A 144,179-nucleotide genomic window follows, 5' to 3' on the forward strand; every position below is an offset into this window, starting at 1 on the left:
GGTAGCCTTGTGGTTAAAGCGTTCGCTCGTCACGCCGAAGACCCGGGTTCGATTCCCGACATGGGTACAATGTGTGAAGCCCATTTCTGGTGTCCCCCGCCATGTTATTGCTGGAAAATTGCTAAAAGCGGCGTAAAACGTTTTATACATTGTTTGTAGAACATTTCAGCCACTCCTAGTTGGATATCATACAAAATATGGATTCATAACAAACTACTGCAGTGTGTATTTACATAAATGTTTCTTATGAGCAGTATTCCTGGTGATTCCCAGCTCTACAGCACAAGAAGAACATATAAAATAATAGTCATTAAAGGGAAGAAGTCATAGTGCGCCAAATGATTTGCAGCCATGTTAGTCTACAACGGAACAACAAAACAACAGAATCAGTCATTGGTTTGATGTAGAGAACAGTTTATATGAAGAACAGGCTTGATATAGAAAGGTTATAGAGCCACATGTAATGTTTGGTGCTTAGTTCAAAAGTAGTAATTTTGTTCATTGATTCTAAGGCTTTTGACAGTGCACAGCACCACCTGTTAAAATATGTACATGTACAAGTATTTTGGGTGTTTCATCCGTGTACAGACAACTAAAATCATGTGTACCTGTTGTTAAATATATTAACATAATCCGAGTTCCTTGATGGTAAGTGGGTACTAGGCAAGGTTGTATGATCAGGCACACACTATTTACTTTGTTTCTCAATGATCTTGTTAAACTAATACAGCATATTGATGTTTGCTGATGATATTGTGAATACTAGTTATACTGTTGTTATATTACAGAAACAGACTGTGAAGCAGGCTTTTGAGACGAATATGGTATGAATATATATTTAGACAAGATACAGGTTACTGTGTTTCGCGGAGTAGTCAAACAAACTAAAATTTTTGGTTCAAAGGTAAAAAACTTGAAATTGTATAAACATATGTTTTTTTTATCCAAAGTTATCATGGGGTTTCGCTAGAAATACATAAGCACAACAAGCTGAAAAGCCATGACTATTCTGCTCAAATCTGTATATACAATTATGACAATCGCTATAAAAAAATCTCTGTTTTTGTTTGCCAGAATGATTGTGCCAGTCCTTTATTATGGATCAGGTTTGTGGGGTTATGAAGTCCTATCAGTGGAAAGTGTACGCATTAAGTTCCTTAGAATAATATTGTCTGTTAACACAAATACAAATAATGCAGCTGTATATGGTAACGCGATAGAATATGTAATATGCGTGTAAGAATATATTTCTAAATGTTGGACTCCAGGCAATAAATGTTATTGCGTATGGTGAATGTGGTCGTTGCCCTTTATACCTGAACGTTATGTCTACAGGTGTTATGTAACTGAAATTGATAGAGATGTATGATGGTAGGATACCGAGAAAAGCTAACAATATGCTTTCATGATATAATTCTGGATAAAATAATTATGTGGCAAATATGTTCGATCTTTGTTATTTTCAAACGGATTTGAATTTGTGTGTTTCTCCCAATCAGTTAGTGATAAAGTAGCTTTTCTTAAGGTATTTAAACATACACGGATAAACATTGATTTTCAGTCCTGGCATAACATCTTGAACAATAGTTCCAGGTACAGACTGTATAGACTGGCGTAACTATATTAAACAATTTCTATCTGTAATCTCAGACAAGAAACATCGTAACATGATCATTAGCCTTAGAGCCGGATTGTTAAAACAGAAGGTAAATGAAGGTAGATGTTTAGGAATAGAGTTGTCGCTTCGCACATGTGCTGTATACAAACAGAACATGGTGTAGAACATGTATGACCTCAGGGAATATTACGTACCGAAAATGTACTGTCAATATCCAACCCTGAATAAGTGTCAAATGCCACTATGTCGAAATCGTGAAATATTTCTGAAGAACCTATGTACATTTGTGTCGCAAAGCTATGCCAAGAGACAGAGAGTTTATATATGCAGGTTTACCGTGGCTGAATATGGGCCAATGGCCTTTATACGAAACAAAAACTTTACTTGACTTGACATGGTGAACCGGGTAGACTTCCCATTCATAGAACCTGCACGTTTAATTTAATAATATATACAAGGACGGTGGGGTAGCTGGTAGTTAAAGCGTTCACCCGTCACAAAGAAGACCCGGGTTCGATTCCCTATATGGGTACAACGTGTAAAACCCATTCTAGTGTTCCCCGCCCCTGCAATAGATGCTAAAAGCGGCGTAAAACCGTACTCACTCACTCGTTATAATAGTTGAAACTGTTATATGTCACGTGAAATAATAACATGATTAAATATCAAGTTTTGAAACACAGCAATGGGATTAAATCAATCTCTGTCATTTTATCCGAAATTTCAAAAATGCTTCCACAGTGGGGATACATTAAAAAACCAAACTATAACCATTATTTGTATTTCCAAATAAGGGCATCCGATGAGCTTCCACTTTTCTTTTTGCGCTCTTTGTAATTATCGAAATCTTCACAGATCAAAGGTAACCAACGGGTGTTCAGATGTGCGTATTGATATTGGCTAAAAGTTTTTTTCCGCTGTCCTAACAAACGGTATCCCGGTCTCAACGCTCACTTGCGTTGGCCTGCAAATCGACTCACGACAGCTGATGAACCCAGCCGGGTAGAAGCCAGAGACAGAGTTTGTTGGTTGGTTGGTTAACTAAGTACTGAGCAATATTCCAGCTTTTGGACGGCGGTCTGTAGATAATCGAGTCTGGACCAGCCAGTCCAGTGATTGACATCATGAACATCGACCCACGCAAATGAGATACGATGACATGCATCAACTAAGTTAACGTGTCTGACCAACCGACCCCGTTAGTCACCTCATCCGACAAGCATAGGTGCCTTTTACGGCAAGCATGGGTTGCTGAAGACCAATTCTAACCCGGATCTTCACGAGTGCCAGAGTGTAGTGCCTCTTCATCCGTTTTAGTGTTATACTATTAATGTAGGCATTTGTCCATCAGTCCGAGGTCTATACCATTTTATTTCAAAGTTGAAAGTAGTACTGAGAAAATCACTGGTGCATAAATGTGATTGTTTAACACTGTAGGCATTTGTCACTGTCAGCATTAGTATTATCCTGGCCCGAGTCCTCACAGGGTGTGTATGCATGTAGTGTCGGGATAGGTCCCTGTCAGAACTACGACAGTCAAGCGATGAGAACATTTCGCAGTTTACAAACACGTAATGTTACATAGGCCCTGCTGATCTATACATTATAATTACTTGTTTTTAACGCCTACAGCAAGGAAATGCGATAATTAATTACTGTAAGTGTGTGTGTGACCACGTCCTGGGGGCTTGACGTCGCCTCCAAGAGTAATACATGCACGTGTGCGAGTGTGTGCGTGTGTGCGTGTGCGTGTGCGTGTGCGTGTGCGTGTGCGTGTATGGTTCCGTGTAGTAGTCCCGACTAATGCTGTTTTATAGTGTTGACCCTAGTGAGATATCATTCCGCAGTTTACATGGATACAACACAGACATCGTAAGAGGCGACTAACGGGATCGGGTGGTCAGGTTCGGTGACTTGGTTGAAGCATGTCATCGTATTCCAATTGCGTGGATCGATGCTCATGATGTTAAGCAGTGGATTTTCTGGTCCAGACTCGATTATTTACAGACCGCCGTCATACAGATGGAATATTGCAGAGTGCGGCGTTAAACAACAAACAAACAAACAGATAGGGTGTGTGTGTGTGTGTGTGTGTGTGTGTGTGTGTGTGTGTGTGTGTGTGTGTGTTTTCCGGCATATACTACGTAACATATATTTTTTTATTGTACATGTATACACATTAAGAGCGATATATTGGGCAAGTGTGTAATGCATACGTCACAAACTTGATATATTGTATACACCAATTAGCTCAGTGAGCTTGAAACTGAAACTGAATCAGATTTGCTATTGCCAACGCTAATCACACAAAATGTATATGTAATGCCCACAAACGTCAAAAAGAACGTTTTTGTTAGGAAACATTTATATTGTGAGCAGCCTCTTACAAAATGGAATCACAACTTTAAAATCATTATGGATGCTGTCGAAGCATAGGCCCAAAAAATGACAAAAAGAGACGAGGAAGCTGTTGAAAGTCTTCCAAAGTGGTTTGAGTCAACGTATGATGTCCTTGGTAGAATGGACAACCTGAAAAAGCGGAAACACAATGGGAATAAACCCACTCTGTCCCAGCCAGCTTTCATCCAAAGTCTGACATGCTCTACATGAAAAGTTTGCAGTTGTTCCAACTGACAAGGCTTCAAATAACGTAACCATTATATGTAAGAGTCACTACAGTGATATTGTGTGATCAAAGAACAATGTATAAGTGGCATTCCAAATAATATAACATGTTAAGCCAGTGTGTTAAATGAGTTGAAATCTGCCAAAACCACGCATCATTACTATCAACTTTTGACTTTTGAAAACCTAAAGACATGTCCATTACTCATTTGTGCTGGATTCCAAAGCTCCATAAAAGTGCGTACAAAGAGCGATATATTGCTGGGTCACGCAAATGTACCATCCAATCCCTGTCTCAAACACTAACAATAATCCCTAATGCAATCAAGGAAAGACTTTCATTAATGGAATTCATATCATGTGGATTCTCAAAATCTCAAAAGATTTGTTTGCATTTTTGCAATCTAAAAAAGAAGAAAGTTTATTTCTGTCAAATTTTTTTTTTGATATTTGCACACCATTATTCCACATGATAAACTTTAGGAAAAACTTCATTCCATGATACATGAGGCATTTATTATTAAATATGTTGACCACAGATATAGTTAGTTACATGTCTATCTTCAGAGCGTCAGGCCAATTTGTCAAGCATTAACGCTAATGTCATTTGACGTTTACTGAGAAAACATAGGTGAAATGCTGGACTTCCTCATTGATAACGTACATGTAGAATATGGGGGTAAGAGATTTACTCAAGAATTAGGCATCCCAATTGGAAGCAATTTTTCTCCTCTTCTTGCTTATCTGTTCCTTTATGCATATGAACAGGAATTTCTGCTCTGATTGGCAAAGTCAAAACAAAGCAAGTGTAACTAAAGCTTCAGGTTTATCGATGATCTGATATAGCCAATTCGCTTTTATTGATTTACTCACCTGAACTAGAAATTAAGGAGACCAGTGACTCCGCCTCGTCTATTTCATATTGCGATCTATACATAAAGATTCAGTGTGACAAAACACTCTCCACGAGACTGTATGACAAGAGGGATCACGACTTTCCAATAGTTAACTTTTTCTTTATATTGAGCAATATTCTACCAACCCCCGCCGTTGGTGTCTTCAAATTCACAATTAAAAGTACAATCGAGCATGTTCTTTGCACGAAGATTTCAAAGAGCGTACCACGACTCTAGCACAGAATCTCCATAACTATCAGGGCTAAAAGACCCCAGTAAAGCTTTCAGAAAGGTTTATAACCAACAATTACAAAAGAAAAGTTATCAACATGCTCCTGGGCTGAAACCTGGTCATTTTATTCCTCATTGTAGGTCTACAGTATTTTGAAAGGAAAAGTGACCCGTGAAGATCCGCTGTAGAATAGGTCTTCAGCAACCCATACTTGCCGTCAATGTCAATCACTGGTTTGTCTCGTCCAGACTCGATTATTTACAGACCACCGTCATATAGCTGGAATATCGCTGAGTGCGGCGTTAAACAACAAACAAACAAACGATAAGAATAAAGTGAAGAATGACTTTCCTTTCAACTCCATAATTTAAATAGACATCAAGATAGCCTATATATTCCATTTCAATATCATCATAATTTGTCAGTTATCCATAAGTCCATATAAATAAAGAATATGTAGTATATATATATGAAAGATTTCTTATCACTATTTAAAGGGGGACAAAGCAAAATATCTCAGTTTGTCGCATTGTACAAACTGCATCGTCTTGACCTGCACTTGAAAGGGACACAAGGCTATGGTGCATCGTCTTGACCTAAACTTGAAAGGGACACAAGGCTATGGTGCATCGTCTTGACCTACACTTGAAAGGGACACAAGGATATGGTGCATGGTCTTGACCTACACTTGAAAGGGACACAAGGCTATGGTGCATCGTCTTGACCTACACTTGAAAGGGACACAAGGCTATGGTGCATCGTCTTGACCTACACTTGAAAGGGACACAAGGCTATGGTGCATCGTCTTCCTTTCATTGCCGACCCTTTCGACCCTACAAGCTACGTTTGATGTAGAATCAATTGTAACGCGGTATACCCTGTGCAGAAACCCAAGTAATAAGAAAATAATAGAAAATGACATTTTGGACAAAACGACATTGCCTCTATGGTTCGTGTTTGTTGATTTGACACATGCATCAGAGATGAGAGGCGATAATAAGTGCTTAACTAGCAATGTGCTTACACACTAGTATTTATTTGTTCTTCGGAACCTGTAGTGCAAATATGGTGGACGAATATGTCTTTGAAAGTCCGCATTTGTACACCGTTGTGAACAGTGTTTCAGTACCTGCACGGCGGGCCAGCCTTTTGGATAAAACAACAAAGTGACGCAGATTGTCGAGTTCCCATTTAGCCGAAACCCAGGTACATTGTATGCTGCTGACAAACTTCGACACATTACCAGGGCGTATTTGAGACACGAACCAACTACAAGGAGACCAATGTAGGACTAGTGGAGCCAACCTAGATCGTAAGGTTATCTGTATCAGGATAACTCATTACTGATGAAACCCGTGACGAACCGGGTAGAATTGGTCTTCAGTAACCCAATGCATGCTTGTCGTAAGAGGCGACTGACAGGATCGGGAGGTCAGGCTCGATGACTTATCTCAATTGTGGAGATCGATGCTCATGATATCAATCACTGGGTTGTTTTGTCCAGACTCGACTATTTACAGACCGACGTCATATAGTTTGGATATTGCTGAGTGCGGCATTCAACGACAAACAATTGATCAAATGTTCTTCGAAACTTCTATCCCATAGTGCAAATATGGTTGACGAATGACGTATGGAAGAAAAGAAAAATATCTCTTTGAAAATAGGCATTTTTTAACCGCTGTGAACAGTTTTTCAGTTACATCATGTGTGAGCATATTAGAGAAAACGCGAAAGTGACGCAGATTGTAGAGTTGCCATTTAGGCGAAACTCTGTTACAGTGTATACTCCTGACTTAAAAATGACTATAACAAAGGCGATTACACGACCATCAAACCCTTGCACGACGAGTTGGTCCACCTTAGATCACAAGGAAATTTATAAGGGGATAACACATTACCAACGAAAACTGTACTAGATTCTTAAAAAACAACTCCAGTCAATGATTATAATCAATATTTATTCCCTTCAGCAGCATGTTATATGTTATGCAAACAGTAAACATGGAAATACACACTAGTCGTTTTAATTTCTGGATAACAGAAGAAAGAAACGTTCTTATATATACGTTCGTATACACACTGAGAAACGCTGGCGAGGTATATTAAATGCTGTGAATTCAAAACTCTGTAAAATAGCCTGATTTTTAATAATAATACGCTTTCTTGCGTTTTATAAAACATGTCTATAAGTCATAACAAGGTAAACTGCGAAATTGTGTTCACTGAATGACATAAATATATTTTAAAGAAATATCTTTGATTTAGTCAACGGACACGTTGATCAGGCCTCCTTATTTGCCAGAACCCCTCTCGGAAGTGATTTGAACAGGTGAGGGCAGCATGGCAACGTTTCCTTTGTTCACAGAAATGCCATTGGCTACCAGAGCCAGAGCAACGTCGTTGTCAACAGATTTGTTGGTGACCTCGCTGTGGGATGCGAACCTCCCGGTTACTTGAACTTCACAGAGGGTCAAGAGATCATTGCTGTCAACCATACTGGTTTTCCGGATCTGGATGTAGCGGGCTACAGTAGGCTGGTTGCAGTTGACGGTTGTGTCAGCTCCTGCGGCGACGTTGCCAGTGATGGTGCCGCACAGTTTAGGGTACTCCAGGTACCGGAAGGGGTCTTTCAGAAGTGTACTGACGTTGATGTTGCGCAGGCGTTCGGCTGAAACATTAACAATTATTTTTATTCCACATTGACGGACGTGTTAGTCTTCAATTAAGGGGATGAAAATAATTTGGAGCATACGCCGTTACTTTCAAAATGGTCAGACTTTATTTATTCTATGCATTGGTATACCTATATAAGACTCGTCAGTTAAAAGTATTTTAAGTATGACACTTGTCTGCAGTTTTACAACGGCCTAAATCGTCGGATCTCACCAACAAGTCTTCTCTGACGTGTGTGAGTGAGTCAGCCAGTGAGTGAGTGAGTGAGTTAGTAAGTTTCAACGCAGGTTTAAACATGTTGTTGTAACTGACATTAAATAATAAATTATTTTATTATTAATAACAGATGTTTCTAATTGCATATAACATTTTGAAACAGATATAACGTCCCCCTTAAACAGTATTTTTGTCACATCACGACGTCAGCTTAGTGAGGGACGGTGGGGTAGCCAATTGGTTAAAGCGTTCGCTCGTCACGCCGCAGACCAAGGTTTGATTCCCCACATTGGTAGAATGTGTGAAGCTCATTTCTGGTGTTCCTCGCCTTGATATTGCTGGAATATTGCTCCAATCGGTGTATATAATCGGATCGAGGGACGGGATTCGAAAACACGATCATCTGATCCTGGCACGACGAAGGGAGATAATACTTCACACTTAATCACAGCGTGTTCATGCCACTGGGCCATAGTCTCCTATAATTGCGGGGATTGATTACATCGACATTGTACTTACCACAGCAGTCGCCCCTGTTGGTGATAATGACGGAGTTGATGTAGTAGTAGGCGCCGAGGTCGATGTATAAGGTGGGATTTAAGTCACCAGTGGCGCTGGAGTAACAGCTTCTTCCGGTGACGAACTGGTTGTCAAAGTTGCCGTCAACAGCTAGGCCAGGGGAGGCAATCAGGTTGGCGGCCTCGAAATTAAACTGCGAGGTAGCGCGCACTGGGCGATTCAGGGCGACGTTGGTTGTTGGTGGAATATTAGGGTCTGAAATAAACAATTTTTGCCAACATTTTAACTTCCGTGAGCAAAACTAAATTTATTTGGTTGTGAAATTTACCAATAGTTGCAAAAACTACAGAAAGCAGTTACGGAGGAGGTTGGCGTGGTGAAACTGTGATCGAGTCGGTCCAGTGATTTACACCATGAACATCGAACTGTGATCAGGAGAAAAAGTTTTCACTTTGCGGAGCTTAGAATCCCGAGTTCAAATAATTCTGTGACGTCAGGATCAATGTCAGAATAGGTTAGAATAGACTCCCGTCGCATTCGTCGGTCATAAGTGGCGATCTAATTAATGGAGTTGTCAGACTCGGTGACTTGGCTCATAATTTCAATCACTGGATTGTCTGCACCAGAGTCGATTCTTTATAAGCCGACAACATACAGCTGGAATATTGTTGAGAGCGACGTTAAATAGAAATACCCAAAATACGCAATTATTCATGCGCATGACAAGCCTATAGCATATATACATTTATGTAAAGGCTATTCTTGTATATGCATATGGCAATATTTGTATGATAATAGCACACAGGATTCATCACATTACTCACGGTAAAAGTTGCCACCGGAAACAACGACCTCGCAAAGTGTGAGCGGGGCGGTGGCAGAGGGCTTGCTGATTCGGAGGTAGCGTCCAGTGGTCAAAGGAGAACATGCGAGTCCGATTGACTGACCAAGGGCCACCCCGCCACTTAACGTTGTGCACAATTCAGGCGTCTCAGCGCTTGTAGTAGGATTCATCTCAAACACCTCGACTCTCAAACCACTCAGTCGGTCAGCTGAAATGAAAGAAATACATGATGATAACAAACTGCCGGGCACATGAGATTCGGCCATGAATTTGGAAAATACCAGATTCTGATTGGTAAATCAGAGATTATCAAATCACAATAAACCCCATCTGATTGAAATAGCCGATTTGACGGCCGTATAGCCGCGGAAGCTTATAGCTATAGAAGAGTACTTTTTTCAGTTATTGTCAGGCATATTTAAATAATCATATGTGCAGTTATAGGCTACAAAATGCAAAGATGCCGGTACTATAATATTCAAAGAAAGTGTGGCAATACATTTCGTGCAGAAAACACAATTATCTACAAAAAGAATGAATTTAAAGCATTAGATTCCAATTCAATTTAATGCGGTTAAATCTACAGGTGCTCCACAGAGCCCTACATTGAAAACACGGTATGTTTATTTCCAAGGTATACACTCTTGATTGGTGGAGTCTAAAAATCAAACAAACAAGTGCAAGACACTTTATAAAACACAAACTCTTGAAGTGCGGTGGTATTTATTTGGACTGAGGGTTGTGTTTTCTTTGTTTGCATTCTGGCGAATAATGTTTGTTTAATTCATGCATACTATAATGAAAGATCAGGTAAATGTCTGTCCACATTACGGTGAGTGAATTATTGGTTTTACTGCCGCCTTACACTATTTCAGTAATATCACGACGTGTCAGCTTGGTGTGGGAGGAAAACCCGAAGCGATGCATTTCTCAGACGTTTACCGCTTTAAAGAAACACAGGAGCCCACAAAGCTAGAAACATAATCGGGTCAATCCCCATTACAAATCATGGACTGAGATAAACGGATACTCGCACAGGCAAGGGACCCTACTTTTTAAAAAAAAATTTTTTTTATTCAATTCAGTATAAGATATTACAGAGTTATACATTGAGTATACTGTGGTATACTCATTAAGTATAGGTTACAAACCTATACAGCAGACAGCAAATCGGCACTACTTCTTTACTGATGCAACGGTAACACACGAACATAAAGAAACATTACTGTCTACGCATTCGCTAAGCCGGACGATGTTACTGGAAACGCTATGGTTCAGATAAACGGGGTTCGTATAATGTATATTTGTTACCGAAATAAACAGATGGGATTTTCAAAATGGGATAATCTTCGAGATAAGTCGTATTTCGAAACACTAGGCTGTTTAATACATCACATTAACTTACCGCAACAGTCGCCTCTGTTGGTGATGGTGACGCCTGAGACGTAGACGCGAGACCCCAGGTCCACGTACCAGAAGGGGTTAGGATCTGTCGCCACATCAGCGCTGGAGAAACATGAGCCGCCAAAGAAGTTGGAGTTGAAGTTGCCGTCGACGGCGAGATTAGAGTTCGCGGTGAGGGGGGGCACACCGTTGACGAAGACGCTGCTGGAGCCGGTGGGGCGGTTCTGCGCGATGTTGGAGCCTAAAGGTTCAAGGAGATGATATGTGTTAAAACGCAGTTTTATAAGAATTAATTCAATATCAGCACATATGCATTAGAATCAGGCTAGAACGCCAATACATAATTAAATGGATTTTACGAAGGAACCGTGATTCAGTTATCACACTTGTTAATCCGGACGTTCTCACAAGGAACCGCATTACCAGGATTTACAGGATTAACAGAGCTCAGCGTACTAAAAACATGTTAGAAAGTACTTGACGATACGGAAAGGCATACTTTCCAATACGTCGGCTCTATAATTGTATCTAGTAGTTAATGTAAATCTTAAACTTTCGGATAAATTTATGTCAAATCTTCACTTCCTACTTACCGAAGTTATTGGCGCTTGCCACTGCTACGAGAGCTGCTAAACACACGACGAAGACCATGGTGGATGAGGTAGCGATCGAATGATGGTTGGACCTGAAACTCGAGGCTTATATACGAATAGACAGTAAATGCAAATTACTTATTATGTAATGCAAGGTAGGGTGATCAGCAAATCAATGTCTCGGGGTTTTCGGTAATGTACAGGCGCGTCAATGAGAGAGGGCTGGGAAGAGCCCGCGGACAAATCACAGTATTCACGTTGTCAGATTATGCTAATTATATCCAGCGGGTAAACTGTGTTTGATTATATTTATTCAGCACTGACGACGCATGATAACTGTGATTACACTGATAGTAATGTTCGCATACGTAAACTTACGTACGTTTTCTATTGCAACGTTCGTAAAGCTACCGTGAACGTTCCCACACCGTCACGCCTGTAGATCTTTCTAGCACACTCTTTTTCTCTCATCAGGCAAAACATGAAATAATTCTCTGGCATCTGTCACATTTAATCCAACGCATCAGTTTTGAGGAAGAATGGGGTGTGTTTTAAGTTCTGGAAACTAAGGATGTAGTTGAAGTTGAGAAAGTAGAGATATGTTTGACGTTTGAGAGAGTAGGGATGTTTTTTAAGTTTGGGAAAGTAGGGATGTACTTTAAGTTAGGAAAGTAGGTATGTGCTTGAAGTTTGAGAAAGTAGGGATGTGATTGAAGTTTGGAAAAGTAGGGATGTGATTGAAGTTTGGGCAAGTAGGGATGTGTTTGATGTTTGGGAAAGTATATGTGTTTTAAGTTTGAGATTTGAGAGAGTTGAGATGTGTTTTTAGTTTGGGAAAGTAGGGATGTACTTTAAGTTGAGAAAGTAGGGATGTGTTTGAAGTTTGAGAACGTAGCGATGTGTTTTCAGTTTTAGAGAGTTGGGATGTGTTTAAAGTTTGAGAGATTAGGGATGTGTTTTATGTTTGGGAAAGTAGGGATGTGTTAACTTTGAAGTTTGGGAAAGTAGGGATGTCTTTGAAATTTGAGAAACTAGGGATGTGATTGTGCAATTTTATAGCACATGCATATGCAAGTAAATGTCGATGGTTTTGGGATTATAAATATCTTGTAGTTATTTTTGTGTCCTTTTATTTTTACATTTGTTTCAAATACAGACATTGTGCAATGGAAGTATAACTAAATAACACATAAGGCGTGTTTAAGTGTATGAGTATTACTTCATAGTACATAGGCAACATAAGGCACAAGTATTTACTTTCTACATTTATTAAATATTCTACATATTTTGTCCTTGTAGCTATTCAGTGCTTAATTTAAAGATTACAGGTATGTTTATCATATCAAAGTTTCAAACTTCCCAACACTCAAAACTTCAGCTGCTTTTAATTGACCCCAATGCATTTTGAATTCAACCTTTTCGTAGCAATGTGTGATTTTTGACAATTAATGTCATCATGTCTGGTCATATTCCTTCTCCACCAGCACAAGGTGACGTCATTTATTGGCCAGTCTGTCTAGATAAGTCAACAGTTACAACGCTTCATGTGAACCCAATCTTCCTTTAAGATGTGGCGATAAGACAAATGATAACCAGGGCTTTCTGTACAAGCATTTTAGTCACACTACGACGCATTAAAAAGATCGCAAAATTTCAAACTGCTGCGGATTATTCGTGGACTTTTGAGAAACTAATTACCCCTTTCTTGAACTAATTAGTTTTGTTGCCCTCGGGCGTCGGTACAAGCGTCGTGTAGGATGAGGTATGTGTACTCCAACGTGTAAACATGGGCTAAGATTAACATTTGAATGTGTTTCGCCATTATTCCTCCTTGAATCTTATATAAAATTAGATAACTAGAACAAATATTGAATTACCTACAATGTATGCTATAAGACACGGTTGTCTGAGGGGCAGGAATGTCCTGCGTCCCTCAGACGTGCCAGAAGCCTGTTATCGTGGATTTTTATTTCGGCTTGTCCTGATAATGCTTTTGGGTTTGTCATCAATGTATCCGTGCTCCAGGGTTTCACCAATGTGGTAAACGTCTGAGATCTGCACCAAGCTGACATGCCATGATATAACTGATATACTGTTAAAAAAAATAAAAGCGACAAACCCCTTTCCATGCATATTCAATAGAACTCTGGACTAGAGTCGATTGTACGATTCCGGCTTCGAGTATATCATGAGCTTGTGTTTCTGAATCACAATCAAATAGTGATGATACCAGGTGTTCGCGAAAAGGTGAGCATACCCTGCCACACCAGTTGCACCCGTCACAAACACATGCAAAGGCAAGTCAATTGTTTACCTGACAAAACACGGGAACATATGACACAAGTCAAAATATGGAATTGCATCAGGCATCATATTTGTCACTGATGCGTCAATATTGGAAATGTCCTCCACATGTCTACCATAAAACGTTTTGAAAGCTTTACTGAGGCCTTGAATGTTGTAACCTTGATCAAACAAATTCTGAGCAAGAGTCGTATGACGCTCTTTGAAATTTGGTAGATTGAATCTTGGTAGTTGTGAAATGTAAACACCAAAGGCTGGAGCTGCTGAAAATTGCTCGACCTCAAGGGAAAATTGACTATTGGAAAGTTGAAGTCATCCCTATGTGTCACACAGTCTTTTGGAGAGTGTTTTGTCTGAGTGAGCACATGTTCGTAACTCGTTCGATGAACAGGAGAATCCGAGCTGAAAAAGACTAATGTAATTAGTGTATCGCGAAATCGATCTCAAATATCTACCAAATTATGCTGCCTCGGGGAATGGTAACAAGATACGATTATATTGTGATAATATCATGGGGCACTTTCCTGATAGGCAGGTGTCCTTGGGTGGGAAGTGTTCCGAGGGCATGTGGCCTGGGGGTAGACGTCCTGGGGACTGTAGTCCTGATAGCAACTGTTACACTTGAAACCTTTGACCTGAACCATGTGAAGTACCCGTGAGCTAAAGATTTTGTTTTGTTTATGTGTTTGTTGTTTAACGCCGCACTCAGCAATATTTCAGCGGTCTGTAAATAATCGAGCCTAGACCAGACATTCCAGTGATTGACATCATGAGCATCGATCCACGCGATTTGGATCAATGAAATTCATCAACCAAGTCAGCGAGCCTGACCACCCGATCCTGTTAGTCGCCTTTTACGACAAGCATAGTCGCCTTTCACATGGGCTGCTGAAGACCTATTCTACCCCGGACGGGTCCATGAGCTAAAGAACGTCGAGATCGTGTTTATTATATGTGATCACTGCAGATATGGTTTCCTCATTTACAGGCCATGTCAAATAATTACGGACACGTCAGAGTTGATGATAGTAAAGCATCGCACTTTGGGCCTTGGTATTGTGGAAAGGAAATGTTAAGAATCATTTTCTCATCAAGAGAATAAGCTGCTCGAGGATACCTTACACATCAAATCAGATCAGTGATGTGAGTAAGTGTATGTTGATTAACGCCGCAGTTACACATTGGCGGTTCAGGTTACAGATGGAGAAAGGGATGCAGGTCTTAGACGCTTACCACATTGGCGAAACTCACAAACACAGGTGTAATGCCGACAGAACAAGAAGCATAATCGCCATTTCAGAACACCCGATCCATTAAGATACCAACATAGGGCTATAAGGAACCACAGCAAGGCCACAAGACCAACAAACACATGCTCATGAGACAACTGAAATATCAATATGCACTACGTTTTGACACATATATTAGAGATCGGATAACATTATAATCAATATAGTGTTTCCAAAATGAAGAAAAAAGCAGGAAAAAGCGGAAAATCCTCTCCATAACCATAAACAGTCTCAATGTACGATTCCGACTATGTTATCAGCATACGTAATTAATCACAATCAAATAGTAATGATACCAGGGGTTCGGGGAAAGGTAAGTGTTATCCTGGCTCACAGGTGGAATCCGTACGATTAATTAATCGTTAAAATATCAATTTTAACAACATCACTCGATGAGAAGTAGAAACAATGAAAACTTATTCCACTTTAAGAAAAATATATTTTTAATGAGTTTTAAGATATATTCTGTATTGAAACCTCAGAAATTACTTTCTCCGCCACGTATAGCACCTCTCTCGTAAATGCACACATTTTATTCTGACATCACTAAATATACAAGAAGTTCGCAAACTTTCTCTCAATCCTTGACATAAATATGAAATAAACAACTAATATGTGATTTATTTATACTCCTGCATACCCTCATGGTATATGAGCCAGTGTGTTCTCTCGCCATTGATTCTCTTATGATTTGTTATGTTTAAGGTAATACATTGTAAATAATCATAACTAATTACGTATGTATGAATAATCAATGAAAGACATGTATGTGAAATGTGCATTACTTTATATCTAATTATTTTGTCAATTTTTTAAACTTTTCTCTTTTACCAATGCGGGTGGTTTCTCAAGAATAATTTGAGCTGAGATGAGTTAGCACATAGAAATTACTGTGTTAAATTCAGAATACCCGAATTTAGAAATGCATCTGGTATTTTGCGAACGCCACGTAAGACTAAAAACAGAAAAAAATATTTGCATATAGCGTACTGTTTTCCCTATAAAACTGTTACGCCCTGTGATAATTGATCATAAAAAATGTAAAATATATTCGTTTAGTGTCCTGTCAGTGTTGTGTTCGTGTCCGGAATCTGTCGTGAAAGCATTGTGTTTGTATCGAAACTGTCTTGTGATTGTGATGTGACATTGTTGTGTGACTGGTGGTTTTCTTGTGATAGTGTCGTGTAAACGTTATGTTATGTAGGTTATTAGGTTACATTGTTAACAAATTGAAATTGGCGCACATATACTTTGCAACCTTTAACCCAACACTGAAGTTGCTACCCTCACTGTGCGATTACACTGAAGATGCAATCAACCCTATGTCCTTTCCTTCAAGATGCTACCAACAGTGTGCCCTTACATTGAAGATGAAACCAACCCTATGTCCATGCCTTAGGATTCTACCCACACTGTGCCCTAACATTGAAGATAAAACCAACCCAATGTCCTTTCCTTCAAGATGCTACCCACACTGTGCCCTTACATTGAAGATGAAACCAACCCTATGTCCTTTCCTTCAAGATGCTACCCGCACTCTACCCTTACATTGAATATAAAACCAACCCTATGTCCTTTCCTTCAAGATGCTACCGACACTGTGCCCTAACATTGAAGATAAAACCAACCCAATGTCCATACCTTGGGATTCTATCCACACTGTTCTCTTACCTTGAGATGCTATCATCAATGTGCCTTACACTGAAGATACTAACCCTATTGAAGTCCTTTGCCACATTAATAATGAAGGTTTACTCAAAATCAATAGGTCCATTATAGCTGTCTGGAAACGTTGCAAATATTCCAAATAATTCATTTAGTTATTTAATTAGTTAATCTATTAGAGGGTTGTTTACCTTTTTACATACAAGGTGTAATAAAAAGACAACACAATAACGTTGAACACTTAAACATTTATATGTCAGTATTTTCTCCACAAAGACAGTTATGGATGCATTTATATTTTTGAGAATATTCCCTTAAATGTTTACAATAAATGATACAGCACAAGTCGCCTTCATTGTTAAGATCGGATATAATATAAGGGTAATGCTATATTCTGAGGCATTTGTATTTGCAGAAGTCAGAATGCTGCCGTTGATGAGTAAGGAAACATTTAACGTCTCATCGGCAGCATTCCAACCATATAGCGACGAGAAAGGTTTATATATGTACAAGTACAGCATAAATACAAAGTTCATTTAAAAGCAAATTTGACAAACATATTTTTGCATAAGGAAGAAAATTTATGGATGTCATAAGGAGTATGTACTTATGCCTTCCACCTGATGAAGGCGTAAAAGTATAGACTGCGAAACGTTGTGTTCCTCATAATAAGAAGCTGACATCAATAAATTCTCTTCCTTATGTGTATCACTCCTAAATGCCTATCAAAGACCTCATATTTAAACATAAAAAAAGAATATTTACAACTATTTGAAACACGGGCTATAAGCCACCAACAACCAAAGCTAGACCACCTCACTGGGGATCATAGGGACTAACGGGAATTCTGCAATGAATTGCCCGATGAAGGACGTCATTTGAACAGACTGACTGCTTCTGCAAATAATAATCCACCCCCCCAAAAAAAACCACCAAAAACCAAACGCTGTCGTTTTTGTATTATAATGGATAGAACATGATAATATCCCTAAATGAACTCCATTAAAAACAAACAAAAGTTCATTCACACCAAGAACACAACAGAGGTCAATGTTACATGAATTACGTCACGATAACTTGCGTGACGACCATGGCTAACATTTTGCGAGCTATTCGAAGCTGAGTTTGCTGGACAATGACGTCTTAATTGATATTACAATCAGTGCCGTCATACACACTTTACAGTTATATAAAATCGGTAATAACATGATGGAATACATAAACCGGTAACACTAATAGGACATTACAGATGACAGAGATATACAAGTATCACTTAAGATGCATTGAGAAGGCTGGCGTCCATTTCTAAAACTACCCCTCGCAATGCTGGAACACTACCTTTCAGAAAAAAAACCACGTTGCTATAGTTAAACCCCATTGTTCTGGTCCACCATACGTTCCCATCATCAATGTAGATATTCTGAACATGTTTTGTTTCCAAATACGTTGAAAGCATGAACAGGTTCATAATCTAAACATGTTTAAGTCATGAAATTCAACATAATTCTAAACAGTATATAATTATGATTAGGCATCTAAATGTGGTTAGATCATGAAACTCAACATAATTCTAAACAGTATATAATCATGATTAGGCATCTAATTGTGGTTACATCATGAAATTCAACATAATTCTAAACAGTATATAATTATGATTAGGCATCTAAATGTCACAGTGGTTACATCATGAAATTCAACGCAATTCTAAATTGGATAAAACCATGAATAGGCATCTAATTGTGGTTATGATCATACATGTATATATGACATTTGCTTAATATGTACATGATCGGGGCCACATGGGCAGTCGTCAAGAGCGCCGCAATGCCCTGTGCATTGCGTAAGACCCAAACCTATGATCTTGTCTACGAAGCCCAGATCGACCTGATTCTGTTTCTACGTTCGTCAGCACCATATCCGTGCTCGTGGGTTCACCAAAGTGGCATACGTCGGAGACAAACACCACTTCGGGTTTTCCCCACATACCAAACTGACACATCGCGATATGACTTAAATTCTATTCAAAGCGGCATTGAACCAACCTCACTCACTCCCAATATCTGATCCTTAATCTTTTGTTTAGAAGGGGAAGTTTCCAGTACTGATCAATGAGGTGAGCTGCATTATAATTGTTTCACAAAGTCTGAATGGTCTGCGGACGGTTGCCCTGAGGGCTGTCAACACCGAATGAAACGGCGACAATATTCAAGTCGTGCGGAAAGTCGTGTTTTTTGCAGTATCCTCAAAGTAACAAATAGTATATTTGGGATTATACTTAGTAAGTACAACTTTTAGCACTTTTGTTGGGAGAGACCCATCCTGGGTTGGAACCCACACACTCAGAGTAAAGCTCCTAAGCGATAACACAAACAGGAGAGTGTGGGTTCGAATCCTGGATTGGACTCCACCCCAAAACGTACTAGTATATGTAGAGTGTAAGAAAATGTAATCCCAAATATTTGTAACTTTTGAACACTTTCTGAAAGTCATTGTCTATCTATAAACTGCAAGATATCAAAAGTTGCATATATAGCGAATGAAGGTTCAATACAGGTTAATAACAGGAGACAAAAACTGCTAGAAATATGACCGTGGAAGCTGGGCCTTGGGGCGAGTCTGCTCCGACACGGGGGTCATGTTGGAGGACCACGGTGCAAAGCTTGCTGCTCCGATAGGGGTGTAGTATATCCCTCCCTGATCATAAACCTCGTCTTCTACATCTGTGTATATACCAGATGAACTGGTTGGACGATATGGGTCATCGAAATCCACGGGAGGGTGGGGGTACGGAGGGCGGTGGGTAGGTCTTTGCTTCCAGTGTTGACCCATTTGGTTGACCTTTATCCCATTAACGTGGCGTTTGTTGATGTTGGTTACCTTGGTGGATTTTCTGAAAAATAGTTATTGCATATTTTTTTTAATCAGTGTTTATGACAATAATGAGAGATACACTTACAGGCTTGAAATCCCACTTCATAATGGAACACAGTTAATCCGGGCGGTTGCGTTTTCCTGTGAAATCGGTGGGATTTGCGAGTGTCTGGATAAAAGAATCAGGATACAGACTCTGAGTAATGTCCCTTTATACATGTGGAAACCTTCAGAGCGGTCAGACAGACAGACAAACAGGTTTGTTCAGTATTATGGCCATATAGCCTAAAGTACAAATGATATGACTCAAAATATGTTGTCACGTGAATATACAGAAATTATATCTTCTTGAAATTGATATTAAAACATGTTTTATATTAGTACGCACTGAAAGGATAACATGTTTATTTTGTGAGTTAATAACATTTATCATTAACATTTAAGATTTACAATCATTCTTTAAGAAAGAAAAAATATGTAGAGCTAATTTGGAATACTTGTTACACTTCAATAAGACGTGGAATTCATCAACAATTTCACCTCTGCCCCGATTGGAACATACACTATTAACAATATCAATATAATTTAGATTTACGACACATATCTACATTTAAATTATGTAAAGAAATTCTAAATTTACATAAAGATCTTATTATAGATTTGTCTGGTAAGACACAGAAATACATGTATGGTTGAAGGCAATAATTATCCATGAGGTGGGGTTCCGGATGAACGATGCCCGGAATAATCAGGTTTCACAAATCCGAGAAAAACTACCAACGTATGCTTCATGAGGATGGATAATCCACAAGTTAAGTATCCCGTTTATTGAGACCTACATGTAGTTTATCCCAAACACGTCCCTTTCCGGACGCCAACACATGTACTTGTACTAGCTAGTCCACTCAGATACCCTGCCCAGTTTAACCTTGATAACCCACTCAGACACAGTATACTGACCAAGCAGACTAGTTCTTGTTTTAATGCCTTAATGTCAAGCGCCAGGCAGAGTAACAACAAATACCACCTTTTAACGTCTGGCTGGACGCGATCGAGATCGAACCACCGACCTCCATTCTCCGGGCAGACGCTCTATCCATAACACCACGGAGACGGTCTACCTACCCTGAGAGTTTCTTGTAGATGACAACCGAAAAGAAGAGGATGATCGCAAGTCCCCCGAAAGCAGCAACAGAACCCACTATCATCATTATAGACGTGCCCGAGAGATCCTCCTTCTTTGACGAGGCGGTGCCTGTGGCAGCAGGAAACGTCAAATTATGCCGGAGTCATGGTAACAAAAGACTAATTCATTTGGTAGTTTTGTCATATGAATATTTTCCGGTGTTGTGGTTATTCAGTTCTTTGAATTTGTAATGGTGGTATTTAAAATAAAGTACCCACATTTATATTTTTCTAAACTGAATTTGAATTTATGTGTTTGTATTTTTACACCGCCATATTCCATACACCAGTGCGTTTAGAAATGTTTAGAATCTGATGGGGGTTAGCAACAAAAGCTTACCATAAATATGAACAGAAATAACGCACAATTAGCGATCGCAGATTGAAGTGAGTGAGTAAGTTTTTACGCCCCTTTTAGCAATATTCCAGCAATATCACGGCGGGGGACACCAGAAATGGGCTTTACACATTGTACACATGTCGGGAATCGAACCCGAGTCTTCGGCATGCCGAGCGAACGCTTTAACCACTGGGCTACCCCTCCACCCCGCAGGTTAATGATATACATTAATATCGCATAGAGAAGTTCGATACCCAATGATTGGAGTACATGACATATTGGATTGCATATCGAAAAACACAATTGTCAAAGTAACAGCGATCGAGAAAGTGGATAGTCTAAGGTTACAACAAAAGTTTGCATCTGACCTCCAAGGTTGGTGTCCACTTTTCCGGCAGACCCCGTCGTTGTCTCTTCAGTAAACACCAGAGTCGGTTCAAATTCTGCAAGAAACCTTCAATGTATTTAGCTTGCCTGTAACACAGCATCGTCACACGTATTTATTGAAGTTATCAAATCCAATGGGCCAGTGAGGTCCAAAATACAAATCGAAACCTCAAATTGCATTTTTTTTCTAAACAAACTACCATCTTGTTTGGTTTCGTTACATATGAATGTACACAACAAACAATCCAAGACATCCATCCAGGGGCCAACAGGGCCGACGTCGACGTCGAAGATCAAGACGTCAAACGGTTCAATTTGTTTGTTTGTTTTTCGCCGCACTCACCAAAATCAAGATCTCTCACAAAAATAACTTTCCTGAGAACAAACAAGGTTTGAAAATGCGAAGTGCGAAGTGCAGAAAGATAATGTCAGTTGATTGTCGAGCAGGAGAGTCGGAGTTAGTATCCCAGTCTGGAACACTGACAACATATCTTGATTAACGTCAGAAATTAAGTGAAAGCATTTTCGTTCTGAAAAGTACGGAAGCGTAGTAGGGCCAGGGTGATTTTGGGGGGGTCTAAGTATCTCCTACGAGATAGTCAGTCCTACGTAGGACATAGTAAGTCCTACGTAGGAGATACTAAGTCCTACGTAGGAGATAGTAAGTCCTACGTAGGAGATACTAAGTCCTACGTAGGAGATACTAAGTCCTACGTAGGAGATAGTCAGTCCTACGTAGGACATAGTAAGTCCTACGTAGGAGATAGTCAGTCCACACACACAGTCCTAGAATTTATGGATGAACAACTTGTTTATTACAATTAAAAGCGACGTTTCACTGACTTCACCGATGATTGCCATTACATAACAGGCTTCTCCACTCCAGTATAGGGGAGGTCGGGTAGCCTGGTGGTTAAAGCGTTCGCTCGTCACGCCGAAGACCCGGGTTCGATTCCCGACATGGGTACAATGTGTGAAGCCCATTTCAGGTGTCCCCCGCCGTGATATTGCTGGAATATTGCTAAAAGCGGCGTAAAACCATACTCACTCACTCACTCACTCACTCCAGTATAACTACATCTGACATCTACTCTACTGTATAAACGTTGCCTCCTTCATTTATATATACTTGTCAACCATACTCTGTCGATCACTTGTTTGATGACGGTGTTAGAACCTACACCGAAACGTCGCTCTTAATTGTAATAATGAAGTTCATCCATAAATTCTTATCCTTACTTAATCCACTAAGTGTTATAACAAAGGAAACCAAGGCGTATAAATATTCATACAGAGATTAGAGATTTACCTTCTTCACTTTTCTGTTTGGTCTTTGTGTCTGTGGTGTGAGGATTTGATTCTGTAACTAAAACATCATGAATTAAACTATCCCCGCTATTGTCTTATGCCACTAACACATCTATCTATCTATCTATCTATCCATCTATCTATCTATCTATCTATCTATCCACTTGGGAGATCACGCTCAATATCTCTCACTCACTCACACACACACACACACACACACACACACACACACACACACACACACACACACACACACACTCTCTCTCTCTCTCTCTCTCTCTCTCTCTCTCTCACTCACCACTACAATCCTCCATCAGTGTCGAGCCTAGATAGGGCGTGGTCTTCCCCGCTGGGCAGGGCTGACAGCTGATCTGGCCGGTGAGGTCCTGGTATGTCCCTTTGTCACAGTACCTGCAGGTTCTGCTGCTCTGTTCGTAGTACATGCCCGCGGAACAGAACCCTGGGGACAAACCAAGGAACATCATCATCTCATCAGCATCACTGTTGGATGGGTAATATTACATTAGAACGCTATCCCTGAATCGGATGATCGTTGATCTGAATCGTTGATTCGCCCCGAAACGACCATCAATCTGTATCTATTTGAGTTTTGACGTACTAGTGAATAAAATAGTTTTTAAACCGACCCTGAACCGTTAACTCACCCTTACGTTCATACTCCATGGTAACATACTTTTCAGATGACAATGAATTAAATAAATAGACGAGAAAGAATTAAAATGTTGCTTCCAAGCAATAGGTTCGGAGACAGGCATGTCCGAGAAATAGGCACCCGATATGTTTCATGCCCCAGACAATATAGATTATTTCAAATATTTCTACGCACTTTATATAATTAGAAATAAAAAAAAGTTGTGATGCAATTGCCTTGGTTTAAAAAAATTACATGTGCAATGCTACATCGCTTTGATCGTGAGATCCTTTTTTACTTCCAAATCTATCATCGGAAGACTGATTCGCCCAATGCACATACAGTTTCTCGGTTTACGGACGAAGCTCAGGCTGTATTGGGCGAGAGACTACAGACAATATGTGTAAAACTAATAGTGCACCCAATGTCGGCCGTGTAAACGTCGCAGCCAACAAATAAAACTGAAACGAACATAAAACTGAATGAAATAAAAAAGAACATTATAACGAAATATTACAATAAGTCCTCACCACAAAAGCCACTTTCAGCGATAGACCCTGCAGGACATTCGGTGATGGCCTTGACATTGACCTCCGATCCTATATTGTAGACGATGCTGTTGGTGGATGTCACTTGAAAGATGTCATTTCTGCTCTGAAGTTCACTACCAGTCGTTTCCAGTATTTCTATAGCATTTAAGACACGTTGAAGTTGTACAGAAACTGAAAAAAACAAGAGTAATACATAGTCCCACTTGATTCATCAATGAACACCAACTATTGCTTCTTGAAATATTCGACATATGATACACATAAACATCTTTACTTCAATAAGCTCCATAAATTAGCTTACCTGTATTAGTCGTCATGTAGCCAGCAAGGTCAAGATTACCGACGGGCAGGTCATAGGTTAAATCTACTTTGGCAGATGGTTCGGGGTTTACAGAAGAGCAGTCTGGGACATGGACCGCGGACTTGCAGTCAGGGTCAGCACCACAGGGCAGTGAGTTCATGTTCTGTTCCAGCTGCTGTTTCAGGTCACTGGCTTCTGTTACTGAGAGGCAATCTTCCTTGGTATAACTGACCTCAGCAACCAGGGTCAAGGTCGAAGGAGACGTTACGTCTGGAGAGATGGTCACAGGTATTGTATCAATTTTAACCATTTTTGTTCATCTGATTATGGTTGATATATTCCATTTCATCAATGTCATACCATATAACATAAAATTACGTGGAAAGTTGCACCTCCTTGAGATCGCTACATTATTTGTTTTTTGTTTGTTGTTTAACGCTGCACACAACAATATTCCATCTATATGACGGCGGTCTGTAAATAATCGAGTCTGGACCAGACAATCCAGTGATTGACATTGAGATCATCGATCCAACCAATTGGGAAATGATGACATGCATCAGCCAAGTCAGCCGCCCGATCCCGTGAGTCGCCTCTCACGACAGGCATAGTCGCTTTTTACGGCAAGCATGGGTTGCGGAAGACCTATTCTACCCCGGATCTTCACGGGACGCTACATTATTTGAGTAATGTTGATCGGAAAGACGTAGCAGTGACACAACCACAGAGAGGTTCACCGTACATATTCAGCCCATAACATACAGTGGAGAGTGAATGTTAATTTACGCCTCAGTCAAAATGTCACGATATATTCGAGTTAGGCCAATCACAACAGTAGTTAAAAGTTAAAAACAGCCCTATCATCAGAGCATACATTCAGATAGATCACACATTGTAACCACTCAATGCTCATTACGTGACGCTTACAACAGGTCCCTCATGACGATACATGTCAGAATTAGTCTTCAGACACCCGTGCTTGTCGTAAGAGGTGACAGACGGGATTTAGGGGTCAGGCTCTATGACTTGGTTGATGCATGTCATCGTTTCCAAATTGCACGGATCGATGCTCATGATATCATTCACTGGATTGTCTGATCCACATTTAATTATTTATAGACCGCCTTCACATACCAGTAACTGGAATATTGCTGAGTGCGGCGTTAAAGCAAACGAGAATTGTTGAGTTTGGCGTTCATCAACAATAAAAAATCTGAAAAGTCAATTTGGTTTCCCCATGTTGTTTCTGACCATAGCTGCCCCTCACCTGTGCAAGACGTGAGGGTGGCACTCGGTGTCCAGACCCCCTCCCTGCAGGTGAAGAGAGTGACCTGGGCAGTGGATGTGAAGTACCCAGGGAGGCAGACAAGGCTACAGTTCAGCTCTGCCTCAGTACCGTTACAATCTGGACCAGTCGGGCTGTTGTACTTGCCTTGTTGTAGCTGGCTCACACTGCAGACTGAAACACAAGCTGAAGGTTAAGTACATAGTAATATTAAACACTATGGATCGTGAAAACGCAAGAAGGTGCCTTGAAATATTTCATACAGAGCACTCAGCTATGTGGAATAACTGTATGCATGTAACTATTTTATCATTCACTATTTGGATCACATCTCATTCAACACTTTGGGCGGTCGGGTAGCCTAGTGGTTAAAGCGTTCGCTCGACACGCCGAAGACCCGGGTTCGGTTCCCGACATGGGTACAATGTGTGAAGCCCATTTCTGGTGACCCCCGTCGTGATATTGATGGAATATTGCTAAAAACGGCGTAAAACAATACTCACTCACTCATTCAACACTTGCATCTAACTGAAGAGCATCGAAAAGCAAAAGAAAGTATACACCCATGTTTGATGGATGCTAAAAGTGAAACAAACAAGAAATGGTTATTCGATGGTGACGTATTTGATACGAATGCCATGCTTAGTGTTCTGGACCTTAATGCGCTGTGCTTCGTGGCTGTTTTCAGCCAAGTGACGTTTTGATAACGTTTGGAATGTTTTGTCAAATTCGATTTTCACGTTTATACTTTCTTTTGCCTCACAGTACAGTTGATTATATGTCAGATTGATATGGTTGAAGTTGATAATTAAGTGAGCGGGTTAAGGAGGAGGAGACACTTTACTGAAGATAGTCAGAAAGGTTAAAGTCTCAGTTTTAATTTGAGGTAAAAAGTCTGAAACCAGATTGAAAGTGTTTCACATTTATTTCTGTTCGTGTGTGAGGCATTTTAAAATATATTGCGAGTGAGTGAGTGAAACTGTTTTAAGGTCGCTTTTTACAGTACATTACAACTATGAAGGCGTGTCAACTTGACGTGGGAGAAGAGAAACGCAGGTCGTCGAGAAGAAACTTGGGACCAAGGGTCATATCCGAGGCGAAAGTACACAATAGTGTACTCTCACAGTTGTGACGTGTGTGTTATCAAAATAGACACCAAAATATTCATCACATTTTCAGTTTGACAAACACATGGAATCAGGTGGACGTTCGGAAAACCGTCTTAATTAAGCTCACACGGAGATTAGGTTCCAATGTTCAGTCTAATCATGTCATTACAACTTAACTTGAAAGATAAAGTCAAGAAGGTACACTGATTAAACTCTAAAACGCATAACACAACTAAAATGTATCTCCGCACGGCTGAGTCAAAGCATTACACGTTTGTGGGTAATGTCAGTGTTCTGGTGCCAAATCCCTTCTCTTGAATGATTCCGGGACCCCGAGGAACCCAAGCTTGTCTAAAAACTGACCAGAAGGAGGATCTGGAAGTTTGTGTTATCTCGCTCATGGCAAGCTAAATGGATGAACTACTTTGAAATACAAGTATGCCTGGCTCATGATACGATTCATTACACATTTTGTAGATGGACATGATATAGATAATATACGGTGACGAAGACACAAGTGTGGATACCTTGACACTCCCCTGTGTTGCAAGCGGCAGACTCGGTGTCTCCCCCAACACAGCTGTCTCCATCGACACCAGGTGGAGGGCTGTCACAAATTCTGGACCGAGTTGTCTCCCCTACTCCACACGTCACTGAACACGTGCCCCACTCAGTCCACTGGGAATACCCACCGTTCACTACGGAGATAACAGAAACAGAGAAGAACGAAATGTAAGGTCACAGAACATTGGCACAGATAAATAAGTTAATATATTCCAATGCTGCAACATGTCGCGTACTGAAGCCAAAAGAGAATGTGTGCTGCACGTCAGCTGGCCTATGTGTGGCCTATGTGTGGCCACGGCAAGCAGCACTAACTGTTGTTTAACGCCGCAGTCAGCAATCTTCCAACTACAACGTAGTAGATGTTCTAGCCGAGACCTGTGACTGTTAGCACTCAATCAGCTACGTCAAAGAGCTGCAACAACGACCCTTCTTCGGTCGACCAACATAGGATCATTCAGGGCCAGGAAGACGACATCCCCTGATCGTCGGGGTCCCTTTACACACCTACTCTGTCATCTACAGTAAACTACGGTTATAACGAACACTAATTTTAGTTCGTTACAACCGTATTTCGTTATAAGCACATATACAGCATAACTACAGCAAATGGTCGGGACAAAAAAGTAGGTTCGTTATATCCGTCAGTTCGTTATAAGCGTGTTCGTTATAAACGTAGTTTACTGTATGTGTGATTCACAGAGCCTCCGCCGATATCACTTTACATACACACACACACACATACACGAACGCACGCAATCACGCACACACTGTAACCAAGCAATGTTTGTCTCACACAGCCTCCCCCGATACCCCTTTACACACACACCCCACACACTGCCACCTACCAAAGTGTGCCTCACACAGCCTCCCCCGATACCCCTTTACACATACACCCCACACACTGCCACCTACCAATGTGTGCCTCGCACAGCCTCCCGGATACCCCTTTACACACACACCCCACACACTGTCACCAACCAATGTGTGCCTCACACAGCCTCCCCGATACCCCTTTACACACACACCCCACACACCGTCACCTACCAATGTGTGCCTCACACAGCCTCCCCCGATACCCCTTTACACACACACACCCCACACACCGTCACCTACCAATGTGAGCCTCACACAGTCTCCCCCGATACCCCTTTACACACACACCCCACACACCGTCACCTACCAATGTGTGCCTCACACAGCCTCCCCCGATACCCCTGGGCACAGATGCAGGTGTAGTTGTTGTCACCCGTTACACACGTCGCCCCGTTTTCACATAGGTTGTCAACACAGAAGTCGGGGGGCACGGAGCAGTCGTCGCCGGTGAAGCCGTTCTGACACACGCAGGAATGGATGGAGCCGTTTTTCACACACAAGTGGTCGTTGCACGGCGACGGATCACATGGGTTTAAAACTGTAATCGGTGAAATGCATAATTATAAACATCCGGGCAGCAAAACGCCTCGTCCAACACACCTTCTACTGTTCCGTTTTAGGCAACATATGTTTTGTCGATGGGAGTGTGTTTGAAGAAGTGAGTTTGCTACAGGACCTACGTCTTTTGAAATTGATATTAACCGGAAAATATTAGCATTACTTTTGCGTAACAGGTACATTATGCTATTACTGAAACAGATTTCTCACAATAGTGACCAAGCCTCCGATTTAACTTCAGACGACAGTTGTTTTGATGTTTGTGTTTGTTTGTAGTTTGTTTGTTGTCTAACGCGACACGCAGCAATATTCAAGGTATATGAAGGCCGTCTGTAAATTATCGAGTCTGGGCCAAAGAATCCCGTGATTGACATCATGAGGATCGATCTACGCAATTGGGATCAATGACATGCCTCTTACGACAAGCATGGGTTGCAGCTGAAGATCAACTCTTAACTGCTTTGTATTTATGCGGTAGTGTATGTGTTGATATTAGGTTTGTCATATTTCAATGTCTTCAACATGACCATCCAATCTCATTAAAATCAGATCTTAGTTCTCGCTACCACTAAACAAAGTTCTGAGGAAATCCCATTAGGGGTCACGTCAGAACGACCTTTCATCAGACCAATCAGAGCGTCGCTTACCAAATCATGAAAGTGACAGTCGGAATGTGATTTCTAATCATGCAACCTCGAAAACTTTAAAACGGGGTATTCCGAAAGATAGCTACGGGCTTAACGACTGAATCTATACAATCTAGACCATATATTAGCCATTTGATAATGTTCTTTTGTTCAGGTTTCAATTTTTTAAGCGGGAATTTGTCAAAAAAAGTTTCGAAGCGTAGTCGCCAATTTGAAATTAGTGCCGTAAAGCACGAGAAAGCTGCCTTCTGATTGGCTAAGGTCGATTCTTGTCAGTAATGCCATTGGTCGGTCAGAGTTCGCGAAATTTCGGTCTGACGTGGCCCTTAATGGGATGTCCTCAGATCTTTGTTTAGCGGCAGCGAGAACTAAGATCTGATTTTAATGAGATTGCATGACCATCGATACATGATATACAGGTCTTACATACACTGGCTAAATGCAGAACCCGATGTTTATCATCCGCCTCCGTTCTCTAGCGGACAATGCGGAAGGTCGGGGTTTCGATCCCTGGCCGCGTCATACCAAAGGACGTTACAAGATGGTACTTGTTGTTACCCTGCCTGACGCTCGGCATTAAGGCAATAAAACAAGGGCTGGTTGGCTCTGAGTCAATGTACTGTGTCTGAGTTGTGTATTCATGTTAAACGGCTGCATGGTATCGCAGGGTGCTAGCGTTTTAGTCAGGACTAGTACAAACAGTCTCACAAAGAGAAACGTGCATGCACGTCGCTATATTAGCTCAAAAATCTTAAAGTCACATAACCTTTAATCATTTGTTTTAACCTACTTGTGCATGAACTGGGAACTATGACCTTGACCTTCTCTGGTGTTGCAGAACTCATATTTCCTAAGGACACGACGATATCGACGTCTTTAGTGACGTCACATGTTGCCGCCATTGCTGATATTTCATTGGGTAGAAGAGACCGTTTTATCAGGTTCATGCTTCTGACTGCAGCTCCTGTAACACAAAATGTATACCGTCAGTGAGTGAGTCAGTTGGGTTTCATGCCGCTTCATTCTCTATTCCAGCAATAACGGCTGACGGCCGGGAACACAAGAATTGACTCCACACATTAATATTGTACCAATGTCGGGAATAGAACCGGGGCTTAGGTGCAATGAGCCAGCACTTTAACCATAAGGCACACAGTGTACACAGTGATCAAAACAAACCCGCCGAAGAACGCAGAGACAACAAAGTCACTGAAGCTAGTCTTAGACGACGACTCGTAACACATCTCTTGTTGGGCAGATTGTATGCAATTCAAATGACGATTTAGCCTTTGACATTTTTTAACCTCCGGAAATGTTAAATGTTACCGGTAAGACTCGTATTTGTCTTCTGAAGAATGTTAACAATGCATATGTAAGAACTGTCGCGAAAATAAAGAGAAGGCCATGTATATGCATTAACACTACATTAATTCAATATGAATGAGTGCATATTGTTTATGCCGCAAACAACAATTTCACAGCTTTTTTAAGATGATCAAGTTAAAGAATCTGACAAGGTACACCAGTGGTTGATAGCATGGGCAGCAACCCGAGCCGTCGGGTACAATCACTCATTATCGACCAGGTCAAACATAGTTACAACCCTGTTCTTTTTATGTTCGACTATTGCGACAAATAAGCATTTCTATTACATAAAAGCTCCCTGGAAATTCCGGATGAAAACGGATCCTATCAAATCATGCTTGTCGTACGAGGCAGCTTAATAGATGGTGGTCAGGCCTGGTGACTTGGTTTATTGCGTGTCATCGTATCCTGACGGGGTTGATCGATGCTCAGAATGTCATTCACTGGTTTTTCTGGTCCAGATTCAATTATTTAAGCTGGAATATTGCGGAATTCGGCGTTAACATTAAACAACAAACGAACATCGATAAAAGATAAGGTCTATATCAGTAGAATATGTATTTATTTCAAACCACGACGTCTTCCCTTTTGCATGTGTATGTCAACGATTACCTCCTACTTCGTCGACGTTCACTTCCATCGTTGACCCAGCCGCTAACACTGGGGAGGTGACCATCGTCGTCATGGATACCTCTTTGTCTCCCCTAAAGAGCGTCAACGCACTGCTGTCCCCAGTGTAGGCCAAGGCTAGGAATGTCCACGCTTCGGTTTCCATGGTGATGCCAGACATGATCTCTGTACTATAAGTTAACAAAGAGTTGCATGTGTGGTATTGCGCATTTTGTCTGAGAGCACACGACATAAAATCAGCTTGAAATCGGTGTACGCATGCGCCTTTACACCACAGCATATGCATGGTACAGAATCTGTACAGCGAATATTGCTACACGTTAGGCGCCGCGATTCGCTGTGCAGAGTTGCGTCTCTTTAGCACGCCAGAAACTTATGATTGTGGCTTCGAATCCTGGTTCACCGCGATTATGTTTCTAGGTTTGTCAGCACCATACCCGTGCTCGTGGGTTTCACCGAAGTGGTAAACGTCTGAGACCTGCATCGCTTCGGGCATTCCTCCCACATTAAGCTGACACGCCGCGATATAACTGGAATGCTGTTAAAAGCACCCAACTCACTCATAAATTGCTTTAACCATTATCCATTTCGTATAGGGACCGATCAACACTTTTTGACGTTGCATTTTGTAAACAAATGTTACGTCAATTCATTAACAAGTATCGGGCTTTGCAGATGCAGATGAAAAAAGCTTGTCTCAATCTAAAATCCCAGCCCTCCCCGTCTCCTTACAAGGTAATATCAAATGGTCGGTTCCTCTACGGCCAAGATCTGATTCTCAAATATTGTTAGATTTAGATTTTAGAGTCCACGTTGTAAGGTAAAGGTAAACATTAAGTTTGACACTCTCACCCGTGAACAGACACAGAAATCAGGTTTCCAATGCTCATGTCCAGCTGATCTCCAGCCGATGCCTCTGTAACTTTGATGGACATTTGGGCCACAGATTTAATCTTGATCCACAGGGTCAAGGTGAAGTCATTGGTTGCGTCAGAGAGTTGATTCCCTGTGGTCAGACTGCAAGGTCCTTCAACTGCCAATTCATAAGCTGCAAAAGGCATGTAAAACGTGTGACTAAAAAGTTATTAATAAAAAAATATCTGAATTACAACTCTCATTGCCCGTTACTGAGTTCACCGGAGCCACAGTTGTCCCAGTCATCGCAATTCAAAGTGTAGAGTTGTGTCCCTTGGGCACGCCAGAAACCTACGACTGTGGGTTCGAATCTCGGTTCGCCCCGACAATGTTTCCAGCTTTGTGGTAAACGTCTGAGATCTGCATCACTTCTGGCTTTCCTCCCACATTAAACTGAAACACCGTGATATCAGTGTTCGAAATGAGCGCCTGCCCGTAGGCCCGTGGGAGGTAGATCTCGTGTTGGGCCCGTACTTTTAAATTCGTATGGGTCCTTACGGCCTGATGTACAATCAAGTGTCTATTTAATTGTTACAGTAAGATGCGTTTTTTAAAAGGGGGCCTGAAGAGTTTAGACATGACCTGCAGCTTTTAAAGTATATGGGTCCTGACTGTAGTCTGGTAGATTATGCTATTTCAAACACTGTGTAATATAACTGGAACGTTCAAAGCGGCGTTAAACTCAACTCACTCGCTCACTGTTGTCTTCACTGACGTGAAAACGAAACTTATTTTCCTATAATATGGAAACAGCGAAACCTCGTTATTCTCGACGGCTCCGGAAATAAAGTTCCTTTAACTATATTTAGATATTAACAACCATCATGAGGAAGGTTTTTATTGAGCACGGAATATCTACGAAACAAATATATATTTTTGGCATATAAATGAACCACACGTATTTTATTTCTTTGAAACGCAACAGATATAACAATTGTGTCAAAGTAAAGTTCTGGTTATAAATGTATAATGACAAGGTGGTCATGTGATTAAGCTGCTACCTACACAGACACTGTTGTGGGTCAGTAGCCCCAGTCGTCTGTGTCGTCGTTCCCGGCGAGCACGTGAAGCACTCAGTTCCGTTCCCTGCAGGATGAAACTCCCCTAACCGACAGGGGGCGCAGGGCTCCACACCGTGTAGAGAAACATGTCCTGGTGTGCAGATGTCTGGAAGAAACCAACGATCACCATGAGGCTTCCGTAACACGTTGTATCAACGATATTTGGTATTGATTCAGAAAAATATGCTTGTGACAGGCTTGGCATAGCGTACAGTGGACTCGTAGACATTTCTTACGATCATTGAAAGATTTTGTCGCGTATATCATTACTTTGAGCAGGATATTGTTACTCTTTTCGCAAACACTTGGGGTCATCAGTGATTCTCAGTCATCCGTTCACAAACAATTCACCACTATTTTGCCTTATAGTGCCAATTTAATCGGTTTAAGCGGATAATCGAGGCTGATTATACTCTGGCCTTGACGTCATATATTTCCAGGTGGGAATGTTGCTGATAATATCACGGGCTTATCAGTCCTGGCATGATTTGCAGGATAAATCTCCTGATTTTTTAAAGATGTATTTCCTGACTGCAACTTAAGCAAACAAAATTGATGACATGCACTGACCGAGACAATCACCGAGTGACCTTGACCCTTCGCTCAGTGACGTTGAACCTTCAGGACAAGGCTTGCACGCGAAGCTGTTATCTTCATCCTGATAGGATCCCGCTGGACACGTGCTGCAGTCATCTAGAATGGCATTGTACATCATTCCCGTCGGGCATACAGCTGAAAATACACCAAAGGCCAAAGCAGATTAACGTGTGACGCGTGACGTCGGTTGGACGCTGAAACGTACAATGGACTCTTTTAGCAGACATTTCTTATCGTTATTGAAAGTGTTTTGTTTCTCTTATGTCTCTCACCACAAGATGCAGTTTGGATCTTGGGCCACATGCCCTCCCCACACACCAGGTTTATTCCCCCGGGATAGTAAGATTCATCGACGCGGGTCTCATATCCGGATATTGTGGGTTGGAAGTCACCGTTGTTTGCCATGTCGTTTACGACGGCGGACAGCGTGTCTAGAATAGACTGGTGGTGATCTATACAATCATTGTCTGACATCTCGCCGCAATCGAAAGGTATGAGGAAGTCCCATTTGACGATAACGGCGGTTATTGTTGCTCGGCGCTCCCGGTCCTGCGTGATCACGTTGTATGCTTCCGGGTCTCTCTAAGTAAATGTGAAAATGAATGTCAAGGTCATATACACTATTGGCCAAAGACTCGATAATTAGAAAAAAACAACCTTGATTTTTGAATGTAACAAGGTTTTAATTTCAAAGCAGAAATTTCTGGTGTAAACAATCAGTAATATCTAGAGAACACACCATTAGCTGCCCGTGGAAGATTCGATTAAAGTCGAATTATCCCAAGTGCAAGACATACGACTTGTCAGGATCACTGATTTATATACACCCATGCGCATAAGTATTGTCAACCCTATACTAAGACGCACACACCTTGGGGTGACGATATTCATAAGCATACTAGGTATATTAGGTCAAAAGAGTATTATTTTTATGGGTCTTAGATGAGGCTTACCGATTCGTACAGTCCCCATCACTGGCCCGAACAGTACAATTATCGGATTCTGGAGGACACGCGTAGTTGTACAGTATTAAAATGCAATTTTCGCAGCGATGCATGTATTTTCAGTAGAATGCTGTTTAAACTGCACTTTACAAGCCCAAAGGGCCTTATAATCACACGCACGCACGCACGCACGCACGCACGCACGCACACACACACACACACACACACTGTCACCAACCAATATGTGCCTCACACAGCCTTCTCACACCCATCCCACACTCTGCCACCTACCAATGTGTAATTCACACAGCCTCCCCAGAAACCCCTGGGCACAGATGCATGTGCACTTGTTGTCATATGCATTCATTTGTCATTCATTTGGGGGGAAGCAAGTAAGAGGAACCTGAAAATGACGCGGGCGGGGACGATCTCGAGTTGAAATGCGAAACAAATCGAGGCCTTTGTGCGCCCTAGGTCTGTTGTCTGTTTCGCGTTTCTTCCTCCCCAGCTCCCCGCACGTGACGTCTACGTTCTCCACAGAACACTGCGCCCCACTACACACGTCAGTAAAGGAAGAAGAATTCTGCATAGCCTTCAGGTGGTTTTCTTTGATCTCGAGCAATGTATCTTCATCCCCGCAGTCCCCCGTGTAGTACAACATCTCCGCCAGGTTTTTCGCCCTACCAGGACGATATTCGACTGTAAAACCATATTGATAATCATATGTTAACTTCAGACATATATCATGAGTACGATGTTTGTCTGTGAAACCATATTAATAGTCATATGTAAATTTCAGACATATATCATGAGGACGATGTTTGTCTGTGAAACCATATTAATAGTCATATGTAAATTTCAGACATATATCATGAGGACGATGTTTGTCTGTGAAACCATATTAATAGTCATATGTTAATTTCAGACATATATCATGAGGACGATGTTTGTCTGTGAAACCATATAAATAATCATATGTAAATTTCAGACATATATCATGAGGACGATGTTTGTCTGTAAAACCATATTAATAATCATATGTTAATTTCAGACATATATCATGAGGACGATGTTTGTCTGTGAAACCATATTAATAGTCATATGTTAATTTCAGACATATATCATGAGGACGATGTTTGTCTGTAAAACCATATTAATAATCATATGTTAATTTCAGACATATATCACGAGTACGATGTTTGTCTGTGAAACCATATTAATAGTCATATGTAAATTTCAGACATATATCATGAGGACGATGTTTGTCTGTGAAACCATCTTAAAAATCATATGTAAATTTCAGACATATATCATGAGGACGATGTTTGTCTGTGAAACCATATTAATAGTCATATGTTAATTTCAGACATATATCATGAGGACGATGTTTGTCTGTAAAACCATATTAATAATCATATGTTAATTTCAGACATATATCATGAGGACGATGTTTGTCTGTAAAACCATATTAATAATCATATGTTAATTTCAGACATATATCATGAGTACGATGTTTGTCTGTGAAACCATATAAATAATCATATGTTAATTTCAGACATATATCATGAGGACGATGTTTGTCTGTAAAACCATATTAATAATCATATGTTAATTTCAGACATATATCATGAGGACGATGTTTGTCTGTGAAACCATATTAATAGTCATATGTTAATTTCAGACATATATCATGAGGACGATGTTTGTCTGTAAAACCATATTAATAATCATATGTTAATTTCAGACATATATCACGAGTACGATGTTTGTCTGTGAAACCATATTAATAGTCATATGTAAATTTCAGACATATATCATGAGGACGATGTTTGTCTGTGAAACTATCTTAAAAATCATATGTAAATTTCAGACATATATCATGAGGACGATGTTTGTCTGTGAAACCATATTAATAGTCATATGTTAATTTCAGACATATATCATGAGGACGATGTTTGTCTGTAAAACCATATTAATAATCATATGTTAATTTCAGACATATATCACGAGTACGATGTTTGTCTGTGAAACCATATTAATAATCATATGTAAATTTCAGACATATATAATGAGGACGATGTTTGTCTGTAAAACCATATTAATAATCATATGTTAATTTCAGACATATATAACGAGTACGATGTTTGTCTGTGAAACCATATTAATAATCATATGTTAATTTCAGACATATATCATGAGGACGATGTTTGTCTGTAAAACCATATTAATAATCATATGTAAATTTCAGACATATATCATGAGGACGATGTTTGTCTGTAAAACCATATTAATAATCATAAGTTAATTTCAGACATATATCATGAGGACGATGTTTGTCTGTAAAACCATATTAATAATCATATGTTAATTTCAGACATATATCATGAGGACGATGTTTGTCTGTGAAACCATATAAATAATCATATGTAAATTTCAGACATATATCATGAGGACGATGTTTGTCTGTAAAACCATATTAATAATCATATGTTAATTTCAGACATATATCATGAGGACGATGTTTGTCTGTAAAACCATATTGATAATCAAATGTTAATATCGGACATATATTTCCATCAAACAATATTGCCGTGGTTAGAACAAATGAAATCTTGTAATTTAAACATATGTTGTGTTAACTATAAAGAGTGGATATACTACATTTCCGCCAAATTGCGGCGTCGTTGACAACTTGACCCTGCATGTGCCCACGGCATTTAAAACACGATGACAAAGTTACCGAAGTGACGTGAAGACAACATTGACCTGAGATCGTAAACAACGAACACTGGTTTGGGACGTTGAGATTCAAACCTGGATCTAATGTGGTTGTATGGTATTGAATAATTGGCAACAGACGAAAGACGCTAACAATGGTCACGCGTTCGTCGAGAGTAAAATAAACCCTGTTCCTCACGTGAACAGTCCTTGACAGTACTCTCCGGCCGCCAGGTCCCTGTTGAATAGCCACATACGTACAGCTCCGGGACTGTGTGGGGCACGTCGTATTTGTCGTTACAATGCATGCTGCAGAAGGAACTCGCTAAGTTGGCGTCACAAGCAAGAGCACCATTCTCGGGCAGGTCGAGGTCGGGACATGGCCTTTCTGAAATGACAGTGATTGTGAAAATATTTTCTTCCAAGCCTCAAAACTCAATTTACTGAGAATTGTTCTTCCTCAATCGTCCACATACTAATGCCAAATATATTTTACACGGATTAGAATGATTGCCATATCATATGTGGTTAAATGGAAAACATAAAATATCAAAAGCCATTAAGTTAAGTTCTTCTTTTCATCCTCAGGATATCCCATCAACAGATTCGTCCAGCGGTTTTAGTTTGGCAGTCATGCCTAAGAGTGAGTACTGTTGGTAATTAAACATTATAGGGTTCAGACAATGATGCCGCTGGTATGGACTGAAATGAAGGTCTGAAAACAGAAAGTGATCAATAAAATGATGACATCGCGTCCCAACTCTCTGCACGATGATGACACCGCTTCCCAACTCTCTGCACGATGATGACATCTAGTCCAAACTCTGCCCGATGATGACACCGGGTCCCAACTTTCTGCACGGTGATGACACCGTGTCCCAACTTTCTGCACGGAGATGACACCGGGTCCCAACTTTCTGCACGGAGATGACACCGTGTCCCAACTTTCTGCACGGAGATGACACCGGGTCCCAACTCTCTGCACAGAGATGACACCGGGTCCCAACTCTCTGCACGATGATGACACCGGGTCCCAACTCTCTGCACAGAGATGACACCGGGTCCCAACTCTCTGCACAGAGATGACACCGGGTACCAAATCTCTGTACGATCATGACACCGGGTCCCAACTCTCTGCACGATCATGACAATAGATCCAAACTCTCTGCACGCTCATGACACCGGGTCCCATCTCTCTGCACGATGGTGACAACAGATCCCAACTCTCTGCACGCTCATGACACCGTGTCCCAACTCTCTGCACGATGATGACACCGGTTCCCAACTCTCTGCACGGAGATGACACCGTGTCTCAACTCTCTGCACAATGCTGACATCGTGTCCCAACTCTCTGCACGATCATGACAACGGTTCCAAACTCTCTGCACAGAGATTACACCGTGTCCCAACTCCATGTCCCATGACACTGTGTCCCCACTATCGCTGCAAGATACCAGGTCCAAACTCTCTGTACGATGACCTTGCTGGCGCCGACTCTCTAATTGGAAGTCAGAATTCTTTACCGTTTATCACCATCCAACCAATGTCTTGTTAATACTCCTCATTTTGTCGAAGAGTCTGAGAGTCCATTTAATACAGCCGAAATGGCGACAGGCTTCATTAACAGATACAGGCCACCGGTGTTGAAGTCGCAATAAATTGTTTTGACAGATTGTTGTGCGGCGTTAAGCAATAATTACTCACTCACTCACTTACCTTCACAGAAGGGTGTGCTGCCATTGTATTCCCATTTGGTACTAGGTGGAACTGAGTTCTCCTTCACGCAGGTCATCAAGTTGGATCCATTCAGTAAGGCTCCCATGCACCCGATAGCACACTCCGATCCATACATATAGTCATTGGTACACTTCAACCACATCTTGTTGTCTGGGAGCGATGGAGGACTGCAGGTGAGGGCTGAAAGGAAACAAACCTATAAACGTATCTTAGACAATGGCGATGTGAATCAGTGGGCACATGTGTGAATGCAAAGGTAAGGTGGTAAAATGGGGTTTAACGTCGAGTCCAAGATTATTGCACATATATAGCTACGTGCATGTACGTGTGTGTGAGCTGCTTGTACTAGTCAGGACTAATGCCTAATACATAGTTCTAGCCCACTGAGATACCGTGCCACAGTTTAACATGAATACCCTACTCAGACACGGTATACTAACTCCCAGCCGACCAGTCCTTGTTTTAGCGCCTTAATGCCTAGCGCCAGACAGGGTAACAACAAGTACCATCTTTTAACGTCTTTTCGTATGACGCGGTGGGGATCGTATCCCAGACCTTCCGCTCAACGGGCGGACGCTTTACCACTAGACCGTGAATGCAAAGTGAGTGAGTGAGTTGGGCTTAAAGCCGCTTTTAACAGCATTCCAGTTATATCACGGCGTGTCAGCTTAATGAGGGAGGAAAGCTCGCAGTTCTAACACGTTTACCGCAAACCCAGAAACATAATCGGGGTGAACCGGGATTCGAACCTACAATCATAGGTTTCTGGCGTGCCCAAGGCACGCAACTCTCCACACCAAATTGCGGCGCCACAGACGACTGAGCCACCCGTGGTCCCCGTGAATACAAAGACTCCACATATATACGATAGTTGTGCTTGAACACTGTCCAAGTTATTAGACGACAGTGTCAACTTGAATCGGGACATGCGACAAGTTGTAAACGTTCACCATGAACAGAGGACTGGTGCTGACAAACCTAGAAACCGGGAACTGAGCCACCTTGGAGTGAGTGAGTGAGTGAGTGAGTGAGTATGGTTTTACGCTGCTTTTTGCAATATTCCAGCAATATCACGGCGGGGGACACCAGAAATGGTCTTCACACATTGTACCCATGTCGGGAATCGAAACCGGGTCTTCGGCGTGACGAGCTAACGCTTTAACCACTAGACTACCCGCCCGCCCGAGCCACCTTGGAGACATGTCGCATTCCGACAGGCTTACAAACCACATGATGGCCGTCTTGGTGACCATCTCTGATTCGAGCCCTCACTCATGTGACAGTGCAGTTGAATGTTCTGGTGGTGGAGTATCACCAAGTACAAGTATCACCAAGCTATTATCATAATTAGCCGAGTAAAATCAACCGTATGAACGAACGGGCAACGGCAAAAATGTAAATAGTTCACTCACTTTGGACCACGACGTTAAATGTGCACATTGCCTCGTTTCCAGAAGGGTCCGTTGCCTTGTACGCGATGACTGACGACCCAGAAAACATCGACCCTTGCGGTAACCCCTCGACTTGTGTTACAGTGACGTTGCCGGCGTTGTCCGTCGCTGTGATGTCGCCCCATAGTCCAGCTGTTAAAGATGTGCCCTGATCCGCAAACAACATGATGCTCACGGTGGGACAGTCGTCAAAGACTGGAGCCGCGGTATCTGATGGATGGAACAGTGTCATCGGACAGGGTTTGTTTGTTTGTTTGTTTGTTGTTTAACGCCGCGATCAGCAATATTCCAGCTATATGACGGCGGTCTGTAAATAATCGAGTCTGGACCAGACAATCCAGTGATTTATATCAGCGAGCCTGACCACCCGATCCCGTTAGTCGCCTTTTACGACAAGCATAGTCGCCTTTTACGGCAAGCATGGGTTGCTGAAGACCTGTTCTACCCCGGAATCTTCACGGGTCTCATCGGACAGGGCTCTAATTTATTTAAGCATATCATTTGTCATGAACAAAGAACTAAGTTGAGTTTGAGGTCGGATGAACAAAGCTAAGGTGTGGAGTGGGATGTGGAGTTTTGCAAGTTGAGCACTTGTTTTTAATATATGGGAAGTTTGTACAATTCCGAAAACACCAATTTCAGTATAAAAATCATGTCACTTCAGTCATCCAATACTATGATCAGTTATGGCGAATGCGATAGTACAGTTTTCTTTCCTCCCTATTCTGACAGATGTGCGTAGAGTACATGCTACAAGTACTCTATGAACTGGGAGCAGAACGCCTGTACTTTACTGTACTGATCGAGTTGCAATCTTCTGGGAGAGTATGCTTGGCTTTAATTAAGCGTATGGTTGTCGTGAACAATCAGGTGTCTGTGTTGAAAAAATGCTGTAAATATTATGCTTATGCTGAAAAGTGCTGCATAATATTTGTTGACAAGTTTTTCAATCATGTATAACTGCTATGGTAGATAAATGCATAAATGATGCAATAAATGTGACAACATTGAAGGTACATCCAAATATTCTTCCGTCCAGATGGTTCAATTAGATTGCCTGTTGGTGTACGGGTGCCCTCTCTGGCGAGGTTCGATTCCAACCTTTTCTACACATCCGTCGTCACACTAGCATATTGTAGTTCATCATCCCCATCACTGAATTAATTACATATTGAATGCTCACCTATACACTGTGGCACTGGATGCAACCATTGCCCCGTCTTCAAACAGATGGTGATGCTGGGGTTGGTGACGCTGAAGCCGACACTGATGTCACAGGACAGGGAACAGATGCTGCCGTAGTCGTAGTTGTCTGTGCAGGTGAAGTCGGCGAGATCGGCGCACGTTTTGGCTTCAATAAAATATCAGAAAGAGATAGGTATCCGCATCAGCATCATCAGCAGCAAGCTCACTATATGATCTGCAGAGTTCCGTTCCTTAGTAGTGTCAGGATCCGTGGCCATGGGTTCAAATCCCGATTATGATCCTAGATGTGTCAACTACCAGCACGCGCTCGTTGGTTTTACGAAAGTTATAAACGTCTTTGACATTATAAATATAATGTTACATCACTCAATACGTTTATTGAAGTGTTTGCAACACTCCCCAGCCTTACTGCTGCTAGACTTTACACGGATTAGACTTTGAACTTTCAATAAAAAAGTATTTCTGCTTTAATTTATTTAGGAACACATGCGAACTACGTCATAGAAAAAACTATGTATCTATCGAAGTAATTAAAGGTATGTACGCATTAAAAAACATGGATTCAGTATCCAACCTGACTGATTGTTATGCACAATTTATGTCATATTTGAATGTCTGAGACCTGCATCACTTCCTTTCCTGCAACAGTAAGCTGACACTATGACATTATTGATATACTGTTCAAAGTGGCGTTAAACCCAACTCACTTAGTCACTATTTAGGTTTTTTGTTTTACAGTTTTAGCTTGGCACTCATTGCCTCCTCTCGTAGGGTACTTATGGTTAATATAACCTTCAAAGGAGTACAAAATATATACATTATATCATACATTTATATTTATCCATTAGCTATTATTAATCGGACAAAACGACTTCTGAGAATGCCGCTTACGTTTACAGGTGGGAAGGTCACTGCTCCACGAACCGTCTTGCTCACATGTGACCTCCGCAGCGCCCTCAAGGTCATACCCATCGTCACAGACCAGCTGGCATTTCTTGCCGTGGATGATCTCTCCGCCGTCACACACACGAGAGGCGTGACGAACCCAGTGCATGTAACACGTGGGAACTGGTAATAAATAATTATTGATATAATGTAAACATTTTCCTGTGGCCACCCATACGATAAGACAGAACTTGTGCATCCAATTTCAACGTCTTACATAATAACATGTCAATACAGTCTACAAATGCATGAAACTTCGTTCACCCGGGCGGTCTCGTTCAAAATCAAACAGTCCGGAAAAACGTAAGTAAACTACGGTTATAACGAACTCAAAGGGACCACAAAGTTTAGTTCGTTATAAGCGTATTTCGTTATAAGCATATATATATATATATATAGCATTTATACAGCATATATACAGCAAATGGCCGGAACCAAAAAAAACCAGTTCGTTATATCCGCCAGTTCGTTATAAGCGTGTTCGTTATAAACGTAGTTTACTGTATTTTTCAACTTGATAGATAGAGTAGTCCAATCTAAGTAGCCGATGACAACTAAACGCTATGTTATTCTGTCTACACTTCAATAAAATAATAATGTTTTCAAATAAAGTTTCAGTTACCCAAGTAAGGATCTTTTTTGTATTAGTTGTGTGTCTTATCATATACAGACTTGCGTGCTTGGATCCTTTTAAGATATCACAAAGTGTGTGTGCTTGTAAGGTTCATTGATTGTTTTTTATGAAATCAAGCTCTGTAAGTATATACATGCTACCATTACAATGACCCGCTGTCCCCACTGTTTGGATGGTTGCCAAGTCTGACGAGTAATCGCCGTGGGAGTTTACAACACTACAAGACCTTATACTCTGGCACCCGCCGTCTGTCTTAAGTATATAATCTGTTTGAATGTAAGAAGATGGGGGAATGATTGGGAAATGATTGGGAATGATTGGTCTCGGAACGCCAATACATAGCGCGAAAGGCAACCGGAGCGGTGAGTACTGATATTCTTAAAACTCAAAATAACAGGCCTAGGGTGTGTGAAAATGCACTTCCTGTTTCTCATGCCTCGATCGCAAGCCACTAAAACTGCCCCAGCTCCACGTTCAATATGTTAAAGCTCTGTTAAGAAGCGACTTTTACTTGTCATATTATTGTTTTTGAGTTAAGGAAAAAGTAATATCATCCCTCTCTACCCAATCAGATTAGAAAAATGTCATGAGAATCAAGAGTTGTTTGTTAATAGCCTAAACATTAATTGCACGGATTAAAAAAACCGTGTTTGAACGACAAATGTCAAGTTTGATACAAATAATATTTATACATGTACGTCCATACAAAGTGAAAGGAATGTATTTAAACCGCAATAATACTTATATCCTCCTTATTGTTATAATTTGAGAGCCCCTGAGAAGTATTTCTGATTACGTGTCTTATAACAATCCCAATACACTAAAATTAGGTTTTACCTTTGAGAACATTTATGGTCAACAATTGTCTTCGCGAACACCTGGTGTGATCATTATTTGACATGATTCATAAACACATGCTCATCATACAGGTGAGGTGAGGTGAAATGGGGTTTAACGTCGTGTACAAGATTATTGCACTGATATAGCGACGTGCATGTACGTGTGTGTGTTTGTGTGGCTGCTTGTACTAGTCCGGACTGATGCCGATTTATAGTGTTAGCTCACTGAGATACCATGCCGCAGTTTAACATGAATACCCCACTCAGACACAGTATACTGACTCCGAGCCGACCAGTCCTTGTTTTAGCCCCTTAATGCCGAGCGCCAGACAGGGTAACAACAAGTACAATTTTTTAACGTCTTTTGGTATGACGCGGTCGGGGATCGAACCCCGGACCTTCCGCTCTCCGGGCGGACGCTCTACCACTAGACCACGGAGGCGGTTCTCATCATACAGTCGGAATAGGACAATCGACTCTGCTTACATCAGAAACGTCTTCTGAATACATCTTCACGAAGCAAGATAGTTAACTGACTTTAAAAGTCCAGTTTCCACCCTTGTCGAACAAGGCTGGAATTCCTGGGCTCGATAGTAGCGCCACCAGTGGTTATTACGGATTATGTCCCTTCTAAGCCTCTCCTATGGACCAATCCGATCCTGCAATCGACCGAAATTTGCACGACAGTTCACTGACCGGATTTCGATTTCGTTGCGAGATTTTGATTTGACTATGTATAGACTCGTTAGTCCAGCCAAAATGTAACTCCATGATACCAGCCTAGTTCGGCAAGGGTGGAAACTGGACTTTAATTGTCAGTTAACTCTCTTGTCGCGGGAAGATGTCTGAATATGGAAAGGGTATTGTCGCTTTTATTTGCTAATTTTATCGGGATAATCATTCGTCGAGCGAGACGAATGTTACGGTCACATGATTTCGAGCCCTTCCATTATTGTTGCACAATCAGTCAAATGTCACACAGGAAGTTTAAAAAAGGCCGATACATCATTAGTGCATAAGATGGTTCTGAAGCAAAATTATCGAAAAAAAGTTCGATTAAATTGTACGTTGGTGAAAATGTAAGTTTTGAGGTATGTTTTCATTACTTATTGAATATTTTACCTCGTGTTGAATATTTTACCTCGTGTTGAATATTTTACCTCGTGTAGCTTTATTGGTAACACTTCGCTGTCTTCAGTGGACTTTGAAGCGTCTACCTTGATCACTTTATTAAGCGCGTGGTTAAATATTGTTCAGGGGATCGAAAATAGGTGAGGTTTGAAAACATTTGACGTGGGGATATATCATGACGGCATGTAATCATAGAGTGTGGACCAGACAAACCAGTGGTTGACATCATGAACACTAAGCAATCATTCAAACCGTCCTGCATTGTAAACACCCGATCACCGCTGCATAACCCGCAATGGGACCCGGCAGTCAAGGCACGGCCCAACAGTACCATGTGGGATAGTACAATCTTACACTCCGATCACACACGTCTCCCAAGGCTGAATTCTTCGTCTTGAGTGCGTGAGTGCTCCGATTATGTTTCTAGGTTTGTGGTAAACGTCTGAGACCTGCATCACTTCGGGCTTTCCTTTAACATTTAGCTGACACGATAGTTATTGAGTGAGTGAGTATGATTTTACGCCGCTTTTAGTTATATTCCAGCAATATCACAGCGGGGGACACCAGAAATGGGATTCACATATTTTACCCATGTCGGGAATCGAACCCGGGTTTTCGGCCTGACGAGCGAACGCTCTAACCACCAGGCTACCCGACCGCCCCTCTTCGTCTTGAACTCACTCACCGACATATATTGAGATATAAAAAACGACGTGCATAAAACTGCTTGTGCACCACACAGTTGGGTTCTGCAATGCTTTGTGGGAGTCTGTCATTTCTTAAAAGAGTAAACGTGACAGCTTGACAACGTGACCAAATTGATAATACTTTGCGTTTGACAAAAATGTGATATGCGGATCAAGAGCCGTGTTCAAGTTTATATGAAAACGACTTTTGTGATTTTGATGTAAATATGCTACAGAAACACCTTGTATAAGGTTTATCTACTGGGCATAATATTTTGTTCATTGCGGGACAAATGCGTTTTTTCCTCCACAAGTTTGTGTGGCTCTTGCAGTGAGTGACAGAAAGGATAATCTGTCTTAGCCAAACATCCCATCAGTCTCCCCCGTCCCCCTCTGACCCCTTCAGCACTCCACACCACCCCCATTTCCAATTTCCCACCGAATGTAAAAACTTCGGTGCCCAAGGACAGTGTTTGCGCGAAAACAATGTGATGTCCTTAAAGTATGTTAACAAAGAGTGAGTGAGTATGGTTTAACGCCGTTTTTAGCAATATTCCAGCAATATCACGGCGGGGGAAACCAGAAATGGGCTTCACACATTGTACCCATGTCGAGAATCGAACGCGGGTCTTCGGCGTGACGAGCGAACGCTTTAACCACAAGGCTACCCGACCGCCCCGTGTTATTAAAGAGGGAGCTGGAATCATATCTTACCTCTCACTTCAAATGAGAAATTACAGTAGTCGGAGAAGCCTTTACTGTCCGTCGCTTTATAGGAGACTGTGTGATACCCACGGAGAAACGTACTGCCTGGTACCAGCCCTTGCGTCAGTGAAGGGCTACAACATTACATGACACCTCAGGAAACATCTGCGTTTATACAGTGGAGTACCGTTAATCCATTTGTGTATATTGAAACATTCCAAAAACAATCGTGCACAAGGCAGAGTCTTGATCACAGGGTTTGGTTGTCGATATAGATGATGCAGTCAAAACATTGATCCCATCCCCAAACAAATCAACATTTTGCAAATCATTCATTAATTCTAAATGTGTAAATTGGATAATGGTTTTGTGGGTCAAAAAGAATACATAGGAGTATATTTTTATAGTTGTGAAAATATATTTTTTAGAGTGTAAAAACGAATACTTACGTTATTGAATTGCCCTTTCCATCAACAGCCGACGGCATTGTCCACGTCACTGTTGTGCTGGTCAGTCCTCGGTCAGCAAAGATTGGGGTCTCCGGGGGTTCACATGAAGTCATTCTTGGGGGACTATAGTCTTTTCAGGTTCGAATTAGAATATGTTAAAACCGTGTGACAGGAATATGATAACAAAGTGTAGATACAAAGAAACCAATACGCTATTCACGTGAGAAAATAATGCAAGTTATTAAGACGTAATTCACACACGAAAAGATATTACAAATAACTAAAGACCTGTTCACATGAGAGGGTAATACATCATTACCGTAACTACTTCATTCTGATTGGTCAAGCATCGGTATCAAATGGCAGTAACCCCCTCTGATTGAAAGAGTCGAATTGATATATTTGTAGACAAATACCCCCTTGTCAGCCTTTGTATGTAGGCATATTCTAATCATAATATGTTACAAAATGCTGTGAGTGAGTGAGTTGGGTTTAGCGCCGCTTTTAACTGTATTCCAGTTATATCACGGCGTGTCAGCTTAATGTGGGAGGAAAGCCCAAAGTGATGTAGGTCTTAGACGTTTACCACTTCGGGGAAACCCACGAGCTCGGGTATGGCGCTGACAAACCTAGAAACATAATCTGCACAGCGAATCGCGGCGTCTAAGACGACTGGGCCACCCGTGCCCCCTACAAAATGATGAAGTGCTGTCACTACAATATTCACACGACACACTCTTGGCAGAAAACATGCTCAAAATTGACTACCAGAGTATTCCAAATATTGGTGACCACAGAGAGCTTTAAAATTCGATACTTGACTATGACATCATACCGTTGCGTCACAACGAGCGATGTGACGTCATAATAGTCATTTGCGGTCTCGAACTAAACCTTGCGAGATTTGATTAATTTTTTCTTTATGGGTTCACGTGAACTGTATCTTGACTTACGAAGTTGCCATACAACACACTTTGTCCTGTTTTTTTATGTTGGGAAAGTGTAGCGATGTACAAAAGACATTGTCAATATGTCAACACATCTAAGTGCAAACTCTATTACTGGCTATCATCGATATTTCCTTAATTTAGATCGTGAACTCACTCAAAACATTGCATTGGGCCCGTGCCGCTTCACTTAATATCTCGGACAACGAGTTCGTGTTTACATTTGTCATAGAAGGATGGCGTGAAACGTTACCTGTTGATTTGACCGTTTTGAAAACACAGTATGTTTATCTCCTAGTAACGTATTTTATAACAACCCATTCACTCGGGTCAATAGTCAGATAGGGGATAGAAAACTAAACAGTTGACTTTGGCTTTCTTTGTGTGATTTTTCTCAAATGGTTATATCCCAATATGTAATGTTTCCCCTTGAACATTCCTCGATGTTATTTTCCAAAAGTGCTATTTCACATGTCAACTATTTTTACACATAGCACCAAGCCATTAAATGCTTGCGGCTATATTAGAAATATTAGGACGGAGTGTGTTGGGTATAGTTCCCCTGTTTACAGTGTTTCGGTTATATCCCGGCGGGGGTCGGTCGGGTAGCCTAGTGGTTAAAGCCTTCGCTCGTCACGCCAAAGACCCGGGTTCGATTCCCGACATGGGTACAGTGTGTGAAGCCCATTTCTGGTGTCCCCCGCCGTGATATTACTGGAATATTGCTAAAAGCGCCGTAAAACCATACTCACTCACTCAATCACTATCGTGTCAGCTTAATGTTGGAGGAAAGCCCGAAGTGATGCAGGTCTCAGACGTTTACCACAAACCTAGAAACATAATCGGAGCGAACCGGGATTCGAACCCACAATCCTAGGCTTCCGGCGTACACTAACAAATACTATGCCATGGTAAACGGTTGATGATGCAATACCAAAGTCGTGAGTCCGACACGACCGACACGACGTAAAACTTAGCAGTCGAATCACATAACACACATGGGCGAGAGACATTATGTGAGAAGTTACTGATAAGAGGGATGCTGGCGTCATTTCCGAAACAAAGCTACAGTCGCGAAAAGGTCCAAGTCTTGTCCATTACAGAATGTCGATTTTAGGCTGGATAATCAATGATACAACTTAGTAGGAGGCTGACAAAGACATGGACAGTACAGATGTGTGTAAAGTACTTACCATCCTCGCCATTACCTTCATCCCTCCGACGACAGAAGAAGTAACAAGCTGCAGCTCCGATTAATAACCCCAAAAAAAATCTTTTCTCTCTCTGCAGGCCTGAAAAGCAAATAAAAAATATGCACTTGCAAGGATAATGTCACTGCGTATAACAGGAACACTCATACAAGATTTTACTCAAAAGAAGTAAAGAAAACCCGATTCTAAGATTAAAAACATTCGAATTGGGTGTTCTTTCCCTTTTTGGAGTGGTATAGTTCCAATGGTAAAAGGTGAAATATTTCATACATTTAGTTCGGAAAAACACTCACTATGTCCATAGTCTAATGTTTCTGAGCTCCCATGTCAGTCGAGACGTCGGACGTAAGTACATTCTTGATCCAGGTCCCGTAGAATCATTGCGAATACCAATTAAAATGAACACAAATATTTTGATCCAGGTGCGATCTAAACATCTGAGACTAGTCAGCCACATAGGCACACACGGACTGAGTGAGTGAGTGAGTGAGTGAGTTGGGTTTGACGCCGATTTTACCAGTATTCCAGTTATGTCACGGTGTGTCAGCTTAATGTGGGAGGAAAGCCCAAAGTGATGCAGGTCTTAGACGTTTACCACTTCGGTGTAACCCACGAGCACGGGTATGGTGCAGACATACCACACGGATTGAAAAATACATACTAGTATATGATCAGGAAAAGTCCCGTTAAATTTTACCCTTAACCTTTACTTCATCTGTCATATTCTAATATCATAATTAGACTATACCTTCACGGCAACCTGTAGTTTTCCAAGCACTGTTTAAACATGTGATGCACCTTGGCATGTCGGGGTTGTCTTCTCTTAGTCTGCAGCTGGAGTGTTTGGGGAAACGAACCATGTCATTTTCAGCCGGTACCATCTGCCCGTCAACAGGTATGTAGCAACGTTCAATCACGTCGCTCCTACCCCCCATGACACACGTGGGATCTTGATATAATTGGTAGTTGGTTATCTGACAAACGCAAGTTTAACAACTGTTGATGTGTAACGACCTTAATGCTTTACGCAAAACACTTCACATGACATTGGCCAAAAGAAACGTATAAATAACATAAAATGTCAATGCAAGAGAAAAATTATCCGCCGAAACCGATTCCATTTGGCGTAAAGGGCAAAATAGCTGTGACAATTCTATGAATGGACAAGTGTTAACACCAAGTGTTCCCCAAAAGAGTAGTGAGTGAGTGAGTGAGTGAGTGAGTGAGTGAGTTTGGTTTTACGCCGCTTTTAGCAATATTCCAGCAATATCACGGCGGGGGACACCAGAAATGGGCTTCACACATTGTACCCATGTCGGGAATCGAACCCGGGTCTTCGGCGTGACGAGCGAACGCTTTAACCACTAGGCTACCCGGCCGCCCCCCGAAAAGAGTAAGCATGCCCTGCCTACCATCAACAAGAAGGAATGTCTGACTCCATATACATGCAACGTTGTATCTTTTGAATGACTGGTGTTAAGAAGTGGAAGTATAAGAGTCCACATTCTTACAAATGGAAAGTAAAACCCCGTTAATCCGAACGCTATCGTGCCCATAATATGCTATCAAGCGGCTTAACGAATTTCCGATTTGAACGAACCCTCTGTATGGAGTCTTGTCAAGGAGTATATATGCATACTTCATTCACATAAATTATCCATAAGGCCGTGATTCGGTTTAACAGGGTTTTGCTGTATAGAGACATGAGCAAATATTCATATATAGACTTATTCGTTTCGATGTTAGACCATGCTATTGATACAGTGTGTGTGAGGAATACATATCACGTCATCAACAAGATCAAAGAGTTCGAGTTAAAGACGCTTGACAATTAGGGCAATAAGACCATGACGGGTGAAGTTGATTTACGTGGGCAGAGCAGTAAACACTGTATGAGCTGGTGGGTTGAACGCCACTTTGAAGAGTATATACGTTATATCACATACACGAATATGGTATAACGGAGATAAATGTACTATTTTTTCAATGTAGAGTAGGTTACCTGTAGATTCAAAGGAGCTAAATTTAACATGTGAAACCTCTAATTAAATTAATTAAATGAACTAGACATTTAATGGTAACTTATTAATAAATAAACACACACAAATCGATGGCACAATTAGAATGTCAGAATTGTGAAAACTGCCGAGAACAACAGTTTATCCATCGAAGCAAATTCCATTGAGCGTAAAGGAAAAAAGGTGGGGAACGTTTATGGATGGGTCACTGAAAATCAGTGGTGACACCCTTTGTTCGCAACTCACACAAGTTGGCTTTAAAAGCTATGGGGTCCTTCTCTTGTTAAATGAAACACCACTACACTTTAAATATTCCAAGAAGGAGAGAGAGATAGAGAGAGAGAGATATATACTTCTAAAATATCACACATTAAGGACACGACTACAGTTACTTTGGTGTAGAATGAATAATCAAGAAGACTTACTATGTCCTGAAGTACGTGTTGATGTCGTCCTGAGATGCCGGAGATGTGACTGACGTTGACGGGTGATGGGAGTACAGGGGGAAGCAAAATGAGTGCTGTAACCCAAAGCACTGTGGTAGCAAGCGACACCATCTTGTCCTGAAAATAAAAATGTTTGTATAAGAAACCGTTTTCAGTGAAAAGGAGATCACCAGATTTCCGGACTAAAAAGCGTGGGTACGATAATTTGCCATGTTTGGATAGCTATTGATGCACTGGCGTGTAGGCAGTCGGGCAGGCAGTCGGGCAGGCAGGCGAGTAGGCAGGTAGGTAGGCAGGCAGGTAGGTAGGTAGGTAGGTAGGTAGGTAGGTAGGCAGGTAGGTAGGCAGGCAGGTAGGTAGGTAGGCAGGCAGGCAGGCAGGTAGGCGAGTAGGCAGGTAGGTAGGCAGGTAGGTAGGTAGGTAGGTAGGTAGGTAGGTAGGTAGGCAGGTAGGTAGGCAGGCAGGCGAGTAGGCAGGTAGGTAGGCAGGCAGGTAGGTAGGTAGGTAGGTAGGTAGGTAGGTAGGTAGGTAGGTAGGTAGGTAGGTAGGTAGGTAGGCAGGTAGGTAGGCAGGCAGGCGAGTAGGCAGGTAGGTAGGCAGGCAGGTAGGTAGGTAGGTAGGTAGGTAGGTAGGTAGGTAGGCAGGCAGGCAGGCAGGCAGGTAGGTAGGTAGGTAGGTAGGTAGGTAGGCAGGCAGGCAGGCAGGCAGGCAGGCAGGCAGGCAGGCAGGCAGGTAGGTAGGTACATGTAGGCAGGCAGGCAGGCAGGCAGGTAGGTAGGTAGGTAGGTAGGTAGGTAGGTAGGTAGGTAGGTGCATTAAGACAGAAGATACGCACTCGGGCAGGTAAATGGAGATAATCAGATTGTTATCCTACCTCTTTGCCGATTCCAGGCTTCTGAGAAATGCTTAGACACTCCTAGGGGCCTTCACCCTATATAGGTGCACAATTTGGCATGACATAAACATTTCTTAACCAATTAACTCAGCCATACATAGCTCGATTTCCACCAATCAACGGCAATTTCTACCAGGAAGAACTTTGAAATGATTGTCATACATGACCAAGTAGATAACATATCTGGTCATATTTCGGAAACAATAGCATTGGTGAATGAAGAATCGTGCAACCCACAGATCCTCCAGAAATATGTTCCTTGTTGGTAAATTGTGTAAGGGAATATGCCCCCCCCCGAGGGATATCGAATAATACTGCTAGTCAGGCGAAAATAAAAACTAGTTGACTTGGGGAACCCCCCAGAATCCCCCCGTTGGTTTCTGTATGACATACCTTTATTGTAGATCTGTATGGAACACCTGTATGAAAGACTTACATGACGGACCTGTATGACAGACTTGTGTGACGGACCTGTATGGTGGATGTATGGCACATATGAATGGAAGACTTGTACGACGGACCTGTGGGACAGACTTGTATGACGGACCTGTATGACAGTCTTGCGTGACGGACCTGTATGACAGACTTGTATGACGGACCTGTATGGCGGACTATATGGCAGATCTGTATGAAAGACTTTTGTGACCGAAGTGTACGACGGATATGTTTAACAGGTCCGTATGCAAGTCATCTTTGAAAGAAATGTATAAGAGACTTGTATGGCAACAACGAATACCAAATGTTTGTATTTTGGTATGACGCGGCCGGGTATCGAGCCACCGACGATCCGCTGTCTGGGCATTAGAGTGAATGAGTTTGATTTTACGCCGCTTTATAATTAAGCAATATTCCAGCAATATCACGGCGACACCAGAAATGGGCTTCTCACATTGTACCCATTTTGGGAATCGAACCCGGGCCTTCGGCGTGACGAGCGAAAGCTTAAACCACTAGGCTACCCGACCGCCCTATCCACTTGACCACAGAGGAGCATTCTTCTCGTTGCAACCATTTGTTTTGGCATTGTTGTCATCACTTATATCATAACATCATTTTGTCACATCTACATGAGACAGCCTCCTTGGTCTAGTGGATAGAACGTCTGCCCAGAGAGCGTAATGTCGGTAGTTCGATCCCCGGTCGCGTCATACCGTGAGACGTTAAAATATGGCACTTGTTATTATTACTCTGCCTAGCGCTCGGCATTAAGGGGCTATCGGCTCGGGGTCAGTATAATGTGTTTGAGTGGGGTATCAGTGGCAAACTGCGGCATGGTGTTTCAGCACTATAAATACTATCAAACCGGTATTAGTCCGGACAAAGGTAGCAGCCGCAAACACACACGTGCATGCACGTCGTTTACCACGTTTTGTTTGTTTGTTTGTTTGTTTGTGACGCCGCACCCAGCAATAATCCAGTTGTATGACGGCGATCTGTAAATAATCGAGTCTGGACCAGACAATCCAGTGATTGACTTCACGAGCATCGATCCACGTGATTTGGATACAATGACATGCTTCAACCAAGTCAGCGAGTCTGACAACCCAATCCCGTATTTCGCCTCTTACATGTGTATTACAATCGTCACCATTGTTATCATGAACATCATTGTCAGTGACTGATATTATGAGCATCGCTGCAACGCAATCAACTAAATCCCGAGTCTGACCACCCGATTCATTAAGGGGCATATTACGACCATCGCAGACCCGAGAAGATCCGGGGTAGAATTTGTCTCCAGCAACAAATGCTTACCGTAAACGGCGACTATGCTTGTCGTAAGAGGCGAATAACGGGATCACTGGTTTGTCTAGTCCAGACTTGATTACTTACAGACAGCAATCATATAGCTGGAATATTGCTGAGTGCGGCGTCAAAGAAAGAAAGAAAGAAAGAAAGAAAGAAAGAAAGAAAGAAACAAACAAACAAATGACCATCACAGGTTGTTGCGGGCCTATTGTAACCAGGCATTCCCACGGGACTGTTAATACTGATAGTCTACGTGTCCACCAAATCAATCCCTTCATTCAACTTGGTAACCTCTTTGTTCAAGTGACTTCCTGGTGTATAAAGCATGCAACATGTTGCAGACATAGACAGTTCTCATAGTCCTAGGAATATAGTTCCTGCAATAAATACCGCCTAACGTGACAGTAGAAGTAGCAGATGTTGGGATCTATTTGCTTATATGAGAACACGGATGGACAATAAGGCACGCAGATACATTTGTGTATACTTTGTCAGGGCCTACACATGGTTCATTTATGGAGTTTGAAGGCATTTGTTTCAGCTACAAAACCAGATATTTTGTATCTACAGCTATGAGCCTGAATGCTTTAAAGCAATCACCTTGTAACAATTTTTGTGGCAGGCCACTTTTTGTCAACAATCTGAAGCATAGTTATTTTTTCCAAATTTTTCGTGGATAATATTTTTGTTTGGATAAAATATCAGGTATCAAAATGTCGGTCCCTTACCACGCTGCTGTATACAGAGAAAGCTAATGAAGTAAATTGATAAGATCGTTGCGGGCTTTACATGCGTGGTTATGTGCATGCGTTTGTATTTACTGTTATATTGCATGCACAATGTTTCACCAGCTTTCACACCGCGAGGGTCCACTAGCTGCATGCTTTGTGAGTGAGTGAGTGACGCGGAGTGAGTCGCGCGTGAGCGCCCAAAGAGTTTATGTTGAAGGGGTCCTGACGTTGTTCTGACGTTGACGTACACTTCGATCGAGTTCATCCCAGAGGTGTTCGATTGGGTTGAGATCTGTATATCTCGACAGCCAGGGCGGGTCGTTGATGTTGGCATTATGAAGGTAGTCTACCGTGACAGCGGTGGAGCGTTGTCCTGTTGAAACAGCTCCCTCTGGCCGGCAATGATAGGAAGAAGGTGAGGTTGAAGAATTTGATTCATGCAGCGATTTGCTGTCAAAGTTCCCTGAACCACAACCAAGTCAGATCTCGTGGTGTAGTATTTGCCCCCCCCCCCCCCCCCCCCCCCACACCATGACCATACCGCCACCGAAATTGTAGAGTTCACGTACACAATGTTGGGCAAAACGCTAATTTCGACGACGATAAACACGTTGTCTTCCATCTCGCCGGGGAGGAAGATATCGTGATTCATCGCTAAACCACACTCGTCTCAAGTTTCTCAAATTCCAAGGCTGTAAGGTATGGTGTCGATGGATCTTTTGTAAAACAGGGACGATAACTGGTCTTCTGGGTCGGATTCCAGCCTCGCGAAGATGGTTCCTGACAGTCTGGTCCGATATCCTCCTCAAACCAGGGATGCGTCCTGCAGTCTCCGTAGCTGTAGCATTGCGATGACGTAGGTGGAACAGTCGAACGTAGCGACCCTGTGCAGGGGTGGTAACGTTCTCGGGCGGTCTGCAGTGGAATTGAACTGTGTGTGTTTCGGTCACAAAGGCGGCATATGGTGCTGTGGCGGACGTTGAAGTGGCGTGCAACAGACGACTGCGATTCCCCTCTTTGGATACGTCGGCCTATGGCTACAAAGCCTGCATCATTCATAGCCTGAATCGATGTCTCTCTCAGGTTTCCCTTTTAATGTTATTTTCAGACATTGAGGAATTCCCCCAAAGTAGTTATGTATGTCTCCGCCCGATTGACAACGTAATCACGTGACATGCTGACGTTCATCGGGAAATGAACGACAGTCAGCTTGGAAGTGTACACCTAGGCGAAGTCACCCGCTACTGTCAATATTGTGACGTAAGGTCGGAATGACGTCATACTAGAAACGACGTCATAGCTGAAGACATTCGACAGTTGTTGTTTTTGAGGACAGCAGTCTTGATCAGTGCATGTATCTAATGGGGAGCAAACTCATGTATTACCCTCGCTCTCGCTCGGGGATTACAAAAATTCTGACATTCGTTTCGTTATATCATGCTCGTGTAATAATCTCTATGTTGATGATATTCGTCGCGTATTTATTATTAGTAACATGATGCCAACTCACATACAACACATGCAGAATCCTGTAATCGGCAAGGCCCACTTTCACAAAGCCATCTTAGCGCTACGACTATCGTAAGTATATATGTTAACGTATAGGAGTAACGATCGTCGTAGCGCTAAGATCGCTTTGGGCAAGTGAACCTGATTTTCAGTCAGCCATACATCAGGACAATAATATATAGTTTGCATTGAGCGATATTTTAGGTTTATAACGGCGGTCTATAAATAATCGAGTCTCGAACCAACAATCCAGTGATTGACATCGTGAGCATCAACCCGATGGGGATACAAAGTCAGCGAGCCTGACCACCCAAATGCCGTTAGTCGCATCTTCCGACAAGCATGGGTTGCTGAAAACCAAATATAACCCGAATCTTTATGAGTCAGTAGTGAGTCATCGTGATGAAGCAAATTTGAACATTCAATCACAGTCATAGACTGACAGTCACACAAAGGCAGATAGATGCCTACACCCTGGTTTCATAGGTACGTATTAATTTTTCAATTCAAATCGGGGCGGTCGGGTAGCCTAGTGGTTAAAGCCTTCGCTCGTCACGCCGAAGATCCGGGTTCGATTCCAGACATCCTATTTCTGGTGCCCCCCCCCCTCCCCCCCCCCCCCCCCCCCCCACCACCCCGCTGTTGCTAGAATATTGCTAAAAGCGACGTAAAACCGTACTCACTCAATATCAAATCGTCATGTCTACACTGCCAACACAAATCTGACCTTTCTGAGTGAGACTATCTGGAGTCAATAATTGTTTAATAACGACTGCAAGTGCATAAATTATTGACATCCGGCAGGCCAGCAATAATGGGGACCGTTAAAGGTTGTCCGTTAAAGGTTGGTTAAACCGTTGGCTGAACATGGCGGCTGTGCGTTTCGGACTTGTGCTCTCGGTGCTACTTATCCTCCAGACGGTAAGAAATACATGACTGATTGTGTTTTTCGCTAGAACTTTTGCTTTCCCTTTATTTATCGGGACGTTAATGCATCTGACGAAGCTGACTAAAGGAATGTTGACAGTACGCGGTGCTGGGATTTGTCCGATAAAATAATTCGACACGTATGTCTTTGAACCGGACCCCCCCCCCCCCCATTTTGTCGTTACTCGTTACGAGCAGCACCGTGCTTGAGGTCTAATGTAACACGAGTTATAACGCTAAATGTTAGTCCTGCGCTGCAAGGATAAGGAAAGAATGCTTGCACTGGCTGAAACGTCTTTATATTCCATATGTCTTTCCTTTAGGACGAACATACAACTGATGTGGTCTGAATGCCAAGTTAAGCATAGCATTTTATAAAGATGGCCTAAGACTGAGTTTGTCTTGTAATGGACGATGGGATACAGTGGTTACAGTGTTCACTCGTCACGCTGAAAATCCGGGTTCGATTCCTCACATGTACATGGGTAAACCAAGCTTGTTTTACCATCGTATGATTGCTGGAATATTGCCAAAGACGGAGTTAACCCACTAATTCCTCCTCTCCAGGTGTCTGTCTGTAGGGGTGTTCCGGTAGTGACCGGTGTCCAGTCGTCCGTTGAAGGGGACATGCGGAACATTACAATCAGGTACCAAGCAGAAACACGGCCCGTCGTGCTGTGGAAGGTCGGATCTTTTCTCAGCCGTAAGTACTAAATCTTATAGTGTTTAAAGAGGTGTGTGCAGGTAGGTGCGGTGGGTTAAGGTAGAAGTTAAAGGGGTCACTAAAATACCTACTGTCCGGGTTCGAATTCTGACATGTCTTCAATGGGTGAAGCCCATGTCTGGCGTCAGCCGTCGTGGTATTCCTGGAATAGCCTTAACAGTGTCATAGCATCCTTCTCACACCCTCTCTTGTGTTAATGCAGTTTGTAGAACTCAAATGCTGCCAGATCTGGATATCGCAAACTGCAAACGGGAATACTTAAAACAATTGTCAACTCGTTGCGTAATGGTTCACATATATTTCCCAATATATAATATATATTTCAGATGCAATTTAAAGCACATCGTGACGTTCGGATTTATACAGTATGATTGAACACATTTAACTGTGTCTTGGGTATAATTTTAGATGCAAGACATCAAAAATTATTTCTGAGGGATTATTTGACAAAGAACTCGAAATCATACGCGCATTCTGATTGGTTTGTCGTATTTTCGCACATAACTTTTATCGATAGGGGGACGAGTCTTCTTGAAGGTCACGGAAAGGGGCTAGTGGTGACGAATGTGCCTTATCCTGATCAATTGGAACGATTTAACGTAGTGTCCTAGCAAAAGCCCTTTTTGGCCTCGTTTGTTGTTACCAAATACGGCCAAGAGGCGGTTGGGTAGCCCAGTGGTTGAAGAGTTCAGTTCCATGTGTAAAGCCCATTTCATGTGGCCCCCGCTGTGATGTTGCTAGACTATTGTTAAAAGCGGCGTAAAACCATACTCACTCAATCACTCCAAATACCGATCAAACTACATGTTTTCGGGGGTTTCAAGTTACAATACAGCTGTTAATCAGCTTTTTTGCAATAAGGGTCTGTCTCCAGATTACATGATGAATTAATAAAACATTACATTTAAAATGGTACTCAGACATAACCTTTGAGAAAAACCCGGTCGTATTTGTTTCATGTATGGATGTTATTCCGATCATTTTTCGTGATTTTCAGATTTCGGAAACACAACCCATACCTTTTCTGACTCGGAAGGGGAAGCAACTCTTCACATGTACATAGACCCGCAACTTAATGATTTCAGAGAGGATATACTGACTTGCATCTATGGAGACAGCTACGAAATAAACTTGGTCTTCGTCAAGGATGATATTATTAACAGCCGGTTAGAGCGCAACAACATCACCCCGTTGGTGTTCAGTTCTCAGCCAGATGGCATCGTCAACTTTGATGAAGACGAACGGGTGGACATTGATCTGTCTATTGAGTCCGAGAACCTAGGACTGTTCGAGATCTATTTCACTCTGGGGATGCTAAACTCTTTTGATTACAGATCGCTCCCTCCATTAAATACTTACATTGAATCAATTCCCGTAGTAGAACCCAGGCACTCGTTTATCTTACCGGATCTGAACAACAGTCGCGCGTCGACTGTGGAGCATACTTTGGCTTCTATCGACACATCCTACCCTTACACGGAAGGGGAGGTCAAATTTGTAGTCGGGTTAAGAGTTCGCTCTGCATATAGCCTTCTCGATAGAATAATAATCAGACGCTGGGTGTATCTGAAGAATCGTGGACACGTTTCGCCTTTTTGGAACAGTGTAAGTTTGGTTGATGACCCTCAAAACAGGCACAATAATGAAATAATTCACACGAGATTTCCGTACACCCAGATTGATGCCATAGGGTATCCGAAACCTGTTCTGAAGTTGTTCCGCGATTGTCGCGAGATTACAGAGCCGGAAGTTGAGATGATCACAATCGGAACTCCCTATCGTACCCGAAAGATCTTCCGGTTCAAGAACGTTACAGACTCTTTGCAGGGAACCTATTACGCAAGCGCGTCGAACGGGCACAACCAAGTCACACAAATGTACTATATACAAGTCCTGTGATGACGTACCGAAGGGGCTAAGTTGATGCTCTGTAAGCCTTCCACATGCAATGAAGTTTAATAAATTGGTTCCTGTTCAAGATAGTGTTTTTGTTTGAAAATTTTGCGTTTTGTGAAGGTATGTCAGCCATTTGCAACTATGAAATGTACGAAGACTCAGCTTAAAAGTTTGCTGAATTCGGTGCAGAATTATCAAAACTTATTTTGCAGAATTTACACACAATTACCGCAGAGTTTTGATTTGTGGCCATCGAAACAGCAGCACTACCTTTTTGTAAGGAAAGCCCAAAATGACGTCATAGATTGTAACTGATGTGGCGAAACCATGCATCTGGGTATGTGGCTGATCAAGGGTCATAATCGGGTCGAGTCTGGGATACGAATCCCCGATCATATTATTCTGTCATGTCTAAGGGACGCAACTCAGAACCCTCCTTTACAATATGATAGTGAGTGAGTGAGTTGATTATAACGCCGCTTTTAACAGTATTCCAGTTATATAGCGGAGTGTATAATTTATGTAGGAGGAAAGCCCGAAGTGATGCAGGTCTCAAACGTTTACCACTTCGGTGAAACCAACGAGCACGGTTATGGTGCTGACAAACCTAGAAATATAATCGGGGCCCACCGGGATTCGAACCCACAATCATTGGTTTCAGGCGTGCCCAAGGGAAGCAACTCTGCACAGCAAATCGCGGCGCCTTACACGACTGGGCCACCCGTGCCCCCTTACAATATAATAAAATAGGTGAGGTTATTAAATTACAACAGTGTAACATGTATCAGTCTTCAATAGAGGTGCAAGCTAGATTATAAATGATAAACAACGTCAAAAGGGTATCGAAACATGATTATATTGATGATGGTATTGCATGAATACATACGGGTTCTGACTTTAGCTACACAACGTCCGTTTGGGCTCGTCCCTCTAATCAGGGATGGATAGATTCATTAAAGTATATTCTGCCCACATCTGCGACACACACAGACACACACAGACACAAACACATACAGAGACACAGACACACAGGCACACGCATACACACACAGACACACACACACACACACACACACAGGCACACAGGCACATACACACAGGCACATACTGACACTCACACACACAGGCACATACTGACACATATTGACACTCACAGACACACACACAGTCACATACATACACACACACACACACAGTCACAAATAATAAGAATATTGCATGGTCGGTCCCTCACGACATTCTTAACTAATTTGTTTACACACACACATCCATATACACACCCACACCCACACAGGCACACCCCCACACATACACACACACCCCCACACACACCCCACCCCCACACACAGACACACACACACACACACACACACACACACACACACACACACACACACACACACACACACACACACACACACACACACACACACACACATACACACACAGACACACACACACAGACACACAATCACACACACACAAACGCTTTCAAGCACACAGTTACACAATGATGATGAATCAACTGTAAAACATAGCCGTCCAATCATATTACGCTGTTTCTAATACAATTGTGAACTTCTGCTAGCATAGTAGAATATCCTCCCCTAGAAAAATACCTTTTACAGATAACGGTTCATTTACAGATTTCAGTTTTCCCATTAAGGGTCACGTCAGAACGACCTTTTATCAGACCAATCAGAGCTTCGCTTACCAGATCAGGAAAGTGACAGTCGGAATGCGTTTTCTAATCATGCAACCTCGAAAGGTTTAACACGGGATATTCCGAACGATAGTTTCGGGCTTGCAATAGAAGAATCCATACAATCTAGACCATCTATTAGCCATTCCATTATGTTCTTTTGTTCAGTTTTCAAATTTTTAAAAGTGAATTTGTCAAAATATGTTTCGAAGCCGTAAAGCACGACAAAGATACCTTCTGTTTAGCTAATGTCGACTTTTTGTCACTCATTCCATTGGTCGGTCAAAGTTGGGGAAATGTCGGTCTGACGTGACCCGTCATGGGATGTCCTCAGATCTTTGTTTAGAGGTTTGTTTGTTTGTTTGTTGTTTGACGCCGCACTCAGCAATATCCAAGCTTTATGACGGCCGTCTGTAAATAATCGAGGCTCGACCAGACAAATCCGGTGACTGACATCATGAGCATCGATCAACGCCATTGGGATACGATGACATGCGTCAACCAAATCAGCTAGCCTGACCACCCGATCCCGTTAATCGCCTCTTACGACAAGCACAGTAGATTTATTGGAGGCGTGTGTGGTTGGTGTTGTTGGGGGGTGCGTGTTGCTTGAATGATGCATGCGCTCACACCCATGTTTTTGCGTCGCTGTCTCAGACATATGCATCCGGAACCACCCTGCAACTGTGGTCACGACTGCGAGGATCCGTATCACTATATATGCTCATGATACAGTCGGAATTTTACGGCAAGAATGGGTTGCTGATTGCGTCCCGGATCTCTACGGGTAGTTTGTTCAGGTGAACAGTTGACTTGCCTATGCGTGCGTTTGTGACTGGTGCCGTGGATGGGGCAGGATGGTTTACGCTCACCTTTTCGCGAACACCTGGTGTCATCACTATTTTGATAGTGAGTCACGAACATGTTTTGATTATGTCGTAATCGTACAATTGAATCAGTCTGCTTTTAGTATAGATTGCTTATGAATATGGAAATATGTGTCGCTTTTATTTATTGTGTTTATGGAAAAAGTTTTCTCGTTTATATTTAATATAAGTTGCCGATGCAAGAAAATAACCAGTCTAGATTATTCACCGAAACAGATTCCATTTGGCGTAAAGGGCAAAAGAGCTGTTCAAAATTTATGAATGGATCACTGAAAATCAGTGATGACACCAGATGTTCGCGAAAGGTGTAAGCATGTCCTGCCCTATATATAAAAACGTGTTGAACCGGTTATGTTATCTATTACCAGTTGTTGCTGATGTTAATCTGCGACTCATCACAACATATTATATATACCTCTCATCGCTTGGTTGTTACTCCAGCTTAATAACGGTGTAAGCATCTACATCGAAACGTCGCTATATGCAATAAACCAGAAATAGTTATCCATTACGTTGTACGTCTTCTTACTTACTCACCAACTCCTAGAGTGCCAACCAAACAGTCAGTTATGTCTTTTGGTGTGTTTTTTAATGTTTATAGAGTATCATATTTATATTTTATTTCTTCATGGAAATGTTTGTATGGTACCTCTCCTTGTGCGTGTGTATTATGTGTTGGGTTGATAAAAGTGGGTCAACGTGCATGTTTTTACACAGGCAAAGTTGAAAAAATGAAACAGCTTCGTATGTATAATAAGAATAAAAAATATCTGTTTCGTATGCAGGAACCGATCTTGATATCAGGGTTCTGTTAATGAGTTCTGCATGTACATACATTTTACACGCGGGATATTGACAAGGTCCCAGATTGCAGACAAGAATTCTCAGAGATTCGGCATAACTTTGTATATTCATTTAAGGCTGGTTATTCTCGAGAAGTGACGTTAAATATTTCCACAACAATGGTTGTTTACGTCATGAGTGGTAGTTGACATATATATATATATATATATATATATATATATATATATATATATATATATATATATATATATCAAGCACACTCTACCTTTTCGTGTAAGAAGGTCACATATACATCTGACACCTTCAGTACTGTATTTTACAAAAATGTGAATAATTTTACCATACTCAGGATGTGCAAAAGGTAGGCTAGACCGATATGCATCTCCCGCTCTGAACAGTGATGGATAATTGGCTTTTATAAACTCCTCATGCAAACAATTGTCTTGAAACAAACACCAGAAACCGATGCATAGTAATAAATGAGAACGTCTGTTCGGCTTCAAAAGTGGCAACTTCATCCTGAGAGAGAGAGAGAGAGAGAGAGAGAGAGAGAGAGAGAGAGAGAGAGAGAGAGAGAGTCCAAGTTGTTTTGTTGAATGTCATGCCCGACGGTGTTTTTCACCGTCATTTTTATTTTGCCATTCAGCAATGCTAAGCATCTCCCAGAGTTGCTGACTTATGCTCTTTAGTCCCGTGCCACAGCGAGGTGTTGTATAGCGCAGCGATGGACAGCGCTGGATAGCACTGGGTAGCACTGGATAGCACTCGGCCTAAGCAAGGTGACCCTTGGTTGTGCCCACACAGTCATGTCACTATGATAATTTGCAAAATGGGGTCAAATTCACTCTCGATTTCACTTAATGGTTGGAAAGTGATATATTATAACGTGAATTTGGAATGATTCATATCCGCTCGTTATATATAATGATATAATGCGAGCCTTGTTGTTTCCGCTAAGAGAGGAACATTTAGAAGTATGGCTTCCACACAGGTAGCGCTGCTGCTAACGCTGCTCCTGGCAGTCGTCCATGGGGTAAGTTTAAATTTCAAATATTCGAAGTGCATTTGTTTGGGTTAATATGAATATATCTGATAACAATCCATTATGATTAATTCAAAATATGTACAAAATATTGACGAATTAAGTATGTTCTATACATCTTAATGTTCAGGTGGTTAACACGTCTTGAAAGTATTTGTACTTTTCTAAATGTACTTTCTATCTAAATGTAGAAATCAAACAAAATATAGAAGAATGTGTTTGTTATGATTGCATGCTGGTGAAGGGCTACACACAGTTATCATTCAGAGGTGTAACGAGATTTTGAACTTTTGAGGGCAATGATTGCAAAAAACGTTGTATTTTTAACCAGTCTTGTTTAACAGAGAATGCAAATTTGAGGCTTTGTAACAGTTTGTGATGAGTGTTCCAAGATCGAGAAAAGAACATATTTCATAACAGAAAGATACGTGATATGTATCATTGTTTATTTTAAAATATAAGATAGCTACGTGATAAATCGCAAGGAACAATGAAGCACGAAGTGTTGTTTATTTCACGATAAAACCTTGTTCTTTCATGACGTCATTTCTGGAGATTCGAACATGCGAGCAACTTGATGATAATGTTGATATCTCAAATAAGAAATAAATGGCGAGTGGTCGTTGTTTGTCGTACAAGAAAACACTGCAGGGGGAATAAGCCATGGGTCACGGGTGGCCCAGTCGTCTAAGGCGCCGCGATTCGCTTTTCAGAGTTGCAACCCTTCGGCTAGCCAGAAACCTATGAATGTGGGTTCGAATCCCGGTCCGCCCCGATTATGTTTCTAGGTTTGTCAGCACCATACCCGTGCTCGTGTGTTTCCCCGAAGTGTAAACGTCTAAGACCTACATCACTTCCGGCTTTCCTCCCACATTAAGCTGACATGCCGTGATATAATTGGAATACCGTTAAACGCGGCGTTAAACACAACTCACTCACTCACTCACTTTATGTGATTTTGTCTTAAACGGTGTATCGAGCTGATGGTGGGTCTCTGTTTGGTTCAGCTCTCTTCCTCAACTTTTGAAGAATACCAAGAACTCTGGATCAAGCCAAAGACGATATATCTTGCTAATGACAGAGGCGCTGTGAACGTCACCGTTAGATATGATTCTCCACGGGATGTAACCCCGTTATGGTGGCTCAATGGAAACCTCGCTGTGGGTGAGTTATCTCCCTTTGTTTGTAAAACGACCGTTGTTATTCCGGAACCCTCTCATGGCCATTTTTAGCGACCGGGCTCCGTCTTAGCGCAAACAGGCATACCTAAAAAGATTGTCACTCGTTGTGTAATGGTTCACAGATATTTCCCCAATGTCATATATATTTCAGATGCAATTTAAAGCACATCTGGACATGCGTATCCATACAGTATGATTGAAAACATTTAACTGTGTTTTGGGTATATTTTTAGATACAAGACATATGTAAAATAAAAAAAATATTTCTGAGAGATTCTTTGACGAAGAACTTGAAATCATACGCGCATTCTGATTGGTTTGTCGTATATTCGCACATGACATTCATCGACAGGGGGACGAGTCTACGGAAAGGAGCGAGTGGTGACGAATGGATCGTTGATCTTCGTTCTCTGATATTATTTTCACGTGCATATCAGGGACAGATACAGGGGATTAGGGGACGCAGCACTGGACAACCCCGACCCATTATGATATTTTCAAATGGACCACAATGACATGGACAAAAATATAGTACCTTTCCAAAATGAAAGGCCCATGCACCTTCAAAATTGGTTGGTTGGTTTGTTGTTTAACGCCGCACTCAGCGATATTCAAGCTATATGACGGATGACTGTAAATAATCGAATCTGGACCAGACAATCCAGTGATTGATATCATGAACATCGATCCACTTTTTGGGGATCGATGACATGCATCAACCAAGTCAGCGAGCCTGACCACCCGATCCCGTTAGTCGCCTTTTACGACAAGCAGAGTCACCTTTTACGGCAAGAATGGGTTGCTGAAGACCTATTCTACCCCGGAATCTTCACGGGTCAGTTGACATTGGCGCCAGGCTACACTCTCAATAATATCGACGGACGTCACGAAATGAAAAATGTACTTATAATTATGTACTTTTAATTAAAATAACATGGAGAAAATCACATTCCATTGTCCGTTGTAGGATTCTGACAATATCCGATTCATAAGAACACTATCAAATATTCATGACACCAAGTTTTAGCGAAACGTAAAGCGTATCGCCTCCATTGCCCATTGTAATGACTTCTCATTTTTACCGAGAGATAATCGTAAACTAATATACACCTTTCTCACGCGGTGGCCATTAAAAGCAAGAACGAGGCTCGATATACACGATCCACTTCCGGTTTCGCCATCTAATAGAAATATGTCACACGTATCATCGCTACCGCAGTGATCCATGAACTAGGAGTCTGGAGACATTGCCAATATTAAAGTCATCCGATATATATATATGTCTGGGTCACCGAGTGTCGGATTCCACGAGCAATGAAAAAGAAGGCATTTTTTGTTGAAATGTATGTTCACGAAGTAAACAAAAACGTAGGCTATCTACTTAACATTAGAATAATTGATTAACTGAAGGAAAAAAGTCATAATCGTATTTTTTGTCTCAAATATGTTCAATAGATCTAAGTGATAACTAGCTTAAGCATTTTCTAAATATTAATTCATATACCAACCTGGTGCAAAATATACATAGGCTAGCTGAAAACAAAATAACCATAACATTTTGTATATCGAGTCCTACATATATCTATCAATTATTTTTCAATAATTAATAATAATTAGGGCCCCATTTAACTTTTGTAAAATTTCAATCATATAAGGTATTGGCTGATTTTTTTTATTTCGACAGATGGATGCTTGTCGTAAAAGGCGACTAACGGGATCGGGTGGTCAGGCTCGCTGACTTGGTTGATGCATGTCATCGGTCCCAATTGCGTGGATCGATGCTCATGATATTAATCACTGGATTGTCTGACCGCCGTCATATAGCTGTAATATTGTTGAGTGCGGCGTTAAACAACAAACCAACCAACAACCAACCAATGTCAACTGCTAATGTTCGAACTTGCTATGGATACACCGGCAATTACAATGCGACGTGAAGATCCGGGGTAGAATAGGTCTTCAGCAACCCATGCTTGTCGTAAAAGGCGACTAACGGGATCGGGTGGTTGATGCATGTCATCGATCCAAATTGCGTGGATCGATGTTAGTGTTGTCAATCACTGGATTGTCTGGTCCAGACTCTATTTACAGACCGCCGTCATATAGCTGGAATATTGCTGAGTGTGGCGTTAAACAACAAACAAACAAGCAATGCGACGATAGTTTCTTACACTCCACAAGTGCTGACGAAAAAATGGAAACGATTGTTTTCTTTCCAGATGGTGATGAAGGTCTTAGAACTGACGTGACCAATCTCTTTTACGAAACGGCACACAATGGGGTTGATCATTGGTACACGACGGCGTCAATACGCATACCAGAGTCCTTTAATGTCACATCACTTCAGCTGCAGTTGGCAGGGAAAACCATCGACGTCTCCATCAGAATTACCGTAGTGACGCTAGCACCCGGGAAGTCCATGTTGGTAAGTGAGTGACTTGGTTGCGATTAACTCCGTTGGGAATAGTTTTGAAGATGTATCATGGTGTCTCATCTTGGTGTGGAAGGAAAACTCACACTGTGACATGTGTTAGGCCTACGAACATGTGTATGGTGCTAATGGATCAACGATCAGAATTGAGGCGAATCTGAAATTTGAAACCGGAGTTACTGGCAAATATCTTGTGGATACTTACACTTATATAGGCACTTACAGAAGGAAAAGCATACATACGTGTATGTACATGCTAATGTTTGTTGGATCAATTTGTTTATTTTCTTATGAAATGGCATTAATATGTCCACCATATTTCCATTCAATAATAACTTGAGACATATTTCGTAAACTCTTTGATTGTTTAGCTCCAGTTAAGAATTGTAGATGAACATACTCGTTGATAACATGCTTGTAAAATACACTTGATGCTTCTATAAATGATTAAGGCGACTATGCTTGTCGTAAAAGGCGACTAACGGGATCGAGTGGTCAGGCTCGCTGACTTGGTTGATACAGGTCATCGATCCCAATTGCGTGGATCGATGCTCATGATGTCAATCACTGGATTGTCTGGTCCAGACTCGATTATTTTAGAGATCGCCGTCATAAAGCTGGAATATTGCTGAGTGCGGCGTTAAACAACAAAGAAGCAATAAATGATTAGTTTCTTTTTCTGGGAGGGGTATTTCTTCCCTTGATTTGTCCCGCTACTTTGAACACCTTTCATTGTTTTCTAGGAGTATATACCCAAGTACGAGTATAAAGTGAGTCCAAAGGATCGTGTCACCTACAACCCCGGAGACTCCCTTTTATTCCGTACTTCCTTTGAAGCAAAGGACATTGCCCGTGGCACGTGGGACGGACTTCAAGTGGAGTTCACCACCATCGACAACTGCCTAAGCCCTCCACAAATCCAGACCAAAACAGCCGTATCTGACCCCGCATTCCTTGCAGTCACCACCCCAACACGCGATGATAACCTCAATCTCGACGAAATGTTTGCTATTGGAAATCCAAAGTACAATGTGCGACGTTTGAACGTGACCTACAACTCATCCGATGACCTACCCCGGGGAATACTGAAACTCACCAATGGGTACAGTTTAACAAGGTCATGCGTATTGTTTGCAGGGGTCAAGGTCACAAATATGGTGTTCCTCCAACCACCACCCGATTCCTTTATGTTTGCGGAAAAAGAGGTAGCTCTTGAACAGGTGAAGAAAAATTACTATGTTGAAAATGGCAAGAACATCGATGTAGGATTCAAGGCTGTCGGCGGGAGTGAGGCGAGTGAAGGTTGGAGGGAACCATTGTATGAATATCCGAAAATCAGGCTGACAAAAAAGAAGCAGGCGGTACACCCAGTTGTTGATATTAAACGCTACTTCGAAAGAGAGGTTTACTTCCGGTTCCGGTCTGTAACTTCAGAACAAGCAGGGAAATACTTGTTAGTAGCAAAGATGAAGTCACGTAACGGAACAGGCAGTGCAAAAGCCGATTTCAACATCAATGTCCTTAATGTCTGTTGATTAAATATTGGTCAATTTAATAAATTTGAATGTATAAACTTGTGGTCAAAAGAAAGTAATCACCCATGTTTGATGGTCAATAAAATGAAAACGAAGAAAATATTATTCAATGATTGTGTATTCGCTAAAAGGATCACATGCGATAGTCCATGCACAGTGGGAAACACAAAACGGGTGACCTGTACAGGACGTTTACATGAACATGGGGGTAGGCAGATCACAGTTCACAGGAATGATCAGTCAACCAGGTACTGTCGTGATAGGTTTGTGGTCTTTAACGGATACCTGGTACCCTCAATAATGAGTATGACCAACGTGTACATCAATGCACGCCCAGACTCGCCCAGACTCGTCAGCCACATGATGACGTAACCGGGAATCTGATTCCATCCAATTCTTACAGCGGCGGCAAGCTGTTGCTGGTTTGCTGGTGGGTTTGGACGTCTTCGGATCTGACGCTTCAGATGATCCCACAAGTGTTCACTTCGGTTCAAGTCAGGCGAGAGTGCTGGCCACGGAAGAACGTTGACGTTGTTCGTATGCAAGAAGTCCAGGAAGAGCCGTGTGTGGTCTAGCGTTGTCGTGCTGCAGGAATGTTACCTGTTGCTGTTGGCGAACGCATGGAAGCACCACGGGTTGAAGAACATCGTCACTGTATCGCTGGCCGTTGAGGTTGCAACGGATGCTGACAAGTCTCATCCGTGGGTTGCCACAAATTCCACCCCAAACCCTCACACCACCTCCACCATAGGGATGAACTTCTTGAATGCAGCCTGGTACCAAACGTTCCCCCCTGCGACAGTATTCTCGAGCTCTACCATCATTGTGAAACAGCTGAAACCAGGCTCCGGCTGCAATCACTATCCAGTGGCACAAAAAGAGTGTAGCATTAGCTCTGTGAGCTACAATTTAAAACTTACAATTGGTCCGGACCAATTCTTAGATTGCCGAGATCGTTATTGTTCCTGGACACAACTTGACAAAATGGCGTGCAGAAAGGGTCTGTTTCCCAACATTATCTGCTCTATCTGTTCAAACTTTGCCTTTTTATTTTGTTAAACGGTATGATTCGAATCGACACTTCAACAACACGAAGAACGCACCACAGATTTAACGTCAGAAATATCGTTATTTGCGGTAGTGAACCACATAACTATCGAGTCGATAGCTAAGTGAGTGAGTGAGTATGGTTTTACGCCGCTTTTAGCAATATTCCAGCAATAGCACGGCGGGGGACACCAGAAATGGGCTTCGCACAATGTACCTAAGTCGGGAATCGAACCCGGGGCTTCGGCGTGACGAGCGGATGCTTTAACCACTTGGCTATCCGATAGCTAAGAGTACAATTCCCACCTGACTCAATGCTGAACGAGGTGTGAAAACAACATACCTTTTCGCTAATCAAGGGAAGGATAAAAACATTTTGTGTCTGTTAGCGATAAATAACTTACGCATACTTTTGGACAACTCAAGGGCAGCTAATCTTGTTTTATTCTCTAGAGAGTAATGGTGTCCCTTTGTATATGCCCTCGTATCAACCTTGACTAATGTATTGATATTGTAAAATAGCTGAGCTCCCACAATATTTCCTTGGGTCAAATTCGTGACAGTGATTTTGTATTAAGTTTATTAAAATGATTTACAATTAAATACAAGGCGAAGTGCAAACTCATACGGGTTTCTATAATCATTCTAAAATAGTCAATCGAGAGGAAAGAGGGACGAACAGGTTCAATGTATATATGAATTTTATATAAACAAAACGTATTCATTAAACAAGGGAATACATTTGATCCTGACAAGACATTTACGGGGCGTAATAAAATATGACTCATCAGGTTCAGCTGCAAGAATGAGAGACAGTTGTGAAAATCTGTTGCGCTGTCTGAATGGTTGAGACAGCGGATCGGTTAACCAAGTAGTATTCAAGTACAAACCAAGTATTATCCAAATACTATTCAAGTACTATCCAAGTATTATCCAAGTACTAAACAATCATTATCCAAGTACTAACCAAGTACAAACCAAGTACTACCAAGTATTATCCAAATACAAAACAAGTATTATCCAAGTTCTATCCAAGTACTATCCAATCACTTTCCAAGTACTTAGCAAGTAATATTCAAGTAATATCCGTGTACTTACCAAGTACTGATCAAGTATTATCTAAGTGATATCCAAGTAATATCCAAGTACTAACCAAGTACTATAAACTATTATCCATGTACTAACCAAGTACTGACCACGTATTATCCATTTATTATCCAAGTACTAAAAATCATTATCCAAGTACTAACCAAGTATTATCAAAGTACTAGCATAGTATTATCCGAGTACTAAACAACTATTAACCAAGTATTATCCAAATACTATTCAAGTACTATCCAAGTATTATCCAAGTACTAAACAATCATTATCCAAGTACTAACCAAGAACAAACCAAGTACTACCAAGTATTATCCAAGTTCGATCCAAGTACTATCCAATTACTGTCCAAGTACTTACCAAGTAATATTCAAGTAATATCCGTGTACTTACCAAGTACTGATCAAGTATTATCTAAGTGATATCCAAGTAATATCGAAGTACTAACCAAGTACTATCAACTATTATCCATGTACTTACCAAGTACTGACCACGTATTATCCATTTATTATCCAAGTACTAAAAATCATTATCAAAGTACTAACCAAGTATTATCCAAGTACTAGCATAGTATTATCCAAGTACTAAACAAGTATTAACCAAGTTCTTACCAAGTACTGACCAAGTATTATCCAAGTAATATCCAAGTAGAAACCAAGTACTATCAAGTATTATCCAAGTACTAACCAAGTACTATCAAGTATTATCCAAGTACACAACAAGTATTACCTAAGTGATATTCAAGTACTAATCAAGTACTATCAAGTACTATCCACGTACTAACCAAGTACTGACCAAGTACTTACCAAGTACTAACCAAGTACTAGCAAGTACTATCCAAGTAATAACCACGTACTTACCAAGTTTTATCCAAATAATATCCAAGTAATAACCAAGTACTATCAAGTATTATCCAAGTACTAACCAAGTACTAAATACGTTTTCCCCATGTTAGTAATTCCAGTACCCAATGTACTTGAAGGACGCCGAATGAACAGAGATCCAACAGAGTATTACCTTGGCGAGAGTGATCGTTGCTCATACATTCAGTCAATGGTGTGCCTGGTCAAGATTCCACGTCAGCGTGAAAACGGTGCAATAAATTAAGACGTCAACGCCTTTATTTAGGAATGCATGTTGTATCTCGATCATACGACACACACACGCGCACGCAACACGAACTCATAAACTCATGCACACATGCACGCACACACAGACACACCCACCCCAAAACACACACACACACACACACACACACACACACACACACACACACACACACACACACACACACCGGCAGAAGCCTTAACACACACATAAGCGCGCGCACACACGCACGCACGCACACACACACACACACACACACACACAAATGCTCACCGCGAACAACTTATCTGAATATTCAAGTGAGTCTATTTCCTAATGAGTTCTGACATTCCTCCCGATTTAAACATGCATTGAACTGAAGATACAATTTGGCACCTTGGAGCCACGTTTTAAACTGGAAACCTGACCTGAGATTAGTATGACATATACAACAAGTACTCCGATCTCTCCCCAAGATAACAGTATAACAAATCAACAAACACAGTCTAAATACACGGAGGGTCAACGCAAACTGAATGCATAAACAGATTTACCACAATATTTCAACTAATCTCACACAGCTAGTAATTCCAGTTATCATTGAACGTTCTATATAATAATAGTATAGTCACTTCACGCTCATGACGTCCGTTTATTCAGAATGATTCTGGGCCACTCAAATGAGCGACGGTCTAGCGATCGGCTTATTTTGTTTACAGTTGTCATTGACAACGACAGCCAATATGGCGGTGGCTATTTTCGGATCGGACCTCTTGTGCAAGGCATGGGTAGATTGCTGTGTTATGTACATGTAAACATTAGAGTATTACTTTCCTTGGTTTGTAATAGCGTCTATTCGGACAGGATGAGCAAAGTTTCCCACATCGACTGATTAAGGTAAGTGGTTGTCTAACAGAAGGTTTTGTCTGTGGCAGGGGGAGATTGGGTACATGAATGTATGCTGCGAAGGGGCGATTATTAATTATTAAGCGTGAATACTGACATCGATTTCTTTGCTCTATTCAGCACTGGCCTCATTTCCCAAAATGCGTACAGTTCCTTTTGCAGTGAAATCTCATTAGTCCGGAAACCCCGTATTCCGGACAAATCCTGTATTGAACGTCTATACATGAATATATTATGGGGAGTTACCAGGTAGTCTTAGTTTGTTTATCTGGAATTTCGTCTATACTCAGTTGCACTGGGAATTGATTTGACGAGATTCACGGGGTGTCTCTACTGCGATTCAGCGTCTGAAGATTAGCACTGCTCCCCAACTGATCAGTATTGCGCAATGATCACGTACCCATCCGTACACTTGTTGTCATAAAGCTCAAAACGAGTGATGCAAGTCGACAAATCAGTGGGCCGTGACATTAAATTTATTTACAGAACTTGTTTGGAACATCCCTTTCACAACACTTTTCTATTGTCTTCATAGCGGCAGGTCATCTCAAGGGTCGATATTCTGTAAAACATCGTTAATCGTGAGTAAACACGGGCAGTGTGGTCGTCTGAGGCTATGTGCATATTTGCGTCCCTAAGGCGTGACAGGACCCTTTGATTCGCCATAATAGGACTCTTTTTGAGCACGGTACCCGTGCTCGTGGGTTTCATTACAGGGGTAAACCTCTGGGACCTTATCACTTCGGGCTTTCCTCCCACATCAAGCTCACTCACTCACTCACTCACTCACTCACTCACTCACTCACTCACTCACTCACTCACTCACTCTTAACGATACCGTTCCAAGTTGATCGCCGGTTTAAAACATAATATAGACAGCACTGTCCCTTTGTGTATATGCAGGCGTTCCAAGCAGTTATGATCCGGACCCTGGTTTCTCCTGGACTGCAGGGGCTCCCTCTAATGAGCTTTCATTGCAGATTTAAAAGTTTTTGTTTTGTTAAAATGTTTGTATTGAATATCATATGACAAGGGTCGGGTTAGAGATGAGGTGAGATTTGATCAGTGACATATTTTGTGAAAGACTACACGTTTTATCCTTTTCGTTTGGAACTGTTATTTAACGAATGATTAAACACATTAAAATTATAAAAAGTAGTTTAACAGTGAGTTGCCGGAGCCAAATATCCTTCAAAATATTCAGGTTAGGTCAGGCATGATAATCAGGTACTTAAAGCGTTCACTCACCATGACACAGACCGAAGTTCGAATCCAAACGTTGTGTGAGTCCCATGCGTAATGGGGGCGGTCGGGTAGCCTAGTGGTTAAAGCGTTCGCTCGTCACGCCGAAGACCCGGGATCGATGCCCGACATGGGTACAATGTGTGAATCCCATTTCTGGTGTCCCCCCTCCTGATATTGCTGGAATATTGATAAAAGCGGAGTATACTCACTCACTAACTCCCATGCGTGGTGACCCTGGAATCTTGTTGAAGGCGACATGAAAACTCATTGACTCACTGACTAGCTCACTGACTGACTCTTACACTCACTCACTCACTCGTTATTTAATCATGAGTTATATCAATTTCCTAATTAATCAATCTAATAATTAATCTGTATTACTTCAATACTACAATTATTATCACTGAAGATCTATCCAAATGGAGCCAAAAGAAACGACAAGTCAGTCCGATGCATCTACCTCGGGGGCTGCCCCTGCCCCTGTCCCTGCCCCCGTCCTCCCCCAGGATGTCCAACACGGGGCAGGGGTCGAGGCCCCACCCACCTATGAAGAAGTCATGGGCTCAAATCAATCGTCCGTTATCGAAGGACAACCAGAGTTACCTCCCCTGGCTTACATCGACATCATGCCTCGCTTCCTCAACGCAGGGAACATGCGTGCGAACATTGCGCCAGTCTTCCAGAAGTTCAGGTATGATTTTTTTAAGCATGTGTCGGTTTTATAGTGCTAGCCCAGCCCGGTGTTATATAACATGCCGCTGTTTAACATGGATTCCCCACTCAAACACAGTGGTTGGCTGGTTGGTTTGTTGTTTAGCGCCGCACTCAGCAATATTCCAGCTATATGATGGCGGTCTGTAAATAATCGAGTCTGGACCAGACAATACAGTGATTAATATCATCAGCATCGATCCACGCAAATGGGATCGATGACATGCATCAACCAAGTCAGCGAGCCTGACCACCCAATCCCGTTTGTCGCCTTACGACAAGCATAGTCGCCTTTTGCGGCAAGCATGGGTTGCTGAAGACCTATTCTACCCCGGAATCTTCACGGGTACAAACACAGTGTACTGACTCCAAACCGACCAGTCCATGTTTAATTCCCATAATGCCAAGCGCCATGCAGAGTAACAACAAGTACCATGTTTTACCGTCTTTTGGTATGACGCGGCCGGGGACCGAACCCCCATCCACTAGACCACGGAGGCGACTATTGATGTGGAGCATGCACTGTGGTGTGTATAACGTATCTGATAACTTGCACTTATATTAAATAAAGTTCAATATACAGTTCAATAGAATGACATGATAATACTTGTTTGATCAATATCAATCAGTTCAACGTTTCAGGTAGAAAATGCTGATGGAAAGGTACGCACATGCCTTGCATCAGGTATTTCGGCAATCAAACCACGGAATGAAGCCTCTGATTTCAAAATCACCTAGCTATTATTGTTAATTGTAATGGACTCATTTAATGTTCATGTATAAAATCATATCATTCATACCATATTTTCAGTTTACTTATATAAAGCACTCATTGTAATTTACTTCTCCAGTGACACATATTGGCTATATGCAATATTTTCAGCCACAGGTACATATTGGCTATATGTAATATTTTCATTGACAAACGCACATTGATTGCATGCGATATTTTCATTGACAAACGCACATTGACTGCATGCGATATGTTCAGCGACAAGCACACATAGATTGTATGCAATACTTTCAGTGACAAGCACACATTAATTGCATGCAATATTTTCAGTGACAAGCACATATTGGCTATATGCAATATTTTCAGTGACAAGCACATATTGGCTATATGTAATATTTTCAGCCACAAGTACATATTGGCTATATGTAATATTTTCATTGACAAACGCACATTGATTGCATGCGATATTTTCAGTGACAAGCACACATTGATTGTATGCAACATTTTCAGTGACAAGCACACATTGATTGTATGCAATACTTTCAGTGACAAGCACACATTGATTGTATGCAATACTTTCAGTGACAAGCACACATTAATAGCATGCAATATTTTCAATGACAAGCACACATTGATAGTATGCAATATTTTCAGTGACAAGCACACATTGATAGTATGCAATATTTTCAGTGACATTATGCAAGGCGCAAATCTGTGGCTTCAGGCGAACCCTGGCCTGGAGTGTTGGAAGTGCGAGACTGTTGAGAGGAAGGTGGATAAGGGTCCTTATATAGACCTGGAGTCTATGAAAATTCACAAATCTACTTACGGCTTTAATGTCTACGTACTAGGACTGAGGTATGTCATACAAGTGTTTCATTGAATATTTCATGAATGACCAAAATTCCCTATTTTTAGTTATGTTCCCGTGTTTGTGTGCAACCGGTCTGAACATAGCATAAAGGTGACGCAGTTCCAGTACAGCAAGAACCCAGTCTATACGTAAAGTGCCACATTGATGCCCGTAAAACGTGTGCACGCTCTCGGAAAATAAGGTGTTTTGCTGTGGGGATCATTGATGAGTTGCCTCCATTAACTGCTAGGATCCACTTGGATCCAAATTTGAATATCAATTGGATTTCAATTTGCAATATGTTTTCATGCTAATAACGCCACTAAATACTAAATACTTCGGCCATTTACGTAATATCGCCCCAATTTCGAGTCACTTTCGCAATACTTTAACGGCACTAATGCGATAGGGAGAGGAACTATTGAAATATAGTGTAATACATAGAGTTTATATTCCAGGAAAAACCGTAACTCTTTGTTTTATTTAGAATGTGGTTAACTCGGAAGCAGAACAACTCACCTCCACAACAACTCGGACTTCAGAATGTTGTGCCTGCCACAAAGGAAGTGGAAATACAGGCATACCAGTACCATGACATGTGCCACAACCCCCAGATGTATTACCTTGCCCAAAGAAGGGTGACGGATGTCATCACAACGTTTGAAGGACTTGCTAGCACAATCGATACGTTAAATGAAGACCTGAAGAAGTCGCCGCTACAAGGTTGTCGTATTGCTCCTCCTGTTTTTACCTCTTACGCTTATTTTGTTGTTTCTGTTGTTCTGGTATCATCACTATCTGACAGTGATTCACGAGTGCATGCTTATGATATACAGTCAACTACGGTTATAACGAACTCGCTTATAACGAACTGACGGATATAACGAACTTACTTTTTGGTCCCGACTATTTGCTGTAGTTATGCTGTATATATGCTTATAACGAACTACGGTTATAACGAACTAAAATTAGAAGTCCCTTTGAGTTCGTTATAACCGAGGTTTACTGTAGTCAGAACCATACAATCGACTCTGCTTTTGGCAATAATTTCTTATGAATTCGGATAGGGTTTTGTCGTTTCTTTTTTTATTAATAATGTCGGTACAAAATGAGTTTCAACTGATATTATGCAATGTATAATTTCAGAAGTTCATATTGAAATGGCTCCCAGGAAACACCTTATTATGGTAGACTGACAAAGACATTGCAGCGTTTTCTCACGGTCAATGATAGTATCTAGCTGGTATCTTCAATCACTTCCAAGCTGTTATTTTGCCGGGATTTACCCGTCACAGTATCTATCCAACAGCCTACAAACTTAGAAACTATAACGCAAATCAAGCAGTGATCGCTTAGGTTTATATTACGATTTAACATAAAACGTATTCGCTGAATATGCTTTTAAGAATATCTTCATGATCATATTAGATGAATTAATAATATTTCTGATTTCAGGGTCAGTCCTAAACATCGAGACAGCAAACATAAAGTATTCAGGATTCGCTACCGACCGTGACCCAGAGAAGACAAGCTTTGTTGAACTTGGAGCAAACAGAATGGGAATGTTTAGACGAAATTGTCAGATTATCAGGATCTTCTATGTCCTCGGGGCGCCTAAATATGAAGAAATACGTACGTAGAGAATGACTGAAATAGATATTTGTTCCTTCCATATTTGAGATCAGTAAGATTATTTTGAGCGTACGTCGTCTAAGGTCTTAATGAATAATGTCACATGAAGAGTAGTTTTAAAGTCATGTGATGTAGAAGATGTGATAATTCATTGAAAAGTATTAATTCGCAGTAAAATAAAGTTTCTTGGGATCAGATATGATTCACGTTTTGCATGCGTGCCCCGGCACACGCATGCAAAACGTGAATCATATCTGATCCCAAGAACAGTTTTTTTGTTTTTTTTTGTTGTTTAACGCCGCACTCAGCAATATTCCAGCTATACGACGGCGGTCTGTAAATAATCGAGTCTGGACCAGACAATCCAGTGATTGACATCATGACCATCGATCCACGCAATTGGGATCGATGACATGCATCAACCAAGTCAGCGAGCCTGACCACCCGATCCCGTTCGTCGCCTTATACGACAAGTAATGTCGCCTTTTACGACAAGCATGGGTTGCTGAAGACATATTCTACCCCGGATCTTCTCGGGTCCCAAAGACAGTTTGTTATCTTAGTATGTGGATTGCTCGATTGATTACAGACATGCAAGACATCGTCCCAGAGATCGTCAGACAGTCTGGACTTGTTGGTAGTGCGGTATTTGAACCGTTCAGTGGAGCTATACTTAAGGCACAAATGTGGCTTCAACAACAATCAGTAAGTACAACTATATAACACCAAGACGAAATTACAAGTTGGTTCTGGTAGCTAACTGTCTGTAAAGAGTTCATATGTGGTCTTACCGACATACAGTAAACTACGGTTATAACGAACACGCTTATAACGAACTGACGGATGTAACGAACTAACTTTAAGTCCCGACTATTTGCTGTAGTTATGTTGTATATATGCTTATTACGAACTACGGTTATAACGAACTAAAAATAGTAGTCCCTTTGAGTTCGTTATAACCGTAGTTTACTGTATAGTGTCACTAGACTGGTACAGCGGCATTCCTTGCGCGGTGTTTATTCATGTATTACTTCTTTATCCCTGTGGGTTTATGGTTTGAGTTTGAGAGTGGCTTATAACGCTTTGTATTATCCCATTCATATCGGGCCGGTTACAACGAGTAAGTGAGTTAGTTTAGCTTAAAGGGAGTCTTGGCCCAGTATAATAGGCGGACCTTTGATGGAACTCATTAAAATCCCGCTTTATATGGCTGTTAATTCAAACTCTATTCATGTTGATCTATCCAACAGTTAAGATTACCCTAAATATATACAGACAGTGTCAGAGTTTGACGCAAGTCCCTTAGTACGTCCAGATCGAAACTGGAGATGAACAGACCGAGAAGCAGAGTCCCCCTTTAACACAGCTTTGAACAGTAATTCAGTTACATCAGCTTAATGTGGAAGGAAAGCCCGAAGTGATGCAGGCATTTGACGTTTACAACTTTGGTAAGCCCCCGAGCACGGGTATGATGCTGACATAAGCATAATTAGTGCGCATCTTGGATCATAGGTTTTGTGGCACTCCTAAGTTGACCAAATCTGAATTTATCGAATTGCGGTGCCGTTGACGACTGGGCCACAAGTCTAATACCTGCTTGACGCCACGAGCGGGCTTCACATGTTGGACCCCATGGCTGCCCACCCACGATGTCACCAAGGTGACATGACATATAGACCGATGTGCGCTTGCACACATGTTTTATAGGGGGCACGGGTGGCCCAGTTGTCTAAGGCGCCGCGATTGGCTGTGCATAGTTGCGTCCCTTGGGCACGCCAGAAACCTATGATTGTGGGTTCGAATCCCGGTTCGCCCCAATTATGTTTCTAGGTTTGTCAGCACCATACCCGTGCTCGTGGGTTTCACCGAAGTGGTAAACGTCTGAGACCTGCATCACTTCCGGCTTTCCTCCCACATTAAGCAGACACGCCGCGATATAACTGGAATACTTTTAACAGCGCCGTTAAACCCAACTCACTCACTCACACATGTTTTATGTTCCTGGGCGACTCAAGCTGTCATGCATCAGCCATATTTCGTGTCGGCTTATTGCCAATGTGAACGATGCAGCCGAGAATTAACGATCAACATGTGAAATAAGTAAATCTGTTTCTTTCTTTTAAAAAAAGTAAATGTGCACGTCATACCCTTATCTGACGAGCTGCTTGGCTAATACTTTGATTTTTTTATCATCAAAGAGTTCGTTTCTTACTGGTATTATATCACACTACAGGGTAATGTAAACTCAAATGTGAAAATACAATGTAGATATAATTAAAGATATTACAGAAGTTAGATTTTATCATTTAATGTGAATGTGTATCGTCCAGTGGGAAGGAATACGTGGAAAGATTTATTGGATAAATCACGTATATTCTTACTGTGTTAACTTTACAATTTGACAGGGAATAAAGGTTGTGAATATCGAGACCCGAGATGTACGCTCACACGAGAATATCGTGAAACGTAAGTAAGAAAGACAGTTAGTCACCACTACACACCCACCACGACCACCAATCAGAGAGAGAGAGAGAGAGAGAGAGAGATAGATAGAGAGAGAGAGAGAGAGAGAGAGAGAGAGAGAGAAAGAGGGAGGGAGAGAGGGGGACACATACTGACCAAATTTGACGCTCACAGACACACAGAGTCACAAACAGTCACACACAGACACATATAATAAGAATATTGCATGGTCGGTCCATCACGACATTGTTAACTAATTTGTTTACACACACGCTCTCTCTCTCTCTCACACACACACACACACACACACACACACACACACACACACACACACACACACACACACTCACACACACACACACACACACACACACACACACACACACACACACACACACACACACACACACACACACACACACACACAAACTCTAGAGTTGATCTAGACAAAAACTAAATTAGAAGAAAGTCAACGTATATTGCCAAACATTATTGTGTCAGATGACATCATGACCAAAACGTATTGATGAGCTACAACATGTGTCAATAGGTATATTCCATCTTCTTATTTCTTATCCCATAATTGCCTTTCAGTGGAAACAACCGTCAACTCCGACTCGACTGATGATTTCGATGGATCAATTTGGTCCTGTAAATACGTCAAGATGTTGCGCATCTTTTACGTGAAATCCCCGGAAATGACATCATACGCCTCCACCAAGCTGACGTCACGCCTCTTCCCTCCATTACGCCTCGGTGTTAAGACGTTCGAAACCATGTCCCAGACGATGGCCAGGATAGCAGCCTGGCATTCCGTCACGCGTAAGCTCTGTTTTTTAGGAGTGAGTGAGTGAGGCTGGGCTTAACACCGTTTTCAGCAATCCTATGTCGTGTGAACTTATGGAGTGACAGAGTTAGTATACAGACAGAAGTTTGCTGTTTAACGCAGCGATATTACAGCTATATGACGACGGCCTGAAAATTATCGAGTCTTAGCCCGACTTACTAGTGACTGATATTATGAGCATCGATCGTGGGATACGATGCCACGCTATCAACCAAGTCACCAAACTTGACAACCGATCAATTATGTCTTCTCTTGTCCACTTTACCGTAAAAGAGATTTAATGCAAAGCGAGATGCCTCGGCGATAAGATATGTGATGCCTTGGCATGAAGGGGTAGCCTGGTGGTTGAAGCGTTGGCTGGTCAAGCCGAAAACCTGTGTTCGAATCACCACATAGGATCAACGGGTGAATCGACGATTTAAGCATTTTGAAAATTCGAAATGTGTTGCTGCCATTAAAATATTTACATTTGGAGTTGCTATTCCCTATTCACAGGCCTGATCATACATCACTTACAACTAAATCATCGATATATTTCAGGTTTGCCCATATTTGGAGTAGAAACTGTGCACTACCCCTTTGTCGACAACAACAACATCGGGTTTAACCCTGAGAGGTCTGACTACTCCACGTCGAAACACACGGGCATGACACTGGTCACGGCAATCAGGTGAGTTGGAGGAATGTGCATCTCAGTCAGGGGTGTAACGATTGGTGGAACATTCGATGCCATCCGTTTGGGGCGTAAAGAAGTACATAACTACTCATGCATCTCAGTCAGGAGCGGTACGATTGATCGAACCATTGAAACATCTCAATTAGGAGTGTAACGATAGATCGAACTATTGAAGCATCTCAGGTAGGGTGTAACGATTGATCGAACTATTGAAGCATCTCAGTCAGTGGTGTAACGATTGATCGAACCATTGAAACATCTCCATTAGGTGTGTAACGATAGATCGAACTATTGAAACATCTCAGGTAGGGGTGTAACGATTGATCGAACTATTGAAGCATCTCAGTCAGTGGTGTAACGATTGATCGAACCATTGAAACATCTCCATCAGGAGTGTAACGATTGATCGAACTATAAAAGCATCTCAGTTAGGGGTGTAACGATTGATCGAACTATAGAAGCATCTCAGTCAGGGGTGTAACGATTGATGGAACTTTCGATGCCATTGATTTAGGACGTAACGAAGTACATAGCTACTCATGCATCTCGGTTACGGGTGTGACGATTGGTGGAACTATCGAACCATCTCAGTTACGGGTGGAACGACTGATCAAATTATCGATGTATCTATCGTGATGATACTACTGTTAATCCAGAATAAGTAGAACCAACCCACAAAACACTTTTGCGACAAGGAGTCGGTACACAAAATTTGGCCAAACATATTTGGACTGTTACATGTAGAGAGTGACTTAGTGAGATTGATTTTATGCCAGCTTTTAGCAATATTCCAGCACTATCACTGAGGGGAACACGAGCAATGTGCTTCAGACTTTGTTCCAATGTGGGGAATCGAACCCAGGCCTTCGACGTGACGAGCTTAGGCTTTAAGAACTAGTCTACCCCACCGCCCATTGGCAGATAGAGAAGGTGTGCGCATGCTGTGCACGTGTATGTCATGACGATGAAATTGACTACGCTCCCGTGGACATTCGTGTTGTTCACAGGACGATTAAGAGGTCAGTGTGACATGGACTATGTCATGGAGTCAACTGTCACTTCGTTGAGGTGTCAACCTTCACAATCATTTGATGAATGACATGACACTATTATTATTGCTCTCTTGGGTGACAATTATTCAAATTTTACAGAAAATGAATTCCTATCATTGTCGCGATAGATCTCAATTGGTGTTATATGTGCAAATTTGCTGTAACCGTTTTCAGATTAATTGGATACCTCACATCAGTATGTACCATCATAAGCTATTGAACTCGTAACCAGAACTCGTTGTTAGCCGCGACAGGGCACGCACATCGTACTACTTGTCGCGGACCACCCGCAATCCCTTTCTTCCCAATAGTACGCTCCAGGGGGTGGACCGCATACATTGTACTACGGGATTACTCCTTGTGTAAATTGTTTCATCATGTACATGTGAACCTCCTTATGGGGGGTCCCTTGTTAATATGACATTTTAGACCTGTTAAACATCATACCTCGTTTATCTGGAAATGTACAATGAAAAATGTTTGTTTGGAAAATGGTGAGTCTAAACTGTTTTGGAAGGTCTACAGTGTACCAGTGTCCGAAGTAATTCATTGTGGCTTTTGTATGAGTGAAAAGGAATCAAGTTATCCTTCAGAACAAAACGAAAGTACACACTATAAAAAACACGTCCCATTTTAATTCTGGAAACCCAAAAGTCCAGAAACTCTACGCTCTTTGCCCAGTCTCGGTTAAAGGTATTTACAAAATTAAACATGCCGTTTTCATGGGAACATACCAAGGAAGAAAAAATGAAAAAAAAATTGTTTAAAAACTCAATATTTAGACTATGTCGCCCATGGGCCTGCCCATGGGCGAAGTCTGGCCCATGGGTAGGCCCATGGGCAGGCCCATGGGCGAGAATATGTTCCTTTACTTAAAACTCATGTTTTTGTTTCGCAAATACATTTAATGTATTCATTCAAGTATCATGACACAAAATTTAACTCATTTTAACTTAATTCAACGACTTTATAGCGATATTGAAATACTTCGCCCATCGGCGAGAAAAAGGTTTGGCCCATGGGCGAGAATATGTTCCTTTACTTAAAACTCATGATTTTGTTTCGCAAATATATTAAATGTATTTATTGAAGTATCATGACACAAAATTTAACTCATTTTAACTTAATTCAACGATTTTATAGCGATATTGAAATATTTCGCCCACGGGCGAGAAAAAGGTTTGGCCCATGGGCGAGAATATGTTCCTTTACTTAAAACTCATGATTTTGTTTCGCAAATATATTAAATGTATTTATTGAAGTATCATGACACAAAATTTAACTCATTTTAACTTAATTCAACTATTTTATAGCGATATTGAAATATTTCGCCCATGGGCGAGAAAAAGGTTTGGCCCATGGGCAGGCCCATGGGTAGGCCCATGGGCAGGCCCATGGGCGAGTATATGTTCCTTTACTTAAAACTCATGATTTTGTTTCGCAAATACATTTAATGTATTTATTGAAGTATCATGACACAAAATTTAACTCATTTTAACTTAATTCAACTATTTTATAGCGATATTGAAATATTTCGCCCATCGGCGAGAAAAAGGTTTGGCCCATGGGCGAGAATATGTTCCTTTACTTAAAACTCATGATTTTGTTTCGCAAATACATTTAATGTATTCATTCAAGTACCATGACACAAAATTTAACTCATTTTAACTTAATTCAACGATTTTATAGCGATATTGAAATATTTCGACCATGGGCGAGAAAAAGGTTTTGCCCATGGGCAAGTATATGTTCCTTTACTTAAAACTCATGTTTTTGTTTCGCAAATACATTAAATGTATTTATTCAAGTATCATGACACAAAATTTAACTAATTTTTACTTAATTCAACTATTTTACGGCGTTATTAAAATATTTCGCCCATGTTTTCGTCAGTCCCTTTCAAGCATCAACTAACTGTTTGCAAAGTATATTGTATCATGTGAAATATACTTGATATTATATCATTACATTACTATTTAAAAAGGGCATTTGGTTGGATGTTTCCTTTAGTTCTACAAATTTCACCTGTTTTACATATTGTAGCGATCTTTAATGAACCCGGCCTTACCTCTCAAAACGTTTTGACAGTTTATCATACGAATTCATGTGCGTGTACACCAATTCATTGGAGTTATTTTCCACAACATTAAATTTTAGTTAGTTTCTATTTCATTTCCCATTTTATGTCCCGTTGATACATCACACTGGGCAATTACGTGACACTAGGTATGCAATATACAGGTACGCGTGCGCGTATTTTAATGAAAAAAACTATTCGTCTTTTATTGCATAACGTTTGGCTGAATATCTTACATTCTAACGAAATCTCGAAATAATTATTTAATTACATGCGGTTTCGAACTGACCAGTGGGAATTATGTCTCAATGCGATTGAGGAAAACGTGAGTGAATATTGTGACACTAAAGCAAGTTTTAACTGCATTGTCACTTTTGGTATGAAAATGGTAACAGTTCAGAAAAAAACAAACAGCCTTCTTATGATAATTCTGATTAGTACGTTGTATCTAATTACAGTGTCGGCCTTATTTACAGGTGATTCTACAATACCTGCTCTCGGTCAATTACGATCTACCACACCACGCGTGAATAAACAGTTATGCAGGTGTTGCTGTGGGCAAATACCTAGCCTGAAAATGTTTATTTTTTTTAGGATACATGTTTTACAAATGTTCGTTGATATGTGGATATATTAAGCACAAAGACAAAAAAATGTTTATGAAAGATGAATTAGTGCCTTGATATATTCATTGAGATGTGTATCATCGTTTAATGGGGTCATTCAATAAACGTATGTTTGGAGGAGATATCAAAGGAGCCGCCCAATATACACAGTGTCGTCCGGTGAACTACCACCCCACCCTGTCCATTAGAGTTATGTAATCGGTACACAAATATATTTGATGCGGTGTCAGTGCGGAAGGAGTTTGAATTACGTCCGCCACTTGCCACAGAAATCCTCAAAGTATAGAAACAATAAACAAGGTCAATCCGTACTAATTACCTAGTGACGCACGTAACAACGACTGTCAATAGGGAAAATGGTGAAAACAAATTGAAATAGATTTTAATAAAACATTATTGTACTAAAAAACTCGTAAAAGCGGTGCCTGAAATTGTTTGACCGTGTTGTGTGTGTTGTAAACTGACGAATAGCAAGTAATTGTCATGCTGTACGCATGGTTCCATATACAAATTCAGTTATACAACCGGTATGAAACTGAGAACTGAGATACCAAGTACAACCTGCATTCACACACGGAAGCAATATACTTGTGTGTATGCCCTCTCCTCTAAAAAATGTATCACTAAAGTATTTGCATTGTAATAAATATAGTAATGATAAAACTTGGTAATTTGGTAGGTCTCCGACAGATATGATTTTCAGTTTTTTTACACCTTTGATTGATACGGATTACGTACCTGTAGTCTAGTCACTGTCTCTAATGTTATCTGCTTGTTAGAAATTTCAAATGTCTTGTTATAGCACTGTTCCTAAAATACGGCAGTTTCCTATATCGGTTATAAATAGTTGATTCGTCTTGTCACGCAGTCATTTTTACTTGATCGAATGATTTCCACAAAAAATTACGGCAGAGAGTTTTGTATTTTATTATATTTTTAGAAGATTTTAGAAGATGCTTACATCACTGTATCTCAGAACGTAAAACTGATAACATTCAAACATGTAATTAGTACACAGTTAATTGTTACATATAATTTCCTGCATATTCCTTTTTGAACAAAAAGCCTACATGTATACTGATATCGGTGTCCACTGTTAAAAGGGTATCAGTGCAGTCAGCCATGGTAAATGGAGAGACAATAATAAGGTGATTAATTATAGTCTGTTGCAGAATATGCGGTATAAGTGTAGTCATTGATACATATACACATTACACATATACAGATGAAATACACGATATGATGCAGTGCAAGAACAAATTAAGATACGGTTTCTATTAAAAATAATTATACGATTTTGGATTTAATTAGCATGTTTAAATTTTCAGGCCAACACGGCTGAGATACAGCATCGGCATACTCAACTGCCGGTCGTAAGTTCATTGTTTGACTGAGCACACTCGTGTCGGGGTTGCGATATTTTCTTTTCTTTGTTGGCAGCCTGCCACCGGTCTGAATTTTGAGAAAGGTCTCAGCATGGGACTGTTAATTACTTCTTAATGATGTCTACAAGCTTACAAACTTGTAGATGTTTGGTGCGGTAAGGACCAAACTTTTTCAGCTCAGAGTGTTAGTGGTCCTGGAACCCATAGTGTCAAACAGGTTCTGCACAAAACGTCCATCAGATTCTACTGTTCAGCAACATTGTCACTGAATTTCAGAACTCTGGCATGATATAATAATCAAGGATTTCGAAGGTGAACGAGGGGAAAGGCAGACGCACGTGGATTTACCCTCAGGTTATTATTGTCTGGAGTTCACATTTTGGGGCATTTCATATACTAATTGAACAGAGTTCACCTGCACATGTCCACTTTAGTGATACAGACTGTAACCAAAAATGCAATGAGCCGTAGCTCTTAATCCCTTATAACAACGGTAACAACAACCCGGGTGAGGACACAGTAAGGTTAAACCGTGTCCAACAGACAATCTGAGGTGGCTATCTCCCATCAAGTCAGCTCTGTTTTTAAGCGCATAGTTATGTTTTTACATATTGAAATAAAAGGAATTTAAAAAATTATATTTAACAAACCTACACATTACCAAATACAAAACTTTATAACCCTTTCTAGACTTCGTTCCAATTAACCTGGATCATTCAACTCGCTCGCGAAGGTCGTATGCGACTTTAAAGTGAATACGTCTACAGTGTACAAGTAACTTTTAACTGTATCATATATACTCATGATAAGCAATTATTTTCGTTCCTAATTCGAATGAGCACATTCTGAGGCTAAATCTGCAAAACGACAGATAAAATATTTCTTTGTACAATGCAAACGATACAAACGTAGCGGCTGATAATAGAGACAATGATTTAATAATCTGCAATATATCAAGTGTTCTCGTTCAATCTATTGTCCATATTGAAGTGATTGTAAAGTTTCAAGGAGTACTAAAATGTTGTGGTATTATGAATGTATTTAGAATATGAATAGCGAAAAACAGTCACCATATCGGATGTACATGTAAAACTTGTCTTCCAACACCACGCTTGTGCCGAGGCCCATGGTCATAAAACTAATCGGTCCCATAAAAGGAGCAAATAGTTTCGCAGATACCTCTTGCTATGGTTCACTCCCAATTGTCAGACGACCTAATCATCAGTCAGACCAGTCAAGTGTGACCAGCGTACCTGCCTGGTTTTGGCTCCTAATTACTGAACTGGCCAATACTGTCATACTGTGGGCAGAGTAAGCGGCCTCGTTGAGTGATACAGACTAACCAGATTGTGTTTGTAAGTTGCGTTTAATCTGTGTCGGGTTGCAGTTGTTTTATTAGTCAAGACTAGGGGTAGTTTTTTCAATGAAACCTTTTAGCCGTTGAGTTTGTTTTGCATTCATTTCATTAAATACATTGTTAGGTAGAATAATAACACGTTATATGGATTAAACATCTCCCTAATCTGAGTATAATCTCACATGTACTCTAAGTACCGTACTTTATTACTTTGCGGAGACACTGAGTATAATTTTTTAGTTGGCATTGTATGCTGTCTGATGACTTTACACAAATCCCTGCATTCAATAGACCCGTGAGGATCTCCAACAAACCATTCTTGGCGTAAAAGGGCGACAGCGCTTGTCGTAAGAAGCGACAACCGGGATCGGGTGGTCAGGCTCGCTGACTTGGTTGATGCATGTCATCGTATCCCAATTGCGTGGATCGATGCACATGATGTCAATCACTGGATTGTCTGGTCCAGACTCGATTATTTACAGACCGCCGTCATACAGCTGAAATATTGCTAAGTGTGGCGTTATACAACTAACAAACAAACAAAACACAAAAAGAGAAAGTGTATGAGTACTAAAACTTGCAATAGATATGCGTACCCTACGTACACACATGAGTCCCATTCGACAGTCTACAACACACGAATAACTGTCAAACAAGTTTGGGTACCCCTTCTGTTCAGGCAAGTTATTTAGTTCGATAATTTTGTATTAAAATCCTTTTCAATTTGTTTTCATCCTTTTTCCGTATTCCGTGCATCTTATTGCTCATGTTTCCAAGTATTGTAAAACACTTTAATGTTTCTCCTTCTTAATCTAACGTTATAACATTTCCGGTCATTGCCATCATCTAATACACAAGAGATGATACCAAGACATATTTTATTCGGTTTTATGGTCTATGCGGTCTTACAATTGATTTTATTAGTCTTTAAATCTTATGTCTAGTAAATATTTTCACAAACAGGGCTGTTAACTGATATAAGGAATGTGACATCCAGTTGAGGACTGAATACGACGTACGTTAGTCTGGTAACGACATTTCTACAATTAATATTTTGAATAAGCCGTTAATACGCCAGTTGTGACAGGGATGATGGTATGGTAGATGTAGCAGACATATTGACAGTTGTTGTTACGCGAGTCACTAGGTTATTAGTACGGCATTGGCCTTGTTGATTGGTACTATACTTTCTGTGGCCACTGGCGGACGTAATTCAAACTCCTTCCACACTGACATCGCACCAAATATATTTGTGTACCGATTATATAACTCTTACTGACAGGGTAGGGTGGAAGTTCACGCGAAACGGACGACACTGTGTATATTGAGCGGCTCCTTTGATATCGCCTCACAACATACTTTTAATGAATGACCAATTAAACGATGATACACATCAGGATCGCGGAGAAAATACAAGCTTCGTTCGCGTTGAATATATATATCAAGGCACAAATTCATCTTTCATAAACTTTTTGTGTCTTGGTGCTTAATATATCCACATATCAACGAAAAAATGTAATACATGTATCCACAAAAATATACATGTACAGGCTAGGTATTTGCCCACAGCAACACCTGCATAACTGTTTATTCACGCGTGGTGTGGCAGATTGTAATTGACCGACAACAAGTGTTGTAGAATCACCTGTAAATAAGGCCGACACTGTAATTAGACACAACGTCCTAATGAGAATATGAGAATTATCATAAGAAGGCTGTTGTTTTTTCTGAACTGTTACCATTTTCATACCAAAAGTGACAATGCAGTTAAAAGTTGCTTTAGTGTCACAATATTCACTCACGTTTTCCTCAATCGCATTGAAACATAATTCCTACTGGTCAGTTCGACACTGCTTGTAATTAAATAATTATTTTGAGATTTCGTAAGATATTCAGCCAAACGTTATGCAATAAAAGACGAATAGTTTCTTTCCATTAAAATACGCGCACGCGTACCTGTCACGTAATTGCACAGTGTGATGTATCAACGGGTCATAAAATGGGAAATGAAATAGAAACTAACTAAAATTTAATGTTGTACACGCACATGAATTCGTATGATAAACTGCCAAAACGTTTTGAGAGATAAGGCCGGGTTCATTAAAGATGTTGGGTGCGGTTAGGACCAAACTTTTAGTGTTAGTGGTCCTGGAACCCATAGTGTCAAACAGGTTCTGCACAATACGTCCATCAGATTCTACTGTTCAGCAACATTGTCACTGAATTTCAGAACTCTGGCATGATATAATATTCAAGGATTTCGAAGGCAAAACCTTTTCTCGCCCATGGGCGAAATATTTCAATAAATCTGTAAAATAGTTGAATTAAGTTAAAATGAGTTAAATTTTGTGTCATGATACTTCAATAAATACATTTAATGTATTTGCGAAACAAAATCATGAGTTTTAAGTAAAGGAACATATTCTCGCCCATGGGCCAAACCTTTTTCTCGCCCATGGGCGAAATATTTCAATATCGCTATAAAATAGTTGAATTAAGTTAAAATGAGTTAAATGTTGTGTCATGATACTTCAATAAATACATTTAATATATTCGCGAAACAAAATCATGAGTTTTAAGTAAAGGAACATATTCTCGCCCATGGGCCTGCCCATGGGCCTACCCATGGGCCTGCCCATGGGCCAAACCTTTTTCTCGCCCATGGGCGAAATATTTCAATATCGCTATAAAATAGTTGAATTAAGTTAAAATGAGTTAAATTTTGTGTCATGATACTTCAATAAATACATTTAATGTATTTGCGAAACAAAATCATGAGTTTTAAGTAAAGGAACATATTCTCGCCCATGGGCCAAACCTTTTTCTCGCCGATGGGCGAAATATTTCAATATCGCTATAAAATAGTTGAATTAAGTTAAAATGAGTTAAATTTTGTGTCATGATACTTCAATAAATACATTTAATATATTCGCGAAACAAAATCATGAGTTTTAAGTAAAGGAACATATTCTCGCCCATGGGCCTGCCCATGGGCCAAACCTTTTTCTCGCCCATGGGCGAAATATTTCAATATCGCTATAAAATAGTTGAATTAAATTAAAATGAGTTAAATTTTGAGTCATGATACTTGAATGAATACATTAAATGTATTTGCGAAACAAAAACATGAGTTTTAAGTAAAGGAACATATTCTCGCCCATGGGCCTGCCCATGGGCCTACCCATGGGCCAGACTTCGCCCATGGGCAGGCCCATGGGCCACACTTCGCCCATGGGCAGGCCCATGGGCGACATAGTCTAAATATTGAGTTTTTAAACAATTTTTTTTTCATTTTTTCTTCCTTGGTATGTTCCCATAAAAACGGCATGTTTAATTTTGTAAATACCTTTAACCGAGACTGGGCAAAGAGCGTAGAGTTTCTGGACTTTTGGGTTTCCAGAATTAAAATGGGACGTGTTAAAATTGATTTTGACCAAAACAATACAAACGTTAACATGACGTTACCAGGCTGAAAACAATCTCCGAAACACTGCAAACTAAATGTCCAAGACACAACTATAGTATCCGCATAAAATACGTTACCATAAAAAATGTGTGTTTCATTTTTAGCTACCATCAAACAGGGATAAATACTTCCTTTAGCTTGACAGTTTAGGATGTGTATAAAGTCTGAAACTTGTAGGTTCGGACCTCTTGTGTCCATTATCCACCTTTTGGACAATTACTGTTAGCAGTCAATGTATATTTACCTGAATGAACATAACTCAATACATATGACTCGTTAATTCGAAAGATTTTTCATGCTAACGATTCCACAATACCAATGGGTTAGCGATGATTCATGACTACAAATGGTAATTTGAGAGTTATCTCCCTCTTCGTCCTTCATCATCCAGACTCTACTTTCCTACGTTTTATGAAGAGCCTCCTCGCCACCTGCTTCCCCCTACATTGGACTGGCTCACACAAGGTGAGGGTCGTGGGACACCAGTATGCAGCATATTATGATCCCCACTGTTTTCACTTTGGTCACGGATTTAAAGGCAAATCGGAGGATGGCTACAGTCGCCGAATTCGTGATCTCACATTTCTGCTGTGGAGGTCATATCAGGGTTTAAATATGTTTTTTTCATAATAAGGCATTTTTCTATGTTTTGTGCGAAATGACTGAGATGCTGACGAAACGGTGTTTAATTAAGTTAATGTAACTGCATTAATTCTGATTTTTTTATGTGAATGCCATTGAGAGTAACGGTCTCCTGTCTTGATGGTGGAGAACTGTAACATTCAGCGTACTTTGATTGTAAGATTTGGTGCCTTGGAACTATTGCGTGTGTGTTAGATTCAAAATGATAATTAATTATATTTTAAGATGACGAAAACAGTAGTGCTCTGATTTAAAGATTGTTTTTAAGGCTTGGCGGTCACCTGATCCATCCTTTTGCTTGTTTGTGCATATATAAAAACATAATCAATTCCAATGCACATACGCACATGACATTGTAACAGATGTGTTTTAAAATACACAGATTGAGGTCCTTACAGGGAAGTCTTGGCTCGTCAGTTCGAAGGGTCGAGTTTAATTCCCCACATGAATACTAAGCCCATTTCCCCGTGATGGATAGTTAATGCGGCGTAAAACTCTAAACACTCACTCAAATAAAAAGCGAAACTGTTTACTGTTGGAATAGCCGTTGGTGAAACAGTTTTGAGAAATATTCTGAGCAGATTATTTTAGGATAAATCATCTGAACTTTTTTTCAAATAAAAATGGTGATGATGAAAAGGGTACGAACTTTTGAGCTAGAGGGTACCAAAGTTCTTTATTTTATTATGTCAATACAATCTATACTACTCAGGAATGTAAGTATTTCGAACAGTACAAGTTAACCCGCTTTTTCTTTTTTAAGCTAAAATACACACTTACAGACGCATTTTTCTCAAACTAAACCATTATTTTTGTCAATCGTTCACGTATCCCGGCTGATTATTTGTTATTTCTTGTTACTGCTGACTTGCTTGGTGTTTTAGATAAAATTAATCTCTTATACATTATATTTATGTTTGAGAATATATATTTGTTGAAATATTGTTCAAAATAATAAAAATTCTACAACAATTTATTGCGATTATTGTCATGTGTGTGTACTGAATTGATTAACGAAAGGTCGTTCTGACGTGACCCGTAATGGGATGTCCTCAGACCTTTGTTAATCAATAGCGAGAACTAAAATCTGATTATAATGATTTTATTTTTTAAAGCAACAGCCGTGAATGATTGACATGCTTCTGGGAACATGAACCTGAGAACACTGTTGGCACGTTATTGTGTCTCGTTACCCGTGCAATCACTCGACTCCTACGCTGCACACTCTCGCGCCAGGGTCACGCTGTATATCACATCACGTTAGGAGTTATGCGGGTACAACAGTATAGAGCTTGTGTCCAGTTGGTTCAATTGAAGCAGGGCCGCCTCCGTGGTCTTGTGGTAGAGCGTCCGCCCGGAGAGCGGAAGGTCCGGGGTTCGAACCCCGGCCGCGTCATACCAAAAGACGGTACTTGTTGTTACTCTGTCTTGCGCTCGCCATGAAGGGGCTAAAACAAGGACTGGTCGGCTTGGCGTCAGTTAACTGTGTCTGAGTGGGGTATTCATGTTAAACTGCGGCATGGTATCTCAGTGAGCTAGCACTATAAATCGGCATCAGTCCGGAATAGTACAAGTAGCCACACACACGTACATGCACGTCGCTATATAAGTGTAATAATCATGGACGCGACGTTAAACCCCATTTCACCTCACCTCACCTCAATTGAAGCATTGCACGTGACGCAAGAGCAATATTTTGTTGCACATAATACTCATTCGCCCGATGAAGGAGCAAGAGGTAACTCTGAAACGTCGTGACAAAGAAGTTGCTATCGATACAAAAGTGTCATGTATTCATAATAAAACTCCTTCAAACTTGGTATACAGGCGGGACATTTCATATTCGAGGTCCTCATATTTGCCAAGGACAATATCAAGTTTATTGCCCTGCATTTGTCTTGTCTGTTTACTACTGTTTACACTGACGATCGTTATTGTGTTTATTGGTGATACGCGATGCCCAATATTGTAATGTTCTTGAGAACCACCTGATGCATTCCTAACAAGATTGGTTGTTTTTCTGAGTAATAAAGATTTGCTTACGAATTCAAAGAGCACTGTGTGTTGTAGCAGTACGGCTATATGAACCTGTCTTTTTGTCAGTAGGAAGCTCTGGTGGCTCACTGGTCGAGGGCACTGCATTTCATGCTTGCTTGCAACTCAGATACCCCCATAGAGATTCAGGGTTAGACTCGGTGACTTAGTTGATAGCGTTTAATCGTTGCTCACAATATCGATCACTGGATTGTCTGGTCCAGATTTGATTATTTACAGGCCATCGTCATACTCATGTAGAGTGCGGCGTTAACAAACAAACAAATGAATTTCAGATTCGTCACGATATTGGCCCTTGGTCAGAACCATACTAGTGATGATGTGTTTGACAGAAGTGGAGGCACGTGAAGATCCGGGTTAGAATAGGTTTTCAGTAACCCATGCTTGCCGTAAAAGGCGACATTTCTAGTCGTTTGAGGCGACCAACGGGATCGGGTGGCCAGGCTCGCTGACGTGGCTGATGCATGTCATCGTATCCTAATTGCGTGGATGGATGCTTATGATGTCAATCACTGGATTGTCTGGTCAGGGCTCGATTATTTACTGACCGCCGTCATATAGCTGGAATATGGCTGAGTGCGGCAATAAACAATGAAGAAACAAACAAGCAAACAAACAAAGAAACAGAAGTAGAAAATCTGCGGTCGGCGTTCCGTTGGACTTTTAATTTTCATCACACTGATACTTAGTGATATCAATGAAATATTTCTTAAATCGTTACCCATACTTATCTAACATTTACCATGTAGTTCTCATCATCATATTAACAACGATATAGCTCATACGTCAGCCAAAAGTAGACTATTGACATTTCAGAACGATGTGATGCGTGGTTTGAAGGGAACTTGCCCCTTGCAAATACCATAAATAGATTTAAATATAAGTGTGTTGTGTGTGTGTGTGTTTCCCCCACCTTTGTGGCTTATTTCATACAATTTCGGATTGATGAATTGTACGCTCAGGCGTATATACCTTGTAATAAATTTGTCCGCCTTTTGTGCGGGCCTAAACAACAATTTTCAGTGTCTGTAATTTTTGCCACAAATGAACTGGACGTTCTCGGGTCTAAGGGTTTTTGAGTATAAATAGATTTAAATATAAGTGTGTTGTGTGTGTGTGTGTGTGCATTGTCATCTTGAAAGACAAAGTAAAACATGTGAGCAACTATCTCAGTTGCTGTAACGTTGATCAATCAGATCATTCCTCCTGGCATCACATATCATACCATAACACTACGAGCTCCAAATGAATCATGCACCACGACGAAGGTACGTCCGGAATGGCGTTCACCACACCATCGCCATACACGCTTAATTCCGTTAAGCTGCAATTAAATATCACTGGTGCTTTTCGCTTTGTTTTAATCAGTTGTTTCCTTTTCCCGAGTACTTCTTTCTGATGTAATAGATATAACTGAAAATAAGGGGCGGTGGAGTTGCCTTATGGCTAATGCGTTCGCTCGCAACGCAGAAGGCCCGGGTTCGAATCCCCACATGGGTACAATGTGTGAAGCCTATTTCTGGTGTCCCAGTGATAATGCGTGAATATCGCTAAAAGTTGCGTAAAACCATGCTCACTACCAAACATTATTTGATTTAAACATGAAATCACCCAAAGGTTCATACATCCGGTAAGGAACCTCTACCCATGTCACCATATGACGGCTTGTGACGATGCTCATGATATCAGTCACTGGTTTGTGCCAAACCAAACCAAACCAATAAACAAACACGATGTATTTATGTTATCGTAGCGTGATTCAACGAACAACATCGTGACATTCAATGTCCGTATGTACTGAATAAGGTATGTTGTCCAATCAGCACCCGGACGGGCTGACAAGCTGGGATCGATACGCAGAACTCTTCAGAGTCAGAAAACATCTATTCGGAGTCCTTCTCAAACTCAGAACTGTTTTTTATCAAGCAGGAGGATCCTAGCCACAACCTGCAGTATATTACGGGAGATTCATGTAGGCCGGTTGCTTTCACACTGAAATACAAAGGATGGAACATGAGGTCGACCTGTAGCTTAAACAATCGATCTTTCAAAGAGTTTTGCACGGAAATTGTCTTAAGCAAATACATGTACTGATATAAATCTGTCACCGAATATTCCATGTTGCCTGCATGTACGATGTTTATATGTATATGTGAAGAAATGTTATCCCAAACATTTCATAAAACTCATAATCCATACTTGTTGATGTAGGTTATGTGACAATATACGCATGAACTTTGAGAGCAGGATATGCAGGATCGATAAGAACGGCCAGTAATCCTTTAGACTAAGAGCGGGTGTCAATTTAACCTAGACATTTGAGTATTGAAAAACATTACAACAGATTTACATGTTCCAGATACAAAATGACTGGAAGATCTCAACATGTGTCGGAAATGGAAAGGTTACCATACTAATTTGTGGCTTAAGCTTGTTAGACTACTCGATCTCCTATGCCGTGATGTCTGGCTCTGTATTGCACTCTTAGAAGTCAATGCGAGGATGAGTAAGCAAGGTTAACGCTGCTTTGAACGCTACACACCAGTCATGCTACGGTTTGCCATCTTGATATGACATTTACCATATAATAAGCTATCTGTGTGTCTAAGAACGTTGTCAACGTTGGCAGTTCGTGGGGGAATTAGTTGCTTCTAGCTTCGCAGTAATATGACGGCTTGCAGGTGCCAATAGTCCAAGAAGCATCAGGGCGAATCAAGAATTCTAAAACAAAAGGTATCCAGCAAATACACCACCAATTACCTTTTATCCTTAATTCAATCAAGTGAGAACTTTCTTTTACTTTTGATTCAAATGGAACTAATACCATGTGGATCATCAAAAACCCAATGGATTTGCATTATATTTTGAAGTCTCGGAATACAACCAAGTTCAATTATGTCAAAACATTAGATACTTAGACTTTGTTCACTTAATCCAACATGGTAAACTTAACTTAATTCTTTGATCCTTAGGGCATTGTCACTAAACGCGCTGACCATATATATTGTTACATCTTCAAAGGTAATAGACAATAATATATTTTTCAAAGCAATATTCCAGCTGCACCAGCCTTTGGTGTCGACAACGGTAGACGTGTGGAGGACCTGTCCAAATTGACGCATCAGTGACCAATTCCCTATTTTGACTTACATGTATACCATATCATCCTAACACTTGACTTGGATCTGCATGCATGTGGTTTTGACGGGTTCCACCGGTGGGGCAGGATACGCACACCTTTACACGAACATATGGTGTCGTCATTATTTAATAATGGTTCATGAACGAATGCTTCTGATATAAACGCAATACAGATATGTTTGGCCATAAAAGCAAAATCAGCGGACCAAGAGGTGCAAAATGAAGGGGTTTAATGTGGTATATGCCAGTGACCAATATACCGGATCAAAATGATCCCAACACGGACATGCAAACCATTAGTCGGGAAACACGTACGATTCGGAAAAAGGCACCCAGTGCATTAACAAAAGGGCCATGGAGTTTCACGCCCTTCACGTGCAGCAGCACTATGAACGGTATTGAAGTGAAGGGTTCTTGATTGCCTGGCATCTTCGTCAATCGAACAGTGACAGTTCAACAACCTGCTTAAGAGAAGTGCAAAGACACAACGCCATAGGCCGCTTGCAGGCAGGGGAATCCCGATCAGCTGTAGCCAGGGTTTTCACTGTAGCGCACACCACCATCACAAGGCTATGGAATCGGTTTCAACAGCATGGGTGAACACGTGCTCGGTCAAGGGCGGGACGACCAAGAGTCAAAGATCGCTACATCCGACTGCGCTACCTACATGATGGGACGACCACAGCCACCCCCTCCCCATCCCAAATACCCAGACTGCGCAGAATCTCCGACCGTACCGTACGAAACTGTTTAAGAGCAGCTTGTCTACGAGCGAAACGTCCTGTTCAACGCGTCGTATTGAGCCGACAACATCGTCGGCAACGACTTCATTGGTGTCGCAAAACAGGGTATGGCCTCAACTGCGATGGAGGGATGTCTGGTTTAGCGACGAATCAAGATTTTTCCTCCGCCGAGGGGATGAAAGAGCACGGGTCAACAGATTTGGTCGGGGTAGCGTTGTGATGTGGCCGGTATCTCTCATCATGGCAGGACGGGTTTGGTCCATATCCAGGACAATCTGGTACCACGATACATTAACAACACGTCCTCCCAATTGCAGCCGTCCCGTGAAGATCCGGGTTAGAATAGATCTTCAGCAACCCATGCTTGCCGTAAAAGGCGACTATGCTTGTCGTAAAAGGCGACTACCCGGATTTGAACCAGATAGAGCACCTGTGAGATGAATTGGATAGACGTCTACGCCGACGTCAACCACAGCCCCAGACGTTGCAGCAATTGGTTTTTGCGGTTCCTCGTATATATGTATTTTCCTACCGTTTTCTTTTTTGAACAGTATAAATGGAATCGTACAATAGACGTCTCTTTTTGCAGAGATTCTTATGATTATAGAAATAGTTTTTCGCTTTTACTGTGAGTGAGTGAATATGGTTTTACGCCGCTTTTAGCAATATTCCAGCAATATCACGGCGGGGGACACCAGAAATGGGCTTCACACATTGTACCCATGTCGGGAATCGAACCCGGGTCTTCGGCGTGACGAGCGAACGCTTTAACCACTAGGCTACCCGAACGCCCCCGCTTTTACTTGTACCGTATCATATCGTGTTGCGACATTTATTTTTCATACGCATCGCTAGTTTATTGGTATATGGCCATAGAGACTGTTGTAAAGTTACTTGTAGTGATTTGGAAATCACTTTTAACAATAGTATGAGTAGCTGAGATCAACCAAATGATAAATCCTGTGACATGTTGGACTTCTACCACTTTACCTCCGTTCTACGAAGTATCTATTTAGTTAACATACTATTTTGGGGGGTTGTTGTTGTTGTTAACGCCGCACTCAGCGAGCCTGACCAACCGATCCCGTTAGTCGCCTCTTACGACAAGCATAGTCTCCTTTTACGGCAAGCATGGGCTGCTGAAAACCTATTCTAACCCGGATCTTCAGGGGTCCATAAGAGTATTGAAAATTAAGCGGTATCGTGTATTGCATAAACGACATGAACTTGTAAAGTCCCAGCTTTGCTATGGTATTAATTCAATGTGAATAAGAATACATTTCAGACGAATGTACAAAGAATAACCCCGACATACAAAACCATTTCTTGGAAAACCTAAGCTTTATTTCCATGTGTTATTGCGACAGGCAGCGCGTACCTTTAAACCACATAAAGAACAGCCAATGAACCGGAAAGCTTGCAAGGCATGATATCGATCTCAATGACCTGGGACGACGTCCGTTGCCACAAGCAACGCCGATACAATATGGTGGAAGCCAATGGGTATTGTATTCTTTCAGATCCGACGTAAATAGACCTCACTTAACGACGTAAACGAGTATTTCACAAGTCTCACCACAACATCATAACAGTCGACAAACTCGGCTGCAGGATTTTACGACATCGGAGACGTACGCTGCATACACGCACGTCGAGCTGAGGCATCCACTGTAAGTACACATGTGTTTACAAACATCCTGAGGTATAATCCATCTGGTTTGCTATGCTGTTGGCACAAACTGCCTCGCATGTAATTCGGCAGCAGCTGAACAACTGATTGGCCGACTGATCGGTTCTTGGTAATTGCCTTTGTGGTCTGTTCTTAACTGCCACTTCGCATGACATATTATCACTGCTGTGAACGCGCGCATTCTTTCCTGTTTGTGTCGTCCGATAGTCGAGTATGGTTATTCTTGGTCGTAGGCGTTTGTAATTTCTGTGGTTCTCTGAAAATAATGGAATGAACGAATGGTTGGGCAAGTTGGTCAACGACAAGGTCGTCAATGGTACACGTCAGTAATAGCATAAGATGGACCAGTGGCTGAAGGTGTGAAGAACGACCACGCCACGGGGGTACGATGACCCACAGTCAATGAGGTGAGGTGAGGTGAGGTGAGGTGAAATGGGGTTTAACGTCGCGTCCAAGATTATTGCACTTATATAGCGACGTGCATGCACGTGTATGTATGTGTGTGTGGCTGCTTGTACTAGTCCGGACTGATGCCAATTTATAGTGCTAGCACACTAAGATACCATGCCGCAGTTTAACATGAATACCCCACTCAGACACAGTATACTGACTCCGAGCCGACCAGTCCTTGTTTTAGCCCCGTAATGCCGAGCGCCAGACAGGGTAACAACAAGTACCATCTTTTAACGTCTCCGGTCGGACGCTCTACCATTAGACCACGGAGGCGGTCTGCAAATTAAGGGTTGACGCGGCTGGGGATCGAACCCAGGACCTTCCGCTCTCCGGGCGGACGCTCTACCATTAGACCACGGAGGTGGTCCCACAGTCAATGAAGGAACATAGCCTGACCACACGATATCTATCGAAGGATAAACATGGACCCTGGGCATCTTTTCTGACCAAGTCTCCCAGCAGGGGAGAAGATATGGATCCGTAGTCAAATGCAAACTGCCGGGCAAACGAAAGTAGAAACTAAAATTAGATTTGACTAAAAGATTACAAACGTTATCAAAAGGTTACTAGGCTGAACGACTATGCTTGTCGTAAGAGGCGACTAACGGAATCGGGTGGTCAGGCTCGCTGACGCGGTTGATGCAGGTCATCGATCCCAATTGCGTGGATCGATGCTCATGATGTCAATCAGTTTATCGTCTGGTCCAGACTTGATTATTTACAGACCGCAGTCATATAGCTGGAATATTGCTGAGTGCGGCGTTAAACAACAAACAAATAAAACAAACTAGGCTAAAACAGTCACGACATTGCAATCTTAAGTCCTAAAAAATCACAACTATGACACCCGTTTCAAATACACCACAATCGAATAACCATTTCTGGTGTGTTTCAATATTAGCCACAATGAAACATGAGTGTATCCTTTCTAGAGCCAGGCAGTATGTAATCTGAGTGGAGTAATGAGAGCGTGATGTCGAATCAACAAGCGTTGAACAGCCTCGATAACAGTTTATATACAGTAGACTACGTTTATAACCAACACGCTTATAACGAACTGACGGATATAGCGAACTTATGTTTAGTCCCGGCCATTTGATGTATATACAGTAAACTACGGTTATAACGAACACGCTTATAACGAACTGACGGTTATAACGAACTTACTTTTTTGGTCCCGACTATTTGCTGTAGTTATGCTGTATATATGCTTATAACGAACTACGGTTATAACGAACTAAAATTAGTAATCCCTTTGAGTTCGTTATAACCGTAGTTTACTGTATGCTGTACATATGCTTATAACGAACTACGGTTATTACGAACTAAAGTTAGTGGTCCCTTTGAGTTCGTTATAACCGTAGTTTACTGTATTTATTTATAAGTGTGGAATAGCATAATTGGTTGTTAAAATTATGGAAACATAGATGTGTAAGAATACTGCTGGTGTCCGGTTGGACACAGTACACTGCATGTGAATAGTCTTGACACAGTTTCATTCATTGTGTATTTTAATGTGCAAGGACAAGCACAACAACAAACAAAGTGTGTAGACACACGCAAGAAAAACATGTACTCTTGATTATATAAGAATTTACTTTCTCTGCGACGTTCAAACAGTTTGGCCCTCAATCTATGAAGGTTCAAACTCCAATGAACTCACAATCCTTATAATTTTGTATATCACTTTTTTATGCATCCCAGGTACGGGGAAGTAGTCCGTCGGTGTTTACGTCATTTCAAGGATACAGTTTCGTAGAAAACGTATGAACGTCAACATTACAAAAATATTCAAATATACAGAACCCACATTTCAGGTTTACCCTTTGCATATTTGCCACAACGTCTATGTAAGGTTTTAGTCACATACGCATAAAAATAATTGTCATTTAATTGATATAGCATACAATATTTAAAACAGTTAAAAGGAGGGGTGGCAGAAGTTGTGGAAGTCTCTCTCTCTCTCTATTTTTTTAATATATATATATCATACAATTATAAAATTATGTAACTGCTTAGATATATCTCACAATTATCAAGCCATACAAATTCTTAGATATATCTTAAAATTATCAAACTTTGTAGTTACACTAAAATTGAAAATCGAAAACCCATCTTTCCGTTAATCCGGTTACTTCCGCCCAGATCGTTACCGTCTGTATGTGTTCTGTAGCGAATAGTGTTCACGTACTAGGAGGTCACGTGTGTTTGTACCGACAGGGCAAGAGTGACTCCTCATGGCATTTCATTTATTGTTGTACATATTTTTTTAAAAAAGAGACTGCATAGAATTGTGTAACGTTTGGTGATGTTAGCTTCATAGTATCTGGCTATATTCCAATGGGTGGCTCACAGTTTACACGCCATGCAAGAGACTTGATTATTTACAGACCGCCATCACATAGCTGGAATATTGCTGAGTGCGGCGTTAGACAACAAACAAATCATACAAAGTATGGCCCTCTATATACTCAAAGATCTTTGTTTACATCACTGTACCGCTCTGCGGCGTTAGGCAACAAATAAACACTTACTTTGTTATGCAAATTGCGTGAGTGTCGGGTGCTACTGGTACGGTGGGACATGCTTACCCTATTCTCGAATCCACGCGTACCCTATTCTGCCATCATTGATTTTAAGTGATCCTTTCGTAAAATGTTCGCCGTTCTTTTGCGTCACATCTTCCCGAGGCAAGAGAGTTAGCTGGCTTTAAAAGTCCAGTTTATAGTCAGTTATTGCCCTTGCCTCGAGAAAATGTTGCGTACCGACCAATGGAATCTGTTTCGCCATATGCTCGAGACTGCTTATTCTCTAAAGTTGAGGGTATATATTTTCTCGCATTTATGACAGGTATTGACATTGTTAAGTACAGCTTATAATAATAAGCCAACATAAAGATGTTGCGGCACAAGAGCGCTAAATTTTAAGTTATCTGTTGTGCTTAGAAACTAAAAAATAAACTTTGTTGGTGAATTCTACTGCCACACAGTCTGAATAGTGCAATCTATAATTTTTCATCTTGTTTTTTCAAAATGCCTCCCGACAATCACTATGAAAGAAGTTATTTTATAAAAAAAACCCTTAATTTGCAGACCGCCTCCGTGGTCTAGTGGTAGAGCGTCCGACCGGAGAGCGGAAGCTCCGGGGTTCGATCCCCGACCGCGTCATACCAAAAGACGTTAAAAGATGGTACTTGTTGTTACCCTGTCTGGCGCTCGGCATTGAGGGGCTAAAACAAGGACTGGTCGGCTCGGAGTCAGTATACTGTGTCTGAGTGGGGTATTCATGTTAAACTGCGGCATGGTATCTCAGTGAGCTAGCACTATAAATCGGCATCAGTCCGGCCTAGTACAAGCAGCCACACACATACATTCACGTGCATGCACGTCGCTATATAAGTGCAATAATCTTGGACGCGACGTTAAACCCCATTTCACCTCACCTCACCTCACCTTAATTTGCAAGATGATCCGGCCGTCAAATCACGTTTCAGTGGTTATTGTCCTTTGAAACCGCTGATTGACCAAACAGAATCCAGAGTAGTGTCCAAATTCACGGTAGAGATTGAGCAAGTGAGCGAAGGTGAACACCTCTGGGAACAGCATTCCAGTATTTTCACGGCGTGTGAGCTTGTTGTGAGAGGTAAACCGGTGACGCATGTTTAAGACGTTTGCGTAAGAAGCCCTCGAACACGGGTATGGTGCTGACAAACCTAGAAACATAATCAGGGCGAACGGGGATTCGAACCCATGATGTTATCTGGCTCGACACAAGATCCAAACGGGATGCTTCACACATGAGATCGCGTACCCCGTTAGGGTTGTCTCCCTTTCCGCCGCCTGTCGAATACACTTGCGCCTGCAGTAGACTTTATAGCGCTCTGCAATCAACATTTGTTAATCGATGCTCATGATGTCAATCACTGGATTGTCTAGTCCAGATGCGATTATTTACAGACCGCCGTCATATAGCTGCAATATTGCGTAAAACAACAAACAAACGAACATTCACTTGGCTCGGGATCCACCCAGGATGTGTCACGCACGAGTACCCCTCACAACCCGGTATTACAAGCGGTATAGGGCAATTGTTCTTGGCATAAACGACACCCGAGAAATCTGGTATCTTTTTTCAACACAATGCCTATTCATGGGGAATCAAAGCGCAGTTAGCTCCAGTGCACAGGGCATTTAACGGCAGGTACAGTTTAAAGCCAGTGGGACTGAAGGTGTGAATGCTTCTCAGGTAACGTGAGGTGTAATTTGACAGAATAATATGTATTTTACAAATCGTTACTCTACAGTCAGTATCTCTATATGTTCTCGATCTAGCAGCTGAGGGTCTGACATGTTGGCTTGTTGTGTTCGCTCCATGTCTGGTACTCGTGTATTCTTTCAAGTGACGGCGACATAAGTCTGCTGTACGATTAACATTAGATGAATTTAGTTTGGACGAACAGTGTTGTTGTTGATGTTTTGATGAATTAATAAAGATTGCATTTTGATTTAGTCATTGAATGATACAATATATGTTCATTGGACCATACGGATATATTTTTTCGGAGAACCGCCACTAGTAAAGTTGTATTTCAATATTAATGTATAATTTGATAATTCATTTAATGTTTTAGCATATGGATTGTTTCCTCTTTAATGTCCTTGTTAAATGTTTGTAATATGTGATTCGCTAAGGTGAAAAGAATTACGATCAGGCAAAAAGAAATTATCCTTTTATAATTTAGATATAAATTTATTTTTCTTTGGAGATATTCTTTTCTATGTTGATAAAATTCTTCGAGAAAATGACCTTCGTGAGATTTAAGTGTTACTTACAAAAGGTGTTGTGTTTATTTTTGTGGGTACAATACGCTGTAAGATTATGATAAATTCTAACGTGTAATCGCTCACCATGGCGCGGTAGTGTATTCACTCGGTGTAGCGCGTGGTTGGACGTGAATGTCCCACCCCCCTGTGCCAGTCATTGTGTAACTATGCTGCCATATTCATGCTGTACAGAATATCAGTTCTGAGTCAATGGAATCCGACTGACATTATAACCAGACGCATGTGGGGTACCGTCGGTGGCCCTTGACTGTGGTATTTGTATTGGGACATTTAGAAACACCATTGCGAAATGAATGGAAAAGTACCCGTATTACAATGAGAAATAATGTATATAGAATTATAGCTGATCTCATCGTGTGATCTGACGAAATTGATTTATTTATGAATGTGGCAGTCACAAGTGACAGTGTCAGCTTTATTCATGTGAGTGTGTGAGTATGGCTTTACGCCGCTTTTAGCAATATTCCAGCAATATCACGGCGGGGACACCAGAAATGGGCTTCACACATTGTACCCATGTCGGGAATCGAACCCTGGTCTTCGGCGTGACGAGCCAACGCTTTAACCACTAGGCTACCCGACCGCCCTTTTATTCATGTGACGACAATAGATACGTATGTTAGTTTATATGACGGCGGTCTGTAAATAATCGAGTGTGGACCAGACAATCCAGTGATTGGCTGAAAACAGTCACCCAAACACTGCACACGTAAGGACCAAAAACAACTACGACGCCCGTATCAAATACATCACCGTGGAATAACAATTTCGTATTTTCTTTGTTTCCTTTTTAGCCTCAATCAAAAATCGATGTATTCTACATTTTTCCCGACTGTTTTATTCCCAATATTTTCATTAAGAATATAAAAGAATGATTCTTCAAGAACGACTTATGTCTTGGCACTATTTTCACTAAATTTCGATGTTAGCATATTGGTTTATTTACTATTAGATCTTAACTTGACATTTGACTGGACTCGGGTTTCAGACCAATGGCTAACGTCGGAGGCTTTTGGGTGTGTCAAGTAGAGGTGGGAGACATGTATCACTACATGAGTAGAAAACACTAAGAGTCTTTTTTGATCAATGCACACAACCGTCCTGGTCTAAACGTCGTCGTCTTTATTTCAGGTTCATATCTGACATACTGTGAACTTCAAAATGTCCGAAAAACCACCAGCACACACCAAGGAAGAGGAAGCGAATGGGCCAGTTACCTATGATGATGAAGCGCCGGGGGGAAGTGTCAGCGCTGCCACCCCTAAAGATTTCCAATCTGGACCACAAGCTCCACCATCTTTCGAGGAAGTCATGGGACAAAACCTGACGTCTTTTATCCCTGCACAGCCGGAGTTACCTCCCCTGTGCCACATCGACATCATGCCGATGGTGGTCGATCCGGGGAACATCCGGTACAAGAAGTCGCCGATTTTTCAACCCTTCAGGTGAGGGAAGTCAGTTTCGATTAAAAATGACGTGTCATAAATCAGTTATTGTAACTAATGGTCATGCCGTGTGAATAACGAATATTTATTTCTTTTTTAAATTTGTCATAGTCAGTTGTCTGTCGCACCGCGAGTCGCGTATCAGATTTGCATTCCTCAGCAGCCCCAGAATAACTTGAACCCAAGACCAATCGCCTTTACGATTACCCGTGGAGATCCGGGGTAGAATAGGTTTTCAGCAACCCATGCTTGCCGTAAAAGTCGACTAACGGGATCGGGTGGTCAGGCTCGCTGACTTGGTTGATCCAGGTCATCGGTCACAATTGCGTGGATCATGATATCGATCACAGTATTGTCTGGTCCAGACTCTATTATTTACAGACAGCCGTCATATAGCTGTAATATCGCTGAGTGCGGCGTAAAACAACAAACCAAACCAAGCCTTTACGAATCTGTCTTGTTGGTCATTGGTCGAAGGCTTTGCATCTCGCTATGCAGAGTCACGATCCGCAGGTTATGTGTTCGAATCCCAGATTCGTCACGATTATGAACCTTGGTTGATAGTACCATACCTGTGCGTATCACCAAAATGGTAACGGCGACGACCCGCTTGGCTTCTGGGCTTATAACCACCTAAAGCTGACATGCCGTGATATATCTGTAATACTGTTCAACAAAGCGTTAGACACTCATTCATTAACTCATCGATTTCTATGGGTGTGTTTTACATTTTTTATTTGTATTCACAACCTCATTCTCATATTCTGCACACGCCGTCTAAGGCGCATCAGTTACATGTAGAGAGTTGCGTCCCTTAGGCACGCCAGAAACCTGTGATAGTGGGTTCGAATGTCGGTTCGACCCGATATTTTGCTAGCTTTGTCAGCACCATAACCGTGCAAGTGGGTTTCACAAAACTGGTAAACGTGTAAGACCTGCATCACTTCGGGCTTCCCTCCTACGTATGTATTAACCTGACACGCCGTGCTCTAACTGGAAAATACTGTTCAAAGCGGCGTTAAACCAAACTCACTCACTCTTATTTGATAAATTTATAAAGCCACTAAATTAACAGTTATCAATATTTTGATTGATCAACTGCTGTGATTCTTGTGGAAATCATTTCACAGATAACGATGTTCTTCTCATTTGTGGTTGTTTACGTAAATTAACAATTATCGATGTCGTTGATTGTCAAACCAATATTGGTGCACGGGTATTGTCACTTGATTGTCTGGTTTATTTACATGTCGGCGTCGCATGAGTACCGCTGTGCATTGTCAGGCAACAAACGCATATTTTTATTAAGCAAATTATGGTTTGTTTGTTTGTTGGTTAACGCCGCACTCAGCAATATTACAGCTATAAGACGGCGGTCCGTAAATAATCGAGTCTGGACCAGACAATCCAGTAATTGATATTATGAGCATCGATCCACGCAATTGGGATGCAATGACATGCATCAACCGCGTCAGCGAGCCTGACCATCCGATCCCGTTAGTCGCCTCTTACGACAAGCATAGTCGCGTTTTACGGCAAGTATAGGTTGCTAAGACCAATTCTACCCCGAAATCTTCACGGGTATGCAAATTATGAGACTGACGGGTGCAACAGGTATGGCAGGACATGATTACCCTTTTGGCAAAAAACCTGTGTCATCAGCGTTTTCAGCGTTCCATTCTTATAATTGTCACCACCGTTTTGCCTTTATGTCAAGTGGAATAATCGGATAATCGAGACTTGCCATTCTCCGGCGTTGACGTTATGTATTTCCAATCAAATGTTGTTTGAAATAAATTAACATATGCCACTGAAATACGCAATCAAGTGTCGTATTTGTTGGCAGCTCCATCATCACTGGTGCCAATGTGTGGCTGCTGCAACACCCGGAGCTCCTGTGCTGGAAGTGCGAGACTGTCGAGAGAAAGATTGACTCAGGGACAAAGGTCAACCTTGGGGTCATGACCCACCACGAATCAGCTGAAGGCTTCAACGCCCACGTGATGGGATTGAGGTAAGTTAATATGAACAAAATCTTGACTACCCTTGTTAGGCCTAGACAAGGATCAGCGTTAAATAGTAAGATGTACATTACCTGTCAGAATATATATATACATAAACTCTTTAAAAAGTGGGGGATCATAAAATATAAATATATTTGAACAGAAATAAGTGTTGACGTTTTGTTTGTTTGTTGTTTAACGCCGCACTCAGCAATATTCCAGCTATATGACGGCGGTCTGCAAATAATCGAGTCTGGACCAGACAATCCAGTGATTGACAACATGACCATCGATCCACCCAATTGGGATCGACGACATGCATCAACCAAGTCAGCGAGCCTGACCACCCGATCCCGTTAGTCGCCTCTTACGACAAGCATAGTCGCTTTTTACGGCAAGCATGGGTTGCTGAAGACCTATTCTAACCCGGATCTTCACGGCAGATGACTCGTATTTGGTGTAGGGGCGGTCGGGTAGCCTAGTGGTTGAAGCGTTCGCTCGTACGCGGAAGACCCGGGTTCGATTCCCGACATGGGTACATTTCGGGTGTCCCCCGCCGTGATATTGCTTGAATATTGCTAAAAGCGGCGTTAAACCATACTCACTCACTCACGTATTTGGTGTAGAGCTGAAATGTTGCAAACTAAACATTGTAGGTTATTGTGTTTTTCAACATTTAAGGCAAACACCAGGTATCATCACTAACATCACAGTGATCCATAAACACGTGCAAAAAGATTTCTTATGATTGTGGAAAGAGTTTGGTAGATTTTTTTCTATGAACATGTAACTGAATACTGCTGGTATTTAGGTTGTTGTGACATAGATGTAATAGTGACATATTTTATAATTGTCTCATTTCCCCTCAGAATCTGGTTCGTGAAGAAGGTTGATGGGTCCCCTCCTCAGCAACTCGGCCTTGTTAATGTCGTACCCGAAGGAGGGGTTACTGAGTGCATTGGCAAAGTCAACACGTCCGTTAGGTCCTTACCAGGTGAGCTTCATTTCAATTTATGCCACATCTAATACAGTGGAATATTGTTGATATATACGTCTCCACGAAAGCTTTTCTTATATACGAGTTTAGGCTCTACCAGAATACGACCAGGTAAGGTGAAATTGGGTTGAATGGTGTGTGTGTGTGTGTGTGCGTGTGCGTGTGTGTGTGTGTGTGCGTGCGTGCGTGCGTGCGTGCGTGCGTGCGTGTGTGTGTGTGTGTGTGTGTGCTTGTACTAATCCGGACTAATGCCGGTTATATAGTACTAGCCCACTCAGATACCATGCCGCAGTGTAACACGAATACCCCACTCAGACACAGTATACTGCCTCCAAGCCGACCAGTCATTGTTAATTCCTGTTAATGTCCATCTTTAACGTCTATTTGTATGACACGTCCAGGGGATCGAACCACCGACCTTCCGCTTTCCGGCAGACACTACACCACGATGGTGGTACATTAACATGTGGACCCGGTTCAAATATTGTTTTCAGTAATACAGCCACTGACATTCACATTAATGTGGTCTTTAGCAACTGGGGCTTTGATAATTTTTAGTTTTCGATTTGAATAGGAAACCTTCAACTGTATCGTCCTCACCTATATGGGTGACCCTTGGTTGTGTTGAGTATATCAGTACAGTGATGAATGATAATACACACTAAGTGCTGATATTCAATGCTGGGCTAAGTGTTTAGTGTATCAGTACAGTGATGAATGATAATACACACTAAGTGCTGAGATTCAATGATGGGCTGAAGTGTTGAGTATATCAGTACAGTGATGAATGATAATACACACTAAGTGCTGAGATTCAATGATGGGCTGAAGTGTTGAGTATATCAGTACAGTGATGAATGATAATACACACTAAGTGCTGAGATTCAATGATGGGCTGAAGTGTTGAGTATATCAGTACAGTGATGAATGATAATACACACTAAGTGCTGAGATTCAATGATGGGCTGAAGTGTTGAGTATATCAGTACAGTGATGCATGATAATACACACTAAGTGCTGATATTTAATTCTTGGCTGAAGTGTTTAGTTTCTCAGTCAAATCTTTCAGGTGCAATCCTGAACATCGAGACAGCGACCTTGAAATACTCCATCGGCTACAGCAAGTTTGACCCCGAGTGTACCTGCTACTGCGAGAATGGAGCCGACGGTTTACGCGCCAGGAAAACCAAGCAGATCATGAGGGTGTTCTACGTTGTTGGGCAGTCGAGGAATGAAACAGTTTGTAAGTCACGTGTTGTAGTGACGTGTAGTTTTTAAAATATGCATTAGACCTGGGATTGTTTTTGTGACAGTAATGTATGGAATACATTAAGGGACATTCTCGCGATCTCGCATTCTCGCGATCTCGACCTTTTGAAACGAGCTAAATATGCCAAAAACACGAGAATGCGAGATCGCGAGAAAATGAAATGGCACATTCTCGCGATTTCGTCTTTTTGTGGCCTAATTTGACAAGTCGAGATCGCGAGAATGCGAGATTTTTCATCATGTCCAAATCTCGCTTTCTCGCGTTGGCGACCTTTGACCATGAGTGCTATGTATCAAAAACACGAGAATACGAGATCGCGAGAACGCGAGATTTGGCCAAAATCCCGCGTTCTCGCGATCTCGCATTCTCGTGTTTTTGGCATATTTAGCTCGTTTCCAAAAGTCGAGATTGCGAGAATGTCCCTTACAGTGTTCCATAGTAATGCATTTATATTTATCATTGGCTGAGTCACTATTTTAAGTGAGTACAACAGTTACACAGACTGTCATACTCTAGTTATGTAGTACTGTTGCCTGTAAAAGAGCATTATAATGTGTGTTGGATTTCACGTTTCGTGAATGCTGTGCATATTTGTTGCGTTGATCTTACTGACTTAATTTGTTTTGGAATATAAAACGAAAGAAGTGAAAGTTCACAGAAAGGTTAACAGATAACGAAGTACCTGAATACAAACACTGCCATTAATCTCCATATTGCAGCACTATCTTATGTTGTCCCAACCCAAACACCTCTCTATCCATTGATAGTCTCCCCAAAACAAATTATACGGGTCAGTGACTACACGGATTACACTGAGCCATGGAGAAACCACTCATGCATGGTTAACAACCAGGGCATTGTGAAGCTCTAAAAATTAGACGACCCGGGTAGTAATCGATAGGATGGTGTTCACTTACGCATACAATGACGCAGTCATGGCTAACGGGGTTCAGTAAAGCATGTATTTACGAAGAAGAAAGGAAGAAAAATATTTTATTAACGTGTCACTGGATGCATAAAATCAGTAACATTGCAAATATGGCACGAATTAAAAATACATCCACCGGCCAGCATTGGCCTACGAGACACGAATAAACATGAACGTGTTCCATCAATAGTTAAAATAAAAAAAATAAAAAATATATACATCAATGCATTAAGACGGGATTAATTGGGTAGTGACATGATATTAAGAAAGTGTGTGACAACGACGCTTATACATTTTTGTTAGTAAAACGGCTAACTTAATACAAAGTGAATCATTATTCATTATATAATTAAACTGGTCTGTTGGATTAAGTTGTAGGAAGGAGGGATCTAAACTAGAAATAGAATTAAACAAATTGTAACGAAGGTCTGAGTAAAGATCACAAGTTACAAGGAAGTGTATTTCATCCTCAACACAGTTGGTACAAAACTTGCAGAGTCTATTTACTAAAGGTGTTACAGGTTTTGTGTATTGTGTTTTAGGTATACAGGGCTAACGATGTTCACTGAAGCATGAACTGACGATTATCTGCCGAAACAGATTCAATTGGGAGTAAAGGGCAAAATAGCTGTGAAACTTTTATGAATAGATCACTGAAAATCAGGTGTTCGCGGAAAGGGTTAGCATATACTTCCCTACCGGTAGCATCCGCCATTCACACAATAAACACATTCATTTTCTTAAGCAAAATATGTGAGGACATGGTGCCACTTAGTTCTCCTTACTCTTCATCCTCCAGTTATGAAGGAGATACAGCCCAGGCAGGTGCGCTTCACCGGCACCAAGTCATCAACCAAGTTTGAACCATTCTCTGCAGTGGTGGAACAAGCTCGGGTGTGGTTACAAAGTCAAGCCGTGAGTAATCAAAAAATGTCCTTAATCATAATAGCAGCGCCTTTCTAAATCTAACCTTTAGTCGTTATGACTGAGTTCGAGAGGGATGTGTGGGTCTAACACCGCAGTGATATGTCAAAATGATATCGGTGTGGGTTGGGTGGGGGGTGATTGTTTGAGCCCCAACTCTCTCACTCTCTCCTACCTCTCTATCACCTCACTGTCCCCCGCTCTCTGTCCTCATTCTTCCCCTTCCCTCTTCCTCCGCATTCTCCATTCGACCTCTCCTCGCTGTCATTTCCGTTCTCCTCCTCCCTCCCTGCCTTCTTATATCATTCGCTCCTCGCTCCCATCCTACTTTCTCTTTTCTCGCTCTCACCCCTCCTTCTCATTCTGCTCTCTCTCTCTCTCTGCTCACACTCTCACCTCACGCTCCAATAACACTCTCCTTGCTCTCTCCCTTACTTCTCGCTATCACCCGTCACGCTCCACTCTCTCTCTCTCTCTCTGGCACCTCCCGCTCCAATCATTCTCTCTCTCCTCGCTCTCTCTCTTGCTCCTCACTATCCCTGTCACGCTCACCAATCCCACTAGCTCTCTGTCTCTCTCTCTTTCTCTTCTCACACTCTCACTTCATACTCCAATCACGCTCTCACCCCGTTCTCTCCCTTGCTTCCAACTATCATCCAATGACGCTTCAATCTCATGCTCTCTCTGTCGCTCTCTTTCTCGTCTCACTCTCACCTCAAGCTCCTATCACTCTCTCTCCTCTCCCTCTCTCTCATCACTCTCACCTCACGCTCCAAACACTCTCTTTCACCGCTCCCCCCCTTGCTTCCTACTATCCCCCGTCACACTACTATCACTCTCTCTCCTAGTTCTCTCTGGTCGTTCTCTCCCTCTCCTGTACATGGTATATTTAACGCAGGAAAATAAAGACATGTACGAGTCATGTACGCGTTTGTGTCGCAGGGTATCCGAGTTGTCAACATTGAAACACGAGACATCCAGGCAAGGGATCATCAAGGTATGACTAAATAACATTTGGCTGTTCATCACAGTTACCATATCAATACAACGTTTGCTATATAAAAACATGTGTAACCACGAGAAGGCAAAAGCCCATACAAATGACATTTTTTCTTGTCCCTTAAAAATTTAAAAAGGTGGTTTTCCATATGCAATCGTAATGCGAAAATATCCATTGCTGCGTGGTATTGCTGAGGTAAATTCAGGACAAATATGCATTAAGATAAATAAAAAACAACAATTCTTGTTCAACTTGCAGGGAAAATAGATATTTTCTCCGAGAAAACAGACGACTTTTTGTCAAACTCCGACTGCATATATGTCAGGGTACTGCGCATCTTCTATGTCAATACACCGGAAGTTACGTCATATGCTGGCACCTTCTTATCATCGCGCCTCTTCGCCCCAGGAAAGGGCGGAGAAAAGGGTTTCGAAAACATGAATCAGACAATGGGAAGAATAGCCAACTGGTTGGCAGTCAATCGTAAGTAGAGCAATTCCTTGAATGCTTTTGACATAGTGAAAAAAGGGGACCCTTTATCATTTAACTGTTTTAGCTTGACGTTTCTAAAGACCCCATTCAAGTCAGCGAGGTCTGTCTTAATAGTCTGTAAATCTTGGTTGTGATGCGTTTAATATTTATCGTATTTTGACTATAAATATATTGTCCAATATTTTCATAATTTCCCATTTTCATAATTTCCCATAAAATGTGTGATGTCACCAATTTGTTTGTGTTCCTGTTAATACGGCGAAGCAAGGTGAAACGAGGTGAGGTGAAATGGGTTTTATCGCCGCGTTTAAGATTTGTACCCTGATATAGCGACGTGCATGCACGTGTGTGTGACTGCATGCACTAGTTCGGACTAATGTTGCCTTTTTAGTGCTAGCCCACTGAGATGCCATGCCGCAGTTTAACATTGATACCCTACTCAGACACAGCCTCAGACACATACATACTGACTCCGTCCCGAGTAGTTAATGCTGGCGCCAGGCAAGGTAACAAAAAGTATCATCTTTCAAGTCTTTTGCTATGACGCGGTCGGTGATAAAACCGCTAGAACACGGAGACGGCCTCGCGTCCATACAATCCGCTCCAGCAACTCAAGCTGCCTCAATCAGGAACTGAAACACTTTCACTTAGATCAGCCTGTGATGTCAGTATCGTTTGGCCACGGGTTGCAGACGTACAAGGCGCTGGTATTCGCTGTGCAGAGTTGCGTCCCTTAGGTGTGCCAGAAACCTATGATCATGGGTCGGAATCCCAGTTCGCCCCCATTATGTTTCTAGGTTTGTCTGCACCATACCCGTGCCCGTGGGTTTCACCAATACGTCTGAAGCCTGCATTACTTTAGCTGACACGCCGTGGCAGCACTCACTCACTCACTCACTCACTCACTCGTCCATTCACCCGTCCACTCTCTCATTTACTCCTAGCTGTCGATAAATTGACGTCTATCTGTTTCAGCGCTGCCAATATTCAGCGTCGAGACGGTGTTGTTCCCAACAACCCTAGGGGGTGCAGGTTTAAACGAAGAACGCGTAGACTACGGGCTGGTTGAAGGCGGGGGAAAGCGGTGGCTCACGGCTATCAGGTGTGTACATGTATCAGGGACGATCTGAATCTCGTTATTACTTTATCCCGCGTAGCATGTTATGAAGCGCACGTATAATACTCATATGCTTAAGATGAAACTTTGTCTAAGAGATTCTTTAACTTGAGACTCCAAAGCTTAGCAGCTCGTTCTGTAGAGTTGCGTCCCTTGGTCGCATCTGGATCCGATACGCTGATTGTTGTTTCGAATCACATATTCCGCCCGATTATGATCCATGGTTTATCAGCGACATACCATAATCGTAGGTTTCACCAGCTGGTGGTCACCTCCTCCCCCTCGATTTCTTTATTTCCTCCGACATCAAGCTGACACGCTGGTGTATGACTGAAGTAGAAAATGGCGTTGACCCATTCACTGACACTGATTAGTAAGAGCAAACAACTGTCACACCATTACGTACTTCTGTTAAATATGTAATAAAAAAAGGATATATGTTTACCAAGTGGTGTGACAGAATTGTGGTTAATGCGTTCGCTAGTTTACCCAGCTCTTCCAATATTGCTGTACCCGCTGTACATTGAAATATTGTTGAACGCAACGTGAAATCAAAGCCACTCACATCAATCGAAGTATATACCCGTAAAGATCCGAGTTAGAATAGGTCTTCGGCAAACCTTGCTTGTCGTAATAGGTGACTAACGGGATCGGGTGGTCAGGCACGCTGACTTGGTTGATGCATGTCATCGTATCCCAATTGCGTGGATCGATGCTCATGATATCTCGATTATTTACAAACCGCCGTCATATAGCTGAGTGCGGCGTTATACAACAATGATTTTAAATAATCGAAGTATCGCATAAGGGTCGGCGGGTCGATGTGATGGTTACAGTTTTCGCTTGTTCCAGAAGGCCCGACGTCTGAGTCATGGGATATGTACAATGCGTGAATACCATTCGTAGGATAGCCTAGTGGATAAAGCGTTCGCTCGTCAAACCGAAGACCCGGTATCAATTCCCCACATGGGTACAGTGTGTGAAGCCCATTTTCGGTGTCACCCACCGTGATATTGTTGGAAGATTGCTAAAAGCGGCACAAAGCCATACTCACCCCTGGTGCCCCTCCTCGTTGCTTGAAACTTCTAGTGAGTGAGTGCGCATGATTTTACGCCGCTTTTAGCAATATTCCAGCAATATCACGGCGTGGGACACCAAAAATGGGCTTCACACATTGTACCCATGTCGGGAATCGAACCCGGGTCTTCGACGTGACGAGCGAACGCTTTAACCACTAGGCTACCCGAACGCCCCTTGAACAATACTAAGAGCGGATTAACTCGCAATTCACTCACACCCAGACAAAGATTCTATAAGATGTGACAGCTATCAGCAATAGCTAGTGAAGCGGTAGTAAAATACTAATATGTATCATGTTGTTCGGCCCATTCTGATTATTCTCCATTCCCTCAATGTGAACGGTCTGTTGTAGGTTATATTTCCCCGTGCCTTGCCCAGAGGAGGTCGTCGTGCAGAAGCAGTCAGGCACGTGCACGGTGTTGTGAGTGTGGGAGACGGAGGGACATGCTCAACACTCTTTGCTGGGGAATCGTTGCCATGGTTTTCAACCTATTCCACCTAACCTGTATGGTTTTGTGCCATTCTTCGAATATTGTTCCATTGCTGTCAGATCATTTGATGCTGAATCAAGATGTAAGACGTTTAAGATATGTTACGAAACCCTAAATAGTCTACCCCTAAATACTCGTACCACTTAAAATGATAATGAAAATAATAATAATTTACTCAAAGGGGATCTGGGGATATGCGATATTCATTGCTCGCTGTTTTTGTTAAAGAATATAAAAGTAATTTGACATAAAGTTTTACAAAACAAATCTTTCTTAAGACATACTAGATCATCTAAAAATAATGCTTTGTCGTTCACAAACAGCTTGCTTCCATAGAAATGTATGGCATATCTTGAAGCACTGGCTGTGACAATGTTCTGTCTCAAACAGAACGACCCCCGAATCCCACCCCACCCCATCCGGACACCCCGAATATTAAATGGATGTCCCCTTACCCCAGGGTCGTTGGCTTGCAACTTCCTTCCCGACTTGTCCGTCTCATCTCCATGTTTGACGTTCAATTGATACAGTGCTGTTTCACTTCTCTTCAACCCTGGCTGTGAATGCGAATGCTAAAGATGACTCCAGTCCACCGTGCTGCTGATGGTGGTAGTGATGCTGATATATACACTGGTGGTAGTGATGCTGATATATACACTGGTGGTCGTGATGCTGATATATACACTGGTGGTAGTGATGCTGATATATACACTGGTGGTAGTGATGCTGATATATACACTGGTGGTAGTGATGCTGATATATACACTGGTGGTAGTGATGCTGATATATACACTGGTGGTAGTGATGCTGATATATACACTGGTGGTAGTGATGCTGATATATACACTGGTGGTAGTGATGCTGATATATACACTGGTGGTAGTGATGTTGATCTGGATGACACTCCAGAATGTGAAGTACCAGTCTATACTTTCAGCCTCTATGCTGAATCTTAAAGTATGTTTTTTTCGAGAGGGTGTGTTTATAAATATTATCATCTTTTGATAAAAATGGATACCGTTTTTGAAAAAAATAGGAAACATCCCCTTTAGATTCATGCTCGACGTAGAAATAATAAAATTTTGGCGAATTTTTGTAAAATCATATTGTTCACCTATTCAAAATAGCTTACATGTGTTGTGAAGCCCTTCTCTGGTGTCTCCCGCCGTGATATTGCTGGAATATTGCAAAAAGCAGCGTAAACCATACTCACTCACTCACTCTTATATGTGTAATAAATTTGAATTTTATTTTCATTCAGTCGGGTTTCAGTCGCTAATGGAAAAAAATATCAATAATGAAAATAATAAAAGCAAATAATAAAAAACCCAGCCTGGCTGATTATAGCTGATTGTAGAGATGATCCTTTGTCCAAAGAATTGTGATGATGGTAGAGCATGTTATACCAGGATTATGTTCTGTCTGGTAGGTCTGGTATGTCTGGTAGGTCTGATAGGTCTGGTAGGTCTGGTAGGTCTGGTATGAACACCGGCTGGGTGATCGATGGCGGGTCGGCATCATAGAAGCAAGAAAAGAAAAGAAAGAAAATTGTTTTATTTACGTGTCACCCGGCGTTGTATACAATAATATTTCATTTTGGTAAAATACAGGCAGATATATATATATAAAAGAATAACGCCAGCCGGCCTATAAAGGCCTATGAGACACATGTTACACAATAAAAAGCATGTAATATAAAAAAAGAAGTTTATAAAACCACTTAAGTGCATTTGAAATACTAAGAGAATTAGAGGTACGAACCATGGGGTTTTATAAATTATATAATGAGGGACTTACGACGGTTATACATTTTAGCCAATGATACGGCTATTTTCTTACAGAGGGAATAAGTGGACATACATGTAAGGTAGAGAAGCTGGTCCGCTGTGGACAGCTGAGGGAATATAGGTGCTGTTGTGTTTCACCAAGATGCAAGAAGGTCAATGACCTGCCCCCTTCCTCACATATTAACCTACTGCGCGTGTATTTGGAACAGTGCTGTAATTACATTAAACCTATCCGTCTTGAAAGAAAAATAATCAATGTATTTTCAGACACATGTTTATTTCACTTTCAAAACTATCATATTTCATCAGTGTGTTGGAGTATTCCGGTCCTGCTGTTATTTTGTTATGCAAATTTCATGTCTATTTTTACCCTACATGTGATCGTGCCTTGTATTATTTTGCACACCAACATATATACTCCTCAAAATAAGTGAAAGAACACCCGAACCTTTCATATGACCATGACAGATTAACTCCAGTCATAGGAAACAAATCGGGTGTTCTTTAACTTCTTTTGAATAGTATATATTTTATAACTGATCGTATAAGCGATAGAAGGTGTACAGTAAATTGTCTACTCACACCCGTACAGTATGTTATGATCATCTGTACAATGTGGCATGGTCCCGTAGTTTTCGCGCTTCGACGAGAAGAGTAGCCTCCCTTTGATTGCGAACGTGTCGTGCACGCTGACAAAAACTTCGTCTGTGTCCTGTTTGCGAAAAATGAATGTATGCTGACCTTTATAGACAAGTGTCGACATGTGATGAAGATGCGGAGTCTGTATAATCTATGTATATAGTTTATTCTAAACTGTGATATTATTTTGTATTTATATATCATAACATATACCTCAAATGGGGGTATTTCACTCGAGTGAAATAACAAGTACACATGCTTTATAATAGATTAGTCCCGGTTGCCTATACAACGAGAGAATGTTATTTTCTTTGAAAATGAACATTGTGAATCTATAATTTGATTTCCCAATCTGTCAAGCATGTTGCCAAGTACCAGCCAGTGCTAGCTTCAAGTGAACACAGAAGAAAAGACTGGTTGGAGAATATTCTAAAAACAAAGTTAGTCCACTGTTATGGTTAAAAAAAACCGAGCACGACGCAATATCCCGGAGTAATGCCCCGTGATAATTGTCCCGGAGTGATACCCCGTGATAATTGTCCATGAGTAATGCCACGTGATAATTTTCCCAGAGTAATGCCCATTGATAACTGTCCCGCAATTATACCTCATGATATTTGTCCCAGAGTAATGCCCAGTGATAACTGTCCCGAAGTGATCCACCGTGATATTTATCCCGGAGTAATGCCCCGTGATAATTGTCCCGGAGTAATGCCCCGTGATAATTGTCCCGAAGTAATGCTCCGTGATAAATGTCCCGAAGTAATTCCCCGTGATAGTTGCCCCGGAGTAATGCCCCGTGATAATCGTCCCGAACTAATGCCCCGTGATAATCGTCCCGAAGTAATGCCCCGTGATAATTGTCCCGGAGTAATGCCCCGTCACATTTGTCCCTGAGTAAAGCTCGATGACATTTTCCCGGAGTAATGCCCCGTCTTATTTGTCTCTGAGTAAAGCTTCATCACATTTCCCCGGAGTAATGCCCCGTGATAATTGTTCTGGAGTAATGCCCGGTAATATTTGTCCCGAAGTAATGCCTCGTGATAAGTGTACCAGAGTGATGCCCCGTGACATTCGTCCCTGAGTTAAGCCTCGTGGTATTTATCTCGGAGTAATGCCCTGTGATACTTGTCCCTGTATAATGCCCGTGATATTTGTCCCAACGTAATGCCCCGTGATATTTGTCCCTGAGTAATGCCCCGTGGTAGAATATCCACCAACACTCTCGGATTAAATAATCCCTGATAAACCTAGCTCCCTAACCCAGAAACTAGATATGTGATTATCATTTATGTAAATGCTTCTACTGGTGTCATCTGTTTTAGAAATATGAGTTATGAATTAACGTCCACCACTACATTCCGTTTAACAGTAACGCATCTTAACATGTGTACACTAAAACTAATACAACATGGTTTTCTTCATATCTTAATGCCATGCGAATAGATGATATATATAGACTAATGCTCAACCTACAAGAGGTGTCATTTTAAGAATCTTATATATAAAATCACAAACTATTTCTACTTTGTTGAACATATATACATTATATACAACTGTTGATACACGTCACGTGATACCCTGCACAATGTGCCAAAGTGTTAGACCCAGGTCACGTGATCCATCCCCACCATTGGCGTCGTCGTATGCCTCTGGCGTTGATTAAACTGAAAATTCACTCATTCTAATTTTTTGTCAGTTTGAATAAACAGTTTATATGTCAAGCCGTGAAAACGTGTTTAATTCTTTTCTGCTTATGCAGCTCTGGATTCTAACAACTCCGAAAATGAGTGGCTTCATTCGCTGTGACGACTTCGTGTCAACATTGTAACATATTGTACGCCATTATATTTAATATTAAAAAAAATCGAATTGAAAGAGAATATATCCCCGAGGCAGTTTTGAAAAGGACATTATACAACCATCAGCACATCTCGTCCATGGTTGATGAACATGTTCGAGGACTTAATGAATTAGGTTTTACGTCTTTCCACATGGACGTGTTGTTTTCAATAAGACCGCACAGCTGGTGTACCTGTTCGGCATCGAACCCAGTTACCTCGCTCATATCTAAGAGTACAATCAAATCTCATTGTATTTAACAGGGCTATGTGTGTGAGCACCATACGTGTGTTCGTGCCTTCGCGAAAGTGATAAACATCTGAGACCTGCATCCAATTTTTTTTTCCCACATTAAGTTGACACGCTGTGATATAACTGGAATACACTAACAGTTCAAAGCGGACATAAACCCAACTCACTCACTCATTCGAACCTATTCGTTGATTATAAGTGTTACTGGTGTACTAAACGTGTTCGCTTGTACTTATATTTGTTTGCCTTTGGCCCCGTGAGTGTGAGTGAGTGAGTTTTATTTTACGCCGCTTTTAGCAATATTTTCGCTATCGTTTATAGATTTATGTTATTCGAGATCATTGAGCATCTGTATCCCATCTGCCGAACGAACGCAAACACCAATAACGGTTAACAATAATACTGTCAACACAATCGTGATCACCACAACTGCAGATATATTTTATACTATATCTAAGTCTCTCATGAATTTAAATGCTATGCGAAATATGTTTCAAGTAAAAACATATATGTAGATATTGTGAATTTTAAATTCTGATCATCCAATAAATTATTCTACATATATTCCCCAAGGGTTAGACATGTGTGACATATGCTCACCTGCCATCAAGCGATGGTAACTTAGAATCGATTTAAAACATATATGGAAATGAAATTGAGACTTTTTTATTTGCTCTCAATTTCGTGTGAGAGCGAATTTGACATACAGCTGAAATCATGATCATCTGTGCTTGTTCACCATTTAACTATGACCATATGTTCTTTGTTTCGTTTCCCAGCATGTAACTTGATATGATCTCAGCGAAATGTTGTCGGAGTTGAAATGATTTACATTGCATATTCGCATAATTATTTCCCCAGAAAAAGTGACTTGTCATAAAGTATGTACTTGCGCGCATATCATCTATCCGTTGATACTAGTCGTTGATAATGTCATTTGAAATGATGGGCTAGTGAAATATCGAAACGGCTTGTGTTATATATATTTATATAGGAAATCTCGTTCATAGTTGAAGTTTTAAAAGTTGCGTTTCAAATGAATCATTTACGGATTGAATAGATATAGAAACCGGTTGACAGATGTTATGTTTTGTGTATGGTGGATGTTGATGGTGAGGAAATTGACCACCCGATCCTTTTTTGTCCCTCATAGTTTGTTGGGGACCTATATTCTTACTCGGAAACCCCCACGGGTAGTTTTGAGTGAGTGAGTGAGTGAGTATGGTTTTACGCCGCTTTTAGCAATATTCCAGCAATATCACGGCGGGGGACACCAGAAATGGGCTTCACACATTGTACCCATGTCGGGAATCGAACCCAGGTCTTCGGTGTGACGAGCGAACGCTTTAACCACTAGGCTACCCGACCGCCCCGGGTAGTTTGGATTGCCTATTAATGATTATCATTCTCCTTTTGATTTAAATCGATTATTAATAATACCACCAATAAACGTTTTTTTCCATATACCATAGTCTTATTTTCGTTAAAAACTGACGAAGACGTTACAATCAAATCATTATATAATTTACATCAAATTACGAAACTCACTTTGTTTTTGGAATACCTACAACTTGTATTTGCTGTTAAAAGCAGCACACATTTCCATGAGCACAAAAAAAACAGAAAAAAATATTTTGTCTCACCATTACACACCGACGGTGTTTAAAACATTAATAATTATTATATATTTATACCAACAGTAATCCACCAATTCTGTCCTTTACCTCAGTTCTCATTATTTTCCAATCCTACTCAAGACATTTTTAATTTTCAATATTTTCTTTGACGTTTTTCCAAGGCATCATTCGTCAATAAAAGAGGTGTAACACGCGCTCCTTGCATTACCCCGTATGGATCACTGCTGTCCTAATCTCTTCAATAACACTCGATCACTCTGAGCAGGTTCTGACAGTGTTCCCTGCACACACAGATCACTAGACCATATCTCCACAAAGACATTCAGCCAATTTTGAAACATGTTTACATTACGCAGCCTCTGCGATCGTTTGAGCTAAGCCCAAGCATTAAAGATTTCCCGCTAGGTTATTTCGTTTCGAGCGCACGGCCAGTCCTAATATTTGTTACACGAGACATTTCATACACGTGATACGCCGTTGAAATGCTGACGTCGGTGTTTGCCGAACGCCTTGTCATTAAGTGGAGGTTGTGACATGCAAGACTACATGTTTTAATTACCAAACGAATCATATATCCAGCAATTTGCATTATTAATGTTTGGAAATATAACAGCTCTAAAAACAATGAATATTATGGCCACATTAACGTGTGCGCCAGGTAATACAATTAACAGGATGGTTGTCCCATTAAAGCCACTCGCCGTTCTAAAACTGTTATTTCATAGTTAATTCGCAGATGTTCTTTAATAACATGTCATCAAGTGTCAGTCATCTCTACTCCTGCAAACTAGGTGTATGGAAATTGATTTAAGTCGTTATTTGTTATCTTAGTAATAAGATCCGACGGTCAACGAGAATGATAGTCACACAAGGTGTGCAGTAAGGGGATCGAATCCGTAATTTTAGAGGTGGCGACAGTTAAGTACCAACAGCTGGACTATTCCAGTCAAAATTTCGAATAAAGGCACGTGAAAGAGTGTGCCGTTCACAGGTCATAAATCAGGTTAAGTTAAGCTTGTTTTGCTTTTGTTTGTTTGTTTGTTGTTTAACGCCGCCCTCAACGATATTCCAGCTCCATGACGGCGGTCTGTAAATAATCTGGAGTCTGGACAAAACAATCCGGTCTTCATTATAATGGGATACGATGACATGCATCAACTAAGTCAGCGAGCTAGATCCCGTTACTCACCTCTTACGACAACAACGGTTGCAGAAGATCAGTCCCAAGCCAGATCTTCACGGGAAGCGAAGTTGAGCATTGGTTAGGTGGAAGAGTGAGTGAGTGAGTGAGTGAGTTGGGTTTAACGCCGCTTTTAGCAGTATTCCAGTTCTACACAGCGTGTCAGCTTAATGTGGGAGGAAAGCCCGACGTGATGCAGGTCTCAGACGTTTACCACTTCGGTGAAACCCACGAGCACGGGTATGGTGCTGACAAACCTAGTAGCATAATCGGACCCACAAACATAGGTTTCTGGCGTGCCCAAGGGACGCAACTCTGCACAGCTTTCCCCTCACCCTAACACCTCTTTCCTCACCTTGGGGACAGCACTCACACCCACAATCAACCCCACGCCTATACGCACACCCACACCCATACTTAAACCCACACTAACACTCATATCTACATCCACCCCCTCACCCATACTCACACCCACACTCAACCCCACGCCTATATTCACACCAACCCACACCAATACATAAACCCACACTCACATCCACATCCACACCCTCACCCATACTCACACCCACACTCAACCCCACGCCTATACTCACACCCATACTTAAACCCACACTCACATCCACATCCACACCCTCACCCATACTCACACCCACACTCAACCCGACGCCTATACTCACACCCACCCACACCAATACTCTAACCCACACTCACATCCACATCCACATCCACGCCCACACCCACATCCACACCCTCACCCATACTCACACCCACTCTCAACCCCACGTCTATACTCACACCCACCCACACCAATACTTTAGCCCACACTAACACTCACATCCACATCCTCACCCATACTCACACCCACACTCATCCCTACGCCTATACTCACACCCACCCACACCAATCCTCTAACCCACACTCACGCTCACATCCACATCCACACCCTCACCCATACTCATACCCACACTCAACCCCACGCCTATACTCACACCCATACTTAAACCCACACTCACATCCACACCCTCACCCATACCCACACCCACACTCAACCCGACGCCTATACTCACACCCACCCACACCAATACTTAAACCCACACTAACACTCACATCCACACCCTCACCCATACTCATACCCACGCTAAACCCCACACCTATGCTCACACCCACCTACACCAATACTCTAACCCACACTCACATCCACACCCTCACCCATACTCACACCCACACTCAACCCCACGCCTATACTCACACCCACCCACACCAATACTTAAACCCACACTCACACTTACACTCACATCCACATCCACACCCACATCCACACCCTCACCCATACTCACACCCACTCTCAACCCCACGCCTATACTCACACCCACCCACACCAATACGTAAACCCACACTCACACTCACATCCACATCCACATCCACATCCACACCCACACCCACACCCTCACCCATACTCACACCCACACTCAACCCCACGCCTATACTCACACCCACCCACACCAATACTTAAACCCACACTCACACTCACACTCACACTCACATCCACATATACATCCACACCCACACCCACACCCACACCCACACCCACACCCACACCCACACCCACACCCATACTCACACTCACTCTCAACCCCACGCCTATACTCACACCCACCCACACCAATACTTAAACCCACACTCACACTCACATCCACACCCTCATCCACGCCCACGCCCACGCCCAAGCCAACGCCCACACCCAGGTCCACACCCACGCCCACACTAAGGTCCTCACTCATCGCCAACCATATTTGTTTATATAATTACCAAAATCTAGGATCCTGTATATTAAAACGTTCATGATATTACCCGTGTTCAATTTCAAATTTTAATTTGTCAATTTCCACAATCTGTGACACTAGCTGACAGTTTCATCAGCGCGTTAACGGAAACAATGGGTAATTGTGTGGAAATCAATGACGTAATGAAACATACATAGAAATCAAAGTCGAAGCAACCGTGTCTGTTTCATTCTGTCCTTGGGAAGCCGAAACATATGTTGTTACATTAATCAACCGCCTCTGATTTAGCGGAAAGGGGAAATTAAAAACCTTGACTCTAGATTTCAACGCAAGAAAATCGATAGTTAACTGATAGTATAACAATGTCCCCGATTTCCTGATTTTGAAATAGGAAAAGGAATATAATCACTGACAGTTTATTGTTGAAAAGGACAGGGGAAATTAAAACTGTTATTGGATTGAAATCCTCCCGTGTCCCCCTCACAGAGGTCCGGTTGAACTAAATTGTTTTATTGTCTCAAAACGTGAGAATTGAAACGGAGATGCTTCTTTCTAAACGAAGTAAATTATTGTCCCACAGTGCCCCAAGCCTGCTCGCTAGTGTTAACAAACCGAACAAAACTTGACGGGCAGCATATGGTGGTTATATCGGTGAACAGTTGATAAGTACGTATACCTTCGTGGACAACGGGGGCTTAAGAATAGCACGGGGCTTAATACTTTGTCGGTGAACATGCCTGAACGTTTCTGAAACATATATAGTGGTGAACACCTTAACCAGCAAATTGACATCAATCCTTTAACGCAGATGCACACTGAGTCATCTGTAGGAGTGACGTTGTTTGTTTTATATATTTGTTGTTTAAAACGCTGCAGTCAGCAATATTCCAGCTATTTGATGATGGATGACTGTAAATAATCGACCTTTTGGGTAAGATGACACGTAATTAACCAAGTCAACCACTGCCCACTTGATCCATTGAGAGACCCTGTACAACAAGCGGGGGTTACTAGGGACACGTCTCGACATGATTTCAACCAACTTGGTCAACATTCGGCAATATTCCAGCTATATGACGGCGGTTTGGAAATAATCGAGTCTGGACTAGACAACCCAGTGACTGGCATCATGAGCATCGATCCACGAAATTGGGATACGATGACATGCATCAACCAAGTCAGCGAGGCTGACCACCTGATCCCGTTAGTCGCCTCTTACGACAAGCATATAGTCGCCTTTTACGGCAGGCATGGGTTGCTGAAGACCTGTTCTATCCCGGATCTTCACGGGCCTGTATATACATGTACATTGTTTGTCAATGTCATGGAGTAATGTCGGTAACGTATATGTACAAGAATGTAAAGTGTTTGTGCTTAGATGCGGGTATATAATAGTTTGTGTTTAAAGTAACTGTTGTGCAGACTTTGGTTTACATTTATAATGAAATGAAATTCAATCATAGTATATAAGGAACATAAAAGAATATACATGTATATGGGGATATTTTTGTGTAAGTGCGTGCACTTTCTTCTCTACAAAAACAATACCCCCCAAAAAAATAATAATAAATAAATAAATAAAAAATAATAATAAAAATAAATAAATAAAAAAATAAAAAAATAAATAAAAATATTCATCATCCATAACATTTTTTTCTGTATATATATCAACCATATAACACATGGGTACCAGGGCGATGTATGTATATATGTGTGCGTGCGTGCGTGCGTGCGTGCGTGCGTGCGTACATGTATGTATGTATGTATGTATGTATGTATGTATGTATGTATGTATGTATGTATGTATGTATGTACGTATGTGTGCATGCATGTCACACCACGAGGTGTCATTATTGCAACGTGTTACAGATAAATCGTTATATCGAAAATGTAAACACCATATTTTGCTGTTATATTGTAATATACAGCATAAATTCCTTCAACTGGTTTAAGCATAAGCAGATAACATCTCGGGCCGCACTATAGGACCAGTGGCATAGGACATCACAATACGCCGGGCCCAGTTACGTCCCTTAAGTGTGTAGGATCCTGAGTCAAAGGGTCCAAATTTAAAATTCGTCTGATTCTATGACAATTTGTTCCTCAAGCACTACACACTTGCGCGTTGACATCACGCAAGCACACTTGTCCAACCGGTCACTTGGGGTATCGCACAATGCAGCGTTCAGGCTGCACATCAAACAGACCCCCATGGGCTGGACGTGACAGTTGGGGCTTTCGCAAATGAAATCAAAATGGTCATTCGGAATATATCAGCGTGATCAATCACTGTAACATCGAAAATTTGTTCTTATACAGTAAAACGGCCTTGAGCCTGAGTTTACGAAACCTGTTAATAACAGTATCTGATTCAAACTGTGACTGAAAAGTATTGATATTGTTAGCGTATACGCCAGCTTGTTAAGTACTTGCCATCACCGTTAACTGTGAGTTGTATCCAATCATTATCAGTGTGTATCAGTGCGTTACGCAATTTCAGTGTAACATCTTGTTGGTCATATCACAACACATCTGTCTACAAAAATAGCGCGTGTATTACACCGCCAATCCGTGTATGTGCATTTGATAGTTAATTTGGCTCTGAAGTATAGATTCTCAACATGTGCATTTTACAATCATTCAAACTATACTGCTTTAAGATTCGAAAGGTTCAAAAGGATTTCAAACTCAAAGAGCGAAATAAGATGAAACAGCACGAAGGCATAAAGTGTTTTACTAAAGCTACGTTAACAAACAATTACTAGGCTGAAAACAGTCGCCGAAACAATGCAAACCTGAGGTCCAAAACAACTACAGTAAACTACGGTTATAACGAACTCAAAGAGACTACTAATTTTAGTTCGTTATAACCGTAGTTCGTTATAAGCATATATACAGCATAACTACAGCAGATAGTCGGGACCAAAAAAGAAAGTTCGTTATATCTGTCAGTTCGTTATAAGCGTGTTCGTTATAACCGTGGTTTACTGTATGGTACTCGTATCAAATACATCACCATCGAATAACCATTTCTTGTTTGTTTCGTTTCAGCCACCCTCGAACATGTGTGTCTCCTTTCTGTTGCTCTCCAGTCTATCAACTCTAATTTATGGATGTCAACCTCTTAATTATGAGGAGCACACCGTTTCGGAGTATATACATACGCCTAAATCAGGTGAATAAATGCTATGAAACAGAGAACATAATAGCCTACAGTGTACATACAGTAAACTACGGTTATAGCGAACTCAAAGGGACTACTAATTTTAGTTCGTTATAACCGTAATTCGTTATAAGCATATATACAGCATAACTACAGCATATAGTCGGGACTAAAAAGTTAGTTCGTTATATCCGTTAGTTCGTTATAAGCGTGTTCGTTATAACCGTAGTTTACTTTATATATGTTCTCTGCTTCACAGCATTTATTTACCTGATGAAGGAGTAAGTATATACCCCGAAACGTTGTGTTCCTTATGATAAAGAAGCTGACAAGCATACATTCTCGTCCTGATGTGTAATATTCTTTTAAAAATGTACATTGTGTTCCACAAACATTTCGTTTGGCTATTTTGAAACTACAGTAAACTACGGTTATAACGAACACGCTTATAACGAACTAACGGATATATCGAACTAACTTTTTAGTCCCGACTATATGCTGTAGTTATGCTGTATATATGCTCATAACGAATTACGGTTATAACGAACTAAAATTAGTACTCCCTTTGAGTTCGTTATAACCGTAGTTTACTGTATATAAATTGCCGCAACTGATACCTAAAATTATTGCTAATTATGAATTCATTATGACATCGACTACAGGACATTATACACCGATCAGTTTGGTAGACACACTGACCGACCAGGGGAGAATGATGCCGTCTCAATGTTCTATTAGTGCAGCACGTATGTCTGTGTACCGCGCGCAGATCCCATGTCAAGTGAAGGAAGGCAGCGGTGGTCACGGAGAGTAGGTGGATGGGTGACTCCTTAGAGTTTCTACGGCTTCGGTCCTGCCCCCAATTAAAAAGCCAAATTAAAACTCAGTAAAGTTTAAAGCTTCAAAGAAAAGGACAGAAAAAAATAATCGAAGAACATTATCCCGGTCATTTTTTTACAATTGAGTATAATCAGCTGTGACGTAAAAACAAACCAAACGATCCAATTGAAAAAAAATATATGATAATATTAAACCACTCAGTTCAGTTTGAGACAATAACCCCTTGATTTAAAACTAAGTTCACATATTCAAGAACAATTGACATTATATAGGTTGTTGCGGTAAAAAGCATTATGGGGAGGCTGATATTGATGAAAGATCGTCCCTAAAAGGCACACTATCGCTTTTGTTGTTGTAACCGACAAAATGCACGCGTAACCAGTGAACCATGACGTGTTTCGTTTGAACGGTTGCTATGATCGCTCTCAACAATCACAACTGACATCTGTCATTGATATCGACATCGTCATCAAGCTGGCACTGTGTTGACTGACATGTTGATTCTCTGAAATAGACACATTTGTATCAGAATGGAGAGCAATAAACTGTCAATCAAATTGCTTTCAAACGGATCATAGGGCACTCAGTGGAAGTACCATGTTCTTGGCTTGTTTGGGGGGATTTGAGAATGATAGAGAGTGATAATAGAATGCGCTTTTTTGTGAAGGGTGGTTATTGAAAATAACATTTGGAAACCGTGAATACTGATTTACGCAGACCTTGACTAACGCCCACAATAGATATAGATAAACATTTACATAATAGGTTTACATGTACTGGTTTACATGTACTACTACTACTACTACTACTACTACTACTACTACTACTACTACTTCTCCTCCTCCTCCTCCTCCTCCTACTACTACTACTACTACTACTTCTACTCCTCCTCCTCCTACTACTACTACTACTACTACTACTACTACTTCTCCTCCTCCTCCTCCTCCTACTACTACTACTACTTCTCCTCCTCCTCCTCCTCCTCCTCCTACTACTACTACTACTTCTACTCCTCCTCCTCCTACTACTACTACTACTACTACTACTACTACTTCTCCTCCTCCTCCTCCTACTACTACTACTACTACTTCTCCTCCTCCTCCTCCTCCTACTACTACTACTACTACTACTACTTCTCCTCCTCCTCCTCCTCCTCCTACTACTTCTCCTCCTCCTCCTCCTACTACTACTACTACTACTACTACTACTTCTCCTCCTCCTCCTCCTACTACTACTACTACTACTACTACTACTACTACTACTACTACTCCTACTACTACTACTACTACTACTCCTACTACAGGTCTTCAACAACCATGCCTGCCGTAAAGGACGACTATGTTTGTGGTAATGGTGAGAGGCGACTAAGGGGATCAGGACTTGGTTGATGTATGTCATCGTATCCCAATTACGTGGATCTATGCTCACGATGTCAATCACTGGATTGTCTGGTCCGGACTCGATTATTTACAGACACGGCTGGAATATGGCTGGAATATTGCGGTGTTAAACAAGCAAGCAAACGAACAAAACTACTTCAGCTCGCCCGTGAATCATTATCAGTATCAGTGGTCCATGTCAGAGGAGGGAGGACTCTCTAATTTCAATCGGGAAGTATCTCCGTTGTTTTCGTATTTGAATGATGGCGTCAGTCATGCTGTTAGTTGTGGTTGGTCCATCATTCTAACCCTTAGGATAAACCGCATTCTAAATAAAATGTTTGTATACATTATGTGTTTATCTTTACATCCGTACTGACTGACTGACTGACTGACTGACTGACGGACGGACGGACGGACGGACGGACGGACTGACTGACTGACTGACTGACTGACTGACTGACTGACTGACTGACTGACTGACTGACTGACTGACTGACTGACTGACGGACGGACGGACGGACGGACGGACGGACGGACTGACTGACTGACTGACTGACTGATGAACTGACGGACTGACTGACTGACGGACGGACGGACGGACTGACTGACTGACTGACTGACTGACTGACTGACTGACTGACTGACTGACTGACTGACTCACTGACTCACTCACTCACTCAAGGTGCTTACTAGACTGTCGGTGACATGATACAAACAGAACGATAACAGCCCTAGGTATCTGGGAAGCAATTAATGCCACCAAATAACGTTTATATGAACGCCATCACATCCAACAACGCGGGAAATTCTGGAACAACTATGAAACCTATATAACATCACACCCCCGCTGTCGTCACAGACTTCTACAATGGTAGTCATTGATAATAAGCGGAGTGTACTGCAGGAGAGAGCATCATTCCGTCAGCCTATGTTAATATTCCATGCTTCACCGACGGCGATACAGAGTGACCTTTGCATGTATACTAATTACAATATGATCAAAGCTCTTAAAACGTAATTAAAAATCGGAGTGTACTGAGGTGGATTTTTTTCAGTAGTTATTCGAGTGTATGGCGTCACTCCCACATCAAGCTGATAGGCCGTGATGTAACGGAAATATTGTTCAACGCGGCGTTCATCTAATCTCACTCACGCCATGTATATTAATAGGCTGTCTTCCCCTTATTAATGAACATACACATACCTGTGACATTATGCAAAACATTTTTTTAACATATCGAGTCAAACGGAATGGTAACATGCTGGTAACATACTCACCAACAAAAGTTCCTGTGACACCAATATTTTAGTGTTTTAGTAAAGTTTGGTTTTCAATATTGTAGTACATGTATGGAATCAAGTCACAAAAACGCAACTGCTACAGAAAAGCATGCATTCCATGCAAAAGTTGACTTTTATGCAAGCCCCATGCATTTCACTACCCAAGAATGGGTATAAAAGCATGTGCGTTGACTCGATTCCATATGCATTGTTTAGCATCGTGCCGACAACAACCACTCAGAAAAACAACAAAATTACGCAATTATTCAACATTACGATATGCCCCGCCTGTCCGAAAATGAGCGTCTGCGAGCCATTGGTATGCTTGAAGCAGGAGGAGACAATGTGATGTTGCAAGACAATTTAACGTCCACAGAAACACCATTTGGTGTTTATGGCAATGTTGGCAACAGACGAATGCAGTCGGAGACTATCCTCGGAGTGGCAGGCCACGCGTAACCAATAATCGACAAGACAACTGGATTCGAACAACACACCTATGAAATCGATTCCAGCCAGCAACAGTGACTGCAAGAAGCATCCCTGGCTTTCCATATATATAGTATATAGTATACTATATAGTAGTCCAGCAATATATAGTAGTCCAGTAATATATAGTAGTCCAGCAATATATAGTAATCCAGCAATATATGGTAGTCCAGCAAAATATAGTAGTCCAGCAATATACAGTAGTCCAGCAATATATAGTAGTCCAGCAATATATAGTAGTCCAGCAATATATAGTAGTCCAGCAATATATGGTAGTCCAGCAATATATAGTAGTCCAGCAAAATATAGTAGTCCAGCAATATACAGTAGTCCAGCAATATATAGTAGTCCAGCAATATATAGTAGTCCAGTAATATATAGTAGTCCAGCCGTGATATTGCTGGAATATTGCTAAAAGCGGCGTAAAACCATACTCACTCACTCATTAACATACGCAGCTACTGTTGGTGGCTTTATCCATTTGGTCACGTGCCTACGTACTGCGACTATGGTCGCTTGGTTGGATCCGACCACGATGGTGTGTGTCACACTCCGGGTTGTCTCCCTTCCCGCTGTGTTCTTTTTAAAAGACTAACGCCTCGTCAGCTGCGTTTTTTAAACCACCACGCCCGTGGAGTAATTCAGTGGATGTAGAATATGGTTTTAAAGGCCGAGACCACACGACTTGAGTGACAACCACACATGAGTTGGTCTCAATACGGATTTCGTTTTGTGAACATGGCGCGTGACAGATGCCGTTATTATGAACCCCACTAATATTTAGAAACGGCAAAACAAAATGTCCATCACCTGCTTTTGGTGCTGGTGATCTGATCGCTAATCACTGGGCGCCATGTTTTATTCACATTGTGTTCTTAGCTGGCTTGGTGTAGTGGTCAATTTTATACGTGACATGGCTACCACCGCTACAAAACACATTTCGTGACCTTGTATTGTATACATGATCTATGAGCCGTGCAGAGGTCCGCTGCCTTGAAAGAGACAAATGTCAGAATGGTGCTCAGCCTTTATGTCTGATGTGACTCCTGTGACACGCTTGTTGAGTGTTGAGGGTGACAGAATACTACATTACTATAAATGCATACCAGGCACCGTGATGGAACATTTCTCATATATTTCTACTGATTATGATTTATAACTATTCGCAATGAAATAACAGAAAGAAAGAAAAAAAGGTATTATGTATCAATTGTTGCTTCCGTGAGATGAAAAATGTGTCTAGGCTATACTTTGAATTGTTTTGGTCCATGTTTTTACCATCAGCAGACGTAATTATCTATGTTTAATTTTCGTATCCCCCGCCGTGATATTGCTGGAATATTGCTAAAAGCGGCGTAAGACCTTACTCACTCACTAACTTACTCTATTAATTTTTGTTTCATCCCGTCCCCTGCCGAAAGATACCCTTCTCAGGCGACTATGCTTGTCGTAAGAGGCGACTAACGGGTTCAGGCTCGCTGACTTGGTCGATGAATGTCATCGTATCCCAACTGCGTGGATCGATGCTCATGATGTCAATCACTGGACTGTCTGGTCCAGATTCGACTATTTACAGACCGCCGTCATATAGCTGGCATATTGCTGAGTGTGGCGTTAAACAAAAAAAAAAAAAAAAAAAAAAATCTTAATATGTGACGCATTAGTATATGTATGAGCCTTCTCGTATAATGTGACGTATACATAGATTTATGTGTCTTTGACTTTCTTTGGCAACTAAACCTGAATATAAGGTATGTCGAAACACACACCCATCCCTTAGTTACCCCTACTGAGGATAAAAGTTGATGAAACTCCATAATTGTTTTTGTAATCTATGCTATCAATCTTAAATTTTTAAAACGTATATTTCTTATTATTTTAGACAGACATGTCGGTCGGGTGTGATAACATCGCCAATAACAAATTCAATCTAATTGATTCTCGATAGCTTTCCTGTTAGCATTAATGTCATTATCTGAAATGTCGATTAATACGCATGACACTAGCAGGTGGCTATCACGTGATCAAAACCGGAAGTTACCTAGACTCCTAAACAGAGAGAAACAGAGACTCCCACAACAGGACGTCCCAGTGTTAAAAGCTATAATTGGACAGGACAATACTACACTTGAGTACAAATCTGCATACGCCCTTCACAGGAGGATCTCCGCAACAGGTCAACCATAAATGTATCTTTGGGTTGATGTTGTGACACGGACTCATCAACCTCATCTAAGGAGCTGCATTTATCAATTTGTACTGATACTAAAAGCTGGGACGAGACTTTACATTTGTACAAGTCTATCAAGGAGATGCGATTGTTATCTATACCTAGTAATCAGTTGGTGCAAGTGCTGTGGCATTTTCCGGCTTTTACAACAAAATGATTTAGAATTATGGGTTCGTTATTTTTTATTTGTTTGGGTTTTTTTGTGGACAGGGAACGTTTTAGGGATCGACTATTTAATATTCTTGGGGTGGGGATGGGATGGGTTGGGGATGATGAATGTTTGCAGTCATACTTCATGCCACTAAAAGAAATTCTCTGAATGAAAGGAGCTGAACGATTTCTTTATTTTTTCAGAATGTTTTTACCACACCCAGTATGTCAAGCGAACAAAGATTTTGGTAAAACCTGAGACGATTTTTTGTGTGGTGCCAATGGAAGGAGTGTTCTCTGTAACAATTTCTTCTTTAAACAAAATAATCTCAGTACTCCCCAAATATAAAATGGTCTCTGAGCATGAATGGAACGCCATACTGCCGATTTCAAGTTACATGACATTTTTTAAAATCATATTATGCTATATGAGCGGGTTGTGATGCAGTTGTTTTATAGGTTTTTTTCCCGAACATAAAAAATGTTGATACTTTGTATTCCCGTTTAAAATTGTGCAGATTCTGAATGTATTTAAAAAAATAATAAATATCAGCCTCTTCTCCTTTTACATCAAGACACGGATTGAATTAGATCAATATGTATTGGACAATTACAATATCGGTTATTGTCAATTTCAGCCAACTTTTCACCATCACAGACTTTAGAGTACTTGACGCTGGGACATGTGTCTCCAAATCAATCTTTCTTAAGAAAAAGATCACTATCGTTAAGCCCAACAAAAGAATAGGAAGGAAACTTTACATTGATAAATAAGTAATGCTGTATTCCATTACAATAAGGACTCGCCTATACGCCTGTTACATTATGCATGGACAAACACCGGTTGCGATAAAAAAAGAGCGCGAAAAACAGGCTCATGCACGCGACCTCTGACCCGGATTCAATACCGACAGGCAACCTGTCACTGCCTGACATGCGTGGTCACGTGTCTTCTGTGTTTCGACAACCGTGGGGATCTGTGGTTGGGGGGACACGCTGAATGGGAGTGTTTACCACATCTGTTAAGGACGATGGCCCAAAGAGAGGGGTGGGGTTGGGTGAATAGCAAACAAAAACACCGAGCTTTTAAACCGTTAGACATAAATTATCACTTCAGTTTTGTGTGTCATGTTGTCTCTGAAAGGAATTGTGCCCTGTTTTTACATCTTATTGTATGTCGTTTTTGTCAGCTGTTAATTTTAGAAGAGTGTTTTACTTGTTGAATCAGGAAATACACTTTTAGTGTCATTTGTGGCAATTTTGAGATTTGGCATTCTGAAAATAATATCTTTTGATAACAGGAAATCAATATATGCCATAATGATGGTACTGTTTGCATAACAATGCGCATTCCTAAGCACTTATCTCTTTAATGCAAGCTTTATGTCGCAAGTTAGCAACAATTCGCAAGCCATAGCAAGAAAACATAATTTAACTCTGAAGTGTATAAAAATTTAGTATAAAAAACATGGATGCGTTGATGCCTAACACATTGGACCATTGAACCTGTCCAGAAATATCAATCAGTGGTCTGTATCGCGATATCGTCTCAAGGGCAAATGCATTAGTGATACGTATGTTTAGATATGCATGGTCAAAATTTACTTACAAAATTAAATATATGTAAATGTTGGCAATAATTTATGTTAATTATTTCATATTCAACTGCCTTTTGCACAACAATCATGTTTAAAGGCACTGTAAAAAACAATTTATATTAGATGACACAAAACAATAGTATCAAGGATGCGAGCATTAATCAATATGTATTGATGCATCTGTACATGTGGCGTTACACCGACCTACGAATACAATATTGCCTGATATTGATAACACCAAATGGCATATCTTATTACCCACAGTGCAGCCTGCCGTTAGTGCAGTTAGCCTAAAATGTAGTTAGTTTCTGGAGCAGTTCGCCTACACTGTAGGTATAATCCAGGGCAGTTCGCCTGCAATGTAGTTTGTTTCCAGTGCAGTTCGCCTGCAATGTAGTTAGTTTCCAGTTCAGTTCACCTACAATGTAATTAGTTTCCAGTGCAGTTCGCCTACAATGTAGTTAGTTCCCAGTGCAGTTCGTCTACAATGTAGTTAGTTTCCAGTTAGGTTCGCATGCAATGTAGTTAGTTTCCAGTAAGGTTCGCCTGCAATTTAATTAGTTTCCAGCGCAGTTCGTCTACAATGTAGTTAGTTTCTAGTTAGGTTCGCCCGCAATGAAATTAGTTTCCAGTGCAGTTCGCCTACAATGTAGTTAGTTTCCAGTTAGATTCGCCTGTAATCTAATTAGTGTCCAGTGCAGTTCGCCTGCAATGTAGTTAGTTTCCAGTGAGGTTCGCCAGCAATGTAATTAGTTTCCAGTGCAGTTCGCCTACAATGTAGTTAGTTTCCAGTGCCGTTCGCCAACAAAGTAATTATTTTCTAGTGCAGGAATAAAAAGGCAGTTAGTTCCCAGTGCTGTTCGCTTTCAATGCAGATAGTTACTAGTGCCGTACGCCTACAATGCAGTTAGTTTCCAGTGCTGTTCGTCTACAATGTAGTTATTTTCTAGTGCAGGTCGCTCAAATGTGGTTAGTCAGAAGTGCAGTTCGCCTACAGTTTGGTTAGTTTCTGGTGCCGTTCGTCTACAGTGTAGTTATTTTCTAGGGCAGGTAATAGGTAATAAGATTCAATTAGTTTCCAGTGCAGTTCGCCCACAATGCAGTTAGTTTCCAGTGCAGTTCGCCTATGATGCAGTTAGTTTCCAGTGCAGTTCGCCTATGATGCAGTTAGTTTCTAGCGCCGTTCGCCTACCATGTAGTTATTTTCTAGTGGAGGAAGAAAATGCAGTTGGTTTCCAGTGCAGTTTTCAATGTAGTTATTTTCTAGTGCAGGTAAAAACATTTAGTTAGTTTCCAGTGTAGTTCGCCTACAATGCGGTTAGTTTCTAGTGCCTTTCGCTTATGATGCAGTTCGTTCCTAGTGTCGTTCGCCGACAATGTAGTTATTTTCTAATGCAGGTAAACGATGCAGTTAGTTTCTTGTGCTGTTCGTCTACAATGTAGTTAGCTTCTAGTGTTGTTCGCCTACAATGTAGTTAGCTTCTAGTACAGTTCGCCAACAACGTAGTTCGTGTTCCAGACAAATCCCTCTGACAAACGGTGGTCACCTTAGCCTACATTGTAATGGGCGTGAGCGCTACCGCTAAACAGTCAGAACATGACAGTGCCGCAATTATTTACGCGAGTCCAGTGGCATTCACCTGTGCTATTTATTTGTAATCTTTGTTGTCTTTTCATTTTTAAATATGCTTCGGTTTGACAGTTTCCGAAAATAATTAGCATAAATATAATAACTCGTTTAGGGTCTTTTAGCCCTAATAATTGATACCAGATTGAAAAACCATGATCCCGTATAACAACAATGGAAACCAAAGCATCCGCCATAACGTTCCAATTGACAAAAGCAAGGATTGCATGCGTATATGTAGATGTAATTGCATATTTTAAGACTTAAATCCTTCAGAGGTAAAATTATGTTCGGTCCCCGTTGTTGCGTGGATGATAGTAAATAATGACAATTGTACGGTTGGAATTGGATTTGTGAAGTGCAGAATATATTACAGTGTGCATTTATTGAGGGGAATTGCATATACCATTCGAATAAAAGATAATACATGTAATTAGGAGAGACATTTTTAAACAGAACAATGGGTTGAATTCTTTAATAAACTTACATGATAACGATACGTAACAGCCTATACATACAATATATCCCCTGTTACATGTACGTTTGTAAAGTACCGTATTACCTATTATCAATGAATCTTTATCATTTGGAGGAAATGTAGTTGATTTTTCTATCTATCTATATTTCTTTTTATCTATCTAACTATCTGTGCATCCATCCATCCATCCACCCACCCATCGCTTTTCGAAATTAGTTATTAAAAAACTGTATTTTTGATGTATTTTTCTATGGCACTCTCTTTCTGCGTGTCTTCAAACAGATGTATTCACCAATCATGATGTCACATTGGAATGTTATGACGTGAGGGTACAAATGGTGACATAATGGTTCTAAGCACTGATAGATATCAACCAAATTTAATAGATAAGACTATACGATATTTATGTTGTCATATCGAACACGTTTTGGGGTAAAGCGGAAAGGATGATATTGGTCTGAGGCAAATTACTAACAGTCCATACTCGCCCCGATAAACAGATTTACAGACTTTGAATGACATTTAACGTTTGTGTACCTATGAGATGCTATCTGTTTTAATAACTCGTGTGATTTCAAAGAAACCGACATTAGTATGAATAGATAACATATAGTACAGAAACGCTTCATTGAAGACAACATGCACAATATAACATAACATTTACAGTTATAAAGTTTACTTTCGTTTCACAATGATGACAAACATAACACTTTGGAGTAGGAACAGCTGTGTGTATGACGTCATTAAAGCGAATGGCCGAAATGTATGATGTCATAACTTCAGTTTTCTTTTTAATTGAACATTTGTTAATTATCGATTCGATTAATACGTCTTTCTGTGGCAGTTTCATAATGAAAACGTTCATGCGAAAGAGCCACATTTCATCTGTTTCATTTTGTAGACACAGATATGATGTTTCTTTGGTTGGGAGTTTTGTAAAGGTTTCATATTAATATTTGAAAGTGTGTTAAATATTCTACCGATCGAAATCCATTATCGATATGTTTTGGCAAAGCGCGGATACAGCTTTTGGGAAATGATGGGTTGATTTCGTGATCAAAACTAACACACAAATGCAAAAGTGTTGGGCAAAAGAAATAATATACTGATGTTTGATGGTGACTGAAAGCGATAGAAACAAGAAACGGTTATTTGATGGGTATCAAAGATATGATTTGGACCTTACGTCTGCAGTATTTTGGCGACTGGTTCAGCCCAGTAACGTTTTAATAACATTTAAACTTTTAAGGGGAAATCAAATTTTCAAGTGAATAATTACTTTTGTCCTGCAGATTAGTTGAATGCGAATAACCTAACGTTTGAAAATAGCGATGTTAAATAAACGCGAGAAAACATTTTCCATAATTATAAGAAATCTCTGCTAATAGCAGAGTCCGTTGTTTTACGCACAATAACTGCATCAGTGAGTGAGTGAGTATTGTTTTACGCCGCTTTTAGCAATATTCCAGCAATATCACGACGGGGACACCAGAAATGGGCTTCACACATTGCACCCATGTGAAGAATCGAACCCGGGTCTTCGGCGTGACGAGCGAACGCTTTAACCACCAGACTACCCCACCTCCTCATAACTATGTCAAGTACATGCAAACACCATCGATGATGAATGTCAAGCAAGTGTATAAAGGGGATGATTTAAACTGCAACACACACATGATATAGGATATTTGTCTTTTCTTGTCACATAACATGTGTATCTAATTAAGTGCCCTGACATAGGGCCACGAAACTGTCAGCTTTGGCAGGGTACGAGATGACGTAGACTAGGAAAGACAAATCGCCCACTTATTGACTTGTATGTACGAATACGCTCCTACTGGCCATGATCTTACTTAGTCTGTCTCTCAGATCCTAGCTTGGTTGATGCATGTCATCGTATCCCAGTCGCGTGGATCGGTGCTCACGGTGTCAATCACTAGGTTGTCTGATCCAGACTTGATTATTTACAGACCGCTGTCATATAGCTGGAATAGTGCAGCGTTAAACAACAAACAAACAACAAGCAAACAAACAGCAAACTCAGACAATGGACAATTAATTAAAAAACCGAATCCAACTCACGTCTAGTATAATTTGGCAAGTCTAGATTGACCCAGCTCAAGTATAGTCCTGGGTTCGATTTGCATTATCTTTTTTGTTTTGAAGATATGCATTTTTAAATATTTTTGCTACTAAATGTTAGACAAGTTAAGATCCCCATCTGATACCCATAGAGCTATTGAGGCAGACGGAAAACAGTTCCGACATAATGTGCTATTTCACCCGATCCAGATACAGCTTAATTATTTTATTTTCATCTCACAAGGAATAACAAAAGTTCATGTTTTAAAAAACTTTTCCTTTAAATCGTATATTCTGTTTTGTTGATAAGAAATGAAATTATTTCGAATTCCATTATGGCATTTTTACATTTCAACAAAAAAAACAACATTTCGTGTGGCCATAACCTTTCGGTCGTTCAGCCATGCCCTGTTTAATGGTCGTTTTAAACAGATCGATATATTTAAGACTAAAGAGATTTGAACTGTGGAGCAATATATCCTGTGGTCACATCTGTTTCAAGGATTTGAAAGGCATGGAAGGTATGCAATATAGCAACAGACACGGTTTGGATGTATACGAATAAACATGAATTGAATCAAGAAGTATCAGAATACGTAATTAGTGTTTAGAAATGCTTGGTAAAATATTGCCTACATGAGCAGAACATGTGCAAATAGCAGTTCCTTCCGTGACGGGTACTGACGATGAACATTTGCTGTAGATTCATTCGATCCTTTGAATCACACGTGTCATTTGCATATTTTATCAATTGTGAATTATGAAGTCAATCGGTATTTCTATTGACACATTCTCTGTTTTATTAATAAACCAGCTGTGAAAATGTATTTATGTATGTTATTATTAGAATGATATATCGGTTGTTTCAACTGGTCCGTTTGCCCGTTTAGGAAGCGCATTCACGCATTCATAAAGGGAGTATATCCTTTTGTCAGTCTAGATACTGTCACCGGTTCCCTGAGTCAAACTGAGGCGATATGTCTGTATAATTAGAGTGATT

The 144,179-nt window shown here is 41.2% G+C and overlaps 6 protein-coding genes across 11 annotated transcripts; 4 read left to right on the forward strand and 2 right to left on the reverse strand.

The window, feature by feature from the left end:
• Positions 1-7,315: 7,315 nt before the first annotated feature.
• On the reverse strand, positions 7,316-11,701 carry LOC124143516. The gene is made up of 5 exons (XM_046512517.2): positions 11,624-11,701; positions 11,032-11,271; positions 9,607-9,834; positions 8,783-9,037; positions 7,316-8,042 (listed from the first exon to the last, which is right to left on the reverse strand). Exons 1-5 carry the CDS (start codon positions 11,679-11,681, stop codon positions 7,666-7,668), a joined length of 1,158 nt encoding a protein of 385 aa, XP_046368473.2. The 5' UTR covers positions 11,682-11,701; the 3' UTR covers positions 7,316-7,665.
• Positions 11,702-17,117: 5,416 nt separating this feature from the next.
• On the reverse strand, positions 17,118-53,078 carry LOC124143481 (sushi, von Willebrand factor type A, EGF and pentraxin domain-containing protein 1-like). 3 transcript variants are annotated; one of them, XM_048388848.1, is made up of 28 exons: positions 53,025-53,078; positions 52,130-52,267; positions 50,435-50,660; positions 49,669-49,767; positions 47,529-47,658; positions 47,089-47,213; positions 43,031-43,207; positions 42,117-42,284; positions 40,895-41,143; positions 39,462-39,662; positions 37,945-38,133; positions 35,431-35,726; positions 34,356-34,665; positions 34,057-34,218; positions 33,431-33,592; positions 32,363-32,558; positions 31,493-31,680; positions 30,306-30,479; positions 28,618-28,848; positions 27,398-27,568; positions 25,744-25,935; positions 24,477-24,746; positions 24,155-24,346; positions 23,271-23,432; positions 22,974-23,024; positions 21,646-21,720; positions 20,878-21,007; positions 17,118-19,771 (listed from the first exon to the last, which is right to left on the reverse strand). In XM_048388848.1, exons 2-28 carry the CDS (start codon positions 52,259-52,261, stop codon positions 19,459-19,461), a joined length of 4,971 nt encoding a protein of 1,656 aa, XP_048244805.1. In that variant the 5' UTR covers positions 52,262-52,267; positions 53,025-53,078; the 3' UTR covers positions 17,118-19,458. The 3 variants fall into 3 exon arrangements, with proteins under 3 accessions (XP_048244805.1, XP_048244804.1, XP_048244806.1); XM_048388847.1 differs by having other exon boundaries at positions 22,974-23,030; XM_048388849.1 differs by lacking the exon at positions 22,974-23,024.
• A 4,745-nt stretch (positions 53,079-57,823) lies between these two features.
• On the forward strand, positions 57,824-60,663 carry LOC124143483. Its single transcript, XM_046512481.2, has 3 exons — positions 57,824-57,955; positions 58,529-58,664; positions 59,683-60,663. The coding sequence occupies exons 1-3, from the start codon at positions 57,902-57,904 to the stop codon at positions 60,582-60,584; spliced, it is 1,092 nt and encodes a 363-aa protein (XP_046368437.2). The 5' UTR covers positions 57,824-57,901; the 3' UTR covers positions 60,585-60,663.
• A 4,241-nt stretch (positions 60,664-64,904) lies between these two features.
• Positions 64,905-70,263, forward strand: LOC124143484. Its single transcript, XM_046512482.2, has 4 exons — positions 64,905-65,007; positions 66,024-66,180; positions 68,417-68,622; positions 69,372-70,263. Exons 1-4 carry the CDS (start codon positions 64,951-64,953, stop codon positions 70,161-70,163), a joined length of 1,212 nt encoding a protein of 403 aa, XP_046368438.2. The 5' UTR covers positions 64,905-64,950; the 3' UTR covers positions 70,164-70,263.
• Positions 70,264-74,126: 3,863 nt separating this feature from the next.
• LOC124143485 lies at positions 74,127-95,031 on the forward strand. Its single transcript, XM_046512484.2, has 10 exons — positions 74,127-74,291; positions 75,955-76,236; positions 77,680-77,847; positions 78,330-78,565; positions 79,298-79,474; positions 80,064-80,179; positions 81,880-81,940; positions 82,532-82,759; positions 83,325-83,454; positions 93,815-95,031. Exons 2-10 carry the CDS (start codon positions 75,965-75,967, stop codon positions 93,924-93,926), a joined length of 1,500 nt encoding a protein of 499 aa, XP_046368440.2. The 5' UTR covers positions 74,127-74,291; positions 75,955-75,964; the 3' UTR covers positions 93,927-95,031.
• Positions 95,032-101,493: 6,462 nt separating this feature from the next.
• On the forward strand, positions 101,494-122,898 carry LOC124143486. Of its 4 annotated transcripts, none has more exons than XR_007219270.1 (11): positions 101,494-101,674; positions 108,123-108,436; positions 110,283-110,450; positions 111,309-111,433; positions 112,506-112,679; positions 114,434-114,549; positions 115,501-115,555; positions 115,817-116,041; positions 117,026-117,152; positions 118,600-120,158; positions 120,195-122,898. XR_007219270.1 is itself a non-coding variant. In XM_048388850.1 (10 exons), exons 2-10 carry the CDS (start codon positions 108,153-108,155, stop codon positions 118,670-118,672), a joined length of 1,347 nt encoding a protein of 448 aa, XP_048244807.1. In that variant the 5' UTR covers positions 101,494-101,674; positions 108,123-108,152; the 3' UTR covers positions 118,673-122,898. The 4 variants fall into 4 exon arrangements, 1 of the variants encoding a protein (XP_048244807.1); XR_007219271.1 differs by having other exon boundaries at positions 120,204-122,898; XR_007219272.1 differs by lacking the exon at positions 101,494-101,674 and adding an exon at positions 106,337-106,392.
• Positions 122,899-144,179: the final 21,281 nt, after the last annotated feature.

This window comes from Haliotis rufescens, unplaced genomic scaffold (genome assembly GCF_023055435.1).
Source record: "Haliotis rufescens isolate VD_foot unplaced genomic scaffold, xgHalRufe1.0.p SCAF_8, whole genome shotgun sequence".
Lineage (NCBI taxonomy): Eukaryota > Metazoa > Mollusca > Gastropoda > Lepetellida > Haliotidae > Haliotis > Haliotis rufescens.

What these genes read in the sequence shown, in the direction of transcription:
- LOC124143481 (XM_048388847.1), bottom strand. Translation starts at nt 52,261, where the DNA reads ATGGTGTCGCTTGCTACCACAGTGCTTTGGGTTACAGCACTCATTTTG. An exon ending in GAACGTCGACGAAGTAGGAG is followed by an intron (nt 30,480 to 31,492) that starts GTAATCGTTGAC and finishes TTTGTGTTACAG; the next exon opens with GAGCTGCAGTCAGAAGCATG. An exon ending in AGTGGACACCAACCTTGGAG is followed by an intron (nt 21,008 to 21,645) that starts GTCAGATGCAAA and finishes CTGCTGCCACAG; the next exon opens with GCACCGCCTCGTCAAAGAAG.
- LOC124143516 (XM_046512517.2), bottom strand. Translation starts at nt 11,681, where the DNA reads ATGGTCTTCGTCGTGTGTTTAGCAGCTCTCGTAGCAGTGGCAAGCGCC. An exon ending in GGCAAGCGCCAATAACTTCG is followed by an intron (nt 11,272 to 11,623) that starts GTAAGTAGGAAG and finishes TTGAACCTTTAG; the next exon opens with GCTCCAACATCGCGCAGAAC. An exon ending in TTCCGGTGGCAACTTTTACC is followed by an intron (nt 9,038 to 9,606) that starts GTGAGTAATGTG and finishes TGTTTATTTCAG; the next exon opens with ACCCTAATATTCCACCAACA.
- LOC124143485 (XM_046512484.2), top strand. Translation starts at nt 75,965, where the DNA reads ATGGAGCCAAAAGAAACGACAAGTCAGTCCGATGCATCTACCTCGGGG. An exon ending in ACACGAGAATATCGTGAAAC is followed by an intron (nt 81,941 to 82,531) that starts GTAAGTAAGAAA and finishes ATTGCCTTTCAG; the next exon opens with TGGAAACAACCGTCAACTCC. An exon ending in AGCCTGGCATTCCGTCACGC is followed by an intron (nt 82,760 to 83,324) that starts GTAAGCTCTGTT and finishes GATATATTTCAG; the next exon opens with GTTTGCCCATATTTGGAGTA.
- LOC124143486 (XM_048388850.1), top strand. Translation starts at nt 108,153, where the DNA reads ATGTCCGAAAAACCACCAGCACACACCAAGGAAGAGGAAGCGAATGGG. An exon ending in CCGATTTTTCAACCCTTCAG is followed by an intron (nt 108,437 to 110,282) that starts GTGAGGGAAGTC and finishes ATTTGTTGGCAG; the next exon opens with CTCCATCATCACTGGTGCCA. An exon ending in TGTGGTTACAAAGTCAAGCC is followed by an intron (nt 114,550 to 115,500) that starts GTGAGTAATCAA and finishes TTTGTGTCGCAG; the next exon opens with GGTATCCGAGTTGTCAACAT.
- LOC124143484 (XM_046512482.2), top strand. Translation starts at nt 64,951, where the DNA reads ATGGCTTCCACACAGGTAGCGCTGCTGCTAACGCTGCTCCTGGCAGTC. An exon ending in TCCTGGCAGTCGTCCATGGG is followed by an intron (nt 65,008 to 66,023) that starts GTAAGTTTAAAT and finishes TGTTTGGTTCAG; the next exon opens with CTCTCTTCCTCAACTTTTGA. An exon ending in CAATGGAAACCTCGCTGTGG is followed by an intron (nt 66,181 to 68,416) that starts GTGAGTTATCTC and finishes TTTTCTTTCCAG; the next exon opens with ATGGTGATGAAGGTCTTAGA.
- LOC124143483 (XM_046512481.2), top strand. Translation starts at nt 57,902, where the DNA reads ATGGCGGCTGTGCGTTTCGGACTTGTGCTCTCGGTGCTACTTATCCTC. An exon ending in TGCTACTTATCCTCCAGACG is followed by an intron (nt 57,956 to 58,528) that starts GTAAGAAATACA and finishes CCTCCTCTCCAG; the next exon opens with GTGTCTGTCTGTAGGGGTGT. An exon ending in GGTCGGATCTTTTCTCAGCC is followed by an intron (nt 58,665 to 59,682) that starts GTAAGTACTAAA and finishes CGTGATTTTCAG; the next exon opens with ATTTCGGAAACACAACCCAT.